The sequence below is a fragment of the Somniosus microcephalus genome, chromosome 29 (assembly GCF_052327205.1).
Source record: "Somniosus microcephalus isolate GS21.2 chromosome 29, FLI_Smic_1.0, whole genome shotgun sequence".
In the NCBI taxonomy this organism is placed as follows: Eukaryota; Metazoa; Chordata; class Chondrichthyes; order Squaliformes; family Somniosidae; genus Somniosus; species Somniosus microcephalus.
Window position 1 is genome coordinate 38,190,680 of NC_141015.1, and position 125,368 is coordinate 38,316,047.

The following is a 125,368-nucleotide window of genomic DNA, read 5'->3' on the forward strand; positions in this document are numbered from 1 at the left end:
ACCGCAATTTATTTCTGAGAGTAGAGACAATTCCTATTCATGGAGCAGCCAGTTTTCTATAAAACCTCCGCCCAGTATCAAGAGTATTCAAGCTGATGTGCCTTATTTTTCCCCAAATAAGGAAATTCCCAGCATACTGTTGAACTAGTTTGGATCTTTTTCTTCAGTTGGAGCACTTCGAGAGATTCAAGCGTAGCAGCCAGAGGGAGACGTATCCCGAGAGTGTAATCAGAGCTGAAAAAGCAACACGGATCACCCGACTCTCAATACAAAATCTGTGCGGGCAAATCTCCCCTTAATTTTTTCATCTTTCTTTCTCTTCCCAGGCCGAAAGTTATACTGTACACCGTTATTTTTGGAATACCTGAAGCTCTGTTACATTGGAATGTGCAGGACCAGAAAACAGGATCCAACCAGTCCCCAAGTCCAAAAAGACCTGGTACCTCTCAATTGCTTTCCCCCCCCCCCCCCCCGCAAGGACTCCCTCTTGAACTTGTTGACACGTTCCACCCCCATCGTCCCCCGGGACAATCTGCTCCAAACGGTCACCAACCTCTGAAGTAGTTACAGTAAACTCTTCTTTAAACGGCACTTTATCATCCGGAATACTTCAATAACCAGCAAAATAGATATATCTCAATACAAAACAACACCTCAATAACCGGTAATCTTGCCAATTCTACCATACATTTAACGGAACATTCTGTAGGTGAGTACCCAATTATACAGTACATTTCTTGATTTTTAAATTTTTATTTGTGTTAAAAATTGCCGTGGTAGGTCTACCTCTCTGTTATCCAGAATTTTTCATCAACTGGCACCATCCTGGTCCCATGGGTGCCGGATAAGAAAGAGTTTACTGTACATTGGTAGAACTGGCAGATTCATCGCTCTTCTGACCTCTTTGCCTCCTGGGTACAGAGTTTGTGGTTATGCTAAGCTGTTTTGGGTTTACTTCATCTCTGTAACTTCTTCCCCTACAACCCTCCGAGAGCTCTACGCTCCTCCAATTCCGGCTTCTTGTGCATCCCCCATTTCTTTTGCTCCACCATTGGTGGCCGTGCCTTAAGCTGCCTGGGCCCTAAGCTCTAGAATTACCTCCCTAGCCTCTCTTGGCTCACTCCTCCTCCAAGTTGCTCCTTAAAACCTACTTCTTCGACCAAGCTATTGGCCATCTGTCCCAATATCTCCTTACGTGGTTCGGTATCAAATTTTGTTCGATAACGCTCTAGTGAAGCGCCTTGGGATGTTTTACTATGTTAAAGGCACTATATAAATGCAAGTTGTTGTTGTACCCCTTAAATTCTTGAAAACGTCAAAAAGGTCTCCCCTGTGGCTTCTGTTCTCCAGTGTAAACATTCCTGGCTTCTTTAGTCTCTTGGAGCTCAGGTGCCTGATCCCCAGTAACCAGCTTAGTTACCCCTCCTCTGTACTCTCTCCAAAGAGACATTATCTCCAGTGCGGTTCACGGTAATCCACGTGGGACCAGCTCACCAGTGCTCCCTGGGACTTTAATGTCTTTGGCAACAAATCCCACATCATGTTGCATCATATCCCACTTAGCCCAACCTTTAAATGAACTAGTCTCTCAGAAAAAATGAACAGCCAATATCTACCGGCCTTCCGAAGGGTTAAGACACTGGCTTTGTACTCCAAACAAATAAAAACATGCCAATGCTTCCAGAATGTTCGAATAGGAATGATGTTATTATGGCACAAAGCACCAAATCCTGAGATTTAATTTGATTCTCAATCTGGCAGCCTTCCTCTTGTTGTATATTCTTGGCAGTTGCATTAGAGAGTGATGCCAGACTTAATCAGAACTGTGACAACTCATCAATAACCAAACTAGAACAGGCAAGATCAATGCCATTTTATACACGAATCAGGAATGTACCAATTAAAAAAAAACTACAAAATTTTCAGTTTCTTCAGAGTAAAATGCTGGAAGGAACATCTCAGGACTGATGTCAACCACAAAAAGGACCAGTGCAGCGAGTACCCAAACATTTAGAATCCATAAAGATAAGACGTTAATCTGAGGCCCCGTCTGCCCTCTCAGGTGCTCGTAAAAGATCCCGCAGCCACTATTTCGAAGAAGAGCAGGGGAGTGCCCCCCGGTGTCCTGGCCAATACTTAGCCCTCAACCAACGTCACTAAAAAAAGATTATCTGATCATTTCCACATTGCTGTTTGTGGGAGCTTGCTGTGCGCAGATTGGCTGCTGCGTTTCCTACATTACAACAGTGACTACACTTCAAAAAAAGTACTTCATTGGCTGTAAAGCGCTTTGGGACGTCCTGAGGTCATGAAAGCCTTTCTTTATATGGTGTGAAGTTACACTATAATTTTGTCAGATGACACTTGCAGGAGGCTGCTACAACAACAACTTGCAATTATATAGCGCCTTTAACATAGTAAAATGTTCCAAGGTGTTTCACTGGGTCGTAATCAAATAATATTTAACACCGAGCCACATAAGGAGACATTAGGACAAGTGACCAAAAGCTTGGGTCAAAGAGGTCGGTTTTAGGTACATCTTAAAAAGAGGAGGGGGATGTGGAGAGGCGGAGAGATTTAGGGAGGGAATTCCAGAGCTTAGGGCCCAGGCAGCTGAAGGAACTGCCACCAATGGTAGAGCGATGAAAATTGGAGATGCAGAAGAGACCAAAATTGGAGGAAAGCAGAGCTCTCGGAGGGTTGCGAGGCTGGAGGAGATTACAGAGATAGGGAGGTGGCGAGTCCATGGAAGGATTTGAAAACAAGGATGAGAAATTTTAAATCAAGGCGTTGCTGGACCGGGTGCCAATGTAGATCAGTGTTGACATATCTTCTTCTTAGGCAGTCCCTCGGAATTGAGGATGACTTGCTTCCACATTATAAATGAGCTCGCAGTTGGCTGATTAATCCGATGCGGGACCTACAGTCTCTGTCACAGGTGGGGCAGACGGTGGTTGAAGAGGCGGGTGGGTGGGGTGCTTGGGTTGACGTGCACTCCTTGCGCTTGGCTTCCGCTTGCTCCCGGCGAAGAGACTCGACGTGTTCGGCGCCTTCCCGGATGCTTCTCTTCCACTTTGTGCGGTCTTGGGCCAGGGATTCCCAGGTGTCGGTGGGGATGTTGCACTTTTTCAAGGAGGCTTTGAGGGTGTCCTTGAAGCGTTTTCTCTGCCCACCTGGGGCTCTCTTGCCGTGCCGGAGCTCCGAGTAGAGCGCTTGTTTTGGGAGTCTCGTATCGGGCATGCGGACAATGTGACCTGTCCATCGGAGCTGATCGAGCGTGGTCAAAGCTTCGATGCTGGGGATGTTGGCCTGAGCAAGAACACCGACGTTGGTGCGCCTATCCTGCCAATGGATTTGCAGGATCTTGCGGAGGCAGCGTTGGTGGTACCTCTCCAGTGCTTTGAGGTGCCTGCTGTACATGGTCCATGTCTCTGGGGCATACAGCAGGGCAGGTATCACTGCTGCCCTGTAGACCATGAGCTTAGTGCCAGGTTTGAGGTCCTGGTCTTCAAACACTCTCTTCCTCAGGCGACCGAAGGCTGTACTGGCACACTGAAGGCGATGTTGGACTTCATCGTCGACGTCTGCCCTTGTTGACAGTAGGCTCCAGAGGTAAGGCAAGTGGTCCACGTTGTCCAAGGCCTTGTCGTGGATTTTGATAATCGGGGGGGCAGCACTGTGTGGCGGGGCAGGTTGGTAGAGGACCTTTGTCTTACGGATGTTTAGTGTAAGGCCCATGCTCTCGTATGCTTCGGTGAAGGTGTTTACGATGGTTTGGAGTTTGTTGACATATGGGATTGTCACTACAGCGGAGCATGCATTAGCACCACACCGTCTATGGCACCACCCCGTCTATGGGATAGAGGAGGGTCTCAGGTTTGAATTATTGCTCGAGAAGTCCAATCAAACCTTCGTGAGCTTGTAACCATGTTCCAAATTGGCCCACTCAAGTTATTTGGAGGTGGGAGTCAGAATCTATAGGTGGCATAGCTAGAAACGGACTCTGGACTGCCTAGCACGGGAAAAATCTCCAACACCCTAACTCTCATCACATCCTCCAGCTGTATTTTAAATGGCAGAACACCTCGGTGTCAGACTGAACGGAGGCGCCATCACAAACAACCTCATGTCAAGTCCAAAACCCACCAAAACTGGCATCACTGTGCAGGTCAGGAGTTCTCGTTTAAAGCAGGCTCCAGCATGGAGCAACTGCACGGCCAACGGCAACTCAAGAAGGTTGCTGCCCTCGCTTCTCTTTCTCCCCCCCACCCCCACCATCTGTGATGTGACTATTACCTCAAACAGAAAAAATTGCACCACCACCAGTGTTCAAAGACTGAAGACTGCACAGCTTGAAATCCAACGCTTGACATATTCAGGCCCAATCACCACTCTGAGTCAATGTGTTGCAGCAACGGACCAGTTGACTCCCACAGCAAGTGCTGACAAGTAGAATATTGGCAAGGAGCCCGCCCATTTCAGCTCAGTTTTATGAATTGCTAATCATGGCACGTGTTGAACATAGAAACACAAGAACATAAGAAATAGGAGCAAGAGTCGGCCATACGGCCCCTCGAGCCTGCTCCGCCATTCAATAAGGTCATGGCTGATCTTCGACCTCAACTCCACTTTCCTGCCCGATCTCCATATCCCTCGATTCACCAAGAGTCCAAATAAATCTCAGCCTTGAATATACTCAACGACACAGCATCCACAGCCCTCTGAGGTATAGAATTCCAAAGATTCACAACCTGCTCAGTGAAGAAATTTCTCATCTCAGTCCTAAATGACCAACCCCTTATCCTAAGACTATGCCCCCTAGTTCTAGACTCTCCAGCCAGGGGAAACAAGCTCTCAGCATCGACCCTGTCAATCCCCCTCAGAATCTTATGTGCTTCAACGAGATCACCTCTCATTCTTCTAAACTCCAGAGAATATAGGCCCAATCTACTCAATCTCTCCTCATAGGACAACCCTCTCATCCCAGGGATCAATCTAGGGAACCTTTGTTGCACCGCCTCCAAGGCATGAATGTCCTTTCCAGGAAACTAAAACGGCGCACAGTACTCCAGTTGTGGTCTCACCAAGCCCTGTACAATTGTCATAAAACTTCCTTACTCTTGTACTCCTGTGTTGGGGAAACACTGTGTGTATGTAGATAAACCTGTATAATCCCCTTTTAACTGCTGTATTCCCCTCCCCCCCGCAAGACAGTTGCAAGCTGAGAGGAATAAGGCACGTTCAGACTTGCCTGCTGCTGAGAGAAGGAAAACCAATCAGGTTCCAGCAGGTGACCAATCCGTGAGTCATCACAGGTTCGCGGGCTTCACAAATTCAGTACTGTATTGTGAGAGTTGGAGTAAAGACCTATTTCTTGTAGCTCGCTGTGTTGCCTATTTCTTTACGCGGGAGACCGTAGTCCCCCACACTCCAACCCCCCAGGTGGTGGCTCTCCTCCACACTGCCCCCAGGGCTTCGACATCACCACCTTCAAGAAAAACACACTGCTCTTGGAACATGTGCGTTACCTGGGGTCAAAGCTCGGTGACCTAATCACATTCCACCGCCTCATTTCATGGCCATCGGTGGGAGGACGCTCACACACACACACAAACAACCCCATGACAGACCGGTTGACAGCGGCATCTTTGTCCCCACCTCCTAGAAGATGCACTCGGTGGGTTATTGACCAAGGCGACAGCAAAGACTACAAAAGATTCTTTGCTCCCGTGTATAATTGTCAACAGAGTCCAACACAGCATCACCATGCAGTGAACAAATTGGCCACGTTGTCAGAATCACAGCACAGAAAGAGGCCCTTCGGCCCCTCGTGTCCGCGCCGGCCATCAAGCCCTGTCTATTCTAATCCCATTTTCCAGCACTTGGTCCGTAGCCCTGTGTGCTATGGCATTTCAAGTGCTCATCTAAATGCTTCTTGAATGTTGTGAGGGTTCCTGCCTCTACCACCCTTTCAGGCAGTGAGTTCCAGATTCCAACCACCCTCTGGGTGAAAAGGTTTTTCCTCAAATCCCCTCTAAACCTCCTGCCCCTTACCTTGAAACTATGCCCCCTGGTTATTGATCCCTCGACTAAGGGGAAAAGTTCCTTTCTATCTACCCTTTCTATGCCCCTCAATCAAGTCCCCCCTCAGCCTTCTCTGCTCTAAGGGAAGCAACCCCAGCCTGTCCAGTCTCTCTTCATAGCTGAAGCGCTCCAGCCCAGGTAACATCCTGGTGAATCTCCTCTGCCCCCTCTCCAATGCAATCACATCCCTCCTATAGTGTGGCGACCAGAACTGCACACAGTATTCCAGCTGTGGCCTAACTAGCGTTTTGTACAGCTCCATCATAACCTCCCTGCTCTTATATTCTATGCCTCGGCTAATGAAGGCAAGTATCCCATCTGCCTTTTTAACCACCTTATCTACCTGTCCTGCTGCCTTCAGGGATCTATGTACATGCACACCAAAGTCCCTCTGATCCTCTGTCCTTCCTAGGGTCCTACCATTCATTGTGTATTCCCTTGCCTTGTTAGTCCTCCCAAAATACATCACCTCACACTTTTCAGGGTTAAATTCCATTTGCCACAGTTCTGCCCATCTAACTCTGTCTGCCGACATAACAGGGAGGACAATGTAGAACTAAGTTGATACACAGAAGCTTCAATTTTCCTTTATTATGGAGCAGATTAAGAGTTATTAATTGACTGTGAAGCACTTTGAGACATCCCAAGGCTGTGAAAGGCGCCATATAAATGCTAGCCGTTTCTTCCTGCCATCTTAGAAATTGGGCCGTTCATCACCTGCGTTTTCAGCCTTTGTTCCTTCCACAGCCAAACCGGTCTCATTTGAGCTTGCTTCAATAATTTCTCCCAGCTCATGCGGTGAATTAATCAAGGGCCGATAGTAAACACAATTGGAAAGCTCCTCCCCCCCAGTCATCCGTCATAAGAGCAGAGGAGCACAAAGCATTGCAAAGAGACAAGACCATTCAGCCCAGCAAGTCTGTTCCTGCACGGATCACGTACACGCACTCTTATTATGAGACTCTACCCAACTTCACTACAAAGTTTCTAGAGTCTCTCTCTCTCTCAAACAGAGCTCCAGAACATCCAACTAATCTAAATTTAGTGGGAAATAAAAAATAAAATGGTCTTACTTTCTTCATATACTGGGGGGGGGAGGGGTGGCACAGAATCCCATGTCTCCTACATTACAACAGTGACTACACTTCAGAAGTACTTCATTGGCTGTGAAGCGATTTGGGACGTCCTGAGGTTGTGAAGGGCGCTGTATAAAAGTACAAGTCTTCCTTCCTTTCCCTTTCAAGTTTAGTTCAACTCACTGTATCCAAGACCAGTGGACCTTTGGTCTCTCATGGAAAATGAACAGAACTGCGAAATGGGACAACGCAAGGCATCGGTAAAAGCCCAAAGATCGCCCGAAATAAAAATGGCATTTGATTCAATTGCCATAAGCTGGTGGCCCGGAGCCGAGATTAGTTTCAATCGCCTAGATGGGTCAGAGAAGAATTTCCTAGATTCCCCCACCCCCATTCAAATTGGCCGGGGTTTTGAATCTGGTTTTTCCACCTCTCCCAGGTGATCACCTGGTTTTGGGTGGGGTGGGGTGTCTATATTGTGATACACAAGGTATCGCAATCATGTGGGACAGGCTGGATGGACCGGAGGGTCTTTATCTGTCTATCATCGTTCCTATGTTTGTATCAGTGAACAACTGCCCCTTTTGTATATTCTCGGCAAAGTCACTGGTCTGCTATTTTCATGGGAAAATGGACCCAACGGCAGAATGTAATCGCCACAACAGTAAAAGGGGTCGGCCATTTAGGACCGAGATGAGGAGAAATTTCTTCACTCAGAGGGCAGCGAATCTTTGGAATTCTCTGTCCCCGAGGGCTGTGGAGGCTCAGTCATTGGGTACATTCAAGACAGAGATCAATAGATTTTTGAATATTAGGGGAATCAAGGGATGTGAGGGTAGTTCAAGAAAGTGGAGATGAAGTAGAAGATCAGCCATGATCTCATTGAATGGTGGAGCAGGCTCGAGGGGCCGAATGGCCGACTCCTGCTCCTATTTCTTATGTTCTTGAAAATCCCAAAGTAATAAAAATCTCAAGTAATAATCTATGTTTTTATGTAAAAATCTCAAGTAATAAAAAACCACAATGTGCCTTGCTCAAACACCATAAACCATCGACTTGAATTACAACCCTGATTTAAAACACATGAGGGAGATAGCAACGGGGTACATCGGTGAAAGTCGGCAGATTGGGACAAGGTTCCCATTCAGCTCCAACAACGTACACATGCCTTAAGACCAAAGTGCAAAACTCTAGTATGTTGCTAGGATACGCCAGTCAAATATAGTCACTGTTATGCGTGTAAAGGTTAATTGCCACCAGGGAACCCCTATGAGTCATCGCAGAAAAATTATCCGATTGAGAAGGAAGCATTCTCCAGAGTGTTGCTAGCAGAGCTCAGTGGAAAAGTCCCATCATTAGCAAACCCTCTGGAAATTAAACCGCTAAGGAATTATACAGAAAAATGCTTTTAAAAAAAAAAAACTCTTTGCTGCAAATGGTTCTGTTTCGACAGTATACGCTGATGGTACTTCCATCAAATGCAGCACTCCCCTCAACATACATTCCGTCAGACACTAAACTCCCCGACACACAACTTGCATTTATTTCGCGCCTTTAACGTAGGAAAACGTCCCGCGGCAGCTCACAGGAGCGTAATCAAACAACAATCGAGTCCGAACCAGAAGAAGGATCTATTGGGGGGGGGGGGGGGGCGGGGTGAATAAAAACTTGGTCAAAGAGGTAGGTTATAAGGAACGACTTAAAGGAGGAGGTGAGAGAGAAGAGGCGGAGGAGTTTAGGGCGAGAATTCCAGAGCTTAGGGCCGACCTGACTGAAGGCACGGCCGCCAATGGTGGGGCAAAGGAAATCAGGGGGTGCACAAAAGGCCAGAATTGGAGGAGCGCAGAGATCTCGGAGGGTTGTGGGGCTGGAGGTGGCGACAGAGACAGGGAGGGGTGAGGATATGGAGGGATTTGAACACTTGGATCAATTAATTATTATATTTATTTTATTATTTTTTTTAAAAAGGCATTGGTGGACTGGGAGCCAATGTAGGTCAGTGAGCAGAGGCATCGAGTCAGGTGCCACACTCCCCGACATGCATTGCGTAATGTGCCGCACTGCCCAACACACATTCCCGGAGACGTTCCCTCTCTAGGGTAAGCTTGACCCCACTGTGCAATGGCAAAACTGATTGTAACTGCAGTGCGTGTGTGAATGGGACCCGTGCCTCCACACCTAAATTTACAGGAACTGAAGATCAGCAAGGTGGCAGACTCGAGACACCTCTCCATTTCTGCGCACTTTGCAATCCCAGAGACAACAGTTATGGCAGGTTGCACATCATACTTGCTCTCGAGTCAGTACAAAGAAGGTTCACTCGGTTAATCCCGGGGATGAGGGGATGGACATATGAGGAGAGGTTGAGTAGATTGGGACTCTACTCACTGGAGTTCAGAAGAATGAGAGGCGATCTTATTGAAACATATAAGATTGTGAAGGGGTTGGATCGGGTGGATGCGGGGAGGATGTTCCCGATGATGGGTGAAACTAGAACTAGGGGGCATAGTCTTAGAATAAGGGGCTGCTCTTTCAAAACTGAGATGAGGAGGAACTACTTCACTCAGAGGGTGGTAGGTCCATGGAATATGCTGCCCCAAAAAGCTGTAGAAGCTACATCATTACATAAATTTAAAACAGAAATAGACAGTTTCCCAGAAGTAAAGGGAATTAAGCGTTACGGGGAGCGGGCAGGAATTTGGACGAGTCTAGGTTCGGATCAGACATGGCCCTGTGGGTAGCGGAGCGGGCCCAGGGGCTGTGTAGCCTGACCCTGCTCCTATTTTGTGTGTCTAATTCTGTTAGATTCAGGAGATGGTTCTGTGATAGTGGATTGGCGGTTAGGATCAGATCAGCCATGATCTTATTGAATGGCGGAGCAGGCTCGAGGGGTTGATTGGCCTACTCCTGCTCCTATTTCTTATGTTCTTATGTTCTTATACAGGGGAAGAGGAGGGACATTATCCATTTTGCTCAACAAGGGCCTTGTGCAGATACCCCCCATTACAGGATGTACAGGGGCCCTATGTCAACAGTCCCCCACTACAGGCGATACAGCGCATGTCTCCATTATAAGAGAAGTGTACTGAAGCTCCAGTAACAGGCTCCAATTACAAAATCCAATGCTGAAAAGCCCAGTAACTTTAGAAGTCCTGCACAGCTGCTATTGTCTGGACAGTACAGCAGTTATATGATCTTCTCTTCAGTTAACAATAAGCTGCAGCGAACGAACTGCTAGCCTCTTGGCAGGATGTCTTCAAATAAACATATGAGCAGGTGAATCATGGCACAATAACTTCTGCCTGTTGTGCTCCGGTGAAAGGGAATCCTCTCAGTGCATTGCTGGATCCAATTTCTTTTGAATGTTTGTAAGCCAATCTCGACTCATTATCCACGGTTTTCAGTTGTAAGAGGTACAGGCAATGTACTTTCCATCTCCAACTTTGTTTCAAACTGCCAGTGGACCAAAGAACACGAATGGAAAATTCAACACAACGCTTGCTACTGAAAGTGTCCAACTTTGCATGCACTCAAAGTCCAATTTCTTCAATTCCAGAGGTTCTTGATGTTTTAATATGAGGAGTCAGCAGTCCCAGTCTTAACACTCTGCCTTACACTTCTGTCTTTCAGATTAAGGCCCTTCCTCACTTGATGAAAAATCAGTAATTCAAGTACATCACCCTACCAATTGAACTCAGAGTCATATGACAGTTACGCTGGAAACCCTCAGCAGGGTTCGGGCAGCCTCTGTGGAGAGGGGACAATCGGGATAACGTTTCAGGTCAATGATCTTTCGTCTAACACCGCCACTTGTGGGCGAGACCAGAACTGGGAGCCATCAATATAAGATAGTCACCAATAAATCCAATAGGGAATTCAGGAGAAACTTCTTTACCCAGAGAGTGGTGAGAATGTGGGACTTATTGCCACATGGTGTGGTTGAGGTGACTAGTATAGATGCATTCAAGGGGAAGCTGGATAAGCGCATGAGGGAGATATAAATAGAAGGATATGCTAATGGGGTGAGATGAAGAGGGGTGGGTGGAGGCTCGTGTGGAGCATAAACACCAACATGGACCAGTTGGGCCGAATGGCCTGTTTCTGTGCTGCAAATACTTTGCTGAGCTGAAACATTAACCCTACTTTCCTCTCTCCACAGAGACTGTCTGACCCGCTGAGGGTCTCCAGCACTTTCAGCTTTTATGCCTGATTTCCAGCAGCTGCAGTATGTTTGACTGATTGAGGTGCAGCATTACCATCCATTCTACGTACATCAAACGTTACTTGCCAATTCCCCTGCCCCTCTGCGTTAATGTTACACACCGGAGAAACGGCTTTTTTTTTCCCCCCCAAATGGACAATACGTGGATTAAAGTATCAGCTTACAGGCCAAGAGCTGACTTTACTTTCCAGCCAATGCATGGTGTTTCTTTATGTGACCACCAGCTTGGCTCAGTAGGTAGAGTTTCTCCATTGGGTCTGGAGGTTGCGGGTTCGAGCTCCATTCCAGGACTTGAAGCACATCATTTAGGCTGGCACTCTAGTGCAGTACTGAGGGAGATATTTACAGTCAGCTTCACACACAGCGCTCCAGTGAAGTTAATCGAACAAGACTCGCACCACATATTCCTTGGAAGCATGACATAGCTCAACCAAGTAGAACGTTTAACAGCAACTTCTATTGGAAGGCGAGCTAGGACCCTGCAGTGCGTCCTGGGTGTTCCACCTTCAGGTACAAGATGGGCTATTTTTGCACTAAAATTAATTTTATGAATCCAGACAATTATCACAAAAATCCAAATGCAAGTGCAGAAATAAAGCTGCAACACAGAGCTGGTGCAACAGACTGTCTTGTAGTATTCTGCAGACAGTAATTAAGCTTTTCTGTACTGCATTGCAGATCTAAGAGCACAAGTGATGAGCACAGGACACGTCCCACAAAGCACGCAGGACAGAAGGTGGGTAACCACCTGCCCCCAACATCGAGCAGCTCGACTGCTCATGCTCACGACACAGGAATTCCAACATCAGTCAATATTGGAGAGAAGCTCCAAATTCCCACCAAACAGTCGACTTAACGGCTTCATCGCTGGGCTGCTCCCTTGTCGAGACTCAAGAAAACTTAATCTCACACTCTGCTCCCTCCCACACCGTTCCTACATTACAACAGTGACTGCACTTCAAAAAAAGTACTTGATTGGCTGTAAAACGTTTTGAGGTGTCCGGTGGTCGTGAAAGGCGCTCTAGAAATGCCAGTCATTCTTTCTCTCTCCTCCTCCTGCATTGGACGCTTGCCAAGATTCAGCACACAATGCTGGTCCAAGCCAGATGTGCAACTCCTAGGTTGATTCATGATCCCTGGACTAGTTTTTTTTTTTTTTTTTGGGCTGCTTCTCTCCTACAGAAAACCTGGCCACAGCTGGTTCTGTCTTCCTCTCCCTCCCAGAGTAATGCAACATTTGAGATTTGTCTTGCTAGGGAGTCAGAATAATGACACACACACACACCTTTGTCCTCAATTTCACTGATTTGTCTCTCACATTCTACCCCATGAACATACTACCTAGTGATCTTGTCAATGATATTTTAAGGGACTACAGGGTTGGGGGAAGGAGAGGAGGATGCGAGGGACCTGCACGGCACAGAACTCATTGTCCTCCCCAACAGCGATTCAATGAAAAACCGCAGCAATTATCTTTTGAAATCCTGAGTTCACCATTTCCAGTTCTCAGTAGGCTGCCTCAGCCCAAACTGGAAATTCTTGATCATATTTTGAGGTAGCCTCCATATGAGAAGATTGCAGGCCAGTCACCATCTGGGCAGAATGAGTCCCTTCACCCGTCCCATACCTTTGGCCACAGAAATTAGATTGTTCCTATTTAGATGTCGTGCCAGTTTGGCTCAGTTAGTAGCACTCTTTCCTGCCTCCGAGTGAAGTGGCTGTGGGCTGAAGTCGCTCTCAAGGCCTTCCACTCACTATCTAAGCTGACCCTTTCAATGCAGTGCTGCGGTCTTTTGTCTGAGGTATTAAATCAAGGTCCCCTGCTACCTGTTCAGGTAAATGATTTCCTGAGCCTATTGGAAGAGGTGCAGGGAGTTCTCCCAGTGTCCTGGCCACCACTCCTCCCTCAAGCAACACCACCAAATTACACTAACCTGACACACTCTACGATTTGCTGTTTAGTGGAATCTTGCTGTGCGTAAATTGGCTGCCGTGTTCACCTACAGACTATGCTGCTAGAGCGCCTCATAGAAGCAGATTGGGAGATCCCGAGGATGTGAAAAATGCTGGTTAAATATAAATTACTTTTTCTTCAAATTAAACTTTATTGCAACTACACTGATAATACAATATTAATTATAATCCAGCGCTACGACACAATACTGTGGTGCGTTCAGGGGACATTGTTAATATTTAATTACATTTTTATAGGCAACGATTTGCTCTTAAAATAGCAAGACCGCCATCGAAGCCCGGATTTAAACTCGCAGCTGTGGGAGGATTATTACTATTTAATACTCGCATCCAATTCAAATCCCGTAGGAGGTGTGAAAGAGAAGACCGAGTAGGCAAAGAAGCTTTTCAGACTGGAAGTCACAAGATGGCAAGTTATGTTTGGACGAAGATCCTATAGCCCCACTTGAACAGCAGCCCAACTATCTCCTTCTGTTCCTTCAATGGATCCAGTGTCCTCAACTTAGTGCAACTTCAGACTGGTGCGAGACAGCCTCCTGGGCTGAGGGTCAGACGCCACAGAAGTTTAACATGCCTGGTCGTCTCTCGAGCTGTAATCGTGTCACTTTTATTTTGATATGCAACCAAAACCATTTGACACCAAAGCAAAATTACAGCCTTACTCAGCCAGAGAGCATTAGAGGAAACGATATATTCTTCTTGACAATTTTTTCTGCACCTTTCCCAGCCCAGATCCATTCCTGCTCTCTCTCACCAAAAGACAGTCAATAACCTTTATTCGCTTTTCCACCAGCTGAATATGGAATTAGCTTTGGGACCTCCACCTCCACAGTCGAACAACTCTCTTAATGTGGCTCATCAGCTCCTCACCAGCACCTGGTCGGTCTCTTAAGCAGCTATAATTTCATGCTTCACCGCGCAATGGAGAACTACTCAAGTCAACTGACATTAGACCTCAACGCAATTCATACTTGACACTGCCGCTATTTTCAAGATATCTAGATTAGTCCCACTCCAGGGACTTAAGCACAAAGCTTGGCTGACGCTCCCAGTGCAGTGCTGAGGGAGTGCTGCATTGTCGGAGGTGCCGTCTTTCGGATGAGATGTTAGAGCAGAGGGGGCCTCTGCTCTGTCAGGTGGATGTAAAAGATCCCATGGCACTATTTCGAAGAGGAGCAGGGGGAGGTGGGGGTTATCCCTGGTATCCTGACCAATATTTATCCCTCAACCAACATTTAAAAAAATTATCTGGTCATCATCACATTGGTGTTTGTGGGAGTTGCTGTCCGCAAATTGGCTGCCATGTTTCCCACATTACAACAGTGACTCCACTTCAAAAAGTACTTCATTGACTGTAAAACGCTTTGGGACGTCCTGAGATCGTGAAAGGTGCTATATGAATGCAAGTCTTTCTTTCAATCAGTATTTTCATGCATTCCCACTTGGAACTGCCTCTTTGAATACCACATAAAGAACTCAAGAAGTCATCACCCTGCTAGCTGTAAAATCACTCTTTCCCCCCCACCCCCCTTATCTCTAACCAACAACTGGTTGAATACATTGGGCAGGATTTTCACTGAGGAGTCGGGTTGGAGGCGGGTCTACAACTTTCGGGGTTGTAGTCCCGCCTCCATCGAGGTGCGGCCAATCTATGCGTTTTTAACTTGATTGACCTTGTTGAGCCCGCCCAGCGGGCTCAGCAGGCCAATTAAGGGCCACCCGGCAACAGGTGATGTCACAGACTGAAATTTCATCTGTCAAGATCACAGCATCTGTGTTCACTATGGAGAAAGACGATGCAGACATAGAAATCGGGCAAGGGGACTGTGACATACTTGAACATACTAGCATCGAGAGGGAGGAGGTGCTAGCGGTTTTAGCGGGCCAAAAAGTGGATAAATCCCCAGGCCCGGACGAGATGTATCCCAGGCTGCTGTGGGAGGCAAGGGAGGAGATTGCAGGGGCTCTGACACTAATTTTCAGAACCTCTCTGGCCACAGGGGATGTACCAGAGGACTGGAGAACAGCTAACGTAGTACCATTATTCAAGAAGGGTAGCAGGGATAAACCAGGGAATTACAGGCCAGTGAGTCTAACATCTGTGGTGGGGAAATTATTGGAAAAAATTCTGAGGGACAAAATTAATCTCCACTTGGAGAGGCAAGGATTAATCGGGGATAGTCAGCATGGCTTTGTCAAGGGTAAATCATGTCTAACAAATCTGATCGAATTTTTCGAGGGGGTGACTAGTGGGGTGGATGAGGGAAATGCTGTGGATGTGGTTCACATGGACTTCAGTAAAGCTTTTGACAAAGTCCCGCATAGGAGACTGGTCAAGAAGGTAAGAGCCCATGGGATCCAGGGTGCCTTGGCGCGTTGGATCCTAAACTGGCTGAGTGGCAGGAGGCAGAGGGTGATGGTCGAAGGTTGCTTTTGTGACTGGAAGCCTGTGTCCAGTGGGGTGCCTCAGGGATCGGTGCTGGGTCCCTTATTGTTTGTGATCTACATAAATGATTTGGATGAGAATGTAAAAGGTATGATCAGTAAGTTCGCAGATGACACGAAAATTGGTGGGGTGGTAAATTGCGAGGAGGAAAGCCTCCGGCTACAGGACGATATAAACGGGTTGGTCAGATGGGCGGAAAAGTGGCAAATGGAATTTAACCCTGAAAAGTGCGAGGTGATGCATTTTGGACGGACAAATAAGGCAAGGGAATACACAATGAGTGGTAGGACCCTAGGAAGTACAGAGGGTCAGAGGGACCTTGGTGTACATGTACATAGATCCCTGAAGGCAGCAGAGCAGGTAGATAAGGTGGTTAAAAAGGCATATGGGATACTTGCCTTCATTAGCCGAGGCATAGAATATAAGAGCAGGGAGGTTATGATGGAGCTGTACAAAACGCTGGTGAGGCCACAGCTGGAGTACTGTGTGCAGTTCTGGTCGCCTCACTATAGGAAGGATGTGATTGCTTTGGAGAGGGTGCAGAGAAGATTCACCAGGATGTTACCTGGGATGGAGCGCCTCAGCTATGAAGAGAGGCTGGACAGGCTGGAGTTGTTTTCCTTGGAGCAGAGAAGGCTGAGGGGGGACCTGATTGAGGTGTACAAAATAATGAGGGGCATAGATAGGGTAGATAAAGAGGAACTTTTCCCCTTAGTGGGGGGGTCAATAACAAGGGGGCATAGATTCAGGGTAAGGGGCAGGAGATTTAGAGGGGATTTGAGGAGGAACTTTTTCACCCAGAGGGTGGTTGGAATGTGGAACTCAATGCCTGAAAGGGTGGTGGAGGCAGGAACCCTCACAACATTCAAGAAGCATTTGGATGAGCACTTGAAATGCCATTGCATACAAGGCTATGGACCAAATGCTGGAAAATGGGATTAGACTGGACAGGGATGGATGGGCGGCGCAGACACGATGGGCCGAAGGGCCTCTTTCTGTGCTGTAAAACTCCATGTCTGTGTGGAGTTTGCACATTCTCCCCGTGTTTGCGTGGGTTTACTCCGGGTGCTCCGGTTTCCTCCCACAGTCCAAAGATGTGCAGGTTAGGTTGATTGGCTATGATAAATTGACCCTTAGTGTTAGGGGGATTAAATACGTGGGGTTACGGGGATAGGGTGGGATATGTGTTGGTGTAGGGGTTACGGGGATCGGGTGGGATATGTGTCGGTGCAGGCTCGATGGGCCGAAATGGCCTCTATCTGCACTGTGGGGTTTTCTGTGATTTTCTGTGACTCTATGATCACAGAAACCCCACAGTGCAGAGAGAGGCCATTTCGGCCCATCGAGCCTGCACCGACACATATCCCACCCAATCCCCGTAACCCCTACACCAACACATATCCCACCCTATCCCCGTAACCCCACATATTTAATCTCCCTAACACTAAGGGTCAATTTATCATAGCCAATCAACCTAACCCACACATCTTTGGACAGTGGGAGGAAACTGGAGCACCCGGAGAAAACCCACGCAAACACGGGGAGAATGTGCAAACTCCACACAGACAGTCGCCCGAGGCCGGATTCGAACCCGGGTTTCTGGTGCTGTGAGGCAACAGTGCTAATCACTATGCCACCGTGCTGCCATGTGTTTTGACAGATGAAATATCAGTGTTTCACAGCTGTTTGAAGCTGCCAAACACTGACAGTCTTACTTCTAACCTGAGTCCTTCTCCACAGACTCCATTAGAAATCTCTCCTGCACAGAAAGCTGCAGGCTGTCACTTTTGACAGATCGCAGCCATTCTGCTTTCTGTGCCGGTGAGATGAGGGACTCCCGGGACCTAAAGGAAGGAAGGCTGAAAAGGTAAGAAAATGTAAAACTTATTTACACACTTTAGACACATCAAACACACTCACCTTTGCACTCAAGCATACATCACTCACCTGAACACCGACATCTCGACCCCTCCAACCCGATGGCCCAACTCCTCCAATTTGGCGTGGTTTGGAGCCATCGGGAATCCCACAATTCAAGCTCAAAAAATAGGGATTAGGCAGTTAATTGGCACTAATCGCTTGCCGCCTCGGGGAGGCGGGTCCCAGTGCGGGGTGCCTCCTTTGAAGCCAGCATGGAGGCGGGTCGGGACCCCCCCGATTTCGGGAATTTATCCCCCCGCACGCCTCCAAACCCGACTCCACAGCCCACTGAAAATCGAGCCCATTAAGTGTAATGCAGGATTGCTGAGGCTGAAACTCAGCATCCCAGTGAAATACATCAATCACTCTGCTCCACTCTTAATGCCTTTTATAACAACCTTCAAAAATAAAAAATGACTTTGCCACTAATGATCCATTGCCGTTTGATCTTAATCACTCGGTTTGAGGGCAAGCACGCCGGTATATTAACACCAGGTGCTGGCTAGAAGCATTCACTTCTCACGTACTTATTAAAGATCTGCACAAAAGCATTTTGTTGTTGCACAGGCAGCGGTCAAACATCATCATGTATGTGCTCTGAATTTTCACAACTGTCATCCATCAGTAACAACTTGTACATGCACAGCGCTTTCAAAATAGCACAGCATCTCAACACAAAGAAAATACTGCAGATGCTGGAAATCTGAAATAAATACAGAAAATGCTGGAGATACTCAGCAAGTCAGGCAGTATCTGTGAAGAGAGAAACAGAGTTAACGTTTCAGGTCGATGACCTTTCGTCGGAACTGGAAAAAAAAGCAGGAAGTGGAACAAGGTAAAAGAGACAAACGGAAATCCCGTCAGAGAGACGAGCAGAACTTCATCATCATCATCGGGGGGGGAGGGGGGGGGGCGGGGAGGGGGAAACAGACAACAACTTACCTTCGACGTAGTAAAACGTTCCAAGGCGCTTCCCAGGAGCGATTATCAAACAAAAACACCACACCGAGCCGCATAAGGAGAAATTAGGGCTGATGACCAAAAGCTGGGTCAGAGGTGTAGACCGAGTGCAAGTTAGGTGAGCTAAGCTTTTGAAGGGGAGGACAAAAGGTTGGGGGAGGGTGCGTACGGAGAGAATTCCAAACTGTGGGGGCATGATGGCTGACAGGACACCGAGCTGTGCCATTGGGAGAGAATGTGCAATCGACTTTAAATAGATTTCAGTGCAGGCATGCCATCATAGGCCTTAATTGGGTTAAGTTCAATGTAGCGGGAGGAAGAGAGATGGAGAAAGAACAGCTCATTACCTAATAGTCTACAAAGGATCGCAGACTAAATTGAACATTCAGAGCAGTGCAATCAATACAACAGCTGCTTTGACTGCAGCCAAGGTTAGGCAGGTAGCCTTGACAAGAACATTGCCATAGTTACGTGGCTGATAAGTGAATGCCCGCAAGATGCTAGTTATTCCTTTTACAGTATAAGCTGTCGCTGGAACTGGTGCTGAATACCAAGTAGGGGGAAAAGCACCAGCACGGAATCCCGGCTCCCTGGAGGGGAGGGATCCACATGCACACAACGCATCGGACTCCGACACAGCTCTCGCTCCACGCGGTCTTGCTGAGTACAGCACTTTGTCCGGGGTACGTGCGGCGGATTGGCAGCAGCCACCAGAGGCAGGAAGCAAAAGCGAGCTAACCCTTCGAGTACTGGAAGGGGAGATTCACGGCACAAAGTCCAGAGAGATTCTCCTGCAATGCACTAGTCAGAGGCAGACAATGCTGGAAGCAAACCAGCAGCTGTCGAGGGCAAGAGAGAGGGGTGAACGTCTTTGGGTGTGCCCCCCCACCCCTTTGTCAGAACTGGAAACAATTTGGGTACAATTTTAACCTAACTCGCCAGGCAGGAGTCCCACGGGATTGGATGGGACGCCGGTTTTACACCCCGCCCAATATTACTCCCCACTGACTTCAATGGAGGGTAAAATCGGGCAGGGTGTAAAATTAGCGTTCACCCCATCCCGTCATTTTCTCGACATGGGGCTTAGCTTAAAATTGCCCCCGCAGGGTCTAACCTTCCAATCATCACCTCTGCAGAGTCTGGCAGAGCTATTGTGTATTTCTGGAATTTTCTATTTCTTCCCACATATCCAGCATTTGCCAGTTTTTCTTCGTACTATATTTCTAATAAGCTTCAAGAGCATCCTTCACATAAGAACAGGAGGAGGCCATTCTATTTTTGGTAATGTCGCTGGAGGGAAGAATATTGGCAAAGACATCGGGAAAACTGCCTAGTCTTCTTTCCATTGAATCTTTAACATTCCATCTAAACCATTAGAATATGCAGTCAGGGGGAACATTTTGACACCCAGGATAATAAATTGTGAATAGCTTCTACCCCGTCACACCCCAGGGGTCACACTTTGAATAAAGCACCACAAATCACAAGTCAACCATCTTTTTTTTTTAAACAGTCATTCCACCTTTGAGCTAACCCGGAGTTGAGAACACAAGGGGCTGATCAGCTACCAATCAAGACAGAGTTCCCACAATAAATATGGGAACGGTACCATAGTGGTTATGTTACTAGAGCAGTAATCCAGGAAGCCTGGACCTGGAGACGCGAGTTCAAATCCCACCACAGCAGCTGGGGAATTTAAATTCAGTTAATTAAATATATCTGGAATAAAAAGCTAGTGTCAGTAATGGTGACCGTGAAACTCGGCTTATCGTAAAAGGCTCATCACCACCTTCGAGGGCAACTAGGGATGGGCAATAAATGCTGGCCTTGCCAACAACACCCACACATCCCATGAATGAATTTTAAAAAAACTGGATTTTTGATTAGTTCATAAAAAATGAGTAACAGCACTGGGCGTGATCTCAATTCTCGTATTTGCATGGCGTATCCATGCGAGCTCTAAACTTATTGTACGTTTGTTGGTAAAACGGTCAGACAAAAAGCACAGCGTGAGAGTATAATTTGATTGTGGCGGGTGTTTTACTTCCTTAATTACTGAATGGCGGTAGATGTTTGTTAAGTAAATATACACACGTGAAGTACATTTACTTGCATTGTGTGCATGACGTTTTCTACTAAAAATGCATGTGCCAACAACGGCGTCTCCGTAGTAACACCGGTCACTTACTCAGCGAGTGCTATTCGACAACACCGACCAGGAATTCAGACTCGCCATGAGCAACGCCACGGGAGATCAGCCAACACAGATTCTTGAATTCGATAATCTAGGCCAAGCAGAATCGTTTTACCTCCGGCAAATAAATTTAAAAGGGTAGAACGCCCACTTCTCACCCCCAGGCTACGAAGCAACTAAGGCTCAAGTCAGGAGTGTGATGGAATACTCTCCACTTGCAACACTCAAGAAGCTCGACACTATCCAGGACAAAGCAGCCCGTTTGATTGGCACCCCATCCACCACCTTCAACATTCACTCCCTCCACCACCGGCGCACCGTGGCTGCAGTGTGCACCATCTACAAGATGCACTGCAGCAACTCGCCAAGGCTTCTTCAGCAGCACCTCCCAAACCCGCGACCTCTTCCACCTAGAAGGACAAGGGCAGCAGGCGCTTGGGAACACCACCACCCCCAAGTCAGACATCATCCTGACTTGGAAATATATCGGCCGATCCTTCATCGTCGCTGGGTCAAAATCCTGGAACTCCCTCCCTAACAGCACTGTGGGAGCACCTTCACCACACGGACTGCAATAGTTCAAGAAAGTGGCTCACCACCACCTTCTCAAGGGCAACTAAGGATGGGCAATAAATGCTGGCCTTGCCAGCGACACCCAGATCCCATAAGCGAATTTAAAAAAAAACTAGCCACCAGTTAACATGCGGCTAGGCTTCTGCCAAATGTCCTCTGAGCCGACAGTGTCAGCACAGTCGATCCTTGGAGTGACAAAGATTGGAAACCCAATTTCAAGATAATGGGATTTTTGTTTTTTGAGCAAACTAATAGATCACAAAGTGAGTGCGTGCTCACCAAATATTTACCAGCGCTCCTCAGGAGTGTCAATCACAACAGCCAGGACGAGGGGGCAGGCAAGGTACAAACGGGCCGGAATGAATGCCTGGCCAGCGGGTACCAGCACTGCTAATCCATGCGACCAACCTTTCTGCTTTCAGAGGAAGTGCGCGGCATGCAAGCAAGGGGAAGCTAGGTGATCACACGAGGGAGAAAGGAATAGAAGGATAAGTTGATGGGGGTGAGATGAAGAAGGGTGGGAAGAGGCTGGTGTGGAGCAGAAACACCGGCACAGACCAGTTGGGCCGAATGGTCCGTTTCAGTGCTGCAAACTCTCGCTCTGTTGGCAGAAACACAACCGCGGTCAGGCACCGAGTGGGGTGGGATGTCGCGAGCACAGGCCCAAGGTCCACCACTCCCTGGTGCTTGCTGATCTTGCCACGCCAGCTCCGGTGCATGCTCATGATGGTTCGCACTCAAACCCTTTCATTACTCCTTTGATCAAGTACTGGGCGCCATCAGAAAAAAAAAAACGGTGGCAAACAAAAGCATCGCCTTCACCTCAACCAGCTTCAACTGAAAGACTTATAATTGGGCGCGTAGAAGTAAATTGGATTTTTTCACCCTTTGATTCTGTAACTGGAGTCAAGTTACCCACATTATATGGGACGGATTTTGTGATCAGTCCTGCGAATGCTCAACACTCTTTTCTCTAATTTTTTTTTTTAAAGCAAGGGCATTAACCGAGTTTTTTTTTAAAGCATAAAAGGAGAATTTAGTAAAAGTGCGTTAAGTGTTTGCGCGGGAACTGTGCCAACTGGAATGCCAGCCACGATATTCAACTCTTCTAAATAACTGGTAATAGGAGCTCACTGCATGCAGCCACGTAAGTGCAGAGGAAAAACTTGGGATTTATTTAGCACAGTACCAGGTCTCAGGCTATTCCACATTAAATTAATTAGCTTGATGCGCAGTGGCTGTTGTGCAGCTGAAGCGAGCATGTTTTCGAAGGAGATGGTCACATCATTAATATGGCAGTAAATGATAAATACAAAAAACCCTCCCAGCAGAATAGCTTTTAATGTAACTGGAAAGAGGCAACAGGGCTGGATTATGGAAATTCCAACAAGATTTTGTCGGACACTGGAATTAGCCGGGATAAACACAGAATTCCCAAGGATCTCGGATCAGGGAAGAATGAAGGTTAAGAGGCACCATTTCCTTCTGTCTGCTGCATTGCACATTCCACCTGCAGCTGTTTGACCATTCATCACCCCACGATTCTGTAACTGCAGCTGTGCTGTCGCTATTTCTAGAGGTCATTCTCTGCAGACAGATGTTAAGGAAGATGTCCGTCAACTGCAATGATGGGCAGCCTGCTCTCTGCAGAGAATTGTGTGGTGCACAACTAGTCTGGGCACACACCATCGACTGGGATCTCACCTCCACGCCGGATCCAACTCCATCACAGTCACAGGAGTTTCCCCAAGGTGCATTGCTCAGATTATGGTTTACCCATTTGAAAAAAAAGACTTGCATCGATATAGCACCTTTCACAACCTCGGGACGTCCCAAAGTGCTTTTCAGCCAATTTGGGCACAGCAAGGTCCCACAAACAGCAGTGATAATGGCCAGATAATCTATTTTTAGGCATTGGTTGAGGGATAAATATTGGCCAGGACTCCGGGGAAAACTCCCCAGCTCTACTTTGAAACAGTGTGATGGGATCTGTTACGTCCACCTGAAAGGTTTAACGACTCATTCGAAAGACCTCCGACAGTGCGGCACTCCCTCAGCACTGCACCGGAGTGTCTAGATTCACGCAGTACTTGGGGAGTACGGCATTGTTGGGAGGTGCCATCCTGCGAATGACACATTAAACTGAGGCCCTATCTGCCTGTTCTAGTGGCTCAGGCGGATGATCATAATGCTTTCCAAAGAGGAGCAGAGCTTTCTCCTGGTGTCCGAGCCAACATTCCTGCCTCAACCATCAACAAAAAAAAACAGATCAATCTCACTGCTTGCTCTGTTCTCCTACAAAGTAACTTACTGCATGCGAAGCACTTCGAGAGGAGATGAAGCCCTTACAAATAAGGCTGCTTTTTTAATCATCTTCCAAACGTATTTCATGGACAATCTGGCCTGAAGCCAAGTGCTCGATGCTAGGGGATACTGCACATCAACATTGGACCTTGTTTCCACTGATGACGCTATGCCAGAAATGGCATAACACTACAGTCACATGATGCAGTCACAAGCCAAAACATAGGACAATGGAAGCTCTCTCAGCATGGCAACGGCAGAAAATTTAAACAATTACTGCAGCTCCCAAGGACATTCTGCTTCTCTGCGCCACTCTTTAAAAAAAACTTTTCACTCAATCTGTTGAGATTTTGCCATCATTTCTTCCCAGCCCAACATTGAGCTGTGGGTGCCGCCGGTTATTTTCCCCACTGGCCAAAACTGATGGGGACGTCCAACGTCGGTGCTCGAGCTCTTGGCTGTCAGCAGTCATGCCATCACTCCACCCTGTTGCACGGGGTACATGTTTCACAGCGCAGATATCAGAGCAAAATGGGTGAGCGGACGGAGCAAGTGATCAACTGATCGGTGGAACGATTGCCCGGAAATAAACTTCAAGATTTCAGTTCATGAATGCATGGCAACCAAGCGGACTTAACCCTTCAGACACACAGCATTCGCAGGCACCTCGCACGTGGGCAGAGATCTCATTCTCCTGGCTAAACCAAGGCAAAAATCAACCAAGCGGAGCTGAAAGCAGCCCATAATACACACACATTCTTCCCTCTCAAATGCACTACTACTATCCCATCACTTCACCCGTACTCTTCCACACCTATTCTCCCGCCACCCTTAACTTTCTAACTAGGAAGATCAACACAGATCTTGCATTTATTTAACATTTGATTGCGGAAGGACCTGAAGATGAAGATGAGAGTTTTAAGTTTGAATACTAAGGGGGGAGTACTACAGTGCGACTTTTATAGAATGATACAGCACAGAAGGAGGCCATTCGGCCCATCGCGCCAGTATTAGAGCCAACCCGGGACTGGGTAAACGACGGACCTGGATGGGAGGGGGTTCAAGCAGGGCGTTGCGGGAGAGGTGGGGATGAAGCTGGGCAGTGATGACACGTTCAAGGTTGGAGATGGGACAGTAGTTGACAATGACAGAAGGGTCTGCAATCTGTGTCACTCAAGGGTGGCGGGGTTTTTTCTTTGTTTTTTTGAAGATGGGGTGAAGGTGGCAGATTTGAAGGGGAATAAGGGCTGATGCCCGAGCAGTGGGAATCATTGATAATGTTGGCTAACGTGAGCACCAAGAATTGAGGGGGAAGAGGATTGAGGGAACAGGACTCCAGTTATTTCAATAGCCGCATACAGTCCAGAATTCAGCGAAAGGTGGCTGGGGGAAGAGAGACTAACTGGACTGCTCTTCGACAGAGCCAGCACAGGCTCGATGGACCGAATGGTCGCTTTCTGTGCTGTACTTTTCTGTGATTCTGTTAAATACAATGGCCCGGATTTTGTGGTCAATGATGATCGAATGGTGTTGGTCGTTCATTACACTTACAGCTGCCCAGACGTCCCGCGGGCTTTTAATAACATAAGAAATAGGAGCAGGAGGAAGTCATTTGGCCCTTCAAGCCTGCTACGCCATTCAATAAGATCATGGCTGATCTTCTACCTCAACTCCACATTCCTGCACGATCCCCATATCCCTCAATATTCAAAAATCTATCAATCTCTGACTTGAATATACTCAGCGACTGAGCCTCCACAGCCCTCTGGGGTAGAGAATTCCAAAGATTCACCACCCTCCAAGTGAAGAAATTTCTCCTCATCTCAGTCCGAAATGGCTGACCCCTTATTCGGAGACTGTGACCCCTGGTCCTAGACTTCCCCAGCCAGGGGAAACATCCTCCCTGCATCTACCCTGTCAAGCCCTGTAAGAATTGTGTATGTTTCAATGAGATCACCTCTCATTCTTCTAAACTTTTGATCGGCAACTTACGATCATGGGGAGACTGAAACAGCGTGGTGCCCTCTACAGGGGACCTGGGACCTGCGAGAGCAGGACAAGCAACGGTGTGTCTCCTCAACCAGATTAGAGAATCCTTACTGAGGCACACAGTGTTTGAACCAGGAAATGTAAGTTTGAATATTTAATTCAACATAAAATCATGTACAGAAAGTGAAATAGAGGTAAAGAAAGATCGGATTGAGGAGAGAGAGAGAGAAAGACAAAGAAAAAGTTAAAAAAAATTTTAGTTAATATTTTTAAAATTTGAACAATTAAAGTCTGAAGAAAGGCGATCCCACACTTTTAAAAGTAAATTTTCAGTGCCAAAGAGGTTGTTTGGTAGTAATTAAGACTTATCACACCGTAAAAAAATCACTTACACTTGAATGGACAAGCCCCAAATTTTTCTGCATTTTAAGTGGGTATCTAGAGGATAAGTAGCACAATTCATGCCCTCCGTGTGTTTTAATGCTGAATTTCTCGACGAGGTAGCGGTTCAGCGAAGCTTGTGGAGGATCAGGGCAGATCAGACAGCAACTCCCGAATTTCTGCGTTTAACTGCACGTGCAGACACCAGAAGTTGCTGTCCGATTTACTCTTTAATAACTGAGCGCTGATCGCCTGACTGACTGTTATTCCTATCGCAAAATCGGTGTCAATAACTTTAGACATACTATTTGTGCCACTTGATATCCTAAACTGTACCCATGGCTGAGATAACAGCTCCCAGGTACAATCACTTGCTCTGGTGCAGTTGATGAACTGCTGGTATGTTGGGGACAGTGTTTCAATAAACATTATTCCTGAGTAAAGTACAATGGATTTAAAAATAAACCTCCAGTAATTTCTCTTGCTTTCCCCTTGAGGCCCCGTCTGCTCTCTCAGGCGGACATAAAAGATCCCACGGCACTATTTCAAAAAAGTGCAGGGGAGTTCTCCCCGGTGTCCTGGGGCCAATATTTATCCCTCAACCAACATAACAAAAACAGATTATCTAGTCATTATCACATTGCTGTTTGTGGGAGCATGCTGTGCGCAAATTGGTTGTCGCGCTTCCCACATTACAACAGTGACTACACTTCAGAAAGTACTTCATTGGCTGTAAAGCGCTTTGAGACGTCCGGTGGTTGTGAAAGGTGCTATATAAATGCAAGACTTTCTTTCTTCCTCTCCCCCCCAACCCGTGCAGCAAAATTACACAAGTTTTATTTGGGGCAATGCAGAGCGAGAGACAAGACCAGGTCACAGATGTGTGGGAAAGAAACAATCTTGACATCAATGACTCGTTTAACTATGTTTATGTTTCTACAGTGGTGAACCTGTGGAATAACCTTGAGTATTGTGTGCAGTTTTGGTCGCCTTATCTGAGGGAGGATGTTCTTGCCATGGAGGGAGTGCAGCGAAGATTCACCAGACTGATACCTGGGATGGCAGGAATGACGTATGAGGAGAGATTGGGTCGATTGGGCTTGTACTCACTGGAGTTTAGAAGAATGAGAGGGGATCTCATTGAAACTTATAAAATTCTAACAGGACTAGACAGGCTAGATGCAGGAAGGATGTTCCCGATGGCGGGGGAGTCCAGAACCAGGGGTCACAGTCTAAGGATAAGGGGTAAGCCATTTAGGACAGAGATGAGGAGGAATTTCTTCACCCAGAGAGTGGTGAACCTGTGGAATTCTCTACCACAGAAGGCAGTTGAGGCCAATTCATTCAATATATTCAAGAAGGAGTTAGATATATTTCTTAAGGCTGAAGGGATCAAGGGATATGGGGAGAAAGCACGGACAGGGTACTGAGTTTGGATGATCAGCCATGATCTCATTAAATGGCGGAACAGGCTCGAGGGGCCGAATGGCCTACTCCTGCTCCTGTCTGCTATGTCGATGTAAACAAGCAGTCCGTTCGGCAATAAAGATGCTGCATCATAAGCACAAAATGATTACGGCCCATGATCCTCGGTCACTTTGTCTCAAGTGTTCTATGCACCAATTCCCAAAAGGCTTTCCAAATTGGTCAAGTGAGAGATTGTCTGCAGCCAGCCCATAACCATGAGCAATTAGCACCTCTACATTAATCGAGTCACAACCCGCCCAATAATTCAGAAACGAACTCCACTGCACTTCAGTATAGAGGGGCGCTCTCCGAGACAGAAGGTTGCGGGTTAAAATCCCACTACAATGGGCATTGGCATAGGCTTTTGGAACGTGGCAGGCTCCACAATAAGTGGCTATTGAGGCAGGGGAACCATAGCATAATTTCAAAAGGAAATTAGATAAGCCTTTGAAAAAAGGAAGAATATTAAAAGATCCAGGGCAAGAATAGGGGAGTGGGGTTACAGTTGAAGAGCTAGCACTGGCACAGGCCTGAGGGGCAGAATGGCCTCCTCCAATGTATTCAATGGCCCAGAAATTCGGGTCTCCACGGGTGGGTACGCGCTGGGTACTCACCCGTAGGCCAAATGGAAGTGCCGGTTTTCTGCATGCACTGCGCATGCGCGGGAAACCAGCACTTCCGATCCCCTGAACGAAGGGGTTCAGGGTCGAACGCTGCGCACGCGCTTTGAACTTAGGTTTTTTTTTTGCAGGTTTTCCCGGGATCGTAAGCCTGCAGTATTTAGAAATGTAAAATGCAGGCATAAGGCCTTTTTACAAGGTAAGTGGTCAATTAATTAAAATTAAAACATTTTTTCCACAGGTTTATTATTTTTAAATACTTTAAAGCAAGGTAAGTTTATTTTTAGCCCCATTAGAATATAAAATTATTATTTTTTTAAATTTAAATTATTGTTTAAAATAGTTATTTAATGAAATTTATAGTTTATTTAAAAAGTGTGATTTAAAAAAAAAATTATTTGAAGGTTTACTGCTATTTTGGGGCCGTAGTATTCATAAGTTTTGACAGGTCTTCCTGTCAATCTTATGAATGGGCTTTTCCCTCCTCCGATTGGCTGCCCATGGCTCACGTGATCCCAGGGGACGCATCGCACTAACTACGCCCCTGGGACACGCAAGCACAGCGTGCCGGCAGCTGGGCCAGGCCCCTGAACGGAATTCCACGGGGCCCTACAGCTCAACGGCCGGCGCGCAAGGTAAGTGCAGGTCGGGGGCTTGCACCCGCGGGAAGCCCCCAACCCGAATTTCTGGGCCTATATGTTTAGAGTAATATCGCAGCAGATTATGATGCCGAGTAACTGATTAATTGGAATCCAATTGGAGTGGGAGAAATGGGAGAGATGCACCGTTTGAACGAGGCGTTAAAACCAAGGCCCCGTCTTCTCTCTCGGGTGGATGTAAACCATCCCCTGGTACTATTTGATAAGGAGCAGGGGAGTTCTCCCGGTATCCTGGTCCACAGGTTGACTGGCCACTCATTTGTCGTTTGTGGGAGCTTGCTGTGCACAGATTGGCCGCTGCGTTTGCCGACCTAATGACCGTGACTGCACTGTAAAATAATTTGCTAATGGCTAAATGCTTTGGGGGCATCCCAAGGATGGGATAAGGCTGTGTACAAATGCAAGTTCTTTCTTCAACATTATCAAAGGTTGGAGTAAAACAAGCCAATTAACTTGGACAACGAGCAGAGAAGTGAAGAGCACAAGTGAAGAAAGAACTTGCATTTCTATAGCGCCTTTCACAACCTCAGGATGTCCCAAAGCGCTTTAACAGCCAATGAAGCACATCTGAAGTGTAGTCACTGTTGTAATTGTGGTAAACCACTGTTTGTATTCCTGTTTGTATTCCACTGTGTACATGCCTGGACATGCCTCGGCTGACTCCTCCCACAGGTCCTAGTATAAAGGTGACTGCTCCCCAGCCCTTGTATCCTGGACCGGTCGACCACTCGAGGCAGACCTCCATTCTGTTGTTAATAAAAGCCTTTGGTTACTCTTCTAACTCTCAGTCTTTTATGAGTAATTAATAGCGCATCAGTAATGTAGGAAACAACAAGTACAGAATACACATGCCTCGAGTAAGGTTAGAGATTCAAAGAAGAAAATAATTCCCCCTCGGGATAGTGGAACAGACTCCCAAAGAAGGGTGTTCAGTTGGGGTCAAGTAGCTCCTTTAAAAAGGGAGCTGGATGGATATCTGTTGCGAAGGGAGACTGAGCGTAAGGAGACATTACCAGCATTGCTTGACCATGATGTTGCAGGTAGAGGAATTTATTTAGTGTTTCTTAATACAGAATCCACATGCGGTGGTGTTTTGAGGGGGCCGGGAGATGGGTAGAAGCACAAAGTGTCCATGAAATAATTATCATACATGGATTTCAGACGGAGCAGGCTTGATGCGCCAAATGGCCTTTTCTTGCTTTGGATTTTAGCATCAGGAACCATTTTTAAGAATGCATCTCTTTCTCCCATTTCTCCCACTCCAATTGGATTCCAACTAATCAGTTACTCGGCATCATAATCTGCTGCGATATTACTCTGAACATATAGAATACATCGGAGGAGGCCATTCTGCCCCTCAGGCCTGTGCCGGTGCTAGCTCTTCAACTGTAACCCCACTTCCCCATCCTTGCCCATGGATCTTTTAATATTCTTCCTTTTTTCAAAGGCTTATCTAATTTCCTTTTGAAATGATGCTATGGTCCCCTGCCTCAATAGCCACTTATTGTGGAGCCTGCCACGTTCCAAAAGCCTATGCCAATGCCCATTGTAGTCAGCTCATGGAACAGCGCAGTCTTTCATCAGAAAAGGAGTGCCTTTTGCTGCCAATGATGGACTGGGTTCCCAGCTGGATCATTACCCCGCTAGATCATTACCCCGAGTACAGCGTTGTCAAATGCTGCTCCAGGCCATTGGGTTTCAGTGCAGTCACCAGGAGCGCGCACTTCAAAGTATTATTTATTCCCATCAGTGCGCAGAGCAGGGAGGAGCAGAGATAACTGCCCCATCAATAACCAATTGCAGATGGTCCATGAAAGGTTTGCAAATTAAAAAGTGACAACAGCTCGTGAAATAAACAAAAAACAAGAGTCAACAAAATAGAATGTACATGAGATTAAAATCACAAGTTTACTTATTAAAAACTGCTAGAGCATGGCAGACCTGCAATACCAGTCCCAAAACAGATATTAGCACAGCAGTCTGGACTCTATATATCGCCAGCCAGCACCACAAGGCGCTGCACAGGAGTATTATAAAGACAAAAAAATTGTCACCGGGCCACATAAGGAGAAATTAGGGCAGGTGACCAAAAGCTTGGTCAAAGAGGTAGGTTTTAAGGAGCGTCTTAAAGGGGGAGAGAGAGGTAGCGAGGCGGAGAGGTTTAGGCAGGGAATTCCAGAACTTAGGGCCCAGGCAGCTGAAGGACGGCCACCAATGGTGGAGCGATTATAATCAGGGATGCTCAAGAGGGCAGAATTAGAGGAGCGCAGATATCCTGGGGGGGGGGGGGGGGGGGGGGGGGGCGCGGTTTGAGGGGTTGTTGGGCTGATGGAGATTACAGAGATAGGAAGGGGCGAAGCCATGGAGCGATTTGAAAACAAGGATGAGACTTTTGAAATCGAGGCATTGCTTAACCGGGAGCCAATGTAGGTCAGCGAGCACAGGGGGTGATGGGCGAAAGGGAAAGAATGTAAGCCTAAAATGGGGACTGAATGACATCTGTGCATCGTGGTCCAGTTAGCTCCTGGTCTCTTGACCCTGCTTCATCCACTTGATCTCAACTCCCCGTGTGCAACAACACAAGAGATCGATGAGTAATGTATTAAAAATGTAATAATTGAACTCCATTTGCTGATATTTCATATTCACAAAAGACAAACTAATTACAGGTTGAGAGCTCTGCAACTTACCCATCGAAATCGGTGCGAAAATAACCAATTAGCAACTAAGCATTTTAGACGGAAACAAAATCAATAGTTACCAGTCTGTAACATCCACCATTAAGAGATTAGGAGCCTAAGTCAGCGCTAATTTCTAAGCACAGGCAATTTTCAAATTTTCCCCGCCAACAGTAATTAAAGTTTAATTGGCCTCAAGAATCATGCGTAATTACAGGAATTAGATTTTGTGCACTAAAGACACACACGCACCCCCCAAGCTTAAGTACAGCTCTGCCTTCGGGTAGAGAAATAGATTGTGCAACATGGAAATCATCCCATCCTGAAAGACTGCGATTTACTGGGAGCAACATCAGGAGATGGTTCACTAGTGATGTAATAAACAATTCAGAGATGCACTCATCACAAATACAGAGTTTTCAGTACATAAAATCTTAGCCAATCACAATACACTACCACACTATTCATTTATTTCACACTCTTCGCAAACTGCTACCGCATCCTCTAACCCACAATGAGCAATGCCACGGAGTCAAGCAGAGTGTGTTTTTTGACTACGTTGAGGACTAGATGACAAGTTTTTGGTCAAGAATGGTGTGCACGCTCACGCACAAACAGAAACTGTGCTGCACACACGGAGCAAACCATTATCCAATCTAAGTATCAACTCAACATTGAATCTTCATTACAATCCTGACTCAGATGGTATAGCGTTTGCGTTTTATTCACTCCCCTTACATACCTCTATCTATGTTAGCCGTGACTCAGTGGGTAGCACTCTCTCCTCCGAGTCACAAGGTTGCGCTCCAAAGACTTGAGCGCATAATCCAGGCTGACACTTCTGTGTAGCACTGAGGAAGTGCTGCACTGTTGGAGGTGCTGTTTTTCCAAATGAGATGTTAAACTGAGGCCCGAGACCTTGGGCAGCACGGTGGCATAGTGGTTAGCACTGTTGCCTCACAGCGCCAGGGACCCGGGTTCAAATCCGGCCTCGGGTGACTGTCTGTGTGGAGTTTGCACATTCTCCCCGTGTTTGCGTGGGTTTCCTCCGGGTGCTCCGGTTTCCTCCCACAGTCCAAAGATGTGTGGGTTAGGTTGATTGGCCATGATAAAAATTGGCCCTTAGTGTTAGGGGGGATTAAATATGTGGGGTTACGGGGATAGGGCTTGGGTGGGATGGCTGTCAGTGTAGGGACTGGGTGCTAGGGTTTGGATGATCAGCCATGACCTCGTTGAATGGCGGAGCAGGCTCGAAGGGCCGAATGGCCTACTCCTGCTCCTAGTTTCTATGACCATGTCTGCCCTGATGTAAAAGATCCCATTGCACTGTTTGAAGAGGAGCAGGGGAGTCCTTCCCGGTGTCCTGGCCAATATTTATCCCTCAACCAAATGATCTGGATCATCATCACATTGTTGTTTGTGGGAGCTTGCTGTGCGCACATTGGCTATCGCATTTCCTGCATTACAGTGATTACGCTTCAAAGGGTACTTAATTGGTTGGGAAGCACTTTGCAACATCCCACGGTCGTGAAAGGTGCTACAGGAAACTCGATTTACCAGCACCTAAATGTCCGGAAATCTCGGTTAACCGGCAAAATTCAGGAGTAGGTTCAGGTAAATTTTACTTCATATTAGTGGCAGTTCCTGGATCTGTGGCTGTGTAACTGGGGCTCCTACACTTGTTGCTAAGCAACAGGGACGCTTGGTCTGTGGCTGGAGTTCCTGCACATGTGGCTAAGCAACAGGGAAGCCTGGATTTGTTGCTGTGTACGGAGCTCTCGTACCTTTTACTATACCTCTCTGTAATCCGGACTTTTTGATAAACCGGCACCACGCCGGTCCCAGATAAAAAAAGAGTTTCCTGTATATAAATGCACGTTTGTTCTTTCTTTCTAGAAGGTCACCTCATTCAGGGCTGCATATGAATGGCTGATTAAAAAGCAATTGATTGTAACCAGTGAACACATCATTAGGACCTTCTTCCAAAGTGCAAGACCTCCTACTGCAGGAGATTCTCCAAACCTTGCATGCAACGAGTATAAATTAGTCTGCGTCTTTGATCCAGGAGTTTGTACGCAAGGGCGGAGAACATAATACTCTGCTTGGATGTTAATGTGAACCACTTAACTGAATGGAATGGAAATGTTGAGAACTGGACAAAGAAATCCATTATAATTGAAAAAGGGATTAAAAAAAAACCTTTGAAGAAAGATTCAAATCAAATCAAAAGGTACAGTCTCTATCATTTAAAAATTGAAAAGTGAAGGCAGCGATACACCCCAATTAAAAAAAACAATTCTTGAAACCACAATCTAGCCCGTATACTTTAATTTACAAGGGCTAAAACTGACAAATTTTATACCTGAGACAATAAAAAAAAATGCAGTAAACATTCTAAAGCTACACGTAATGTTGTTAGAGGCATAAAAATTCAGTACACTAGATGTGTTATATCTGCACAGGCTCTATATTGAAGCTCTCAGTTCTAATGCCATTTCCATGGTCTTTCTCTGCACCCTCTCTTATTTTTCCTCTTCAAATGTTTACCTAATCCCTTCATATAATGTCGTGACCAACTTGGCTTCAATTGCCCCTTGCGCATTCAAAATCCTAAAAAACTTAGAAGAATTTTCTTTCAACATCCCCTGTTCCTTCCAATATGAAGGTCAAGTTTATGCCCCTTATGCTTCTGTGTTTAACCTCTCAAATGCTTTCATAATTTTGAACACTTCTCTCAGATTCCCCTTAACCTTCTCTGCTCGAGTGAATGCAGCCCGAAGCTTTCAAGTCTTCATTATAGCAACATGTTCTCATCCCCGGCAACACCCCAGTGAGTCTATACGTCGCACTGTGGCTCCAATGTCCTCTCTCACAATGGGTGTGAAAAAAATCATACCAAGCACTCCAACTGTGGCCCAACAATATATATTTGCTATAAATATTTTAGAAAGTCACGTGTTCCAGTTGTATAAAAGGTCACATTATTTTTGTGAGGCGTTTTATTACCTTTCCTCTGAGCTTCCCACAAGGGAAGACTCTGCTGGAGCTGCTTCACTGTTAAGGAGTGCCATACAAGAAGTTCCAGGGATAAACCAGTTCCTATTTTTCTTCCTCACAGTCTTCCACCTACTGCCTCATCATAGCCAATTTCACGAACTCAGGATTCACGAACTCAGGAGAATTGGGAGTCCCACCACTCTCAACCCAATAAAAGACTTGCATTTTAACAACCTCAGGACTTCCCAAAATGCTTTACAGCCAATGAAGTACATTTGAAGGAGTGCAGTCAGTGTTGCAATGTAGGAAACGCAGCAGCCAATTTGCACACAGCAAGCTCCCACAAACAGCAATGTGATAATGACCAGATAATCTGTTTTTAGTGATGTTAATTGAGGGATAAATATTGGCCCCAGGACACCAGGGAGACCTCCCCTGCTCTTCTTTGAAATTTTGAAATTGGATCTTTTACATCCACCCGAGAGGGCAGACGGGGCCTGGGCTCAACGTCTCACCCGAAAGACGGCACCTCAGACAGTGCAGCGCTCCCTCAGCAAGTCTCTGGAGCGGGACTTGAACCCACGACCTTCTGACTCAGTGGCGAAGGTGCTGCCCACTAAGCCATGGCTCAACAACATTCGATCGTTACCTTTTAAAACGTTATCTTGAGAATCTTGTAGAGGGAAAAAAAGCAACATTTCCAGAAGTTTTGTTGAATGAGTTTTGCTGAAACCAGACGTACGCACAGTGGGAATGTGCACTCCATTAATACTGCAATCTGGTAGAATCGATATTCTACTAATCCCTTTTTGAACGTCTCAGTTGTGCAATTGACTTCAGATACACATTTTGCTAGTGTACCAATTCTAGATCAGTCTCGGGGCAAGCTGCATAGGGTGTTGCTGAACACTACAATGCTACTAACAAGGTAACATTCACGCCACACAAGTGCCAGGCAATGACCATCTCCAACAAGCGAGAGTCTAACCACCGCCCCTTGACACTCAAATGGCATTACCATCGCCAAATCCCCCACTACCAGTATCTTGGGGGTCACCATTGACCAGAAACTTAACTGGACCAGTCACATAAATACTGTGGCAACAAGAGCAGGTCAGAGGCTAGGTATTCTGCACCGAATGACTCACCTCCCGACTCCCCAAAGCCTTTTCACCATCTACAAGGCATAAGTAAGGAGTGTGATGGAATATTCTCCACTTGCCTGGATGAGTGCAGCTCCAACAACACTCAAGAAGCTCGACCCCATCCAGGGCTTAGTGTGGAACCTGATAGTGTGTGGTTGGGTACGCCTCACCTTGTGGCAATGTTGATCACGCACGCAAACTCACACTCAATGATGCCGCGTTAATACTTCAGTGTCTTCACCAGAACGTCACCTCGAGTTTCACGCTGTGTCGAAGCGCAACTAGCACTTGCATTTATATAGTGCCTTTGACTTAGTAAAATGCCCCCCTCCCCCACCCCACCCCACAAGTCGCTTCACAGGAGCGGTTATTAAGCAAAATTTCGCACTGAGCCACACAAGGTGATATTAGGACAGGTGAAGAGGTACATTTTAAAGAGCATCTTAAAAAAAGAGCTGGAAAGGTGGAGAGCTTTAGGGAGGGAATTCCAGAGTTTAGGACAGCCACCAATGGCGGAGCGATTAAAAATCAGGGGGATGCACAAGAGCCCAGAATTGAAGGAGTGCAGATATCTCAGAGGGTACTAGGGCTGGCGGAGGTTACAGGGATATAGGAAGGTTGTGAGGCCATGGAGGGATTTTAAAACAAGGATGAGAATTTTTTTATTTTATTTTATTTATTTTTTTAATTTTTATTTATTTATTTATTTATTTATTTATTTTTAAATCGAGGCACAATTTCACCCACGCGTATTTTTTAAATTTTTTTTGAAAGCTGCGTTTTTGATCGAACCCTCTTGTAGCTTTTGCTCAAGTCTCGCCGTACATAAGAATAAATTACATTTGCCACTGCAGCCCCTGAACATTTCCCCTTCCCTGCGTCCAATCAATTGCTTCTGCACATTTAAACTTGACTGTTTGTGCGCTAGATCATGCTGAACCACGGTCGCTCTACACGAAGAAGCTGGCTGCCCAGATAAGACTTCAATCAACACTGCAATCAAGCACTGCGTGACACCGCTTCAATCAATAGGCCCCTGCAGTGACAATGCAGTATTGGTTAACATCTCAACCCTCGACTATCCGTAACAAAAACTACACAGTCAAAGGGAGTGCATAAATATTTGAAAGAAACATTTACAGGAAACTCTCGTTTAAACGGCACCTAAATATCCAGAATTCTTTAATAACCGGCAAAATTCATACTCCGAAAACAACACCTCAATAACCGGAAATGTTGCCGAGTCTGAGTCTCCCGCGGTGGCCGAATTAGTCAGTGGGGGTAGTTCTCCAAACTGCCACTACTCGGCTTCTTGGCGCTGTCGGAAGTCCGAACACCTCAACAACAGGAGTCTGACTCTCCCGCGCTGCCGGGAGTCTCTTCCAATCTGCCAATTTTCTGTGTGTCTCTCCATCTTTATCGTGAATTATCTCCCCTGTCTTGCATTATGGAATTCCCAAAAGTTGGTCCAAGCAAAAGGACTTGGAATAAGTGTACAGTCAACTACTGTATTGTATAGTCGTTTACTGTATAAGTTTTGTTTTACTGTTAAGTAATTAAAGAGTTATGGATTACCCTCAACTGGCAGTACTGTACTTAATCGAGCATCTGCCACCATCCATTTAACACAACATTCTATAGGTGAGTACCCAGTTACTGTATATTGCGCATTTCTTGATTTTTTTATTTTTGTTTGTTAAATATAGCCTCGGTAGATAACCCTCTTTGTCATCCGGACTTTTTAATCAACCGGCACCATCCCGGTCCCATCGGTGCCGGATACCAAAGAGTTTCCTGTAAAAGGGTATGGGTAAACGACAGGGTTATGGGACTAAGTGGATCAGCTCTTGCAGACACGCCAGCACAGGCATGATGGGCCAAATGGCCATCCTCCAGCGCTATTAAATTCTACTAGTCTAAAATCTTCCCGTTCAGATCTGTCCTGTGTGGATTCGGTTAACTGCGCTGTTGGATCACAATGATTTTATGCAAGATTTGAAAAGGAGCAACTCTGGTGCAAAAATGTTTCTGCCCACAATTTTTTCAGCGCATCAACCACTTTCCCCCCCCCTTTTTATATTTGTGATACTTTTCGCTGCATGTTCCATGGTCGTTTGGTTAATGGGTAACGAGCAATTCCGTCCGAGTCAGAAGGTTGTGGGCTCAAGTCCCACTCCAGAGACTTGAGCACAAAAACCTAGACGGACACCCCTGGGAGTGCTGCACTGTCGCAGGTGCCGTGTTTCGGATGAGACGTTAAACCGAGGCCCCGTCTGGTCTCTCAGGTGGACGTAAAAGATCCCATGGCACTATTTCGAAGAGCAGGGGAGTTGGCTCCGGTGTCCTGGCCAATATTTATCACTCAACCAACATCACTAAAACAGATTATCTGGTCATTATCTCATTGCTGTTTGTGGGAGCTTGCTGTGTGTAAATTGGCTGCCACATTTCCTGTAGTAGTGACTACACTTCGAAAGTACTTCACTGGCTTTGGGATGTCTGGTGGTTGTGGAAGGCGCTGTAGAAATGCCAGTCTCTCTTTCTTCAGGATGGATTTATTAGTTTATTACTAACACTCCCCACCACCAATCCTCCCTTGAAATTTTTAATGATAGCAAAGTGTCAAATATTGACCAAGGAACATCCATCACGAACACAGTGCCCTCCCAGCACACAAGCTGCCCATTACTAAGAAGCATCTGAGGCAGGACGTGAGCTCATAATCTAGGCTGACATGCCAATGCAGCACTGGCAGGTGCCATCCTTCAGATGAAGCATTCAGCTTAAGTCCTGCCCCAACTCTTTAATGTTTACCCTGAAGATGCCATGGCACTCTTCGAAGAGCAGGGCGCCCAGCAAAATGGATGAATCTTGCGTTGTTCCACAGCGAATGTGTTTCAGATTAAGTCGGTCATTGGCGGCCAGGAATATGTCCAACCTCAAAGCTGTTGCTTTAGAATATTTCTGGGTGCAAAAATGGCTGCCACATTTGCCGAACTGAACAGTCACTGCGTTGCAAGGTAATTTTATCTGAATGCTTTTAGACGCGGCCAAGAGACGTGACTCGCTTTGAAATAAATGCAAGTCTTAGTTTCTACCAGATCACGATTCACAACACGTAGACAAAATTGCTGTGCCAGAACGCATTCACATTGGATGCAGTGGATAACCCAAATTCGATTGCTGCTGAAACTGCCTATATATAATATATATATATATATATATATATATATATATCTCTCTCAACTTGGCATATTCATTTCAATAAATCACAACAGTGCGAGCTCCTGGCAGACTCAGCAGATCTATTCCGTCATCTCATTTCACGACAAAAAAAACCCCTTCTAATCCCATTTGCCTGCTTTATCCGATGAAGAGTATAATGCAGCAATAATCTTGCCTTCTGTTTCCCCAACTACTATCAGCAATTGTCCCACATCCATAGAAAATGCAAAGTCTCATTACGCGTCGTAATCCATCAATCGTTGTTGCCTATACAGCACAGCCTGGCCCACTGAAGGGAATAAGGTGGCTCCATGGTCATTGTTTGTAGGATCTTGCTCGGTGCCAATCAGCTGCCACATTTGCCTTTATAGCTGTGCTTCAAGTATCGCCCCGACAACCCAGATGTGGTGCCCCAGCCCCTGAATGGGCCTTGATCTATAGCCTTCTGACTCCGAGGAGACTGTGCTACCAACTGAGCCAAGCTGACACTTGGCAATCCTGCCACAGTGCGGGGCACGACCACAGCAATGCAGCCAAAAATCAGCAGCTTGGCAGTGTGCGCAGGAACGCAGTCACGTTGCCTTGTTTCACTGCTGCACAGAACTAATGGTCCAATGCACTGCAAGGCGCTTAACAAATGCAAGCTCGTCCCTTCATTGGCTCGTGCCATGTGGATTTAAGAGGCACACAAAACACTCCACCGCTGTTCAGTGAAAGTAAATAGTCTGCAATTTTCGTTAAAAAAAATGGACCGCGGAGCTCGCATGGTGTTGCTCGCTGTAAAGTGGACGACACGCTGATTCACTGGCCTGGGATCTAGTGGTGTCCAACTGGCATTTGCCTACATCACACTCTCTGCACTTCAAAAGAAACTCACTGAAGTTCTTTGGGATGTTGGAGAGATGTGATAGGGTGCTGTTGTAAATGAAGGCCTTTCTTCCTTTTCAGCTATACTAGGATAAATGCTTTTCAATTGGCCGTTCCAGGATTTTGACCCAGCGACGATGAAGGAACTCCCTCCCTAACAGCACGGTGGGAGTACCTTCACCACACGGACTGCAGTGGTTCAAGAAGGCGGCTCACCACCACCTTCTCAGGGGCAACTAGGGATGGGCAATAAATGCTGGCCTTGCCAGCGACGCCCACATCCCAGGAACTAATAAAAAAAATCCCAATGGACCGTGTTCAAAGGCGAGGCATAGTGCATTGAATAAACCCCGTAGCCGAACAGCAACAAAGGGAACTACCCGAGCCCATCAGTCCGAAATTCTCTTGCCTGAAAAGCTTTATGCTTTACAACAATTGGTTTCAGGCAGTCAAGGTTCTCTTAGCCACCCCATGACATCATTAAGACAGCACTCACTGGTGACCTTTTGACAGGTGAGGCAAATACTATTCTTGCTTACCCAAGGCAGCTTGTTACCATGGTAAAGGGACCCATTGCCAAGGCGTTTTATTTTCTTGTTGATAGCGATTTCATTACCAGAAGGAGGCGTGGTCAAAGAGTAAGAGTGGTGCCAATAAACAACTTGCATTTATATAGCACCTTTAACACAGTCAATTGTCCCAAGGCGCTTCACAGGAGCGTTATCAAACAAAATATGGCACAGAGACACATAAGCAGATATTAGGACAGGTTGGTCACAGAGGTAAGTTTTAAGAAACGACTTAAAAAAGGAGAGAGGTAGAGAAGTGGAGAGGTTTAGGGAGGAAGTTCTCGAACTTAGGGCCTAGGCAGCTGAAGGCACGGCCACCAATAGTGGAGCGATTAAAATGGAGAATGCACAGGATGCCAGATGGGAGAAGAGGACGACAATATTTACTTTGGCAAAGCCAACTCCTTTTCTTACAGGAACAGGAGGAGACCATTCAGCCCCTCGAGCCTGTTCTGCCATTCAATAGATCATGGCTGATCTGTATCTTAACTCCATCTACCCGCCTTGGTTCCATAACCCTCAATACCCTCGCCTAACAAAAATCCATCAATCTCAGTTTTGACATTTTCAATTGACACCCCCAGCCTCAACAGCTTTTAGGGGGGGAGAGTTCCAGATTTTCACTGCCCTGTGTGTGAAGAGGCGCTTGCTGACATCACCCCTGAACGGCCAAGCTCTAATTTTAATGTTACGCCCCCTTGTTCTGGACTCCGTGCACCCTCCCCCCTCACCACACCACACCGGAGTTCATAGCTTTCTCTCTCTACCCCATCAAATCCTTTAATCATCTTTAACACCTCAATTAGACCACCCTTTAATCTTCTATACTCAAGGGCATAGTTGCAGCATTTTCTGCCAGTTAGGTTGAGCGCCATTCACCAAGACTCTCTGCCTGAAATCCAATCTCCACAGTTCCAGTAAACAGAAACATAGAAGATAGGAGCAGGAGTAGGCCATTCGGCCCCTCGAGCCTGCTCCGCCATTTAATGAGATCATGGCTGATCATCCAAACTCAGTACCCTGTCTTTGCTTTCTCCCCCTATCCCTTTAGCCTTATGAATGGCATAAAAAGAATGGCTGCCCAACAACTACTTCACCCAGTGCGGTACATTCATTGTAGGGGTTGGGGAGGGTGAAGACGCCAATCATCGTGATACTTCCGAGAGCTGACAAAGCCAATGAGTACAGTCCTTCTGTCAATCACTAACCAACCTGTCGTTAACAAGACAAGGTGACAGGGCGATAGCTGGGTCTGTACCGAAATCTGAAAGCTGGTTGATTGCTTCCGACAGTTATCTGGGTCTGGTTCCCAAATTCTTCAGAAAGGGTCAAAGTAGCCAAAAATTTGCAGCCACGACCGGTTAAGACTCAGCATTTTTTTCTTCTGGAATAAATCTGGGCAGCAAGCCCAAGAGACAAGGCTCCAGAGTTTGGCTCTGTGATTCGGGAACATGGATTCCTGAAGGATGACTGCAGGTCAGCCATTCGCCCCCCCCCCCCCCCGTTAAACTGACTTCATCTCAGCTCCTGTAAAGCACCGGTATCAAACATAACAAATGCCGGGCTGTACCATCGATTTAGCCTTTCCAAAACTGTACAAAAAGGACAGCCCGACTCGAGATTTAACACTGGATTACTGAAACAAACCACGGGGATTGAAAGCCTGAAAGGGGTGGCTTCTTTGTCTTTCGCTCCTTAATCGCCTGTTTTATTAAAAAGGATTAGAGCAATTGAGAGCCCTGATCCTGCACAGTAGTCCATGGACAGCAGGTGTTGTTGGAACCACACGGACAGGACCGTTCTCAAAATGCAGGCACTGTGAGCAAGCTTCCCGTTCCGGGTTTGCACTGGCCGCGGATACGAGGCGTCAACTACGAAACAGTACAATCCAAGCTCCTCCTCTTCAGGCAGTCCCTCGGAACCGAGGATGACTTGCTTGCACACTAAAAATGAGTTCTCGGGTGACGGATGAGTCCAATGCGGAACCTACAGTCTCTGTCACTGGTGGGGCAGATGGTGGTTGAAGGGGCAGAGCAGTACGGCGTTCCGGTCTGTCACTGTTGGGGTTGTCCATGAGGGTCCTGACGTTCGAGGTCCCGAATTTCATTTTAAAGTGCGGAAGATGCCTGTGCGTGAATTCTTTTAACATGGGGTGGCCGTTGCACACCAGCTACCACACGGGCTTGACAGAGCAAGGTCTTGGTCCAATGGCAAGGGGATCCAAGACGATTGGAGACCAGGCTCTGCTACATCGGCCTAGCACACACACACACGCAAACACAGACATACTCCTACTGTCCTCCTCCCCCCTTCCCGCAGGTCCTCTCTGCCTGGGTTTATTTGACGGAGCAGTTGTGGGACAGTTGTGCGCCTGCTTCTAATCCAAATATTCAGAAGTTTGGACTGTTCCAGCATTCAAACAGGAGTACCTTTGAATCACGGGAGCCTCTGGGCTCACACCTGTAACCCCCCCACCCCGACACACACACACCATGTTTAACCATCCTAGGTAGATCAAGGAGGGGGAAAAGAGTAGAGGTGGAGCGGTTTAGTGAGGGAATTCCAGAACTTCGGGTCTAGGCAGCTGAAGCACGGCCGCCAATGGTGGAGCGAAGGAAATCGGGGATGCACAAGAGGACAGAATTGGAGGAACACAGAGTTCTCGGAGGATTGTAGTGCTGGAGGAGCTTAGAGGTAGGGCGGGGGTGAGGCCACAGAGGGATTTGAACACAGAGGTGAGAATTTTAAATTTGAGACGTTGTTGGATTGGGAGCCAATGTAGGCCAGCGAGTACTGGAGTGATGGGTGAACGGGACTTGGCACGAGTCAGACTATGAGAAGGTGTCTTAACCAACATCGCCCCTCAAAATAAAAATTCTACCAAAAGTTAAATCATCAGTTCATCTATTACTGTTACAGAATGGCAGCCATGTTTTGCCTACATATAATGAGTCACGGCACTCCAAAAATAACTCAGTGTGTGATGCATATTGATGTGATATATTTATAAAAGTGACTGATCACATGCAGGATGACTGCTATGCTCAGACTGCAACTGTAGGAGTTGAACATAGCAACTCATCAACTCACAGGCAGCCACCTGCAGAGAGAGACTCCAGAAATACATAGAACAAACTGCACAACTCATGGGCTCATGGCCATCCATATACTGGGTACTGGCAGGTTTCTGAAGTGCGGTTTGACAAAATACTTCTTTGAAGATTGAAAAACATCAAGATAATCCATCGATCCACGAAACCTTGAGCAGCCCGGAGAGGACAGAATTCTGGACTCATGGACTGTGGGCTGCTTCAGACTGGGGGGGGAAGACAGCAGTGAAAGAGAATTTCATTCGGAAATAACTGCCACTTATCCACTACCTGCAGGGTAGCAAGGATCCCAAGATATTGTCGAAGAGGTTGGAGGACACTGAGCAGGAAGAGTGGTTGGTGAGAAAAACAGAAGGTTCTGGAGGAGGGTGACGAAGTACAAAGGTTGAGGGAAAAGTTTTGCAAGGTGCAGGGATGTGAAGATGGTCATTGCAAGGACGGCAGGGTAGGGGTTGAGGGGGAAAAGGTAGACCAGAAAAAAAGAATGCACGTTGGACACTGAAGCTAATTTCAGTGAACATATGGGATAGTCAACAAACACACCAACTCTGGCAGCTGTTTTGTGGGACATATCAGGATTGTGTTGAGTGTCAGCAGTACATAGAGAACAGGAGTAGGCCATTTAGGCCCTCGAGCCTGTTCTGCCACTCCATGAGATCATGGCTGACCTGTGACCTAACTCTAAACACCTGCCTTTGCCCCATATCCTTTAATACCTTTGGTGAACAAAAATCTGTCAATCTCAGATTTAAAATTAATTGACTTAGCACCAACTGCAGAAGCGAGTTGTGGTACATCTCTGTCCTCAGAGCCAGAAGGTTTTTGGTTCCAGCCCCACTCTCGCACTTGAGCTAACGATCTAAGTTGGCAATTCAGTGCAGCACTGAGGGAGCGCTCCACTATCAATGATACCTAAACATAGAAGATAGGAGCAGGAGTAGGCCATTCGGCCCCTCGAGCCTGCTCCGCCATTCAATGCGATCATGGCTGATCATCCAAATTCAGTACCCTGTCCCTGCTTTCTCCCCATAGCCTTAAGAAATATATCTAACTCCTTCTTGAACATGCTGGAGATTGGGTATGCGCCGATAATTGGCCACTGCACTGCCATAAGGCGGCATGGAGCAATGGCCAGGAGGATCTGGAATAGAAATAGAGGGGGGGGGATGAGGGGGAAATCAGAGAGCAAGAAGGAACCGAGTTACTGGCTTATCAATTGGATTCAGAGACACACACTGGTGGGCAGGGAGTCACTTTAGCACATGCCCTTGGACAGCCCCACTCGAGACTTGAGCACAAAATCTAGGCTGACGCTCCAGTGCAGTCCTGGGGGAGTGCTGCATTGTCGGAGGTGCCGTCTTTCGGATGAGACGTTAAACCGAGGCCCCGTCTGCCCTCTCAGGTGGACGTAAAAGATCCAACGGCACTGTTCGAAGAAGAACAGGGGAGTAATCCCCGGTGTCCCAGCCAATATTTATCCCTCAATCAACATCTCAAAAAAAATTATCTGGTCATTATCACATTGCTGTTTGTGGGAGCTTGCTGTGTGCAAATTGGCTGCCGTGTTTCCTACATTACAACAGTGACTACACTTCAAAAAGTACTTCATTTGCTGTTAAAGCGCTTTGGGAAGTCCTGAGGTCGTGAAAAGCGCTACAGAAATTCAAGTCTTTCATTCTATCTTTACTCTGCGCAGAAATGGATAAATACTTCGAGTGGGACAACACTGGTTATTTTCCCCAGACAAAAAGAGACAGGCATCATCGATAACTTGGAGCAACTGGGAACAAATGAGAATTGGAATTCCAAGCAAATAATAAAGTAACTATCAGCAGTGTTTCATGGACAAGTTTCTTCCGCAAGTCCCCATCGAGAAACACTGAAGATTAGATCTCTTAATGGTGTTCCACACAATAGGGATTCTCTTACTCAAAGATTGGGATCGATTGGAGCCTTGGCTCTAAAATAAGGAGGCGTCAGCACAACTGCAGGCTGCAGTGAATGATTTGATTTGCAGTCACTTTTCCCATCACGGTAATAGCTTCGGCTGAATTCTCAGCAGCAATGGGCAATCCCCGCCTCCCTTGAAAAATCACTTCACAGCCTAATTGATTGTAATGCGTAAAACCCGAGAGAGGAAACCCCTTATTCAGCACAAGGGAGTCGTTTTTTTTCCAGCCAGCCTGCTTTTCACTGAAACGTGATTATGAAGAGGATTCTAAAAGCTGACGCCATTTCTTTCTACAGGAAATGATCTTGATGCAGTCTCAGCAATGACTGTTCCTTTGTTCTTGGGGAAACCCTGTGTATAATCCTCATCTCCCTTTCGCTTTGTGTGCGCCCTCCACGAATATGGGTGAATTTAACACGGGTGTTATGTAACCATGTTTTGGAGGAGGGTGGGAGTAGCCCACACAAGAAAAAAAGTTAAATGTTTGGCAAATTGTCTTTCTCCACGTAGAAGGAGGAAAGGAAAATGTGTTATATTTATTACTTGCAGGGGAGCCTGGCATTGCCAGGGCAATTTTGGGCCACGCGGTCTCCATGCCCCTGTCTGTTGCCCCCCTCTGTCCCTCTCCTCGTCTCCCTGTGCTGTCCTCTCCCTCCCACCCCTCCCTCCCCTCTCCCTGCCTAGCGCCTGAGGCCCGGTGCCATTGTGATAGCGGCCGTGCGGGGCCTAGCGGTTGAGGCGCGGCCGGGCCGAGATGGACCCGAGCTGCGCTCCCCCGCGGCTGACGGCCGGCCGCTGCCCTGACCGCTGTGTGTCGGGCCGAGCGGTTGCGAGGCACGGCCCGAGTGAGCCCAACTTACCTGCCGCTCCGGCGGGGCGGGAGCCGGAATGTGGGGGGTTTGTTTTGGTGCTGCTGTCCCTGTGGGGATGGAAAAAATGGCAGCGAAGTTCAGGGAGACTGGAGGATTAGGACCCGCCCGTGACGCACTGATTGGTCAACCATCAGGTGAGTGAACTGTAGGATTGGTCAAGCAGCACGTCAGTCAACGCTAATGACAGGTAGGATTTTTGAACCTTTTTTGTATATTGTCCTAACAATTTTTGTGTGACGATAAAGTAAATACGCCTACGAGAGTCCCCTAATGATAAGCTTTCTTCCGATATAACATATGTGTAGGTACACTCTATAACTTTTGATTGTATAGACAGACATTTATACATATATATATATGCTAAGTTCAAGTCATGCCAAGCTTTTGTTGCGATGCCACCATGCTTGGGAGCAAGCAAAAAAAATCTCAAACATCATTTGATAACTGATGTCTATTTAAAAGCACACACACAAAATAAGAGTGCTGCTTCTAAAAATGAATGATTTATAACCAGGGTTTTAGTGTCAGCCGTGGCAATCTCGCCTCTGAGTCAAAAGGTTGTGGGTTCAAGTCCCACTCCAGAGACATGAGCACAAAAATCTAGGCAGACACTCCAGCGTGATACTGAGGGAGCGCTGCACTGTCGGAGGTGCCGTCTTTCAGACGAGACATTAAACCGAAACCCCGTCTGCGTAAAAGATGGACGAAAAAGGTCCCATGGCCAATATTTATCCCTCAATCAACATCACCAAAACATATGATCTGGTCATTATCACATTGCTATTTGTGGGAGCTTGCTGTGCGCAAATTAGCTGCTGTGTTTCTTACATTACAACACTTCAAAAAGTACTTCATTGGCTGTAAAGCGCTTTGAGCTGTCTTGAGGTCGTGAAAGGTGCTGCAGAAATGCAAGTCTTTCTTTCTTTCATGTCACTATTCCGGAGCTCAAATAATTCCAGCCTTGATTTGCAACAGCACGAATCCAAGATTGCAGATATACTGCCAGTTCTGCATTGATGCAAAATCATTTTGGGAGCGCACATTACACACCCACAAACCTATATACCATGGTGACACAATTCTACAAACATACACGCCACCTCAACTGAGAAAACCTGACCTCTTGACCCACAGCCATGCATCGTTTAGGGGCACTTACAACTTTCCCAAAAGGAGATCCCAAAATAACTGCGAGCTTTCAAAATATCCCCATGTGTCACGGGCAACTGAATATAAATCCGGTGATGGATTTCTGGAACGGCGTTAGTGACACTGTAGATTCAGCTCTGTGCTGCACAAGGTATTCCGATAATGCGAGGTTGGAGGAGGGGGCAAGTGACGGCCGAAAGGAAAGTCAATGAATTCTCTCCCACCAAATGGAGAACTTTCGTTGACTGTCAAAACAGAATATTCTAAACACCAACTTGCTAACCAGAGGTCATGAATTTAAAATAATTGGCAAAAGAGCCAGGGGGGAAATGAGGAGAAATTTCTTCACACACAGATGGTTGTTAAGATCTGGAACGCACTACCTGAAAGAGTGGTGGTATCAGATTCTATAGGAAACTTCAAAGGGCAATTGGACATGTACTTGAAGAGGACTAATTTGCCGGGTTATGGGAAAGACGCTGGTGAGAAGAACTGATTGGATAGCTCTTGCAAAGAGCCAGCACATGTACGACGGACCGAATGGCCTCGTTCTGCACGGTAGGATTCTATGATTCTGACGTGCAAGCATTTCAGTTTGTAGCGAGACAATTGTTTTAGTGGCACCTGCCTTGTAAAAGGGGGCGACGTAAGAAAGCTACTAGGCACTTGGTCTAAGCGTTAAACAAAGCTTTAATCAACTGTTTTACAACATGGAGGTCTAGTTGTGTCCTTCACTAGTTCCTGTTAAGAATGTCCTGCGCAAGCTGGGCCCGTGCCCGAGTATTTATACTCTCCCTGGACAGCGCCACCCGCAGGCCGCTCAGTATTATTTCATAAGTCTTTCTTTCATGAATGACTGATTCATGTCAGGGGGCACTTGTTGGAAATTGATTATTTTTTTTGTGGTAAATGGCACTTCCTGGTTCAAAGAAAATAGAACAAAGGCCAGATCGAGAAGCAGCTCTTCAATCCATCGAGCTCTCTCCATCCGGTGTCCAGGTATATCTTCTGTCCGGGACTTCCTATTGATACTAAGCACCAACTTCCTTCTCCTACATCACCCAGGGAGGAAAGAAAATCAAATATCTCGCTAACCCTCTTTCAGCAACAACAACTTGCATTTATATAGCGCCTTTTAGCGTAGCAAAAGATTCCAAGGCGCTTCGCAGGAACGTCATCAAGCAAAATTGGACACCGAGCCACGTAACAGACAACGCTCCAGCTTCAATTAAACAGGTCTCAACCTATCCTCACAACAACCACCTTCTCACAACTGCCCGCATCTGCGTCAGGAGTGCAGGGCCCAACACCTAGAGCACTGTGCTTGGGAAAACTTTCAGCAAACGGAACCTGGACCGCCGCCGCCCCAGGTGTTTTTCCATCTCCTCGATGATCAAGGATTTATTTATCATCCTTGATCTCAATTCGTGGAATGGCCAGTGTCAAACCTACTGATGAGGGCCGGTGTTGAGAAGGGTCAACAATGCATTAAAAGATTGAGGGGGGGAAAAAAAAAAAGAGAACATAAACATAGAAGATAGAAACATAGAAGCAGGAGTAGACTATTCGGCCCTTCGAGCCTGCTCCGCCATTCAATATGATCATGGCTGATCCTCTATCTCAAAACCATATTCCCGCTCTCTCCCCATACCCCTTGATGCCTTTTGTGTCTAGAAAGAGACAGGCATTTATACAGCATCTCATCGCATCTCAGGAACGTACCAAAGCAAGTCACGCACCATGAATTACTTTGCTGTAGCCACTGCTGTTGTTTAAGTGAAGGTAACAGCTATTTTGTGCACAAGATCCCCGAAATAGCAACGTATACAAATCTGATCATCGCTGGTGAAAATGGGAGTTGGTTATTTATGAGGGATAAATAAATCATTAGTCCTGGACAGATTAGAGAAAATTGAAAACACTCTCAGCTACTAATCGTTACCAAAAGTAGCTTCAGGTCAGGTTAATGTAATTAACAGAGAAAATGTCAAACAATTGCATTTGGAAAAACTCCAGGCTGGGGACTGTGATCTCTTCGAACACATTTTCCCACATTCAGTCCTAACCCCATGCTGTGTCTATGCTCAGAGAGACTAATCTTAATCCCCCTCCAACGCCCACCATACTGAGACAACCCAGTGTTCAGAATAATAGAAGCGATCTCCACTGGAGTGTGGAGCGAGTGCCACATGGTCAGCGACGAGATGCTAAACCAATGCCCTCTCCCCGCCTGTTTTGGCAGTCCAGGTGAATATTAAAGATCCTCTGGCACTGTTAGAGGAGGGGAGAGTTCTCCTGATGTCCGAAGCCAACATTCCTCCCTCAACCAATGTCACCAAACACATATCAACTGGTCTTTTATCTCAAATGCTTTTTGTGGGGAATTGTAAGAAAAATTGTTGCCGTCTTCACTTAAATAATAGGAACACAGGAACAGAACCAGAAAGGGTGGTAGAGGCAGGAACCCTCAACATTCAAGAAGCATTTAGATGAGCACTTGACATGCCATAGCATACAAGGCTGCGGACCAAGTGCTGGAAAATGGGATTAGAATAGACAGGGCTTGATGGCCGGCGCAGACACGATGGGCCGAAGGGCCTCTTTCTATGCTGCATAACTCTGACTCTAGGAGGCGGCCATTGAGCCCCTCGAGCCTGTTCCGCCATTCAATGAGATCATGGCTGATCTGCGACCTAACTCCATATAGTCTCTGCACTTCCAAAGCAACTCATTACACTTAGACCTATGATGAAGCGCAATTTTAAATCCAAGTGTTCCTTTATTTAATTACTTAAGCCAGCATTGAAGTCCATTTACACGGAGAGTGTCTAAAATCTTGTGCGCGGCGTAACCGCTCGGTCTGCCCATTGAGGTCAGCAGGAGGCCCAGTTGATTTTCTTGGTCAGGCCTCATTTACGTCGAGTTGGCAAGGTGCCAGTACTAAGCACCCTCCTTGTCGGCAGCATGTCAATTGGGAGGGCAGGAAATCCAACGGGCCAGTCGACCTTAATGGGCCTGCAGCAGCACCTGAAAGGGGAAGGGTGGGAACATCAGGAACGAACCATGCCAACAGTTTTAAGCAGCAGGAATATGTATATCGCCCTGACAGCAGCAAGGAGATGAATAGATTGGAAGCCTTTAACGGCTCACAACAGTTAAGCAACTATAGACCTGCTTCCAGCTTTGTCTGACTGCAGCCAAACACGCTTATAAATAAAAGACTTGCATTTATATAGCGCCTTTCATGACCTCCGGACGTCCCAAAGCACTTTACAGCCAATGAAGCACTTTGAGTGTAGTTACTGTTGTAATGCAAGAAACGCGACAGCCAATTTGCACACAGCAAGCTCCCACAAACATCAATGTGATAATGACCAGATAATCTGTTTCAGTGATGTTGGTTGAGGGATAAATATTGGCCAGGACACCGGGGAGAACTCCCCTGCTCCTCTTCGAAATAGTGGCCATGGGGTCTTTTACCTCCACCAGAGAGCGCAGACGGGGCCTCGGTTTAACGTCTCATCTGAAAGACGGCACCTCCAACAGTGCAACACTCCCTCAGCACTGCACTGGAGTGTCAGCCTGGATTTTGTACTCAAATTGGCTGCTGCGTTTCCCATATTACAACAGTGACTACACTTCAAAAAAGTACTTCATTGACTGTAAAGCGCTTTGGGACGGCCGGCGGTCGTGAAAGGCGCTACATAAATGCAAGCCTTCTACTACTTCTTCGTGGCGCTGTTCAAAGATGAGACGGTTCTCTGTGTCCTGGCAACATTACTCCCTCAAACAAAAGCAGGTTATTGCTGTTCATTGACTTGAAACCTGTTTGCGGGATCTTGCTGCGCGTGAAATGGCTGCCATTTTTGCCTGTATAAAAAAGTCAGGGTACTTCAAAGTAATTCACTGCATGTTGAGCACTTTGAGATGTGATGAGGCTCTATATAGTTGCAAGGTTTTTTTAAAAAAAAAGTGGTGGTGTGCGTTAGCGCTGGGAGGCCGACTGGTATGATCAAAGGCGACCAAACAATCTCCAAACTCATCATTAACGGCTTCAGCAAGCTGTGACCTTGAAACAGTTAGCATTTCAAAATGAATTTCAGTTGCATGTTACAGCAAAGAGAGAGACAAAAACAGGAATATCTGAATTGCAACCAGGAATTCCTGTCTTCGCCCACTTCCCCTCGGTATTGCGAAGTGACAATGTCCTGGATGGAACCAAGCCATGAAGTGGAAAGCATGGGGGTTAATTGGCAAGAGATTAAAAAGGGGTTTTCAAAGACTGGTCCCACATTAAAAAAAAGTCGTTGCTGCTGATAGTTTAACAAAATAAAAGTGTTTCGAGTTGCCAACAAAGCAGCTCAGTATCAAACTGTCTGAGATTTCTGTGAATGTCTTAATTACTTAAGTTCAAGCCAAGGGGCTCCATGGCGAGTGGAGGTACTGTTTTGAACACACCGCTACAATGATTCATCTAACCTTCTGCACCATGCCGTGTGATTTCATCAAAGCCAGACACCTGCTTTATGAAGTTTTTAAATAATTAATTGTCAAGCGGGACTCGTGCATCTCGAGGAACGGACTTAACATCGCCATCGCCAGCAAGGACAGTTCGGGTTTGAACTCAACGGGGTCAGAAAGGTTCCAGGAGCTGCGGTTGAAGGCAAATACCTTTGTGCACAGGGTCAAACTCAATACATCTCTGCACGCAGAGAGTGTTGCCAGCATCCCTGGACTAAAACTGGCCCAAAGTCCATTGATTTTCTGCCCCAGCGCACACAGCACATGGGGACGTGTTGGGTTGTGTAAGTGCTGGGAGGCTTGCTGCTAATACAAGGTCATCAAGTTTAAGAGTGTAATTTTTAATGCAGAATGAAATATGATTGAAACCAGAATGCGAGGTTTAAGAACACATGAATATTCAGTTTCCATCCACTCTTCACTGAACCATGAATGTACTTTTTCTCCATCCTTCTTGTTTTAGATTTAAATGGTGTTAAAAAAAATAATGCATTTTAAAGCCAAAATTGTGACTGACATGTGTTTGCTGCATTAATGGTTCTGGACCACAAAACAAATGCATTTGATGCGAGTCAGGCTGTTGCTGGAAGCCACGATTCTCTCAGTTGCCCGAGATTTGGGGAGCCGAGATAGGAAGAGGAGGCGCCCAAAAACTCAGCCTGGTGGTGGTAGTCTAGCAATATCTGGGTCTGGGAATATCTGACCTCACTGGCAATTTGAAATCGTCTGTGGCAAGAGGGATGGTAAAAGAAGCAAGATAAGACGGCCGAGATGCATATTTGTACATCCACCGTCAAATGCGGCATCCCAGTCCAATGCTCCCTGGCAGTTGCGCTTCGATCCGCGCAGCCGGTTTCTTTTTAATGCGCGGTCCCTTTAAATTTCTGTGCGTGCGCGGCATTTAATGAAAGACTTGCATTTCTATAGCGCCTTTCACGACCAGCGGACTTCCCAAAGCGTTTCACAGCCAATGAAGTACTTTTTGAAAGGGAGTCACCATCGTCATGTGGGAATGTAAAAGCCGGTGAGCGGCCCGCGTAGGACCTTGCACGTGACTGCATGCAGCTTAACGGGAACGTTGTTCCCGTCCCTCTCCCATTCCAAAGTCACAGCCAGATCTTGCTGGGCACAATATGGCTGCTTTGTTTGCCTACATAAGGGTCACAACATTTCAGACGGATTGATTGTACGTGAACTACATAGAATTTACAGCATAGAAACGGGCCATTCAGCCCAACTGGTCCGTGCCGGTGTTTATGCTCCACACCAGCCTCCTCCCACCCCTCTTCAGCTCACCCTATGAGCATATCCTTCTAGAAACATAGAAGATAGGAGCAGGAGTAGGCCATTCAGCCCCTCGAGCCTGCTCCGCCATTCAATGAGATCATGGCTGATCATCCAAATTCAGTACCCTGTCCCTGCTTTCTCCCCATATCCCTTGATCCCTTTAGCCTTAAGAAATATATCTAACTCATTGAATATATTTAATGAATTGGCCTCCACTGCCTTCTGTGGTATTCCTTTCTCCCTCGTGTGTTTATCTAGCTTCCCTTTACATGCTTCAAAGACACTGAAATGTTTGAGGGGCGAGAGAGTGCTATATAAATACAACATTGTGGCAGAGCCACCAGGGGACTCTGATCTAATGTACATAATTATCTTTAGCAAATTATTAGCTACAGAATGAATCTGTATCTTTGTTCATATTATTGCATGTACATAGCGCGGTCCCTTTAAGAATGAGACCAAACGCGATGACGTCATCACGTTGATCACGTGATCCTCCAGCGGCGGGAAAACGTGATGACGTCAGGCTGGGGGGCCGCCCTAGCCAGTCCTCGCGGAGCCAGCAAAGAGTACAGACCTGTAATTTAGTTCTCCTGTGTTTTTGTGTTAAACTCTGTTGAATAGTATTAAACATAGTTTGTTTGATAGACTGACTCGACCTCAGTCCTTTAGTTAGGAATCTAGCCATTCCTACAACATCTTCCTTAGCTGGGGAGCAAATTTCACTAATGCGGTAAGAGAAGGACATGTGCGCCAAAACTTATACAGGCGTTTTTAACACTTTATTTGTGCTACATCAGGTAAAAAGGAAGAATTGAAAATTATCTTATCAAAAAAAGATATAAAGGGATTATGTTTACTGAAGTTGCTGTGCCATTCAGACACTCCGGGGGTGGGTGAGGGGTGGGGACACTGTGAATGGACAGAGACTTGGGAGCAACATCTGAAATACAAGGCCCCTCAGAGCTGGGCAGCCAATCAACTTTCCTGCTAAGTGGTCTGGAGGACCCACGCAGGCCGCTCACCGGCTTTTAAATGGATGAAACTGCGCATTTGCAAAAATTTGAATGCGCCGTATAGTCATTTAAAGGGACTGCGCACGAAAAAAAAAAATTAGAAGCAACATTGCAGCCAATATCATTGAACAGTCTCCCTTTAAAAAAAACTACATAATACTGTATCTTACAAAACGAATTCGCCAACATGCTTGACCCGCTTAAGGTGGCACAGAGACGGCAACCCGACGGGAAATTGTTATACTAGCTGTTTGGAATAATCAAACCTTGGCTTAGCACCACAGAGAGTCAGGTAGGGTAACTGCAGGATGCAGTGTGCAGACACGCCGGACAGAATAATAACTGCATGCAAACTACATGACCTTTGTCAATGTGACTACAGCTTCGACACAACACAGGGGACAAGATCAGAGTATGTCGTGGCATTGTACCAGCCTTTGGAGCAGGCAGAGAGTGGCAACGGTTGATAATGTCCGCCACTTCTCAACACTATGCAAACTGGAGAGGACACTTCAGCCACTTAGACCCCATCAGGAGTGGGCAACAGTGGAAAAGTTTACCCCATCAGGAGTGGGCAACAGTGGAAAAGTTTACCCCATCAGGAGTGGGCAACAGTGGAAAAGTTTACAAAGGACAATTCCAAGCAGTTTGGATTAGCCAACTGCCACTGATATTCTCTCCTCAGCCCAGTTTTAGTCACTTTCTTTTCCTCACATCATAAGACTACTCGCCAGTTCCCAAGTGTGCAGATGGGTACATAGGAACAAGAGGAGGCCATTGAGCCCCTTCTGCCATTCAATGAGATCATGGCTGATCTGTGACCTAACTCCATATACCCGCCTTTGCCCCATATCCCTTAATACCTTTGGTAAACAGAAATCTATCAATCTCCGATTTAAAATTAGCAATTGATCTAGCATCAATTGGCGTTTGCGGAAGAGAGTTCCAAACTTCTACTTCCCTTTGTGTGTAGAAGTGTTTCCCAATTTCACTCCTGAAAGGTCTGGCTCTAATTTTTAGACTCTGCCCCCTAGTCCTAGAATCCCCAACCAGCGGAAATAGTTTCTCTCTATCTACCCTATCTGTTCCCCTTAATATCTTGAAAACTTTGATCAGGTCACTCCTTAATCTTTTAAATTCTAGGGAATACAACCCCAATTTGTGTAACCTCTCCTCGTAATTTAACCCTTGGAGTCCGGGTATCATTCTGGTAAACCTACGCTGCACTCCCTCCAAGGCCAATATATCCTTCCTAAGGTGTGGTGCCCAGAACTGCTCACAGTGCTCCAGGTGTTGTCTAACCAGGGCTTTGTATAGCTGCAGCAGAACTTCTACCCCCTTGTACTCTCGTCCTCTCGATATAAAGGCCAGCATTCCATGAGCCTTTTTGATTATTTTCTGTACCTGTCCGTGACATTTTAATGATCTAGGTCCCTTCCTAAGACTCTGCCCACTACACCACTTGAGCCAGTCAGCTAGAAGCTGGCCGCGAGTAGCCATGGGTTGACACACTCCCAATTTGCCTCTCCGAGTGGGGCTTGAACCTTCAGACTCGGAGGTGAGAGTGCAGCATGACTGGGTGGGTCATCATGCCCTTCTCCCCACCCCCCCCTCTCTCAAGTTCTTTTAATCTTTTGTCACGCACTTTTCCTTGGAGAGAGTCAGGACAGTACAAGCACAGAGATTCTGCAATCAGCTGTTCAAATGTATTACTGATATCTAGGCAACAGGAGGGGATACAAAGCACAGACACATGTTGGCTGCCTTTGATCCCACACGTATGCAGCTTGAGCCAAAGTCCATGTCAGCAGAACCAAACCTGCATTACTGGAACAACAGAAAATGCTGGAAAAACTCAGCAGGCCAGGCAACATCCTTGGAGAGAGAAACAGAGTCAACGTTTCAGGTCGAAACCCTTCGTCAGGACTGAGAGAAAACACAGGAAATGAAACAGATTAAAAGGCCAGTTTGGGGGCCGGGAAATGGGGATGAGAGAACAAGAGAGAAGTGAAGAGACATTAAGAGGTATTCAAAACCAGACGAGATGGTGATAGGACTAGTGGAGACAAAAGACGGCTCTAGATTAGGTGTGAAATGCGCTGGCAGAATGGGAGACAGCTGCCATGTGGGAGAGAGAAAAAGGGGGAAGGGCACAAAACAAAGGCGTGGATAAAAAAATATAAAAATGTAATAGGGGCCGAGGTTATGATCTGAAACTGTTGAACTCGATATCGAGTCCGGAAGGCTGTAAAGTGCCTAATCGGAAGATGAGGTGCTGTTCCTCGAGCTTACGCTGGGTTTCAGTGGAACAATGAAAGAGCCCGAGGACAGTGAGGTCTGAGTGGGAATGGGGCGGTGAATTAAAATGACAGGCGACCGGAAGCTCGGGGTCACCCTTACGGACTGAACGGAGGTGTTGCGCAAAGCAGTTACTAATCACAGCTCCTACATGTCAACCACGGTTAGAACATAAGAAATAGGAGCAGGAGTAGGCCAATCGGCCCCTCGAGCCTGCTCCGCCATTCAATAAGATCATGGCTGCTCTGATCCTAACCGCCAATCTACTATCACAGAACCATCTCCTGAACCTAACAGAATTAGACACACGAAATAGGAGCAGAATCAGGCTACACGGCCCCTGGGCTCGCTCCGCTACCCACAGGGCCATGACCGATCTGAACCTAGACTCATGTCCAAATTCCTGCTCGCTCCCCGTAACCCTTAATTCCCTTTACTTCTAGGAAACTGTCTATTTCATGAGTACTCTGAATCCAAACGGGCAGGTTTCAGCATGCTGTCCTGGTGATGCTTTAGTGAGATCCATTTGCAAGTACATTTTTTAACCTATCTGCAGTTTTTTTTTTAATTTTTTATATAAAACATGCGTTCATATAACCCAGGTCACATCTCCAATGTGTCGATGCACTCTGCATACCACGAATTACATGTTAGTGCAGTGACTGTTAATGCAGTCAAAATACAGCAACTGTTTGCATGCAGCAAGATCCCACAAACAACGGGCAGAGATGAATCACCAGTTCATCTGGTTTTTTTTTTGGTGGCATTATTTGAGAGGAGAATATTGGCCAGGACACCGAGAGAACTCCCCACTCTTCTGGGAATCCATGCGATTTTTAATGTCAACTCGAGCTGACAGATGGGGCTCCCCCGAGCTCAATGCGTCATCCAAAAAGGTACTGCCCTGAAGTGTCAGCCTAGATTACGTGCTCGAGCCCTGGAATGGGCGTTGAAGCTACAAGCCTCCTGAACGAACAAGCAAGCGGACGGATGGACGGCCAACTGAAACTCGGAAGCTGACAGTTTCGGAAAAGGAAAATCAAACCAGCAGGAAGAGCAGATGGAGAGCAGGGCCGAGGCTCCTGGGAAGAGGACACAATGGGCATAACAAGGGCAGCTCAGCAATCCGGGAAGGAAATAAAAGGATTTAAATCGCGTACACCATCAGGCTGTACAGGCAAACTTCCAAAACTCGAGCTCAAGACAGCACAAAGCACTTTACAGTCAATGAAGTACTTTTTGAAGCATAGTCACTGTTGTAATGTAGGAAACCGCAGCAAACAGCATGCGCACAGCACGATTCGAGAAACTGCAACTTGATAACAACCAGATCATTTAAAAAAAAAATTTTTTTTTTTTTTTTTTTTTTTAAACGTGATGTTAGTTGAGTGATAAGTATTAACCCAGACACCAGGGAGAACGCCCCTGCTCTGCTTCGAAATAGTGCCATGGGATCTTTTACGTCTACCCGAGAGGGCAGGTGGGGGTTTCAGTTTAACGTCTCATCCGAAAGACAGCACCTCCGACAGTGCGGCACTCCCTCAGTACTGGCACTGGGAGCGTCAGCCTAGATTGTTGTGCTCAAGCCTCTGGAGTGGGACTTGAACCCACAACCATCCAAGTCAAGAGGCGGCGATGCGACCAGCCCATCGCAGTCTTTGTGAACCTTGGCTGTTGCAACACAGGAGGATTCCGCAAGAGTTGTGAGTGAGACACAGACACTTCTCTGGATCAGTAGCTTTAAAAGGAAGCCACGTTGTTTATCTTCTTGACCCAAGACACTCTTATTTTTAAGCTGGTTTTAATACAGATTGAACTGCAATGCTCAACACAAACACTTCCACCACTCAAGTTCCTGATCTTTGTGGCCATGATGTGGAGATGCCGGTGTTGGACTGGGGTGGACAAATGTGAGAAGTCACACAACACCAGGTTATAGTCCAACAGCTTTATTTGAAATCACAAGCTTTCGGAGCGCTGCTCCTTTGTCAGGTGAAGTGAAGAGATGCATATAGGCACAGCATATATAGTCAGAGAACACTGCCAGATGATTACAGGTAATCTTTCTAACTGCTCTTTATCACACCTCGGCAGAGAGACAATCACAGCAATCAAAGGTGTGAATGGTGACTTCTCACACTGATCTTTGTGGTGCTGTTATGGGGAACAGCCGAGGTTGGGTTGATGCTGCAGGGAATGGAAACGTAAAGGGGGGGTGGGGGGGGGGGGAGGGGGGGTGGAAATCACTTGGCCGTCACTAAAAGAAGCTTGAGGAGCAGACCCAGACACACACACACTTGCTTCTGGGGTTGCCAACTCTCCAGGACTGGCCAGGAGTCGCCAGGAATTAACAATTAAGCTCCAGGACACTGCTGCGAGCAAGCAGAGAGAAAACTCGCAGGATGAAAAGGCGGTTTGACCGACAGTCAAGATCAGCCAATCGGGCAATTAAGAGCCGGTTTGCTTTCCAATTGGCCGTGAAAAGGCAGTGTGTCGCGTGGTTGGACGCGCCGGGCGACCAATGGCGGGCGTGTGGGGCGGGGTGGTTGGAGGCAGGAGGTCACGTGACAAGGCGTCCAGGAATAAGTCCAACCAGAGTTGGCAACCTTACTTGGTTCCCCCATTGCACCTTGGAAGCCTCAGCCTACCAGTGTAGAGATAGGAGTGTTACCAACTGAGCCAAGCTGACACCGAGGCTGACCATTTTTAAAAAAGCAAATAACTCAGGATATAAGGGGTCAGCCAATTGGGACTGAGATGAGGAGGAATTTCTTCACTCAGAGGGTTGTGAATCTTAGAATTCTCTGCCTCAAAGGGCTGTGGGTGCTCAGTCGTTGAATATATTCAAAACTGAGATCGATAGATTTTTGGACACTAAGGGAATCAAGGGATATGGGGATCAGGCGGGAAAGTGGAGTTGAAGTCGAAGATCAGCCATGATCTTATTGAATGGCGGAGCAGGCTCGAGGGGCCGTATAGCCTACTCCTAAAGAAAGACTTGCATTTATATAGCGCTTTTCAAGACCACTGGATGTCCCAAAGCGCTTTACAACCTACTTTTTGAAGTGTAGTCACTGTTGTAATGCAGGAAATGCAGCATCCAATTTGCGCACAGCAAGCTCCCACAAACAGCAATGTGATAATGACCGGATAATCTGGTTTCGTGACTAAATATTGGCCAGGACACCAGGGAGAACTCCCTTGCTCTTGTTCAAAATAGTGCCATGGAATCTTTTACGTCCACCTGAGAGCGCAGACGGGGCCTCGGTTTAACGTCTCACCCGAAAGACGGCACCCTCCGACAGTGCAGCACTGGAGTGTCAGCCTAGATTTTTGTGCTCCAGTCTCTGGAGCGGAACGTGAACCCACAACCTACTGGCTCGGAGGAGAGGGTGCTGCCCACTGAGCCGTGGCCACTCCTGCTCCGATTTCTCATCAGCAGGAAACACATGGCACGGTGTGGGGGGAAAAGGATGCAGCGACTGAAACCCGAGCAGCTCAGCAAAAGGAAACAGACTGAGGGTTTCATCTCAAGTTCACCACTTGGCATGATGCCAACTTATCGCGGATATCATTTACACGGGCAGAGATTTAGAATTCATAGGTCAACAAGAATGGTCACCATGTGACGGCCCAAAGAAAATCATCACATGGTGCCAACACCGTGGTTCCATTTCTCATGTATATTGTGCAGCTGGTACGCTAAATAGAGAGGAGTCTGAGGGAGGGGGAGGGGGTTCTCTGCAGTTCCTGCAATAGATATTACTGAAAGTTATAGTTGGCTTTGTCTGTGCAGCTCTTAGAGATGAGAAAACAGCTTCACGAGTTCAACTAATTTCTGAGGGACATGAGCAATGGAGAATGCCTGGTCCAGTTTCCCCCCCACCCCAGTTGCAAACTGTATAATAAAGGCAGAGTGGGGCCCACAGAGGTGGAATTGTACCAGCCTTAGTCACCGGGCTGTCGCCCCTCCACCCACCCCCGTCCTAGTGGCCACATGGCAGAAATAGAACTCAACATCTAGCAGAGCTGATGCACGAAAAAACCCACAGCTGAACATGTGTCAGCAGGCAATTTGTCACAGCCACATTGAGAGTTGCCCGCCAACAGAGCAGTCGGTCCCTGTTACACTCTGAACCAACAATAACCTGCCTTTAACGTAGTAAAACGTCCAAAGGCGCTTCACAGGAACGTTATCAAACAAAATTCGACACTCAGCCACTTAAGGAGATATTAGGACGGGTGACCAAAAGCTTGATGAAAAAGATATCTTTTAAGACACTCCTTAGGGAGAGCGCGGGGGGGGGCAGAGAGCGAGGGGGGGGGGGGGTTGGGAGAGGTAGAAAGGCAGAGAACAATCACTAAATATGTGCAGAGCAAGGCGTGCTGGAGGCTCAATCACAGGTCAGCGATACAGTAGGTCCCTGTGCTGATAGAACAAGCAGCAAAACACTGCGGATGCTGGAAATCTGAAACAACAGAAGAGGCTGGAAAAACCCAGCAGAGCAGGCAGCATCTGTGAAGAGAACAGACAAGTTATCCTTTCAGTCAACATCAAACGTTAACTTCCTCTGTTGTCTCCACAGATGCTGGCCTGCGGTTTCCAGCATTCTCGGTTTGGTTCCGTGTTCTTTTTACCTTTTTTTTGTTTTGTTGTTTTGCCTCTCTTTCACTTTACTCCCTCTAATTCTGTTACCTGACAGTTCAGGCAGAAAATGATACAGAACCCCACACCCCCAACAATCTGCCGATGGTCAAACGTGAGGACGTGGCGGTGGTGGGTGGTGGGGGGGGGGGGGGGGGGGGGGTGGCGGAAGGAGGAGGAGTGTGCCACAGAAGGCGGTCAGGCTACATTATATTATCTCTCAGCTCTTTAAGACGCTTTTTTAAAAATATATTCGTCTGTCCCATTTGGCGTCAGTTATGTCAGAGTCACTTCTCACCCATTAGTCCAGAAGATAAGTGGACAAGCAGCCTCTTTTAAATCCAATGAGGAGCTCCCCTTAATTGAAAGTCTTGCATTTATACAGCACCTTTCACGACCTCAGGACGTCCTAAACTGCTTTGCAGCCAACAAAGTACTATTGAAGCACTGTTGTAATGTAGGAAGCGCGGCAGCCAATTTGCACACAGCAAGCTCCCACATACAGCAATGTGATAATGACCAGATAATTCAGGTTTTTTTTAATTTTTTTTTTTAAAAAGCGATGTTGGTTGAGGGATAAATATTGGCCCAGGACACCGGGGAGAACTCCCCTGCTTTCCTTTGAAATATAGTGGCATGGGATCCAGCCGAGGGGGCAGATGGAGTCTTGGTTGAACGTCTCATCCGAAAGACAGCCCCTCCGACAGTGCAGCGCTCCTTCAGGTTGGTCAGTGGCTGAATGACTGCGTGGTGTGGTTCTGGGCGGTACAGTCCAGGGGAGTCCCCGGGTCAATTCCCAGTCTCTGCTGAGTTGATAACAGCTGGAGGTGCGCGAGAGGCTGCAATTGGGACTGAGATGAGGAGGAATTTCTTCACCCAGAGAGTGGTGAACCTGTGGAATTCTCTGCCAAAGAAAGCAGTAGAGGCCAATTCATTAAATATATTCAAGAAGGAGTTGGATATATTTCTTAAGGCTAAAGGGATATGGGGAGAAGGCAGGGACAGGGTACTGAATTTGGATGATCAGCCATGATCTCATTGAATGGTGGAGCAGGCTCGAGGGGCTGAATGGCCGACTCCTGCTCCTATCTTGTGTGTTTCTATATGCAATATCCTTGGGGGGGGGGGGGGGGGGGGGGGGGGGGGGGGGGAGAAACGAGACACAAGCTAGCCAGTGACCCTTGCTAGCGAACATGGCCAGGGCGTGCTGCCTCAATTGGATTTGGGCGTGTTTCATTCCCACCCTCTCCCTCCCTCCCATGGTTGAAAAGCCTGCTGAAATTCAGCATCTGAGCCCAGAGATGATGAATGACATGCAGGGCACAGTGTTGGACAGCGCTGTACCTGGGGCCCATCGAAGGGCAAGCAAATACAAGGTGCTGCCAGCTTTGAGGGAGGGGCGGGGAAGGTCAACAATTGGATGAGCTAATCACACAGATCTATTCTTGGTGATCCTGCTGCCCCCACAGGGCCCAAGTTGCCTTGGTATCCGCCAACAGATCTGTAATGCAAATAAAAACACACCCACACACTGGAACAACCGAGAGAGAGAGAGTTTGTCTCATGCGCTATCTTATCGGAGTGTAACACCACAGGAATTTAATAAAATCCATGTTCCATTATTAATTCAAGACCAATTTATAGCAGAAAATGTATCCAGATGAGTATCTTGGGATCAATTTGGGAACAGAAGTAAATTCATAAGGAGCAGCTGTACTGGGCCAAGGCGCGTGAATAAATTCAGTTCTGTTTTTATGAAAAGTAATTGTTTCGGGGAATACAATCCACAATTCCGTCTATTTATCCTTGAAAATGGAAAATTGGTGGGGGCTTCTCTAACATCCTATCCCCTGTAATCAGGCCCACTGGTTTATGACGACTGGAGAGGTCATATTGCATTTTTTATTCCGTGGGACTTCACCTGGAGTCGCAATCCACAATTCCAGTTCTCCTTGGTTACGTTAACAGCCGGTCGCACAATCCTGGACATTTCACTCATAGCAGGCTCCCCTGGAAAACACTGGAGATCATTTTGTTCTTGCACATTGTAAGTAACAGTTTTAATGTTCTGAAGCGCAGTTAAGAGGAATAAAGAGAAAATGATTCCAAGTGGGCAAAGAGAAAAATGATTACAACTTTTCCGCCCCCACTATAATTAAAGTGAGTTAACGCTAACACGTTCCAACTCCCTTAGTTACTGTAGAAAAGCTTCCGGACAACAGCCTGCATTCCATCAATCTGCCCACCAATCAGATGAGCCACAGACTTGCTACAGTTCAAATGGGTTATACGTGGAAAAAAATGCAAATAAAAATCCAATGCCTTAGGGATTGTGTAAAACCAAGTCCATATTTGGGAAAAGCTTCACCATTACACATTTCCAGACAGATTGGGGGTCAGCTTAAGTTCCAGTTCTTTGAACTGAATGTTTGATCACGTAAGCCAATGTTTCCGGATCTAGAGTAGAAACAGGAAAATCTCTTCTTCAGCCACACTCGCTGTTTTCACTCACTGAACAAGTTCAATTAGTTTCACTTCTCTGAAGTGAACTTATTTTCCCCCCTCAGATTACAATTTTTTTTAAAACCACAAATAGCGGAGAGTTCATTTTATCTGCAGGAATAGAGTCATAGAGTCATAACGGCACAGAAGGAGGCCATTCGGCCCATCGAGTCTGTGCCGGCTCCATGCAGAGCAATCCAGTCAGTCCCATTCCCCCGCTCCATCCCCATAGCCCTACAAGTCCACCTCCTTCAAGTGCCCATCCAGTCTCCCCTTGAAAACATTGAGTGTCTCCGCTTCCACCACTTCCGTCAGCAGCAAATTCCAGGTCATCACCACTCGCTGCATAAAAATGATTTTCCTCACATCCTCCCGTATCTCTTGCCCAAAACCTTAAATCTGTGTCCCCTCGTCCTTGTACCATCAACTAGTGGGAACAGCCTGTCCCCATCTAGCCTATCACTACCCGTCAAAATCTTGTACACCTCTACCAAACCACCCCTCAACCTCCTTTGCTCTAATGAAAACAAATCCAACTTCTCCAACCTGCCCTTGTAGCTAAGATCCCCCATCCCCGAACCATTCTGGTAAATCTCCTCTGCACCCTCTCAAGGGCCTTCACATTCTTCCTAAAGTGTGGTGACCAGAACTGGACACAATACTCCAGTTGTGGCCGAACCAGCGCTTTATAATAAAAATCTACCAAATGATATCAAGCAGCAGCATGAAAACCAATCATATCATCCTGTCCATCCATCATGGTGGATGTTAAAATCCCATCGTAAGGGACAAGAAGGTTTACCAATGTTTGGCCAATATTCCTTCTTTAACCAACATCACTGAAGACCACCAACTGGACTTCCATCCTTTCGGATGAGACGTTAAACCGATGCCCCGTCTGCTCGCTCAGGTGGACGTAAAAGACCCCACGGCACTATTTCGACAAAGAGCAGGGGAGTTCTCCCCGGTGTCCTGGCCAATATCTATCCCTCAAGCAACATCACTAATTTAGATTATCTGGTCATTATCACATTGCTGCTCGTGAAACTTTGCTGTTCTTAAATTGGCTGCCGCGTTGCCTACACTTCAAAAAGTACTTCATTGGCTGTAAAGCGCTTTAGGACAGCCGGAGGTCACGAAAGGCAGGAGACAAATGAGAGTTCTTTCTCCCTTGTATTGTTGTTGATGGAACTGTCATGTTCATCTGCAGAACAGTCACTGCTCGCCAAAAGCAATTCACTGTGTGAAGACCTCTTGAGATATTTCAATGGGAAAACTCGACACGAATGCAAGGGTCTCTTAACTTCAGAAAGATTAAGCAGTTCTCAAAGCTTGTGAGAAGACAGGAACAGCAGAAGGGTAATTATAAGAATTGATCCATGAATATGGCAGAGGCTATACTGAAGGGCAAATTTCACTCAAGTGTTCAGAATTTTTTATTTAAAATTGTCTCATGCCAAAGTGACAGCTGCATCTAGTGACACCAGTATTCCCAGCCAAAATGGAAATGATTGGAAAATGTCCCCGTTAATCATGCCTGGAGACTGCACTGCTGTAAGTGACTGGGAGTGATTTTACGCATCAGTTCCCTTTGCTGCAGTTGGTAGAGAAGACACTCCTAAAAGGAAAAAAAAAGGGAGTTGTGATCCAATAGCTTGCTTATGCGGAGATCCAGCACCGTGATCTGGACCAGCAGTCAGGTGCACTGCTGCCAGTTTCAGCATCGATGATCGGTTTACACTGCAAATGCCAGTCAGGATAATTGGAGTGTCGATGTGCCGCCAAATCCCACCTTTGTCGCCATCGCACCTGCTGCTTTCCTCACTCCATGCTGCTTTGTTTTAATGTATCAGTACAGGAATCCCGCCCCATACGCAGATTTTACGTATACGCAGTTTCCACTCTGCGACAATTTTTGTCGGCCGTGAAATTCGCGTATCCGCGGTTTTAAATTTAAGAATAAGGTTAAAAAAAACACATGATTTTTTGCTATTTATAATGCTTTTTATATTATTTTTTATTGTGTTTATACTGAATTTGCCAACCGCGGTTTTACTAACCAGGGGTTTTCAGGGACGTATTCCCCGCGGTTGGGGAGGGATCCCTGTATAGTCAGGCTGAGTGTGTTGTGGCTGCAGACTTGAGCAGTTCAGGAGAGGAGAGAGTCGCAAGGGCTGACTGTGAGCCTAGCTATGGAGAAAGAAAAAAGACTTGCATTTCTATAGCGCCTTTCACCACCTCAGGACGTCCTAAAGTGCTTCACAGCCAATGAAGTACATTTTGAAGTGTAGTCACTGTCTTAATGAAGGAAACGCGGCAGCCACTTGGCACACAGCAAGCTCCCACAAATGGCAACGAGATAATAATCAGATATTCTGTTTTTCAGTGATGTTGATTGAGGGATAAATATTGGCCAGGACACCGGTGATAACTCCCCAGCTCCTCTTCGAAATAGTGCCGTGGGATCTTTTACATCCACTTGAGCGCGCAGACGGGGCCTCGGTTTAACGTCTCATCTGAAAGACGGCACCTCTGACAGTGCAACGCTCCCTCAGTACTGCACTGGAGTGTCGGCCTAGATTTTTGTGCTCAAGTCTCTGGAGTGGGACTTGAACCCACAACCTTCTGACTCAGTGGCGAGAGAGTGCTACCCACTGAGCCGCAGCGGACACAAAGATGCAGTAGCAGTCACCATTGGTCCCTGAAGTGGCACGGGAAGGGAGAGCAGCAGCAGCTCCCGAGCAGGATCCCACACACGTCGCTGTCGATCACTGCTCAACAGTCAGGTTCATTTATACAGACAGAAATTGGATTTCAGGAAGAATGAATGACACACATCCTGAACCATCTCCTGCCCCTGCTGTGTGAATACAAGGTTATATTGGGACTGCTCCATTCAACCTGGCTGAGCTGCCCGCTGTGGCGATGTAACTGAAAGTATCACAAGGACCATGTTTTTGTGCCTTTGATAGACAAGTTGAAAAAAAAATTCCAAAACTTCAAAGTGCAAATCAACATATCCATCTTGCAATTCACTAATTAGATTAACAGTCTGAAGTGACGCTCACAATCTCTGCTGTGGTCACTCCATGTCGTTGCTAGTTCTTTACCAAAGGCAAGGATTTTTTGGACAACATTTCTGAACAAAATAGCTTTTATAAAATAGTGCTGCCCAAGTAACACACAGGCCTTGTCCCCAAGCCTCAGGCATTGAGCGCACAACAGGTCCAAGGATGGGAATCCCACTGGTTTTCCCTCCTCTTCATCTCTGCTCAGCAGCGTGACAAACTATTCCTTAAAGCCTCAGACCACCGCTTCATCATTTTACACTAAATGACAAGAATGAAACAACCCTGCAATCAGGAACATTGGGTATCACAAACCACAAAAACTGAAACTCAAGAGGGTTGAGAGACATCTGAACAGCGATGATGAATTACACGCTCAAATTCACTTTAAATGTAAAATATGTACGGATGTGACAAAGCACAAGAGCGCTCAGAGACTGGTCTGTGCCCACGATATCCTTCCATGCTGGGACTGCCTGCTGGCAGATGACTTGGCTCCCACTGGGAATAAGTGGCAAAATGAGGGCTGATTAAAGCAGAAGGAATAGATTTGTTTATTCCTCGTCCTCTCGCTTATGTTTCAAGGTACAATGCTCAGATTCTCTTGCCGATTACTGTGAGTTTGATGGTATGACATTAAAAGGAGGGGGGACATACCCCCCACATCACAGCGGGTAAACAGCAGTTACAAAGAGTCAACAATGGGAATACGGTGAGATTCAGCCATTGGCTGCCACTCTGGCTGGGAGGTGCCAGTTAGCGGACTGGATACCAATGTCACGTCACCGTTTCAAGGTTGGGACGAAACGAGCCAGGACCAAATCCATTTGTAGCTTCAATGAGCTTAAAGCATACAAAGTAACTCGATAGCTTGTGGGCACCACTGTGTGTCTCGGTATTTCAGAGTTGGGGAGTCCTGCATACAATAATGCCTTATTTCCAAGAACTTTGAATATAAAATCAATTAGTTGACAATACAAGGCTCAACAAATGCCTCATCGCTTCACTCCCTTCTGTCGAAAGCGTTCTATTGGCCGTGTTGTTTCTTGCCATCTTATTACTCCGTTCTTCAATATACACATGAATCATCAGCAGCCCACTAGCCAGGTTTCTCGTCAAGATGTTAACAAAGGCTCAGGGACAAGACCACCTGCCACAAAACTCACCACGAGATCCTTCTTATCTTACCCCACATCACAGTTTCCCCCAGACAACAGGGTCCGCTCATCACACGCAGCTTTCTGCATCGTGCAACTGACCGTACAGGGCGACTTTTCAAAAGGAATCAAAGAGGATCACGTGTCAAAAAGACACTTTAAAAGGTTCCTCCAATAACAACTTGTATTTATATAGCGTCTTTAACGCAGTAAAGATGTCCCAAGGCGCTCCACGGGAGCGTTATCAAACAAAATTTGACACCGAGCCACATAAAAGGAGATATTAGGGCAGGTGACCAAAAGCTTGGTCAGAGAGGTAGGTTTTAAGGAGCGTTGTAAAGGAGGAGAGAGAGGTGGAGAGATTTAGGGAGGGAATTCCAGAGCTCAGGGCCTCGGCAGCTGAAGGCCCGGCCGCCAATGGTGGAGCGATTAAAATCAGGGTTGTGCAAGAGGCCAGAATTAGAGCAGCGCAGAGATCTATCTTAAGAGGGTTGTGGGGTGGAGGAGATGACAGAGATAGGGAGGAGCGAGGCCAAGATAGAAGCAACAAAAAAATTAACTGTTGGAAACTCGATAAAAGCAGAAGGATAATGTGGGATATACATAGCAAGAGTGTCAGTATCTGGACCAAGTAAAAAAGGTCAATGCGTTGGGTAGAGATTCTTCCTCACAAACAGCATCCTACCTATCCAGGTGCTCACAAATCTGCTGTGTCTTTGCAGCATTTTCTCTCTTCAATCTCACCTCGGGCAAAGCAAGTCACCAAGAACCTCTTTGGTCCTTTCAGCATCTTTTTTTAATGCGCTTACGGGATCTGGGCATTGCCGACAAGGCCAGCATTTATTGCCCATCCCTAGTTGCCCTCGAGAAGGTGCTGGTGAGCCACCTTCTTGAACCGCTGCAGTCCGTGTCGTAATTATGTTTCGTAGCGGCTAGTTTACAACTGAGTGTCTTGCTAGGCCATTTCAGAGGGCAGTTAAGAGTCAACCACATTGCTGTGGGTCTGGAGTCACATATAGGCCAGACCGGGTAAGGACGGCAGATTTCCTTCCCTAACAGGACATTAGTGAACCAGATAGGTTTTTACGACAATCCAGTAGTTTCAAGGTTACCATTACTGATACTAGCTTTTTATTCCAGATTTATTTAATTAACTGAATGTCGAATGAAATAATTAATCTTAAATGCACCAGTCAATTTGGATAGCAGCCAAGTATCAAGTGTATTTCTGGTGGAGAGGAGAAACATAGAAAACTAGGAGCAGGAGTTGGCCCTTCGAGCCTGCTCCGCCATTCAATATAATGGTTGATCCTCTATCTCAATATACCATATTCCTGCTCTCTCCCCATACTACTTGATGCCCCGTGTGTCTAGAAATCTATCTATCTCCTTCTTAAATATATTCATGACTTGGCCTCCACAGCCTGGTCTGTGGTAGAGAATTCCACAGGTTCACCACCCTCCGAGTGGGGTGGGGGGGGGGGGTAAAGGGGTGGTGAAGGAAAGGGGAAAGAGACACGACACCGAGACGTAGCTTCAAATGGTGGAAGGGAAGACGTCATCAAGACTTTTACTGATGGCCGTACAGTGCTACCAAGATATCCAGACACCCATTGAAACAAGGACGGGCAAGATGTCTACATCATTCCCAACAGAACCAAAATCCAAGTTACAGTACTAGTGTCGCACGTTATCAGTCAATTTTGAATCTTCAAATTCTCCCATTAAATGATGAGTGATACAATAGCCCGTAAAGTACTTTGTGATAATTGTATCCGTGTTGTTGGCAACAATGATGTTTCACTTCAAAACCCCAGTGTTGCTCTTCAGAGTAATGCGAAAACCGGAGACTCTTCGCTTCTCCACCCACTCAAGTTATGGCAGTGGGCACTGCATGGAACACCATGTTCTCAGAACGTACACAAATGAGGAAGACCATTCGGCTCTTCTCAATTGGGCCACTGAGAAAGACTTGAGAGCACCCTGATCACAACATCCATCGATTCCAGCACTTGCCCTCTCCGCCCCACCGGGAAGCCATTGTCACATGCAAAGAAACAATGTACCATAGCAACACAGGCGGTGAGCTTCCAAGGCTAAAACAAACATTTCTGCTTTGGCAACCCGTTTTTAGCTCATTACTGGATCTCCACTCCATTGTTCTTTTGAACTGCAGTTTAACAGATTTAGATGAAAAGGGATGGGAGGAGGCTCGTGCGGCGCATAAACACCAGTATGGACGAGTTGGGCTGAATGGCCTGTATATTATTCTATGTAACAGGCCTTGTCTGTTGCTCATCACGAAAAAATAAGCATCTTTGTAGAGCAGGAACTCCACTTGTTCCAGTGCCTTTATTGAGCTTGCGATCTGGGGCAGTCATTGGAAACAGTCGTAGTTAATAATAATTGTAAATTACCCTATTAAAGTTGCTAATGGGCACGGTGAAGGAAAAAAAGTGAAATGCTGGCAAAAATAAAAAGACACGAATCCAGCCGAGTGGTTGTGAAGATATTTTAGTGCAGCTACTTCTTTCTTGCAGCTTTTTTGGGATCAAACTGCTGGGGGTGGGGGGGGGGGTGCAGGAGGTATGTTGACAGAACCAATGCAGAGCCATAGAATTGTGGCATGAGGGCATAGGTTCAAGGCTCTCTGTGCACTGTAGGTTTGCAAATCTCCAGGGACCCTCTATCCTAACTTCCAAAAACACCACCAAAGGCTAGATAGCCGAATGCAAACTGCAGGTTTTTCTTTTTTACAAAATTGATATACAGCAACACAAATAACTCAACTTGTAGATTCCCGATTCCCATCGTGCGCCTCAGTGCCAGCCGTGGCTCAGTGGGCAGCACCCTTGCCTCTCAGTCAGAAGGTTGCGGGTTCAAGTCCCACTCCGGAGACTTGAGGACAAAAATCTAGGCCGACACTTCAGTGCAGTGCTGAGGGAGTGCGGCACTGTCGGAGGTGCCATCTTTTTTAAAATCTGCCCTCTCAGGTGGATGCAAAAGATGCCATGGCACTATTTCAAAGAGGAGCAGGTAAGTTATCCCTGATGTCCTGGCCAATATTTGTCCCTTAATCAACATCACAAACAGATTATCTGGTCGTTGTCACATTGCTGTTTCTGGGATAGCAAAATACTGCAGATGCTGGAAATCCGAAATAACAGAAAATGCTGGAAAAACTCAGCAGGCCAGGCAACATCTGTGGAGAGAAATTAAGAGTCGACGTTTCGGGTGAACCTTTTTGCCGTGCGCAAATTGGCTGCCGCGTTTCCTACATTACAACAGCGACTACACTTCAAAAAGTACTTCATTGGCTGTAAAGCGCTTTGGGACGTCCGGAGGTCGGGAAAGGCGCTATAGCAATGCAAGTCTTTCTATTTTCAGTATCAAACCCATCTTTTACACATCAGATTCCCAACTTAAGGTGGCATGACTGATGGAAATTGAGCAGCAAAAGGAAGGTGCTTGGCTAAAAAAGGGTGGAAAAAGAGGGTAAGAAACTGGATTTCAAGTCAGCCCACTTGCTCATCTCCCAGCAGCTTTATAGAAAACAGCGTTGCAGATTCCTGGGAATACTTCCCGTGCCAAGCCCCTTGAATCAGAGGACGCAGTGCAGCAGGGCTGCTCCTTTATCACAGCTCAATCTGCCGTATGTCCGACAGCTCTTTGCTGCACCATGGCTGGAGAGAAGAAAAAAAAAATCCAGTAATCCACTGCACCAAACAGACAGCAAGTGCCCTTCGGGTCGAGGGGTGTTGCAATAGGTTGGTTACCCGTCATCTTATTCCTGTAGTCAACCTTCACTAAACGATTAGAGACAGCTCAAAGCATCAAGGTTAGAACCAGAGAGGAAAAATGTCAATTGCATAGAAACACTGGGGTACAGTAAATGCAATACAAAAACACCAGCCTTAAATTAGACTGGGAGTGGAACCATTCTACTGTGATTGCATAGTAACCAAAAGAATGCATCAACTGCCACGAGGTAATTCTCTTAGCAATTCAAGAAGGATTCAGAGTAACAATGAGTTAAATATTATACCTTAGAATGATATATAACCCCATTAAGGCTCGTTAACTTAGAAATCTAAATAAGGTTTACAGCATTTGAAACTTCAGATATTTCCTAAGTAGGTGGATATTATACACCCTTCCAAAAAATGGAACCCATTTATATCAAACTTCCACAACTCAGTTCAAATAAGTTTGGCTTCAACAAGGGGGAGGGACGAGAGAAAGAAAAAAAGAGAACATTTCTAAAGCGCCTTTCACGACCTCGGGACGTCCCAAAGCATTTTACAGCCAATAAAGTAGTTCTGAAGTGTAGTCACTGTTGTAATGTAGGAAACACAGCAGCCAGTTTGCGCACAGCAAGCTCCCACAAACAGCAATGTGATAATGACCAGATAATCTGTATGTGATCAAGGTTAGAAGCCAGGGAGGAAAAATGTCAAATGCATACAAACACCAGCCTTAATTAGACTGTATTTGGAATAAAAACAGAAAACACTGGAGAAACTCAGCAGGTCAGGCTGACCTGCTGAGTATCTCCAGCATTTTCTGTTTTTATTTCAGATTTCCAGCATCTGCAGTATTTGCTTTTTGTGTAGACTGTATGCGGTGTTGGTTGAGGGATAAATATAAATATTGGCCAGGACACCGGGGAGAACGCCCCTGCACTACTTTGAATAGCGCCATGGGATCTTTTATGCCCACCCAAGAGGGCAGACGGGGCCTCGGTTTTAACGTCTCACCCAAAAGAAGCCACCTCAGACAGTGCAGCACTCCCTCAGCGCTGCATTGGAGGATCAGCTAAGAGTTTGTACTCAAGTCTCTGGAGTGGGACTTGGATCCATGACCATCCGACTCTGTGGCAAGTGTGATACCCACTGAGCCACTGCTGATAATATTGTTATTCCATATTACAATGGCAGATTGGAGCAAGAAACCCAATCATAGAGTAGTACAGCACAGGAGGCGGCCATTCGGCCCATCCAGTCTGCGCCAGCTCTTTCGAAGAGCAATCCAGTTAGTCCCACTCCCCCGCTCTTTCCCCAAATCCCAGCAATTTTTTCTACTTAAAGTATTTATCCAATTCCCTTTTGAAGGCTACAACTGAATCTGCCTCCACCGCCCTATCAGGCAGCGCATTCCAAATCCTAACCACTCGTTGCACAAAAACATTTTTCCTCCTGTCGCCTCTGGTTCTTTTTGCCAATCATCTTAAATCTGTGCCCTCTGGTTATCGACCCTTCAGCCACTGGAAACAGTTTCTCTTTATTTACTCAGTCTAAACCCTTCATGATTTTAAATAGCTCTATCAAAACTCCTATTAGCCTTCTCTGCTCCAAGGAAAACAACCCCAGCTTCTCCAGTCTATCCACGTAACTGTAATCCCTCATCCCTGGAACCACTCTCGTAAATCTCTTCTGTAACCTCTCCAACGCCTTCACGTCCTTCCGAAAAAGTGTGGTGCCCAGAATTGGGCACGCTAAGTGATTTGGGAGTGCTCGATACAAACACCGACTGCTCAAAGTAGAAATAAAATGTTCAATTTGCCAGCCTCAACATTCCTCAGGCTGTCGAGGGCCTTGGGCTCAGCCGCACTCTCCGACAGGCCCACACCTCATGATCTGGAGAACCCACGGTGGAATGTGTAGCTCTGTTTAGCAGGTTACAACACGTAGCAGCAAAACAGTTTGCACAAAGGACTTTGACCAATTCACGTCAAGTATCAAAAGACGCCCCGTTGAATCGCTACAACAAACCAAACAATTGTCACACACGAAACTAGTTGCTGGGTCACTTGTAAAAGCACACAACTGAGAGAACGCACCCACTTCCTGAATTTACCATTCTGGGTAAAAAGGGAGAGTTGGATTCCAACTCCAGCCCTGAATGGCAGCAGTACTGCACCACAGGCCACCAGCGACCATTGAGCTGGTGGTACAACCCAGTTTTAGCCACCTGACCGGCATTTAAAAAAAAAAATTTGTTTGTGATGTGGGCGTCTCTGTCAAGACCAACATTTATTGCCCATCCCTAATTGCCCTTGCGAAGGTGGTGGTGAGCCGCCTTCTTCAACTGGTGTGAAGGTGCTCCCACAGTGCTGTTAGGGAGGGAGTTCCAGGAATTTGACCCAGCGACGCTGAAGGATCAGCAATATACTTCCAAGTCAGGATGGTGTGCAACTTGGGGGGGGAAACTTGGAGGTGGTGGTGTTCCCATGTGCCTGCTGCCCTTGTCCTTCTCGGTGGAAGAGGTCTCGGGTTTGGGAGGTGCTGCCAAAGAAGCCTTGGTGAGTTGCTGCAGTGCATCTTGTAGACGGTACACACTGTCATGAATCTTATCATGACTCATGAAGTAACACTGGGCGGCCAGCTGGTGGCGCCATCCAAGGAGTATAAATACTCGGGCGTGGGCCCAGCTTGCTCAGGATGTTTCTGTAACCAGGAACTAGTGATGTAACTAGAATCTCATGGTTGTGAAACAGTTGATTAAAGCCTTGTTTTATACTCAAACCAAGCACTTAGTAGTCTTTTTACATCAATCACTTTAACCAGCAGCATGTTTTTTTTTTAATATATAAAGTGGACATTTTCTGCCTCAGTCAGCCTGCCAACACTCAAACAGTTCCAGCCGGTTACTTTAGCAACTGGTAAAATGGGCACGCGTCAGTGGCACAAGTAGTTGTTCAGTAGAATGCCGGCATTTCAGAATAGGTGGGTTAAAATTAAGTGGGGTAAGTGACTGGGAAAGATACGCTTCAGGGATCTGTGGCGGGATATTGTGCCACAGTAAAACCATTGCCTTAACTAGAACACAGGCTACCTTTCATGGTATAAAATTCCCATCACAAAACGGTGCATCACAAGCAGTGCCACAGACCAGAGTATTTTTATCGAAATGCTTTGAGGCATATCCAAAGTTGCGTGTTACTTAGAAACCCAGTCATTTCTGCCTCGTTTCTTCTGACCGTGTGGAGAAGCCTAGGATTTACAAGCAGCTGCCAGGCTACAGAATTACAATCTAACTGACCTCAGGATGTGCCCATATACAATACTTGGGTCTTATTGCCTTTCAAGGGCCAGGCCAGGCCAGACACAGGCTCCAGCTTAGTAGCAGAATAATGCACTGTGCTGTGAGTGTGTGCTGCAACTTACCAGCAACATGATGGGAGATGGGCTGAGACTTCAGTGCAAGTGTTGCACGCTGAACTTACTATACCACACAATGCTTCAGGGAGATACCACCAGCACTGCCTCCACAAGATCCTGCAAATCCAGTGGCAGGATAGGCACAACAATGTCAGTGTTCTCGCTCAGGCCAACATCCCCAGCATCGAAGCTTTGACCACGCTCGATCAGCTCCGATGGACGGGTCACATCGTCCGCATGCCCGATACGAGACTCTCAAAACAAGCGCTCTACTTGGAGCTCCGGCACGGCAAGAGCCCCCCAGGTGAGCAGAGTAAACATTTCAAGGACAGCCTCAAAGCCTCCTTGAAAAAGTGCAACATCCCCACCGACACCTGGGAATCCCTGGCCCAAGATCGCTCAAAGTGGAGGAGAAGCATCCGGGAAGGCGCCGAACACCTCGAGTCTCTTCGCCGGGAGCAAGCGGAAGCCAAGCGCAAACAGCGGAAGGAGCGCACGTCAACCCAAGCACTCCACCCACCCACCCGCCCCTTCAACCACCGTCTGCCCCACCTGTGACAGAGACTGTAGGCCCCACATTGGACTAATCAGTCACCTGCGAACTCATTTTTAGTGTGGAAGCAAGTCAGCCTCGGTTCCCAGGGACTGCCTGAGAGAGACAGTGCTAAATTAACTTCCCACCCTAAGCAAATATGACAGACAACTCTGTTATAACATTCACATAAAAGACCAAGAAACTGCAAAGGAACAGGACTTTGCAAGTCACAGAAACATACAACAGAACAGGCAACCTGCCAAGAATCAGATGGAAAAGCAGCCTTGTGTTACTGCAGATATCCCTTAAGATCACACTGTTTTGGGGGGGGGGGGGGGGGGGGGGGGGGGGGGGGGGAGGGTCATCAGACAGACCCCAGCTTCCAACAGGGAAATGGTGAATGAATTACAAAAACACTTGCATTTACATAGCACCTTATGGGGGGTCTCTCAAAGTGCTTCATATGCAATGAATTGCTTTGAAACGTAGTCACACTCAATTTCGGCAAACACAGTTGACTATTTTGCACATACCAAGATCCACAATGAGTTAATTTGCTTTGGGCTGTGTTGGTTTAGGGACGAATATTGGCCGCATATAGTTACACCACAAATCCCAGCCAGAATGGAGATGATTGGTTAATTTCCCTGGTTGAGACAGTGGTGTCAATCGACACTCTGTAGACATGATGGCCACGACACTCAGAGAATTCCCTGCTCTTCCTGAAATAACAAATAGGATCTTGAACGCTCACCTGAAGATTGAGTAGAATGGGCCTATATTCTCCGGAGTTTAGAAGAATGAAGGGTGATCTCATTGGAACGTATAAAATTCTTAAGAGGGCTTGACAGGGTAGAGGCCGAGGTGCTGTTTCTTCTGGCTGGAGAGTCTAGAACTAGGGGCCAAGACCGCACAAAGTGGAGAAGAAGCATCCGGGAAGGCGCCAAACACCTCGAGTCTCTTCGCCGGGAGCAAGCGGAAGCCAAGCGCAGGCAGCGCAAGGAGCGCACATCAACCCAAGCACCCCACCTACCCGCCCCTTCAACCACCGTCTGCCCCACCTGTGACAGACTGTCGGTCCCGCATTGGACTCATCAGTCACCCGAGAACTCATTTTTAATGTGCAAGCAAGTCATCCTCGGTTCCGAGGGACTGCCTAAGAAGAAGAGGGGTCAAAGTCTCAGAATAAGGGGTCGGCCATTTAGGACCGAGATGAGCAGAAATTTCTTCACTCAGAGGGTGGTGAATCTTTGGAATTCTCTACCCCAGAGGGCTGTGGATGTTCGGTTGATGAGTATATTCAAGACCGAGAACAATAGATTTTTGGGCACTAAGGGAATCGAGAGATATGGGGATCGGGCGGAAAAGTGGAGTTGAGGTCAAAGTTCAGCCATGATCTTATTGAATGGTGGAGCACGCTCGAGGGGCCGAATGGCCAACTCCTATTTCTTGCATTCTTATGAATAAGCAGAATAGTCAAACATTGCCTCGGCTTAATACAGAGTAATTGCAACATGGGACCGGACTTCCTGGCCCAACCTGTCCATGTTGGCATTTACTCATCACTTGAGAAAATAGATCCAAAGACTTTTAGAACTTCTTATCCCGGGGTGTCACCACTTCCTCACTCGTGCATCAGCCAGGTGGTCAACTCCTGGAATGGGGCTTGAACTCACCACCTCCTGACCCAAGCCACACTACAGCTCAATGCCAAGGCTAAAGCAAACCAAGGTTTTAAAAAATAAAATCTAATTATTAACATTTTAAAAATTATTTTTCGGACGAATAAAAATCAAACTGTAGTAGTGACAGGTCGAGTAAAAGCACAGGGTTGGCAGTGGAGTGACGGGGAAGTGCGCCTTCAGTCTATCTAAAATGGGAGTTAGGCTTCAGGCTCCATGACAACTGCAATCACAGCTCACGCGGCTGTGGAGTCGATTCATTAATTCCATCACATGCACAGCCCTCACTCGTCACCACGAGATGCTTAGAAGGGCTTATCAAGTCGAGCTATGAAGTAATTGATGCAGATCAGTTTTGACACGAGTACAGTGCCTATCTCACCGGTACCTTCAGTAATTTGCACACACTTCACTTCAGATAGCAGTGTCTGTGCCAAGGTGCAAGGGATCTTGGTTTTTATTCTGTTGAAGCACGGAGTTAAATTAGCTGACTTTATTAAATAACCTATGAATATTGGTAGCCCTGTGATCCATTATAAGATAACAATTCAAAATTCTTTAGAACAAATCTGTTAAAATGTCTTTAGAATGATCTGGAGGGAAGCATTGGCAATGCCAAGCACTGAGCAAATCACTGCCTTCCCCTCCACCCTGGAACGTACCGACTCCTTGCTGGGTTTGGTTCTGTGGGAACCCGAGCACTTTGTGATCTGGCCTGACGGCTGTTCTGGCACGTGCAAGACTCGACAGCAAGTGCGGGCCAGCTGTTCCATCACGGACGGTTGGTGGGTGAGATAACAAAATGGGTGGAAAAAAAATCAAAGTCAACGTCCATCATGCCCTTGCTCAACATCCGACACACCATGTTTTGACAGCAGGGATAGCTGGAAAAGTAATCAGGAGTGGGAGTCCTAACCCGGGGGCACAGAGTACCCCAACATGGCCCCAGCTAAGATCAACTAACTCAGTACAGACCAGGGATTGAAGCCAAAATCTTCCTGGTCTATTCCAGATATAAAACTCACCAGACTATCGGGAGGAGTTGGTCAAATGGAAGGGGGGGTGGGGGTGTTAGAACAGTTTGAAAAAGGTAAATGTTGGATCCGTGGTTCAGAGGATATGCTGTTATTAAATAATCACACGGGTGCTGTACATTAACAATAAACAGGTCTTTACTGGAGGAGGGTAGTCTCAAGACTGGGGGTACAGAGGCATGCACAAAGCTTATATACAGGTGTGGTCACTGCCAGTACTACAGTATACAGGAGCTGTAAAAGTAGTTCGGACTGTGGTAAACCACTGTTAGTTATTCACTGTTGTTGTTGTTGCTGCACACTGTTGTACCTATGCATGCCTCAACATGTCTCGGCTGGCTCCACCCACAGGCCCAGGTATAAAGGTGATTGACCTGCAGCCCCCTGCCTTCTTGGAACCCAGTCAACCACGAGAGGCATGCTCTGTTCTTTGCTAATAAAAGCCTTTAGTTACTCTCATAACTCTCCGTCTTTTATGAGTAATTGATTGTTCTTTGCTAATAAAATTGATGCACTATCAATTACTCATAAAAGACGGAGAGTTAGGAGAGTAACTAAAGGCTTTTATTAGCAAAGAACAGAGCATGCCTCTCGTGGTTGACTGGGTTCCAAGAAGCGGGTTCGGCTACCAAACCAGGCGGGGAGACCCGTGGCCTTTTTCTCAAGGACCCTCCAGGGCCCCGAGATTCGACACTCCTCTGTCGAAAAGGAGGCCCAGGCCATTGTGGAAGCTGTGCGACATTGGAGGCATTACCTGGCCGGAAAACGATTTACCCTGCTCACTGACCAGCGTTCAGTAGCTTTTATGTTTAATAATAAGCAGAGGGGCAAAATCAAGAACGACAAGATCTTGAGGTGGAGAATCGAACTCTCCACCTACAATTACGATATCTTGTACCGGCCCGGGAAACTCAATGAGCCCCCAGATGCCCTATCACGTGGTACATGCGCCAACGCGGTCGATAGACTGAAGACCCTCCACAATGACCTCTGCCACCCGGGGGTCACCAGGTTTTTTCACTTCATCAAATCCCGTAACCTGCCTGACTTCATCGAGGAGGTCAGGACCATGACCAGGAACTGCCAAATCTGTGCCGAGTGCAAACCGCATTTTTATAGGCCAGACAGAGCAAGCCTGATCAAAGCCACGCGCCCCTTTGAACGGCTGAGCGTCGATTTTAAAGGGCCCCTCCCCTCCTCCGACCGCAATGTGTATTTCCTCAACATAATTGATGAGTACTCCCGTTTCCCGTTTGCCATCCCTTGCTCAGACATGACCAGTACCACGGTCATTAAATGTCTGAATGACCTCTTCGCCTTGTTCGGTTTCCCTAGCTATATTCATAGCGACAGGGGCTCATCCTTTATGAGCGACGAACTCCGGCAGTACCTGCTCTCGAGAGGTATCGCGACAAGCAGGACCACCAGCTACAACCCCCGGGGGAATGGCCAGGTGGAAAGGGAGAATGCGACGGTCTGGAAGGCAGTCCTTTTAAACTTGAAATCTAAGGGCCTTCCGACCTCTCGCTGGCAGGAAGTCCTCCCTGCGGCGCTCCATTCCATTCGGTCACTGCTCTGTACAGCCACCAATGCTACCCCTCACGAGAGAATGTTCTCCTTCCCCAGGAAGTCCACATCGGGGATCTCGTTACCGACATGGCTGACTTCTCCGGGGCCCGTCCTACTGCGGAAGCACGTGAGGTCCCATAAGACGGACCCCCTGGTCGAGAGGGTGAGCCTCCTCCACACCAACCCTCAGTATGCTTACGTGGTGTACCCGGGCGGGCGGGAGGACACAGTCTCCATACGAGACCTCGCACCTTCGGGTGCTCCCGAAACACCTCCCTCGCCACCCACCACTACCCACGCCTACCCCCAGTACGCTTACGTAGCTTACCCGGACGGGCGGGAGAACACAGCCCCCACACGAGATCTCGCACCTTTGGGTGCCCCTGAAACACTACCATTGCCATCCACCACTACCCACAACCCAACCCCGCTAGACGGCATGCCGCAGCCCCAGGACCCGTCATTGACCACCCAACCACTCAATGAGACGCCAGATTCAACATTGGATGCTGCACCATCACCGCCACCACCACGACGATCAGGACGGCATACAAGGCCACCTGATAGACTTACTTACACGAACCTTTAGTACACTTCACCCCGCCGGACTCAATTTTAAACAAGGGGTGAATGTGGTAAACCACTGTTATTGTTATTCACTGTTGTTGTTGTTGCTGCACACTGTTGTACCTATGCATGCCTCAACATGTCTCGGCTGGCTCCACCCACAGGCCCAGGTATAAAGGTGATTGACCTGCAGCCCCCTGCCTTCTTGGAACCCAGTCAACCACGAGAGGCATGCTCTGTTCTTTGCTAATAAAAGCCTTTAGTTACTCTCCTAACTCTCCGTCTTTTATGAGTAATTGATTGTGCCTTTAAGTCCGTGATGCACTTAGACTACAGTAAAGTTTTCCATAATTAATTGGATATGGTAGCCTCATGGTTATGATGCTGGGCAAGCAATCCACAGGTCGCAAGTTCAAATCTCATCAGGGCAATTTTTGAAATTGAATTCAATAACTGATGATTTATGGGCTGGCATCAGAAGAGTCACCTTGAAATCTGCTGGATTGTCGTAAAAACCCAACTGGTTCACTGATGTTCTTCAGGGAAGGGAACTCCAGGACCACATGAAATGATTAACTCTTAACGGGCCTCAGGAAAAGCAGGGCTGGGCAATAAATATTGCCTTGCCAGTGTCCCCCACATGCCAAGAACAATTTAAAAAATCTTAAGAGGAAGTTTATGATTCCAACATTTCACCTGAAGTCTCTCTGTGAACCAAACACACATTTAGATGGACTCAAGGCAAGATCCGAACTGCACACCACTTTCTGGCTATAGAGATAGTGGATGCATTGGTTGTCATTTTTTGAAATTCCATAGATTCTCGAACGGTTCCCGCAGATTGGAAGGTAGCAAATGTAACCCCACTATTTATGAAAAGGATGGAGAGAGAAAACAGGGAACTACAGACCAGTTAGTCTCACATCAGTAGTAGGGAAAATGCTAGAATCTATTATTAAGGATGTGGTAACAGGGCACTTAGAAAATATAGGATTGGGCAGAGTCAACGCGGATTTATGAAAGGGAAATCGTGTTTGACGAATCTGTTGGAGTTTTTGAGGTTGTAACTAGCAGAATAGATAAGGGGGAACCAATGGATGTGGGGTATTTGGATTTTCAGAAGGCATTCGATAAGGTGCCACACAAGAGGTTATTAAACAAAATTAGGGCTCATGGGATTGGGGGTAATGTACTAGCATGGATTGAGGATTGGTTAACGGACAGAAAACAGTGAGTAGGAATAAACGAGTCATTTTCAGGTTGGCAGGTTGTAACTAGTGGGCTACCGCAAGGATCAGTGCTTGGGCCTCAGCTATTCACAATCTACATGCAGGTACAGCAAGCAATTAGGAAAGCAAATGGTATGTTGGCCTTTATTACAAGAGGATTTGAGTATAAGAGTAAAGATGTCTTACTGCAATTATTTTGGGGCCTGGTGAGACCACACCTGGAGTATTGTGTACAGTTTTGGTCTCCTTACCTAAGGAAGGATATACTTGCCATAGAGGGAGTGCAACGAAGGTTCGCCAGACTTTTTTTGGGGGGGGGGGGGTTGATTTGTCCTATGAGGAGAGATTGAGTAGACTAGGCCAATATGCTCTAGAGTTTAGAAGAATGAGGCGATCTCATTGAAACATACAACATTCTTACAGGGCTCAACAGGGTAGATGCAAGGAGGATGTTTCCCCTGGCTGGGGAGTCTAGAACCAGGGGTCACAGTCTCAGAATAAGGGGTCGGCCATTTAGGACAGAGATGAGGAGAAATTTCTAGAATTCTCTACCCCAGAGGGCTGTGGAGGCTCAGTCGTTGGGTATATTCAAGACAGAGAGCGATAGTTATTTGAATATTAAGGGAACCAAGGGATAGTGCAGGAAAGCGGAGATGAGGTAGAAGATCAGCCATGATCTTACTAAAATAACAACAGAAAATGCTGGAAAAACTCAGCAGGCCAGGCAACATCCGTGGAGAGAAAATAGAGTCAACGTTTTGGGTCAAACCCTTTGTCGAGACTGAAAAAGCACAGGAAATGAAACAGATTAAAAGGCCAGTTTGGGAGAGAACAAAAGAGAAGTGAAGAGACATTAAGAGGTATTCAAAATGAGACCAGATGGTGATAGGACTAGTGGAGACAAAAGACAGCTCTAGATTAGGTGTGAAATGCGCTGACAGAATGGGAGACAGCTGCCATGTGGGAGAGAGAAAAAAAAGGGGGAAGGGCACAAAACAAAGATGTGGATAAAAAATATATTAAAATGTAATAGGGGCCGAGGTTATGATCTGAAATTGTTGAACTCGATATTGCGTCCGGAAGGCTGTAAAGTGCCTAATCGGAAGATGAGGTGCTGTTCCTCGAGCTTACGTTGAGCTTCATTGGAACAATGCAAGAGGCCGAGGACGGTGAGGTCTGAGTGGGAGTGGAGCGGAGAATTAAAGTGACAGGCGACCGGAAGCTCGGGGTCCCCCTTACAGACTGAACGGAGGTGTTCCGCAAAGCGGTCACCCAATCTGCGTTTGGTCTCCCCAATGTAGAGGAGACCACATCGTGAGCAGCGAATTAGTATACAGGTAGACTACCCTTTATCCGAACTTCCGAAAACCGAAACCCTCTAAAAACCGAAGGTTTTTTCGTTCAGCGTAAGTCGTGCGCGCGACTTACGCTTCGGTTTTGAGAGGGTTCCGGTTTCGGAAGTTCGGATAAAGGGTAAGTCGTGCGCACGACCCCCCGCGGACCCCCGCCAGCCCCGACCCCGACCGACTTACGCTGAGCGTCAGCCTAAGTCATGCGCACGACCCCCCGCGGACCCCCCTTCCGAAATTCTCCGAAAACCGAAACACGGCTGGTCCCGAGGTTTTCGGATAAAGGATAGTCTACCTGTACTAGATTGCAAGAAGTACAAGTAAATTGCTGTAAATCGTTATTTCGGATTTCCAGCATCTGCAGTATTTTGCTATGACCTTACTGAATGGCAGAGCAGGCTCGAGGGGCCGAATGGCCGACTCCTGCTCCTATTTCTTATGTTCCCTTTGAAGATCCGTATCACATACGGTGACTTCTACCTGCAGGCACTCCTGTTTACTGTAATTTCTAATTTTGCTCAGTTGCAGAAGATTACAGCTGGAGTTTACATTTCTGGAAAAATACAAGACAGCATCATCTAAATGTGGAGGCGTCAATTATTTAAAAAAAGGCTCAATTATGTGCCAAATTAGGCTATCGCCAGAAGAGGTCTGAATTACAGATTAACAAGGCAATAGTTGAATTATTAATTCCATTTCTCCCACATCCTGCTGCCCAGGAAAGGGGGAAAAAGAGTGGGAGAGCAATAGTGGTAGGGGATTCTATAGTAAGGGGAACAGATAGGCGTTTCTGTGGCCGTAGACGTGAATCCAGGATGGTTTGTTGCCTCCCTGGTGCCAGGGTCAAGGATGTCACTGAGCGGCTGCAGGGCATTCTGGAGGGGGAGGGAGAACAGCCAGTGGTCGTGGTCCACATTGGTACCAACGACATAGGTAAAAAGAGGGATGAGGTCCTGCAGCAAGAATTTAGGGAGCTAGGTGAAGGATTAAGGAGCAGGACCTCAAAGGTTGTAATCTCTGGATTACTCCCGGTGCCACGTGCTAGTAAGTATAGGAATAGGAAGATAGAACAGATGAATGCGTGGCTAAAGGGATGGTGCAAGGGGGAGGGCTTTAGTTTCCTGGATCACTGGGTCTGCTTCTGGGAAAGGTGGGACTTGTACAAGTCGGACGGTTTACACCTGAACCAGGGGGGAACCAATATCCTTGCGGGGAGGTTTGCTAGCACTGCTGGGGAGGGTTTAAACTAACTTGGCAGGGGGTTGGGGTACAGAGTGGAGCTATAGTAGGGGGTGATTTACGGCCAAATACAGAGGGAAAAACAAGTCAGCTGGGAAGGCAGAGCAAATATGTGAAGGCAAAAGAGAATATGGCAGGGCTGGAAGGCATTTATTTTAATGCAAGGAGTCTTGCAAATAAGGTGGATGAACTGAAGTTGTTGTTGAACACATGGGAGTACGATATTGTTGCTATCACGGAGACATGGTTGAGGGAGGGTCAGGACTGGCAGCTCAATATTCCGGGGTATAGAATCTTCAGGCGAGACAGAGGGGGGTGTAAAAGGGGAGGGGGTGTTGCAATATTAATTAAGGAGTCAATTACTGCTGTAAGGAGGGATGATATATTAGCGGGTTCCTCTAATGAGGCCATATGGGTAGAACTTAAAAACAAAAAGGGGGCAAGCACTTTGCTGGGAGTGTACTATAGGCCCCCAAACAGTCAGGGGGAGATAGAGGAACAGATATGTAGGCAAATCTCCGAGAAGTGCGAAAATAATAGGGTAATAATAGTGGGGGATTTCAACTTCCCCAATATAAATTGGGACAGTCAGAGTGTGAAAGGCTTAGAGGGTGCAGAATTCTTAAAGTGCATCCAGGAGAGCTTTTTGAGCCAACATGTAGAAAGTCCTACAAGAGAGGGGGCGGTACTGGACCTAATTCTGGGGAATGTAGCCGGGCAAGTGGTGGAAGTGTCAGTAGGAGAGCATTTTGGCGACAGTGACCATAATTCGGTGAGATTTAAGGTGGTCATGGAAAAAGACAAAGACGGCCCGGAAATAAGGGTTCTAAATTGGGGGAAGGCCGATTTTAATATGATAAGGCAGGATCTGGCCAAAGTGGACTGGGAGCAGCTGCTTATAGGAAAATCCACATCAAAACAGTGGGAGACTTTCAGAAGGGAAATAGAGAGAGTACAACGCCAACATGTTCCTGTAAAGGTCAAGGGTGGGACCAACAAGCAAAGGGAACCTTGGATGACAAGGGATATACAAAAATGCATTAGAAATAAGAGGGGGGCTTTTGGCAGTTACAAAAGACTAAAGACAGAAGAAGCCCTAGAGGAGTATAAAAAGTGCAGGGGCATACTTAAAAAAGAAATTAGGAGGGCGAGGAGGGGCCATGAAATAACACTGGTGAGCAAAATAAAGGAAAATCCTAAGATATTTTATAAGCATATTAAGGGCAAGAGGATAACCAGGGAAAGGGTAGGGCCCAAAGTGGCAATCTGTGTGTAGAGCCAGAGGATGTAGGCGGGGTTTTAAATGAATTTTTTGCATCTGTGTTCACCATGGAGAAAGACGATGCAGACATAGAAATCGGGCAAGGGGACTGTGACATACTTGAACATATTAGCATCGAGAGGGAGGAGGTGCTAGCGGTTTTAGCGGGCCAAAAAGTGGATAAATCCCCAGGCCCGGACGAGATGTATCCCAGGCTGCTGTGGGAGGCAAGGGAGGAGATTGCAGGGGCTCTGACACTAATTTTCAGAACCTCTCTGGCCACAGGGGATGTACCAGAGGACTGGAGAACAGCTAACGTAGTACCATTATTCAAGAAGGGTAGCAGGGATAAACCAGGGAATTACAGGCCAGTGAGTCTAACATCTGTGGTGGGGAAATTATTGGAAAAAATTCTGAGGGACAAAATTAATCTCCACTTGGAGAGGCAAGGATTAATCGGGGATAGTCAGCATGGCTTTGTCAAGGGTAAATCATGTCTAACAAATCTGATCGAATTTTTCGAGGGGGTGACTAGTGGGGTGGATGAGGGAAATGCTGTGGATGTGGTGTACATGGACTTCAGTAAAGCTTTTGACAAAGTCCCGCATAGGAGACTGGTCAAGAAGGTAAGAGCCCATGGGATCCAGGGTGCCTTGGCGCGTTGGATCCTAAACTGGCTGAGTGGCAGGAGGCAGAGGGTGATGGTCGAAGGTTGCTTTTGTGACTGGAAGCCTGTGTCCAGTGGGGTACCTCAGGGATCGGTGCTGGGTCCCTTATTGTTTGTGATCTACATAAATGATTTGGATGAAAATGTAAAAGGTATGATCAGTAAGTTCGCAGATGACACAAAAATTGGTGGGGTGGTAAATTGCGAGGAGGAAAGCCTCCGGCTACAGGACGATATAAACGGGTTGGTCAGATGGGCGGAAAAGTGGCAAATGGAATTTAACCCTGAAAAGTGCGAGGTGATGCATTTTGGACGGACAAATAAGGCAAGGGAATACACAATGAGTGGTAGGACCCTAGGAAGTACAGAGGGTCAGAGGGACCTTGGTGTACATGTACATAGATCCCTGAAGGCAGCGGAGCAGGTAGATAAGGTGGTTAAAAAGGCATATGGGATACTTGCCTTCATTAGCCGAGGCATAGAATATAAGAGCAGGGAGGTTATGATGGAGCTGTACAAAACGCTGGTGAGGCCACAGCTGGAGTACTGTGTGCAGTTCTGGTCGCCTCACTATAGGAAGGATGTGATTGCTTTGGAGAGGGTGCAGAGAAGATTCACCAGGATGTTACCTGGGATGGAGCGCCTCAGCTATGAAGAGAGGCTGGACAGGCTGGGGTTGTTTTCCTTGGAGCAGAGAAGGCTGAGGGGGGACCTGATTGAGGTGTACAAAATAATGAGGGGCATAGATAGGGTAGATAAAGAGGAACTTTTCCCCTTAGTGGGGGGGTCAATAACAAGGGGGCATAGATTCAGGGTAAGGGGCAGGAGATTTAGAGGGGATTTGAGGAGGAACTTTTTCACCCAGAGGGTGGTTGGAATGTGGAACTCAATGCCTGAAAGGGTGGTGGAGGCAGGAACCCTCACAACATTCAAGAAGCATTTGGATGAGCACTTGAAATGCCATTGCATACAAGGCTATGGACCAAATGCTGGAAAATGGGATTAGACTGGACAGGGATGGATGGGCGGCGCAGACACGATGGGCCGAAGGGCCTCTTTCTGTGCTGTAAAACTCTATGACTCTATGATCCTCCCCATCAATGACAGACATGCACTAACTGATATATGCCAGCTCTAAAACCAATGATTTAAACCAATGATTTTATGCGATTTGAGGCAAAGTACCTTTAGACTTATTTCATTAATAAACTAGAATGTAAACCTCACACATACAACTGATTTAGCAATTAACATATCCTTACCCTGGTTAGATCAATATCAATACAGCTAACTTGTACAGTAACCTATTTAAATAATTCAATGATTCGTTCTCCTTTTATATATAAACAGGATTGGTTTATTACACCAATATCTCACTCGTCCTAACTCAAACTGAATGCTTAGCATGCAACAAAATAAAAGCAGATTGGGGAACATTCCTCAGATCAGGAATCCATTCGAAATCTTGATGCAGATCAAGATAATTCAAGCACCATGACAACAAGACCAGGCACACTCACTCAGCCTAAAATGTATATAAAAAAAAATACAAAACAAAAACAGACAGAAATAGTTGGGACAAAAACAGCACAAGACACTGCAGCCAGACTCCAAAATATCACAACAGGAACTGAACTCTGCTGGCTTCAGCCATCACCTCGGAGTGGAGAGGTCCCCAGATCTCTGCCCGTTGGGAACTGCCCATATCCCATGCCAAGAGAACAGTGCACCCCGAATTCTGTACTTTGCGTTTTTTCCCCAATCTCTCATGGCGTTGCACACGGGGAATCAACACCAGGTGTCGTCTTCAGGTCAAAGGTCAAAAGGGAATTGAACCAGCTCGCTCAGTTGTAATTCAGTCCTCACTTTAAAGTCATATTCTGTTCCTATTTCTATATATTCCCATTATAAATTCCTATATCCACATTTATCAAGGAAACTGCCCATGGAAACTGGCTACAGTGTAAAAGCAATCACCCACCAGTGGTGGTGCTGCAGTGCCTCCACTGGTGGGAGGGTGTAATTACAGCGTGACACGTTTACATGGGCAGTTTCCATTGTGAATGTCAACAGCCAGTTAGAATTGACAAAAGTTGACACAAACATATCGTGTCTCTAAAGCAGCTTATGTGTTGCTGATTTGTTGACTTTCTTACTTCTATTGCTGCATACCAATAAAAATTAAAATTTCTGCATTGACAACACTGTCCTTCGGAAGTTTGAAAATCACTACTGTAAACCTTACATGACAGAGCATTAAGCAGCACCAGACTGCAACACAATTTAAGAACAAAAGGCACTGAATATTATAGTATTTACGGCACAGAAACAGGCCATTCGGCCCAACAGGTCCATGCCAATGTTTATGCTCCACACAAGCCTCCTCCCACCCTTTTTCATCTCCTCATATCAACATAACCTAATTCCTTTCTCCCGCATGCTTTTATCTAGCTTCCCCTAAAATGCATCTATGCTCTTCGCCTCTACCACTGCCTGTGGTCTCAAGTTCCACATTCTAACCACTCTCTGGGTGAAGAAGTTTCCCCTGAATTCCCTATTGGATTTATTAGTGACTGTCTTATATTGATGGGTGGATAAGAAATAAGATAAGAAATAGGAGCAGGAGTAGGCCAATCGGCCCCTCGAGCCTGCTCCGCCATTCAATAAGATCATGGCTGATCTGATCCTAACTGCCAATCCACTATCACAGAACCATCTCCTGCATCTAACAGAATTAGACACACGAAATAGGAGCAGGATCAGGCTACACGACCCCTGGGCCCACTCCGCTACCCACAGGGCCATGACCGATTCGAACCTAGACTCATGTCCAAATTCCTGCCCGCTCCCTGTAACCCTTAATTCCCTTTACTTCTAGGAAACTGTCTATTTCTGTTTTAAATTTATGTAATGATGTAGCTTCTACAGTTTTTTGGGGCAGCATGTTCCATGGACCTACCACCCTGAGTGAAGTAGTTCTTCCTCATCTCAGTTTTGAAAGAGCAGCCCCTTATTCTAAGACTATGCCCCCTAGTTCTAGTTTCACCCATCATCGGGAACATCCTCCCCGCATCCACCCGATCCAACCCCTTCACAATCTTATATGTTTCAATAAGATCGCCTCTCATTCTTCTGAACTCCAATGAGTAGAGTCCCAATCTACTCAACCTCTCCTCATATGTCCATCCCCTCATCCCCGGGATTAACCGAGTGAACCTTCTTTGTACTGACTCGAGAGCAAGTATGTCCTTTCTTAAGTATGGACACCAAAACTGTACGCAGTATTCCAGGTGCGGTCTCACCAATACCTTGTACAACTGAAGCAATACCTCCCTATTTTTATATTCTATCCCCCTAGCAATGAAAGCCAACATTCCATTGGCCTTCTTAATCACTTGTTGCACCTGTATACTAACCTTTTGAGTTTCGTGCACCAGGACCCCCAGATCCCTTTGTACTTCAGTACTTTCAGTTTCTTGCCATTAAGATAATAACTTGCTCTACGATTTTTCCTGCCAAAGTGCATAACCTCACACTTTCCAGTATTGTATTCCATCTGCCAAATCTCTGCCCACTTACTTAGCCTGTCTATGTCCCCTTGAAGGTTTTTTATGTCCTCCTCACTCACTACTTTCCCCCCCATCTTAGTATCATCTGCAAACTTTGATATGTTACACTCGGTCCCCTCCTCCAAATCGTTAATATAGATTGTAAAGAGTTGGGGACCCAGCACTGACCCCTGCGGAACACCACTAGTTACTGATTGCCAGTCTGAGAATGAACCATTTATCCCAACTCTCTGCCTTCTGTTAGATAGCCAATCCTCTATCCATGCCAGAATATTACCCCCAATCCCGTGATTTTTTATCTTAAGCAATAATCTTGTGTGGCACCTTGTCAAATGCCTTTTGGAAGTCTAAATACACTACGTCCACTGGTTCCCCTTTATCCACCCTATATGTTACTTCCTCAAAGAACTCCAGCAAATTTGTCAAACATGACTTCCCCTTCATAAAACCATGCTGACTTTGTCCTATTAAATTATGATTATCCAAATGTCCTGTTACTGTCTCCTTAATAATGGACTCCAAAATTTTACGTACCACAGATGTTAGGCTAACCGGTCTATAGTTACCAGCCTTCTGTCTACTGCCCTTTTTAAATAAGGGTGTTACATTAGCAGTTTTCCAGTCTGCCGGGACCATTGCCGAGTCCAGGAAGTTTTGGAAAATTACCAATGCATCCACAATCCCTACCGCCACTTCCCTCAAGACCCTAGGATGTCAGCCATCAGGTCCAGGTGATTTATCCGCCTTGAGTCCCATTATTTTACAGAGTACCACTTCCTTAGTGATTTTGATCGTGTTTAGCTCCTCCCCCCCCTTTAGCCCAGTGTTGGGATATTCTTAGTGTCTTCTACTGTAAAGACTGATGTAAAATATTCATTCAGTGTTTTTGCCATCTCCATATTTCCCACCATTAATTTCCCGGTCTCATCCTCTAAGGGACCAACATTTACTTTAGCCACCCTTTTTCTTTTTATATAACTATAAAAATTCTTACTATCTGTTTTTATATTTTTTGCTAATTTACTTTCATAATCTATCTTCCCTTTCTTAATCAATCTTTTTGTTATTTTTTGCTGTCTTTTAAAGTTTTCCCAATCCTCTATCCTCCCACTAGATTTGGCTACTTTATATGCCCTTGTTTTTAGTCGAATACTATCCTTAATTTCTTTACTTAGCCACGGATGGCTGTCTTTTCTTTTACACCCTTTTCTTCTCAGTGGAATATATATTTTTTGGAAGTTGTAAAATAACTCCTTAAATGTACACCACTGATCATGTATCGTCTTACCCTTTAATCGATTTTCCCAATCCACAGCAATGCACAGAGAGTCTCGCGACTGCCCAACTGTACTCGTGGGCCATCTATGTAATTTCTGGTATTTACTCAGACAGTAGAGATTAAATAATATGCTGCAGAGTATGCTCCTGTTACAAAATATAATTTACCGCTTCAGCTCAAATCACAACACCTGACCACGGGAGTTGCCGTCTGCCACGACACTCACTATTGACAGAGACCCACTTGGAAACTGCCCAAAACCGAACCAAGCCTCGACTCCACAAATTTAATCTGCGGACAATGTGAAGTGCAACATAAACCAGGGTGTGTTTCAATGGGTACAGCGTGTTGCAGAACAGAGAGGAGGGGCAATAAAAATGCCAGCGACTGGCAACATTCTCTCAAGCTCCAGACAGGCAAAAACAAAACAAAAAAAAGTAACAAACACTGAAGGGAGAAGTGGAAAACTGATCATTTGGTGGAAGTTGCTTCCCGTCATTGTTTTCGTGCATCGTCGCAGTGGAATACATCCCCCACTGATGTTTTAGTGCACAATGGATTAACATTTAAAGCACAAAAACAATTCACTTACACACGCCAGCCGAAGGCCGCTGCAGTCATCAACTGCACAAGGTCAGCAAAAACCTGCAGTCATTAAATCCTAATAGTTCATCCTTTCTGTAGATGTCAGGTTGCGCCAGTGGGATAGCACTTCTGCGGCCCAGTCAGAAGTTTCAAGCACCACTTCAGGACCCCAGAGCATAAAGTGAGGTCGACGCTCGGGATCAGTGCGGAGGGTGCGGCTGTATTGTTGGAAATGCCGTCCTTCAAATAAGATGTTAAACCAAGGCCCCGGCTCCCTGCTCAGATCTTGTATTTGAAGAAAAGCAGCGAGTAATCCCGGTGTGCTGATCAACATTTCCCCCCAACCCCCACACCGCAAACATAGAAACATAGAAGATAGGAGCAGGAGTAGGCCATTCGGCCCTTCGAGCCTGCTCCGCCATTCAATGAGATCGTGGCTGATCATCCAAACTCTAGCACCAGGTCCCTACACCGACAGCCATCCCACCCAAACCCTACCCCCGTTACCCCACGTATTTAATCCCCCCTAACACTAAGGGTCAATTTTTTTTTTTATCATGGCCAATCAACCTAACCCGCACATCTTTGGACTGTGGGAGGAAACCGGAGCACCCGGAGGAAACCCACGCAAACACGGGGAGAATGTGCAAACTCCACACAGACAGTCACCCGAGGCCGGATTTGAACCCGGGTCCCTGGCGCTGTGAGGCAACAGTGCTAACCACTATGCCACCGTGCTGCCACTACCAAAACAAAGGTAACTGGTCTTGCAATCATTTGTGGGATCTTGCTGTGCATAATGTTGGCTGCCATATTTGCGTACATTACAGTGACTGCACTTCAACAGCAAACCACTGATTGTGAAGTGCTTTGGGATATCCGGAGGGTAGGATAAGGCTCGGTGTGAATCAAAGGTCTTTCTCTTACGTGTGGGTATCACAAGGTAAATTTGGAAGGCAGCGAGTGGCCTTTGGCCCATTCGATCGCTTTCTTCCAGATCACCAAACCCCACAGTCTTCCCATCAAAGCTGTCCCTTAAATGAGTCCAGTGTCTCAGCCTCTATCACCATTCACAGTCAAGAATTCCAGCTGTTCTACATGCTCTGCGCAAAGAAATACCTCCTATCTGGTGAGAATGTGGAACTCGCTACCCCGTGGAGTGGCTGAGGCGAATAGCATCGATGCATTTAACGGGAAGCTGGATAAACACATGAGGGAGAAAGGAGTAGAAGGATATGCTGATGGGGTTAGATGGAGAGCGGTGGAAGGAGGCTTGTGTGGAGCACAAAGACTTGAAAAAGAAAGACTTGCATTTATATAGCGCCTTTCACGACCACCAGACTTCTCAAAGCGCTTTACAGTCAATGAAGTACTTTTGAAGTGGAGTCACTGTCACAATGTGGGACATGGACCTGTTGGGCTGAATGGCCTGTTTCTGTGTTGTAAATATTATGATATACTAGATATTTTCTGCCCTAAACTTGCCCTTCATAACCCTGAACCTGTTTCACCTCATCTGCCGTGGTTACTGCACGTACCGCTCCAGATTTATTTTCTCTGTCCAATTAAATCTCAATGGAGCTCTAAGGTTCTCTGACGCTCATTTTCAAGACTGAAGATAAAAGTACTGTTAATTACTTGCTGAACTATTGTCCGACGCCCACTGTTGTACCTTGAATTGCTCCTTATCCCTTCCCTGTGACTAATATAGGAGGCATCAATCAAGTCTTGCACTTCAGCAATGTAGGAGATTAAGGACGGCCAAGATCACAGTAACTGGTTTCGCAAGATCAGCAGTCACTGCATTCCTGCACTGGGAGAGACTTTCCTTTACCTCAACTGACAATGACCTGATTTTTTTTATTCGTTCACGGGATGTGGGCATCGCTGGCGAGGCCAGCATTTATTGCCCATCCCTAATTGCCCTCGAGAAGGTGATGGTGGGCCGCCTTATTGAACCGCTGCAGCCCGTGTGGTGAAGGGGCTCCCACAGTGCTGGTAGGGAGAGAGTTCCAGGATTTTGACCCAGCGACGATGAAGGAACGGTGATATGCTTCCAAGTCAGGATGGCGTGTGACTTGGAGGGGAACTTGGAGGGGGTGGTGTTCCCAGGCGCCTGCTGCCCTTGTCCTTCTAAGTGGTAGAGATCACGGGTTTGGGAGGTGCTGCCGAAGAAGCCTTGGCGAGTTGCTGCAGTGACTCTTGTAGATGGTACACACTGCAGCCACGGTGCGCCGGTGGTGGAGGGAGGGAGTGATTACTTATCAGAGCCTTTGGCACTGTGGATTCAGGTGGGTTTCATTCATCATCCTGTTTACATTAAGAGCACAGCTCGAATAGGGAGGAGGGCACTTAATCCAACCCCTTCGAGCACCTGTGCCATGCTGCCAAATTTACTGCAACAGGTTTCCTCAACATTGTCTTACGAACACTGATCTTTTGCCACCTATACACATCTCACGACAACACCAGCAGCACAGACGGTGACCAATGTTCCCTTTGTTCTGCGCGGCCCGTTTCTTATACTGCGCGGTCCCTTGAAATTTCCGCGTCCGTTCGGTACTTACAACGTAAAAGCCAGTGAGCAGCCTGGAGGGGACCTTTCCCATTACCACGCGGCAGCTTAGAGGGAACAACGATGGTGACCCAAGTAAATTGGTACAATGGTACTGCGATCCTGAACCTAGATGAATTGCAACATCAGCTTTCTTTTGTACAGTGCCCGGAATGTGGCAAAACATCCCAAGGTGCGCCACAACGGTGTTAGCAGACAAAATCTGGCACCGGGCCACGTAAGGAGGCATCAGGACAGGTGACCCGAAGCTCGGTCAGAGAGGTAGGTTTTACATAGAATGGCGGAGCAGGCTCGAGGGGCCGAATGGCCTACTCCTGCTCCTACCTTCTATGTTTCTCTAAAAGATAGGAGCAGGAGTAGGCCATTCGGCCCCTCGAGCCTGTTCTGCCATTTAATGAGATCATGGCTAATCATCCAAATTCAGTACCTTGTCCCTGCTTTCTCCCCATATCCCTTTAGCCTTAAAGAAATATATCTAACTCCTTCTTGAATATATTTAATAAGTTGGAATCAACTGCCTTCTGTGGTAGAGAATTCCACAGGTTCACCACTCTCTGGGTGAAGAAATTCCTCCTCATCTCTGTCCTAAATGGCTTACCCCTTATCCTTAGACTGTGACCCCTGGTTCTGGACTCCCCCGCCATCGTGAACATCCTTCCTGCATCTAGTCTGTCTAGTCCTGTTAGAATTTTATAAGTTTTAAGGAGCGGCTTAAATGGGGGAAGAGAGGCAGAAAGATTTAGCGAGGGGGATTCCAGGGCCGAGACAACTGAAGGCACTACAGCCAATGGTGGAGCGATGAAAATTGGGGATGTGCAAGAGGTCAGAATTGGAGGGGCGCAGAGATCTCGGAGGGTTGTAGGGCTGGAGGAGGTTAGAGAGATGGGGAAGGGAAAGGCCACGGAGGCATTAGAAAACAAGGACGCAAATTGTAAAATCGAGGTAATATATTGCAGCAATACAGGCATCAATGTGGTTAAAGGCCTCAGTGAGGCAATACTATTTGATATTACCAACAGGATCACAGGGGTTCACGCTGGATGCGTCAATCTTCAGGATTGATATCTGAAGTTCCTCCCCATACAAAGAGTGACCAATACATAGAATTGATTTCTGGGTAGGGTAGTGGAGGGAACCTCCCAGAAACAGTTGTGAAACAACTGGCTACTACAACTGTAGAGTATTGCCCAATGAATGATGTAAAATAGGCCAACTGACCGTCCTCACCACAATTTGTGTACATCTTCGGACTTATCCTCTGCAGGGTTAACAGCACGTACAGCTGCTCCATTACCTTGCAAGAGTCATTAACCTTCAGTTCAATAAATCGATTTTCCCCTCACCCAATACACAGTATCCTATATAGCTCTCAGCCGCTTGATCATACCCAGATATTTGACTATCACTTGGAATCCAGGCAATACAAACACTCATTGTTACTGTAACCTTTAATAAGGCACACACTGACGTCCAACACCGCCTTCATTGTGCCAGTGCAGCCTTCGGTCGCCTGAGGAAGAGAGTGTTTGAAGACCAGGACCTCAAACCCAGCACTAAGCTCATGGTCTACAGAGCAGCAGTGATACCCACCCTGCTGTATGCCTCAGAGACATGGACCATGTACAGCAGGCACCTCAAAGCACTGGAGGTACCACCAACGCTGCCTCCGCAAGATCCTGCAAATCCATTGGCAGGATAGGTGCACCGTCAGTGTTTTCGCTCAGGCCAACATCCCCAGCATTGAAGCTTTGACCACGCTCGATCAGCTCCTATGGACGGGCCACATTGTCCGCATGCCCGATACGAGACTCCCAAAACAAGCGCTCTACTCGGAGCTCCGGCACGGCAAGAGAGCCCCAGGTGGGCAGAGGAAACGCTTCAAGGACACCCTCAAAGCCTCCTTGAAAAAGTGTAACATCCCCACCGACACCTGGGAATCCCTGGCCCAAGACCGCACAAAGTGGAGGAGAAGCATCCGGGAAGGCGCCGAACACCGAGTCTCTTCGCCGGGAGCAAGCGGAAGCCAAGCGCAAACAGCGGAAGGAGCGCACGTCAACCCAAGCACCCCACCCACCCGCCCCTTCAACCACCGTCTGCCCCACCTGTGACAGAGACTGTAGGTCCCGCATTGGACTCATCAGTCACCTGAGAACTCATTTTTAATGTGGAAGCAAGTCATCCTCAGTTCCGAGGGACTGCCCAAGAAGAGAAGAACCTTTAATAAGCCCCTCTGGTGTAAAATGCATATCTGTTACTGTAAACAGAGAATATTTTAATTCAGAATAGCAAATACAACTCACAATATATGTAACATGGAATGAACTTGACTATTCTGGGCCTTGCTGGAGGTATGCAAACATCCAAACCCAAAAATTTGAGGTATGGGGTTTAAAGAAAGACTTGTATTTATATAGCTCCTTTCATGACCTCAGGACATCCCAAAGTGCTTTACAACCAATGAAGTACTTTTGAAGTGTGGTCACTGTTGTAATGTAGGAAATGCGGCTACAAATTTGCAGACAGCAACGTCCCACAAATAGCAATGAGATAATGACCAGATAATGTTGTTTTTTTTTTTTATAAAGTGATGTTGGTTGAGGAATAAATATTCACCCAAGACCCCAGGGAGAACTCCCCTGTTCTTCTTCGAAATAGTGGGATCTTTTACGTCCACCAGGGAGAGCAGACGGGGCCTCGGTTTAACGTCTCATCTGAAAGACAGCACCTCCGACAGTGCAGCACTCCACTGGAGTGTCTGCCTAGATTATGTGCTGAAGTCTCTGGACAGAAGGAGGCAAGAAGATGCCCAAGGAGAAGATGAAAGAACAAAAAAAAATGCAACAACTTATTTTTTCTAAAGTGCTCCTCACAGAGTGAGCTCAGTGCAAGAGAAAAGTGGACACCAAGCAGGAGGGGAAACAAAAAAAGAGGGGACAAACAGAAGACAGGGAGTGCAGAAGTCAGACAGCAGGGTTTCGAGGAAGCTTTCGGAATCAGGGAGGGATGCAGAAAGACAAGGGGATGGAGAGGATGGGGGCGGGGGGGGGGGGGGGGTTGTAAGAACAGTCGCCAATGGCGGAGGGGAGAATGCGGACCAAACGTGTGCGATGTACAGTTGGAGGTGACACAATAAGTTGAAGCCACGGCAACACTTGGACACGCGAGGGGCGTGTATCGATCAGTTGAGAAGCGCTTCGAATTTGGCAAGGAGTGATCGGAGTCTAGGGAATTTACAGGAGGCGGAAAGAAACAAAACTGGAAAGCAAGTCGATTACACATGGACCTTGGCCAGCCAACTCTCTGGAGCAGTAGCCAGATCTACCCAATAAATCCCAGCCTGCAGTCTCACACCCGTGAGCTGTTGCATTTTTTGTTCCATCATCTCCTTTGACATCTCCCTGCTTCCTTCCGTCCCCAAACCTCAAATGGGTTTGGGTTTGAGCGTGAGCAGATCTGCAGCAAGAGCCCACGCTGCATATACCGTGACTTGTATTTAACATAAGAAGTAGGAGCAGGAGTAGGCCATACGGCCCCTCGGGCCTGCTCCGCCATTCAATAGGATCATGGCTGATCCGAATCTAGACTCACGTCCACTTCCCTGCCCGCTCCCCGTAACCCCTAATTCCCTTATCTGCTAGGAAACTGTCTATCTCCGTTTTAAATTTATTTAATGTCGCAGCTTCCACAGCTCTCTGAGGTAGCAAATTCCATAGATTTACTACCCTCTGAGTGAAGAAGTTTCTCCTCATCTCAGTTTTGAAAGGGCAGCCCCTTATTCTAAGATTATGCCCCCTAGTTCTCGTCTCACCCATCAGTGGAAACATCCTCCCCGCATCCACCCGATCAAGCCCCCTCACAATCTTATATGTTTTGATAAGACCGCCTCTCATTCTTCTGAACTCCAATGAGTAGAGGCCCAACCTACTCAACCTTTCCTCATAAGTTAACCCCCTCATCTCCGGAATCAACCGAGTGAACCTTCTCTGAACTGCCTCGAGAGCAAGTATATCTTTTCTTAAATATGGAAACCAAAACTGTACGCAGTATTCCAGGTGTGGCCTCACCAGTACTTTGAGCGTGAGCAGATCTGCAGCAAGATCCCACGCTGCATATACCGTGACTTGTAGTTGCGATTCTGGTTTCTAATACTCTTGGCGGACAGCAGGAGATGTGCATTATACACAAGACATGCCAATTCAAAGTGATACTAACTGCTAATGTTTCTCTCACCAATAGTCCATGCGAGGGCAATACAGTCAAATACTAGATTTTAGGCCCGCACTTGTACAGACACTTGAGAAGAGAGCGCCAGACACTAATACCTGCTTCAGTCTACCTCAAGATTTAATGCAGTTGTTGTGTTTGTTAATTTTTTTTAAATCTGTTTCAAGTCACCGCTACATTAGATTCTATGCCAAACATATTTTTTTTTTTTTTTTTTTAAAAAGGGATGTCATTCTGTTGTTACTAATTTAGTGGGAAACATGTCCAGCCGATGAGCAGATTACTCAATAGAATTTTAATTAAGACACTCACTCGGATTGCAACAAAATCTAGTTACGATCCTTGAACCCACCCAAGCCCAAATGTTGATCCGAATCGAATGTTAGAAAGCCTGATCCTCCACAATCTCCTGGATCAGGTCTGTGGATTCCGCCATGATGTTGTTAGTTCCATTACTTAGTACAGAAGACAACAAGGAGATTTGAGAGAGGTGTTTGAAATCATGAATGGTTTTGATAGAGTAAATAAGGAGAAACTGTTTCAAGTGGCCGAAGGGTCGGTAACCAGAGGACAGAATTTGCAATTGGCAAAAGAACCAGGGGTGATGTGAGAAATTTTTTTTTTTTTTTTTTTTTTTTTATAAACGCAGTGAGTTATGATGATCTGGAATGCACCGCCTGAAAGGGTGGTGGAAGCAGATTGAATAGTAACATTTAAAAGAGAATTGGATAAATATTTGAAGGGAAAAAAATTACAGGGCTATGGGGAAAGAGCGGGGGAGTGGGACTAATTGGAGAGCTCTCCCAAAGAGCCGGCACAGGCACGGCAGGCTGAATGGCCTCCTGCTGTGCTGTATCATTCTATGATTCCAACTTCAGCAGTCCTGTGGGGGAAATAATTCTCAGACAAAGGAACACAATACTGGGGGCAATAATCAAATACATGGGATTTTACAGTAATTAACTCTTTCTTAAAATGTTACTGTAAATTAGTTTAGTGAGGAAGTACTATACCCATCAGCTGCAGTTAGCCAACCAAACACAGGATCTACAAATGAAAAAAAGCAGAGATGTTTATAAGGTGGTTTCCAATGATATTCAGAGGGGAAGTGGCTTTAATTCAGTTCCCTTTTGGCAATAGAGCAGATCTCACCATGAACTGCAAAAAGTTAGACATTTTCATGAACTCTCACTTTCAAAACTCCTTAGAACTTACATTTCGATAGCACTCCTCAGAAGGGCACCTCAACAGTATTTACAGACTGGAGTAGAAAATGGACGTTGAAGGGGGAGGGAAAGAATTAGGATTGGGTTTTTAGGAAGTTCATTCAAGCAGGGGAGGTAGGTTGCAACGTGGAGGGATTTGGGGGAAGCAGTTCTGAAATAGCAGCCACTGTTGGCCGAGTGAAGGGAAACAGATAAACCAAGAAGTGCGGCTTGGGGAGATCGTTGAGCTAGGGTGGAGTGAGGCAACAGGGAAATTTAAAAATCAACACTGAACACCTCAAAGTCACTTCTCTGGGGCATGTAGGACATGGGGAGATGGGGAGATTGTGTGTAGAGGACATGGGCTGCCCCGTTCTGAACAGGGTGTAATTTGTGGAGAGTGGAGGCAGGGAAACGACATGTGGATTTAGGATTTAAAGGCGATAGAAGGGAGAGAGGAGAGGAGAGGTCGGGATGGAAGCAATGTTAGAGGTGGAAGAAAGTAGTCTTGAAGAAGGGATTTGAAAAAGGAGATTGAGAGAGGGAGGAAGTTTAGTTCACACAACAGGTCTGGGTTCTGGACTTGACCAGGGAACAACATTTCAGATCATCCATCTTAACGTTGGACAGGCAGTTGAAGAGTATAGGAAGAGTCCTGGGATTGAGCGAGGGAACAACAAGGTCCAACTAGCTGTCGAACGTGTGGTTTACCAAAAGAAACATTTTTCTATAAAAGTGTCCGAAATATCTCAATAAAAGAATCATTTTGAGATAGCAAGCAGCTAAATATCAGCCGGAGAACTAAAGGCGGCCCACGAGCAGAAACAGCCCACTCGAATCCTCGGGCCTACTCCTGCTCCTATTTCTTATGCTCTTTAGTCATTATTCTGGAATGAGTTAGTGACGTTTCTGCAGCGCACTGTGGGCAGTTCAAATATACAACCAGCTAAACTCACTGCCACTGCACGGTAATAGCTCAGCGTTGCTGCACTCTCACAATCAGCAGTAAGGTGTGAAGACACAATGTACTCAACAGATCTGCACACAGCATTAATCATGCAGCCCCATTGATAGCCCGGAACGGAGGTGGAAGTTTAGAAGGCAATCACACTCCACTCCTCTCACTGCTCAGTGAGTTCATCCAAGTAAGAGACACACAAACTCCCAGGTTTGAGTACTTGGTCTCTGCTCAATCAGCTGGTCTTAAGAGACACACACAGATCCTTTGTCACAGTTCTGCAGTGAGTAATCGTGGTTAATTTAAAATCATCCAGCACATCAACCAATTCAGGGCCTAACTCGCGCTATATTTACACTAAGCAGCTTAAGCTTTGATGTGGCATGAACCTACTTTGTACTGGCACTGCAGCAGCAGCAATGTAAATACAGACCAGATCTACTCTAATTGTTTTATTTTTATGAAAACACTGAACACAATTTCCTGAATTAAGAATTGAAGAAACAGAATGGCTGAGCCCTGGAGTGCGAGGACTTGGGTTTGTTCCTAATACTCCCACAAACAGGAGATCCGAGAGGGAGGATCCAGCTGAAGACAAGACACTGGTGCTGTCAGGCCAACTGACACATGAAGCTTAATCCAGGTGAATGCACACACTAATGTAATATTCCACTGCTCCCCTATTCCCGAACTAACTGTCGGCCAGCAGTGGAAACTCCGGCTAGCCCGCCACACACACACACACACCTAGAAAAGGCTACACTGTCATTGAACGCCGACAAGTTAAAGCTGTTCAAGTGGACAACAGAAAAACCACCAGACCATCTAAAGACCATTCATCCTTCTCCATCTCCTCTGCTGCCTTGCAACTGTGCTGTGCGTTTTTCCTTAATTAAAAAACAAGCAAGCCAGCTGCGCAGGAGGTCCAGAGCGCTGCACAGCTTAATGGGACATTGGTTGTATGCATCCGTCATTAGGCTTTTGAATGTTTCGCTCAAACCGACAGTCATAGGAATTGCTGTACGAAGACGGACCAAGGTCCATCAAGTGGGCATTCTACCATCCCGGTAGTGGCATGATACAATGATAGTGGAGTTGCTGACTGATCACAGACATCAATCTCGATCAGAGTCTACAACAGACCCAGACATGAGGCAAGGAAAACCCCCCCCAGTGTGTGGAGAGCTTTGGGAACCACAGGTCCAAAGTTACCTATTCCTCCCGAGCACGCGACACTACTACGATATGGCAGGTCTCAAATTACTGTAACAAAATGTTATACAGCCCTCTGGACTCAACATAGAGTTCAACAATTTCAGATCATAACCTCGGCCCCTAATATTTATTTTCTCTTTCTTTTTTTTAATCCACACTTTCGTCTGGGCTTTTTTCTTCCCTCCCACGTGGCAGCTGTCCTTCATTCTGCCAGCACCATTCACGCTTCATCTAGAGCCATCCTTGAATATCTCTCAAGGTCTCTTAATCTCTCCCGCTTTCTCTCCTATCTCTGACCTTCCCTTTTGTTCTTTCAGTCCCTCCCCCTTTTCCCAGCCCCCCACTTACTTTAAAATCTATCCCTCTACCTGCTTTCCCCCCCCCACCCCCCCCAGTTCTGACGAAGGGTCGTCGACCTGAAACGTTAACTCTGTTTCTCTCTCCACGGATGCTGCCTGGCCTGCTGAGTTTTTCCAGCGTTTTCTGTTATAACCCAAAATGTTACTTTCTGAAAGAAAGCTACCCAATTTGCCCTTGCATTCATTAATACTAACTGCTTGTACCGACCGTCTCCCTGGGTAGCCTGTCGCATAGATTGACCACTCGCTCACTGAAATAATGTTTCTGCAGATTAGTTGTGAATTTACCCCCCCCCCCCCCCCGCCTCCACGTCAAGCGCAGGCTCCGTCCTCTGGTTCCAATTACAGACACAATTACCTTGCAAATTCACAAACTAAAAGCAGCTCCCCTTAGTTGAAAATTCTCTTTGGCATACACGAGTTGGAAGATATAATCTGAAACAATCAGCCCTCAGTAGGATCGGGGAAACTCAATATCCTTCGTCTTTTGGATTACTCGGAGAGGAATATTAGCAAAAGGTAATCAGCACAAACGGGAAGGAACAGAAGCAGCAATGACTGCAGGTGCAAATCGACTAAAGGGGTACTTCAGTGTTAATGATATTTCTGCCTATATCGCTTGGAAGGATTTTTTATAAAAACCTTCAGGTGTTTCATCTCATTGCAAGTTCCAAAAGTCAAAGATGTTGCCATATCAGCATGCAAACAGAGCAGCATCGCCGAGTTGCTACCAGAGTCACTGCACTATTCTATTATAGAAATTCCTTCCATATGCCTGTCAAAATAGTCACAAATCTCATTTCTATTTTAAATATATCCCCGTGTGTTACACTATGGAAAATTGACCAAATGCTTCGATAAGAAAGGAGGAAAACAAGCTGCAACCGGAGGCTCAAAATTCAATTCAATTCAATTTTATTTGTCATATATGCAGCAAACGATAGTACTTCACAATGAAATGTTGATTTTTACGAGTCCTCCCAACATTGGAATAAATATGGCATAACAATGATAAAAATACAAATAGAAATACAGTAATAATAAATAAAATAGTAATAAATAATAATAAATTATTCATTCATGAGTCTTGTGGCCTGGGGGTAGAAGCTGTTTCAAAACCTGCTGGTACGAGACCGTATGCTTCGATATCTCTTACTGGACGGGAGCAGGGCGAAGAGGTTGTGGGTGGGGTGGCTCGCGTCTTTGATGATTCTCAGGGCCTTCCCCCGGCACCTCTCAGGGTGGATATCCTGCACAGCAGGTAGTTTAATCCCTATAGTATGTTGTGCAGCTTTCACCACCATCTGTAGAGCCTTGCGGTCTGTGGCGGTGCAGTTGCCATACCAGGTAGTGATGCAGCCGGACAGGATACTCTCGATGGTGCACCAGTAGAAGTTAGTGAGAATCTGGGGGGCCATTCCAAATTTCTTCAGTCTCCTGAGGAAGAACAGGCGTTGGCATGCCTTCTTGGTTACGACGTCGATGTGATTGGACCATGTTAAATCTGCATGAGGTTGGGCAGATCGGGGAGTGGAGTGTGTTGGTCCCAGGCTCCCAGATTTGAATGGGGGAGACTAGTTTGGGCGAGGTGGGGGTGAAGGTGGAAGACTGATCAAGGGGTTCAGATAGTGAGGAGCAGGCAACGCGAATGGTGGGACACAGGCCATGGATTAAAAATGGCAGACAGAGCCAACAGGACGAGCCGTGAAGATCAAATCACATGATTCTCCCCAACTCCAATAAGAGGCAAGTATATGATAGCAAAATACTGCGGATGCTGGAAATCCGTGGAAACAGAGTCAACATTTCGGGTCGAAGTTCTGTAGAAGGGTTTCGACCCGAAACGTTGACTGTTTTTCTCTACACGGATGTTGCCTGGCCTGCTGAGTTTTTCCAGAGGCAAATATATGTTGCACAGTAGTGGCACTGCACCACCTGGCTGGGAGGTCTAAATAAGCAGTACTGCAGCATCATTGAAATGAAATAGGGGAAAACCATATCATGGCAGCCAGGAGGTATTGCACAAACTAATTATTGCTTGATAAGGTGTGCACATGTGCAAGACTTCTAATATATTGGAGAGAGACTGCACAGGCAAAGACCCACTCCAGTTGTAGGAGTCAAGTGATCTGCTTAGAGTGGTCAATAACGCTGAGCCCCAGGGGTTGAAAGGGTGAAAACCAAAAAAAAACAGCTACAAAGGAACTTGATATTATCATGGTAACGGTTTGTGCGACAGCTGTCATTTCCAGGCTAGGAATTTTCTTTGTTGTACAACAGTAATAATTGGATATGTTGGGAAAGCCCTAATGATAATGGACAGTGCCAATGACAGAGTGTACTTCTGATACATGAGATTAAGCCTAACTGTCCTACAATCACTGTCCTTTTCTCATCACTCGGGCTTGTTTTGACTTTTTAAAATAGGCTCAACTTTGATTTCTCCATTCCACTGTATTAATTAAAGACTAAGTACTAGATATGCAGAGTGTTGCAACCAGCCCTATAAAAGGTTTACAACTGTCAAGGTTGAACACACAATTGAACAGCATCCAGCTCACCTCTCACATGGCGCCTACAGGATATCTGTGAGGGTCAGAGGAAGCTAACAGCTCAGGCACGGGCAGAGGAGTGCTTTATGCAGACTCAGTAACTCGACTGGATCACTCCCCTTATAACACACGCATAGGTTGTGTCCTCTGCATATTCGAAAGCTGCCGCGCTCTGCTACGTGACAGAACTGCCTTCAACGCGGTGTCAAAACAAACAACTTTCACAGAAGAACAAACTCAGGCAGCACTCCCAAACGATTTCACACACAATGAATTAATTTTAAGTGCAGGGAAGTTTGATGCACAGTCAAACGTGGCAGCCATCTTGCACACAGCAACGAGATGAATGAACAACACATCTATTTTTGGGTGGTACTGGTGGAGAGGGCAATGTCGGCCAGGGCACCGGGAGAACTTCCAATAGTGGCAGGGGATAGTTTCCGCCCAGCCGAACGGGCGATAGATTTAACGTCTCACCTGAAGGGCGGGACCTTCAGCACCGACCACTGCACTGGCTCATCATGTCTCCATTATCTGCCAAGAGTCATGGGGCAGGGTTTGAACCCAGAACCTGCAGCCCCGGAGGGAGAGTGGTGCCAAATTGGATGGAATCAAGACACAGAAACAATATTGTTCGACTGACAAACTGAAGACTGCGAGAAGCTATTTCAAGAAAATTTCAAGCCATGATTGACATGAAGAAGAATTATACTGGAATTTGCAATGCAGGAATGGAATGGAATTGAGAGTCTGGTATGCATTTGTAATCTTGTTAGTAAACACTTGGAGGTCACATTTGCCTCGGAAGATGTAGCAGACAATTGAATGCTCCACCTTGAATTTAAAGATAATTGTTAATCATGAAAATTTCATTATTTGAATATTCCTCCCAATGCGTGGGATTGAGGATAACTATGTCCCCTGTGCAGTCTTGTGAAACACTTACGCCTAGCTGATCAATCAATTATTGTAACCGTAGTAACAAACCATTTGAGTTGGATATTTAAAACATGAATTTCCTTTGAACACTTCTCAACTCATGAAGATATCAAGTCACCCTGAAAGTGTGTGTAATTTAAAACTCCAGTGTTGCAATCCTTTACGTTAGAATCTGGTCAAGCCTGCACTGCTGTAATCAAATTCTCTGGTCTGCCCTGGGGGTACCTCAGTCACTGCCCTAACTCACCGGCCGGATGTCAACAAGGACCGGCCCTCAAAACCCACAACTTGGTGCTTTGCCAGGTTAAAAGCAAGTCGCCAGCGCAGTAAGAGAGGCTGGCAGATAGCTGGAGGGCAAAGGGTTTAACAAATAAAAAAGACTTGCATTTTTTAGCGCCTTTCACGGCCACTGGATGTCTCAAAGCGCTTTACAGTCAATGAAGTACTTTGTGAAGTGGAGTCGCTGTTGTAATGTGGGTAACGCGGCAGCCAAATTGCGCACAGCAAGGTCCCACAAACAGCAATGTGATAATGACCGGATAATCTGTTTTTGTTCTGTTGGTTGAGGGATAAATATTGGCCAGGACACCGGGGAGAACTCCCCTACTCTTCTTCGAAAGTGGCCATGGGATTTTTTACGTCCACCTGAGAGAGCAGATGCATCCCTGATTATAATCGTTCAACCATTGGCAGCCGTGCCTTCAGCTGCCTGGGCCCTAAGCTCTGGAATTCCCTCCCTAAACCTCACCACTTCTCTTTCCTCCTGTAAGACACTCCTTAAAACCTACCTCTGACCACCTGTCCTAATATCTCCTTATATGGCTCGGCGTCAAATTGTGCTTTATATTGCTGTGAAGTGCCTTGGGACATTTTACTGCATTAAAGGCGCGACATAAACACAAGTTGTTGTTGATCATAGTCCTGGTCTCTTTAGTTCTCGTTACATCTATAATAGAAGCAGAAGTGTAAGCGTGCAGGAACTAGAGATGGCCAACAGTGCCAGGAACTCTACCCCTCCAACACCTCCCGAAAAGTGCTCAACCCACAAGTCACTAAAATACCCTGTTCAGTCGCTAGTGTGTGGAAGGCTCAATTCTCAGCTGTTGTAAAATATTTATTACTTTACGTATTTAGGCAACGTGGTTGTACTGTTTACGCACCTGTAATTAAAACAACACTGCAAGCAGCAAACTGAATTGGATATCAAAGCATGAATGAAACTCTGTTTTAAAATTGGAATCTCCTTTATTTGAGCACATTGCCTAGTCAATTAGTGGCTGAAGATGTTCTCTGTTCTCCACCCCATTGTTAACAGAGCAGTAACTAGTTAATAGTATTACATGAGCTAGACTTCACTAAACTTCACCTCGGCAATCTTAACCACTCACCTCAGTGTGCAACCAAGGTGGAAAAACATCAAAACCCATTTGGATAAACACTCGAGCGAGACAGGAGAAAAGGGAAGGTGCAAGAAATCACTGAGATTTACTGAACACATCAGCAAGGAGGGATGGGTTTGAGCAGTGCAAACGGCATCAGAGATAACAGAGAACCTGAACTGTTGACAATGAGTGTCTGAACCCTGCATCGAGATTACAATAACTGATGGATGGAAGTGGTGCAGGGAGAAGGACTGGAAGGAGCTTCACCCTGAACAGCTCGTGCGCCACATCAGGACTGGTTCTGATCAGCTTTTAGCGGGCTCTGGGAGTTGGCCATCAGTCCTCATCAACCACAAATGTGTAGGGCCTGGACAAAACAGGACTGGGGAGGAAAAAAAGTGAATTAAATCCCCTCTCTCCCCATTACCTCCTCTACAACATTCAATTCTCAAGTAAGAGGGCAAGCAGATGAACTTTTAACGCCATAATGTGCCACGAGAGCATGTACAAGAGCCACAAGCCAACTTCATCTCCCTAGTCTCTTCTGGGGAAACCTGGTCTCCATACAATGCACTGAATTGAAATTCCTCATTCTTTACAAGTCTGTTTACAGCAACGTCCTACCCAATATCTGTGGCCTCAGGCTCCAGCATATGCAATTCAGTTTTCCGACTCCGGGCTTTTGTGCGCTTCTCTCCCCACCTATACTCCACCACCAGTGACAGCCTTCAGCCATCTTGGCTCTGACCCCTTCGCACTAAAGCACTCTGCCTTTTATTCAGCCTGAAAACGTTTTTGTAAGTCTCACCCTTTGACTCCTAACTCTCATCCTCCTCGCTGCCGTTTCCTCTCTGTGAAGTGCCTTTGGATGTTTGCATGTCACGCGAGTGCAACTGTGCTGATGGCCCGGAAGTAGCAATCATGAATGGAATGTTGGGAACGTGGGGGGAACCATGGATGCAAAGTCAGGTCTTGCTAACTAGATGGCATGGCTGCATCACTGGACTGAAATTGTTCTTCATTTTAGGTATGAAGGAATTTGAAGTACAAAAGTTGTCTGAAGTAAGATATTAAAAATTGCATCATCTGGTTGGTTACGATGTTTCTTCCCAGTTGTACTATGCATCAATTTTCACTGCTGACATCAAACAACAAGCCCCAATTGACAAACTGGCACTGCAAATCCTAAGAGAGGGATTTCTCATTGGAAAAAACATGTCAACAGTCAGTCAATCCTCCCACTGCAACAGTGACGACACTTCAAAAGTACTCGGCTGTCAAGTGCTTTGGGACGTCTCGAGGGTGTGAAAGGTGCTTCACAGCCGTGGCTCACTGGGCAGCACCCTTGCTTCCGAGTCAGATGGTTGTGGGTTCAGGTCCCACTCCAGAGACTTGAGCACAAAAATCTAGGCCGACACTCCTAGTGCGGTACGGAGGGAGGTGCTGCCTTTCAGATGAGACGTTAAACCGAGGTCCCGCCTGCCCCCTCAGGTGGACGCAAAAGATCCAATGGCACTATTTCAAAGAAGAGCGGGGGAGTTCTCCCCGGTGTCCTGGTCAATATTTATCCCTCAATCAGCATCACGAAAACAAATGATCTGGTCATTATCACATTGCTGTTTGAGAGAGCTTGCAGTGCACAAATTGGCTGCCGCATTTCCTACATTGTAACAGTGTCTACACTTCAAAACGTCATTCATTGGCTGTAAAGCGCTTTGGGATGTCCAGTAGTCGTAAAAGGCTCTATATAAATGTAAGTCTTTCTTTTACTGCTACTTCTTTCAACCAATAGCTCATTAAAACTTACAACTCATTTTTGAAATTATCCTTTGTTTTTCTTTCCAATCGTCTCAAAACTGTTTAACATTGAAAACTGAACAAGTCTCAAATACCAATCCTTTCACCATACCCCAACACCAGCATCGCGGAATCCACCAATTCCAGCCCCATTACGGCACCAAGTCACTCTCACTGTATTTAAGGTGAATGCTGCTGATCCCTTTCCCCGACTCCAATGTGAATGGAGCTGTGGTCTGATCGCTCTGTGGCCCAATCAGCGGAGGTCCCGACAGACATGATCAACTCCTTTTCCTGGGATGAAGAGAGGGGCTTACCTGGGACGTTTTAGGTCATGGGACCAGTCTTATGCACAAAATATCAAGACCATCACTATTTGATCTCAAAAGTAAAATATAAGCTCGCTAAAGATGAATGGCGTTCAGAATTTGCTGTCTACTGCAGATCATTGCCCCAAACATGGAACGTTGGGTGTTAAGGCTGCTGTTTTACTACAGTTTGACCTCAATATCTGTAGTGTGTGAAGCAGGCCTGAGTTATACTGTCAGGGCACTTCTGTTTCTATGAATACACTTGATTATACGGTTTCACGCATTATGTACATTACCAGGTTCCCCTCCCCACAGTTCAGAAACCAACATGGTGCGTCTCTGCAAAACTACAATTGGGTGATAAAAAAAATGCATCTCCCTCTCAGAAAAAGCAATCTTGCAGTCACCTCCCTCTATTTGCCGAGTAGTACTTCTAAATCAGACTGCAACCTCCCTGCCACGTGCAGTACTGTTCCCCTTTAAGAAGCCCATGTTAAAATGTCAGGGCTGCCAAATAACTTCATTATTTCCCTCTTTAAAAAAAGTTATAAATTTAATCTTCAAAGTTCAAATAGGGCCCTTCAGAAATGTACGCACAACCATTTATCATAATGCGCAATTGTTTGACTTGTAACATTTGGGGAAAACGTTAAAGACCAAAGATCAGCCAAGCAGTGCGTGGCTATATTATGATGGATGTGAAGTTAGGATCCATTACCCTGAGGTTTTATTGTCTATTACTCATGTCTGCAACTTTCTCCACCTGGTACTGTATCTTTCCCAATAGAAGACCAAAGGAACGGTTAAAATGTAATTTAATCTTCAGAGTCCCTCAACTTACTGTTTCAACTTGGGCTGCAGCTTATGAAAAACAAACTGCCACAGTCAAACTACCACATTTGATGTTTGTAAAAATATATTCCGCTCGCATTTAAAGACAATCTCAATTTCAGAGGGAGGAGATAATTGATTTGCAAGACTCATTGGCCCAGAAATTCGGGTCGGGGGCTTCCCGCGGGTGTAAGCCCCCGTCCTGCACTTACCTTGCGCGCCGGCCGTTGAGCTCTGGGCTCCCGTGGAATTCCGCTCCGGGGCCTGGCCCAGCTGCCGGCGCGCTGTGCTTGCGTATCCCAGGGGCGTAGTTAGTGCGATGCGTCCCCTGGGATCACGTGAGCCATGGGCAGCCAATCGGAGGAGGGAAAAGCCCATTCATAAGATTGACAGGAAGACCAGTCAAGACTTATAAATACTACGGGCCCCAAAATAGCAGTAAACCTTCAAATAAATTTTTTAAAATATCACACTTTTTAAATAAACTATAAATTACATTAAATAACTTCTAAACAATAATTTAAATTTTTGAAAAAAATAATTTTATATTCTAACGGGGCTAAAAATAAACTTACCTTGCTTTAAAGTATTTAAAAATAATAAAACTGTGGAAAAAATGTTTTAATTTTAATTAATTGACCACTTACCTTGTAAAAAGCAGACCTTACGCCTGCTTTTTACATTTCTAAATACTGCAGGCTTACGATCCCAGGAAAACCTGCAAAAAAATCCTAAGTTCAAAGCGCGCGCGCAGCCTCTCCTGCGCGCGCGTTCGAAATCTGAACCCCTTCGTTCAGAGGATCGGAAGTGCCGGTTTCCCGCGCATGCGCAGTGCATGCAGGAAACCAGCACTTCCATCGGGCCCACGGGTGAGTACCCCGTGCGTACTCACCCGTGGAGGCCCGAATTTCTGGGCCAATATTGTCTACAGACACACTGATTCTCGAACGTTCTTCACATCCAGAAGCTTTTGCAGCTTTCTGATAGGTAGCGTTTTTAAAATTAGGATATATTTTTAAGAAGGATACGCCGATAGGTTTAGATGAAGTAAGGTGGGAGGGGGCTCGTGTGGAGCATAAACACCAGCATAGACCTTGAAAAAGTGTAACATCCCCACCGACACCTGGGAATCCCTGGCCCAAGACCATACAAAGTGGAGGAGAAGCATCCGGGAAGGCACCGAACACATCGAGTCTCTTTGCCGGGAGCAAGCGGAAGCCAAGCGCAGGCAGCGCAAGGAGCGCACGTCAACCCAAGCACCCCACCCACCCGCCCCCTTCAACTACCGGCTGCCCCACCTGTGACAGAGACTGTAGGTCCCGCATTGGACTCAGTCACCTGCGAACTCATTTTTAATGTAGAAGCAAGTCATCCTCGGTTCCGAGGGACTGCCTAAGAGAAGAAAAACCAAATGGACCGAATGGCCTGTTTCGGTATTGTAAACTCTTAATTAATTATAGAGTCATAGAGTTATACAGCACAGAAAGAGGCCCTTCGGCCCATTGCGTCCACGCCGGCCATCAAGCCTGTCTATTCTAATTCCATTTTCCAGCACTTGGCCCGTAGCCTTGTATGCTATGGAGTTTCAAGTGCTCATCTAAATGCTTCTTGAATGTTGAGGGTTCCTGCCTCTGCCACCCTTTCAGGCAGTGAGTTCCAGATTCCAACCACCCTCTGGGTGAAAAAGTTTTCCCTCAAATCCCCTCTAAATCTCTTGCCCCTTACCTTGAAACTATGCCCCCTGGTTATTGACCCTTCTACTAAGGGGAAATGTTCCTTTCCATCTACCCTATCTATGCCCCTCATAATTTTGTACACCTCAATCAGGTCCCCCCTCAGCTTACTCTGCTCCATGGAAAACAATCCCAGCCTGTCCAGTCTCTCTTCATAGCTGAAATGCTCCAGCCCAGGTAACATCCTGGTGAATCTCCTCTGCCCCCTCTCCAATGCAATCACATCCTTCCTACTGTGGCGACCAGAACTGCACACAGTATTCCAGCTGTGGCCTAACTTGCGCTTTGTACAGCTCCATCATAACCTCCCTGCTCTTGTATTCTATGCCTCGGCTAATGAAGGCAAGTATCCCATATGCCTTCTTAACCACCTTGTCTACCTGTCCTGCTGCCTTCAGGGATCTATGTACATGTATACCAAGGTCCTGCTGATCCTCTGTCCTTCCTAGGGTCCTACCATTCATTGTGTATTCCCTTGCCTTGTTAGTCCTCCCAAAATGCATCACCTCACACCTTTCAGGGTTAAATTCCATTTGCCACTGTTCTGTCCATCTAACCAACCCATCTACATCATCCTGTAGCCTGAGGCTTCCCTTGCTATTTACCACTCCACCAATTTTCGTGTCATCTGCGAACTTACTGATCATACCTTCTACATTCATATCTAAGTCATTAATGTACACTACAAACAGGAAGGGACCCAGCACCGATCCCTGCGGTACCCAACTGGACACAGGTTTCCAGTTTCCAGTCACAAAAACAACCTTCTACCATCACCCGCTGCCTCCTGCCACTAAGCCAATTTTGGATCCAATGTGTCAAATTGCCCTGGATCCCATGGGCTCTTACCTTCTTGACCAGTCTCCCATGCAGGATTTTGTCAAAAGCCTTACTGAAGTCCATGTAGACTACATCAACTGCACTACCCTCATCCACACACCTAGTCACCCCCTTGAAAAATTCAATCAAATTGGTTAGACATGATCTCCCCCTGACAAAGCTATGCTGACTATCCTTGATTAATTCTGTCCTTCAGAATTTTTTCCAATAATTTCCCTACCACTGATGTCAGGCTCACTGGCCTGTAATTCCCTGGTTTATCCCCACTACCCTTCTTGAACAATGGTACTACGTTAGCGGTTCTCCAGTCCTCTGGCACCTCCCCTGTGGCCAGAGAGGTTCTGAAAATTTGTGTCAGAGCCCCTGCAATCTCCTCCCTTGCCTCACACAGCAGCCTGGGATACATCCAGTTCGGGCCTGGGGATTTATCCACTTTTAAGCCCACTAAAACCGCTAGTACCTCTTCCCTCTCAATACTAATTTGTTCAAGTATATCACAATCCCCCTGCCTGATTTCTATGCCTACATCGTCCTTCTCCATAGTGAACACAGATGCAAAATATTCATTTAAAACCTCACCTGCATCTTCTGGCTCCACACAGATTGCCACTTTGGTCCCTAATGGGCCCAAGTCTTTCCCTGGTTATCCTCATGCCCTTAATATACTTATAAAACACCATGAGATTTTCCTTTATTTTGCCCGCCAGTGTTTTTTCATGCCCCCTCTTCGCTCTCCTAATTTCTTTAAGTACCCCCCTGCACGTTCTATACTCCTCTAGGGCTTCCACTGTTTTTAGTCCTTTGTATCTGCCAAAAGCCTCCCTTTTTTTCCCTCATCCATTCTTGTATATCCCTTGACATCCAGGGTTCCCTGGACTTGTTGGTCCCACCCTTGACCTTTACGGGAACATGTTGGCGCTGTACTCACTATTTCCTTTCTGAATGACTCCCACTGCTCTGTGGATTTTCTTACAAGTAGCTGATCCCAGTCCACATTGGCCAGATCCTGCCTTATCATATTAAAATTGGCCTTCTCCCAATTTAGAACCTTTATCTCCGGTCCATCTTGGTCCTTTTCCATGACTACCTTGAATCTCACCGAATTATGGTCACCGTCACCAAAATGCTCTCCTACTGACACTTCTACCACTTGCCCAGCTACATTCCCTAGAATTAGGTCCAGTACTGCCCCCTCTCTTGTAGGACTTTCTACATGCTGGCTCAAAAAGCTCTCCTGGATGCACTTTAAGAATTCCGCACCCTCTAAGCCTTTCACATTCTGACTATCCCAGTTAAAATTGGGGAAGTTGAAATCCCCTACTATTATTACCACACTTCTGAGATTTGCCTACATATCTGTTCCTCTATCTCCCCCTGACTGTTTGGGGGCCTATAGTACACTCCCAGCAAAGTGCTTGCCCCCTTTTTGTTTTTAAGTTCTACCCATATGGCCTCATTAGAGGAACCTGCTAAGATATCATCCCTCCTTACAGCAGTAATTGACTCCTTGATTAATATTGCGACACCCCCTCCTCTTTTACAGCCCCCTCTGTCTCGCCTGAAAATTCTATACCCCGGAATACAGAGCTGCCGGTCCTGCCCCTCCCTCAACCATGTCTCTGTGATAGCAACAATATCATACTCCCATGTGTTCATCAACACCTTCAATTCATCTGCCTTACTCGCAAGACTCCTTGCATTAAAATAAATGCCATCCAGCCTTGCCATACTCCCTTGTGCCGTTACATATTTGCTCTGCCTTCTAGACCGACTTGTTTTTTCCTCTATAGCCGTGCAATTATAATGTTACCGTCATCTTCCAGACAATATTTCATTTTTAAAATCTGTTCCACATTAACCATTTGATACTTCCATCGCTCAATGTCAGCAGTGCGACATTAATATAAAGCCAGGGACTCTCCCTCTGTTCTCACCTCAAAGAACTCCTGGCAACTGCATGGTGCTCATTTCTGTTTCTTGAAGAGCCCGTTGGATATTTAAAAATCTAATGGGAAGTCTCCACCATTAAGTCGTTGCCAACGGTAATGAGATGTACAACCAGTTAGACTGGTTTTGTGGTGGTTGAAGAAACAGTGTTGGGCAGGACACCAAGAAAACACTCTGCTCTTCATGAAGTGAGATCTTTCATTCCCGTTCATACAGGCAGGCGAGGCCACTCACCGAAAGGACAGCACCCGCCACAATGCCAGCAATGGGCGGTCACCGATACAACGGGCCAAACGACTTCCTCCTGGGCTGTAAACTTCACTGGGGCTCTGCAGCACTCAGTACTGCACTGGAGCGTCAGCTCAACGCCTGGAGTTGGGCGTAAAAATGCACCCTTCTGACTCAGAAGCGAGTGCGCTACCAACTGAGCCAAGCCGACACTCTTACAGGTGACTTGTCTTCAGGATCCTGAACAATACTGCAACACCAGTCTCACACAGCTCTTGTACAAACACCAATCCTCACTTAAGTCTGGAAGCACTGGTGACAGCAACTAAATCACCCTGATTGGAAACAACTACAACGAAAATGTCAGCGCAAAGGTTCTTGCCAACAAACGCAATCAGGACCTGCAATGGTTTTCATTGCCCACTCACCATTTAACATACCTCTCTAAAGTAAAGCCAATGGTTGTCAAAGCGCGTGTGCCAGATCCTAGCGGGATCTGCAGGAGCATCAATGTATCTGTATTTTTTAAGTGACATAGTTACATCATATTACATGGTATTTACTGCACAGAAACAGGCCACTCAGCCGAACAGGTCTATGCTGGTGTTTCTGCTCCACACGAGCCTCCTCCCACCCCTCTTCATCTCACCCCATCAATATATCCTTCTATTCCTTTCTCCCTCATGTGTTTATCTAGCTTCCCCTTAAATGCTATGCACTGCACACAGCACGCCTTGTGGTAGCGAGTTCCACATTCTAACCTCTCTGGATGAAGAAGTTTCTCCTGAATTCCCTATTGGATTTATTAGTGACCATCTTATATTCATGGCTCCTAGTTCTGGTCTTGCCCACACTGTCTCTATGTCTAACCTATCAAACGCTTTCATAATCTTAGACCTGTGTCTCAGTCTTCTGTTTTCTAGAGAAAAAGAGAGTCCCAGCCTGTTCAAGGTATAACCTCTCAGTTCTGGCATCATTTAAGTAAACCTTTTCTGCATCTTCTCCAGTGCCTCTATATCCTTCAGCAACAGAAGTAAAAGTATCTTCTTTAATGAAAGGACTGTTTTCCTCTGGGCAGTTTTGCCAAGGGGTGGGGAGGGTTCTGCCCGGAAGTTGTGAATACCTACAGGGCACTCGTCACACACAGGAGTTTGAAAACCAGTAATGTACACTGCAATGCTTGGAGCTGCAGACTCCGTTGGAGGTGTGTGGCTCTGATCCACACCAACAGGTACGCGGGACCTCATTTAACATCTCACCTTAGCCGACAGCACCTGCCACAAGGCCGGCAAAGAGCCAGCCCACGACTCTGTCAGACGTGCTCTTCAATCCTCCTATTCCTAATGGAAGTCGTTCACCTCCACGCTGCAATTTCTTTACACTTCACCGCGTGCCGATTATACGGTCACATTGTAATGAAGTCAGAAAACAGACAGCATTACAGAACCTTCTTTAAAAACGCTGTATGCCGGGCAACGTTCCCGTTAAGCTGCGTGGCCGCACAGCGGTCTGGAAGTCCCCCGCAGAACTCAGCGGCTTTTTAAAATGAAAAAACCGTGCACGCACAGAAATTTGAATCGGCCGCGCAGCCGCTTAAAGGGGTCGTGCACCCCAAAAAAGGGAACATTGATGCTGGGATACAAAATATGAGTGGATCTAGCAGGTTTATCACTCACCCCCCACCCCCAAAAAAAAGCTTGATTGAAAGTTGTGTTAACTGTGCAGTGTCAGGCAAGACACCTTGCAATCCTCAACATCATCTTTTATGGTACAGGAGTACATAAATGCATCATTGCATAGATGTTCATTAAAAAAAAATAAAGCAACATGATATTAAACTGCAAGCAAACATTTTCAGAACACAATGCAAAATTGTGGGTATCACAAGACAGACTTTACCAAGAACTTAGCATCAGCAGAAAATACTTTAACTGAAGCCAGCTAACATCAAAGGAGGATAGCACCCTCTCATTTCAATACATTCACCATTATTCCCTTACAATAGGAATAAAGTTACATGGTGTGGGTGGGCAATCGTGGATGGTGAACACACCCAATTGCCTAGCAGAGGTTAGGTATCCTGACAGCCCAACAATGCATTAATGGCCCCAGAGGTAAATGAACCATTACAGAGCAGGAAAGAGAGGACCTTTTACTTGAACAACAGCATCCATTGGAGCCAGTCATCGAGTTCAAGCGGTCTGGGTGTCTGGACAACAACAGCCTCACGTGACACCTTGTAGGAAGAGATGCTCCTTCACTGTACGAAGCACACTGCCTCAATCAACCTCCAGTCCACTATAGGTGACATCCAAATGGGTCTCATGGCGGCACTGTGGGTCACAATGGACCACACTGGTCTATGCAGTTTAGTAGAACTCAGTGTTGCATTCCCCCAGTAGCAGAAGAACATTCACTTGTTTTGGATCATTTGCGGTATACAGTATATTCAAATCTCTAAAGTATCTTGAACAACTGCTCACTCTGTCCTCTCTCAGGACATACCCATATAAATATTTTAAAGCATATCACTACCAGTGTCTGCAATGCTGCCTCATGGTAGTTTGTCTGACTTACACATTCATTTTACAATCCTTTATTAATATTTAAGTGAATGTGCATTAGTTGAAGCTGTTAGTATCTTATTTTCCCCTACATCAATAGCTTGAAAGATACCCTGCAGCAAGGTAATCAGAAGACAGCAACACGCCCAAAAAGTGTTCTGTGAAAACCCCAGGGTGATGACTGCATCGTCTCTTTCACTCCCGCTCAGAATGAACACAAATCACGGTAATTGCAGATTTGGAAAATTAATAAATGCAAAGTGAACAATTGTATTGCATTGCCAAACTTCTAGGAACAATCCATATGTCTCAAATCCTTTGGTGAGGGAATGTTTGCATTGTTTCTATCTGTAACGAAATCATAAACCCACAGAGGACATGTTCATGATTTCGCTACAAAATAGGGACCAGCAAAAATTGCCCTCCATCCCACCATGTGCTGGCTCATAAAATGCTGTAAAAAAAGTGGCAGAAGATACCTACCAATTGTCAAGTTCTGTAGGGATGCGATTTCCATGCATTAGAAATAAACATACTGGGATGGTGTTTACCAAATCTCTGTCGATGAGGTAATAGGAAAGATTCTTTCTTGGAGATATCACATTGGGGAACTGTGGGTGCAACGATATGAACCAGTCGGATCCCAATCAACATCTAAAATGCATTCTAGATCTAACTTACTTCAATGTGACATGAACAGATGCAGGTCTAACAACAATGGCAACGCAGCACTAACTAGAACTCATTCACAACTCTGCTCAGGAATCCTCGGGTTGGATATAAAATATGTCCACCTGCTACTCAGAAGAAATCCACTCCCAACTTTATGGTTACAGTATCGACATCCAACATTCTGATACTAACTACAGGAGAGGGAAAAAAAAAACCAAATTCCAATGTCCTCCCCTCCCCACGGCGTTGACTTGGTGCTGGGTGACACTTCCGATACCTGGGCCATTCTGATAACGCGTTATCAGCAGGAGGTTATTCAAATGCAGGTATTTCCCATCGCACCATACACATGTACTTCCAGCGGGGGTGACGAGGAGCAGGAACCCTCGACTTATTCCACCCCACCTCCCCCGAGACCAAGGGTCAAATCTGAACTTGCGATTCACTGGATAAACTCGCTAAGCAATCGGGCCAACTATTTCCAAGAAAGTTCGGCGAGGTTCCCCACCCAGGCCTCCGGGTCCCCCCGTCAGCATCCTCAAACCAAGACTGAAGGCAGATAGGCTGCTCCCCCTTTCTACTGATATACTGGCCGAGGGGGAGGGGGGGCGGGGGAAGGGCTGACTGCCGCCCTGCTGAAACTGGTGGACATGAACTCATCCCATTCTAAACTGGCCTGACAGAACCAGGCTCATCATGTGGTTTAATAGGGGGAAATCCACGCTCACACTCTGCACCATTGGTTCACGAAACACCAGCATTTTATTACTGAAGGCTGAACTACTGCAGTCTACAAAGTCCTGTGCATGGCTGAAGGTTGCACACAGAGACACACACTGCCGATTCAGAACATCCCCTACATTGCAGCCACTTCAGAAATGGGCTGCGCACGAGTTTCGGGTTTTACTTGGCAACCAGCGTGGAGGGGGGCCAGACTGGCTTTTATGTCGAATTCCTGCTTGCAAACTATGCTGCCAAGCAATTTCAACGCCATTTCCCCGGAACACAGCAGCCGCTGGTATTTCTAGTCACTTGTTACGCGGCCCTGCGCTAGTTTCTCTGTCCTCTTTCTGTTTATTGCATGCTCCTCTCTCTCTCTCTCTCAGGAGCTCCCAGCCCAAGGAAGGTGCAAAGTCACTCCCCCTTTGCTCAGCGTTCCCTATGGCTCTCCTCCTCCTTAAAAAAGCCGTAGCAACTTTTAATCCCGCAGCCAGATGGGCGATGTCCTGGGCATGTTGGCAGAGTCTTTGCTCCATCCAGGTGCTCCCGGGAGCCTGAGATACCTTGCAGGGGACAAGCCCTGGGAGGAGGACTCTCCCTTCACCTCCCGCACGGTCATTCACCTTCTCCCCGTGTCCCACAAGACTTCCACCGGCTCTTTGTGTGCCTGTTGCCCGAAAAGCAGAGGCCCTACAGCCGCTCCTGGGACTGGCTGAATGCTTCTCCTTCCCTGTCCGGCACCAGCCCAGGGCGGAGGAGGGTGTACCCAAAGTCTGCCTCCCCCTCTCACTCACCGTTCTCTGCCTGCAGATACTGTAACCGCCCGTAGCCGCTGTCCTGCTATTGCAGAGGGCGGCAGAGAGCAGCGCCCTTGCCGCAGTCGCCATCGCTCCGAGTACAAGCCGCTTCTTGCCCCCAGTCTTCAGGCAGGCGCTCCGCAGCGGCGATGGGGGCCACGGCAGGGCGGGGCCAGGGCGAGGAACCCCTAGCACTTGTGTCAATTACACAGCCTCTGACCAATCACACCCACATCCCACAGCCAGAGGCGGGCGCTCAGCTCCACCAATCACACCCACATCCCACAGCCAGAGGCGGGCGCTCAGCTCCACCAATCACAAGCTCCACTTTGGAGAACAAGGCGGGGCTTGAACTCGCAGCTAAGGGGCGTGACCTCGACCTACCAATCTCGAGAAAGGCAGCATTGATTGGCTTGCTGCAGCCAATGGGGGCGTAACCTACGGTGCACTCACCAATCACGTCCATTCATTTCTCAAAAAGCGGATCACGTCCATTCATTAAAAAAGTAGCTCCAAAATGTAACTGAGTTTTTCCAGCGTTTTCTGTTGTTATTTCGGATTTCCAGCATCCGCAGTATTTTGCTATCGTAACTGCTGAAGGTTGATTCAGTTTTTCCCTCTTTATTAAAGGATTTGTTCATTTTGAAAAACCAGAGGCAAATGCACACGATAGAGATGCCAGTTAATATTGATAATCTACATCCTAGGGTACTTAAGGAAGTAGCCCTAGAGATAGTAGATGCATTGCTGATCATCTTCCAACATTTGATGGAATCTGGAACAGTACCCATGGATTGGAGGGTAGCTAATGTTACCCCACTATTCAAAAAAGGTGGTAGAGAGAAAACGGGGAATTACAGACCGGTAAGCCTGACATCGGTAGTGGGGAAAATGCTAGATGAGCAACCTGGCCACAGCACCGTGGTACAGGGGGTCATTCAAGTGGAGGGAGTAAAACGAAATGTTGTAGGGGATAGTATCATTAGGGGGATAGATAGGGTTCTCTGCAGTCAAGAGCGGGAGTCCCGAAGGCTGTGTTGCCTGCCTGGTGCCAGGGTTAAGGACATCTCTTCTGGGCTGGAAAGAAACTTGGAGTGGGAGTGGGAGGGGGAGGATCCAGTTGTCGTGGTCCATGTTGGTACAAACGACGTAGATAGGACAAGGAAGACGGTTCTGTTAAAGGAGTATGAGCAGCTAGGGGTCAAATTAAAAAACAGAACCTCAAGGGTAATAATCTCTGGGTTATTACCTGAGCCACGAGCGAATTTGGCTAGGATAAATAAAATTAAAGAGTTAAATGCGTGGCTCAAAGACTGGTGTGGGAGAAATGGGTTTTGCTTCTTGGGACACTGGCACCAGTACTGGGACAGGAGGGAGCTGTTCTGTTGGGACGGACTCCACTTGGCCAGTGCTGGGACTAGAGTCCTGGCGAATCATATAACTAGGGCTGTAGAGAGGGCTTTAAACTAATTATTGGGGGGTAGGTTTCTAGAGAGCAAATAATAGAAATGACAACAGAGAAGGTCATAGACTTAGGTAGCAGTGGGGGAATTAAAAAACAGAATGTGTCAGGAAGGGACAGAAGGTATGGAGTAAAAAGTAAAGTACTAAAAAGGGAAAAAACAGGAACTAAGTGTGACGAAACATATTTGAAAGATCTTTATCTGAATGCACGTAGCATTCGTAACAAAATGAATGAGTTAACGGCACAAATAATGACATATGGGTATGATCTTGTGGCCATTACAGAAACATGGCGGCAGGGTGACCATGACTGGGAATTAAACATACCAGGTTATTTAACAATCAGGAAGGACAGGCAGGAAGGGAGAGGAGGTGGGGTGGCTATGTTAATAAAGGAAGGAATCACTATAATACAGAGAAATGATATTGGGTCAAAGGAGCAGGATAGTGAAACAGTTTGGGTGGAGATAAGGATTAATAAGGGGAAAAAAACACTAGTGGGTGTAGTCTATAGGCCTCCGAACAGTTGCAACTCTGTTGGACGGAGTATTAATCAGGAAATAGTTGAGGCTTGTAATAAGGGAACAGCTATAATTATGGGGGATTTTAATTATCATATTAACTGGACAAATCAAATTGGGCAGAGCAGCCTTGAGGAAGAGTTCATTGAGTGTATTAGGGATGGGTTTCTTGAGCAGTATGTAACTGAACCGACCAGGGGGCAAGCAACCTTAGATTTGGTCCTGTGTAATGAGACAGGATTAATTAAAAATGTCCTAGTAAAGGATCCCCTTGGAATGAGTGACCATAACATGGTTGAGTTCCATATTCAATTAGAGGGTGAGAAGGTTGGATCTCAAACAAGCGTGCTGAGCTTGAATAAAGGAGACTATGAAGGTATGAGAGCGGAATTAATTAGAGTGGACTGGGAAAATAGATTAAAGGGTAAGACGGTACATGACCAGTGGTGTACATTTAAGGAGTTATTTTACAACTTCCAAAAAATATATATTCCACTGAGGAAAAAAGGGTGTAAAAGAAAAGATAGCCATCCGTGGCTAAGTAAAGTAATTAAGGATAGTATCCGACTAAAAACAAGGGCATATAAGGTAGCCAAATCTAGTGGGAGGATGGAAGATTGGGAAGTCTTTAAAAGACAGCAAAAAATAACAAAAAGATTGATTAAGAAAGGGAAGATAGATTATGAAAGTAAATTAGCAAAAAATATAAAAACAGACAGTAAAAGTTTCTATAGTTATATAAAAAGAAAAAGGGTGGCTAAAGTAAATGTTGGTCCCTTAGAGGATGAGACCGGGAAATTAATGGTGGGAAACATGGAGATGGCAAAAACACTGAACAATTATTTTGTATCAGTCTTTACAGTAGAGGACACTAAGAATATCCCAACACTGGACAAACAGGGGGCTCTAGGGGGGGGAGGAACTAAATACGATTAAAATCACGAAGGAAGTGGTACTTGGTAAAATAATGGGACTCAAGGCGGGTAAATCCCCTGGACCTGATGGCTTGCATCCTAGGGTCTTGAGGGAAGTAGCGGTAGGGATTGTGGATGCATTGGTAATAATTTTCCAAAACTCACTGGACTCAGCAAAGGTCCCGGCAGATTGGAAAACTGCTAATGTAACACCCTTATTTAAAAAGGGTAGTAGGCAGAAGGCTGGAAACTATAGACCTGTTAGCCTAACATCTGTGGTTGGTAAAATGTTAGAGTCCATTATTAAGGAGACAGTAACGGGACATTTGGATAAACATAATTTAATAGGACAAACTCAGCATGGTTTCATGAAGGGGAAGTCATGTTTAACAAATTTGCTTGAGTTTTTTGAGGAAGTAACATACAGGGTGGATAAAGGGGAACCAGTGGACGTAGTGCATTTAGACTTCCAAAAGGCATTTGACAAGGTGCCACACAAAAGATTATTGCTCAAGATAAAAAATCACGGGATTGGGGGTAATATTCTGGCGTGGGTGGAGGATTGGCTCTCTAACAGAAAGCAGAGAGTTGGGATAAATGGTTCGTTCTCAGATTGGCAACCAGTAACTAGTGGTGTTCCGCAGGGGTCAGTGCTGGGTCCCCAACTCTTTACAATCTATATTAACGATTTGGAGGAGGGGACCGAGTGTAACATATCAAAGTTTGCAGATGATACAAAGATGGGACGGAAAGTAGTGAGTGAGGAGGACATAAAAAACCTGCAAAGGGACATAGACAGGCTAAGTAAGTGGGCAGAGATTTGGCAGATGGAATACAATACTGGAAAGTGTGAGGTTATGCACTTTGGCAGGAAAAATCATAGAGCAAGTTATTATCTTAATGGCAAGAAACTGGAAAGTACTGTAGTACAAAGGGATCTGGGGGTCCTGGTGCACGAAACTCAAAAAGTTAGTATGCAGGTGCAGCAAGTGATTAAGAAGGCCAATGGAATGTTGGCTTTTATTGCTAGGGGGTTGGAATATAAAAACAGGGAGGTATTGCTGCAGTTGTACAAGGTATTGGTGAGACCGCACCTGGAATACTGCATACAGTTTTGGTGTCCATACTTAAGAAAAGACATACTTGCTCTCGCGTCAGTACAAAGAAGGTTCACTCGGTTAATCCCGGGGATGAGGGGGTGGTCATATGAGGAGAGGTTGAGTAGATTGGGACTCTACTCATTGGAGTTCAGAAGAATGAGAGGCGATCTTATTGAAACATATAAGATTGTGAAGGGGCTTGATCGGGTGGATGCGGGGAGGATGTTCCCAATGATGGGTGAAACTAGAACTAGGGGGCATAATCTTAAAATAAGGGGCTGCTCATTCAAAACTGAGATGAGGAGAAACTTCTTCACTCAGAGGGTGGTAGGTTTGTGGAATTTGCTGCCCCAGAAAGCTGTGGAAGCTACATCATTAAATAAATTTAAAACAGAAATAGATAGTTTCCTAGAAGTAAAGGGAATTAAGGGTTACGGGGAGCGGGCAGGAAAGTGGACATGAGTCTAGGTTCAGAATGGTCATGGCCCTGTGGGTAGTGGAGTGGGCCCAGGGGCCGTGTAGCCTTGTTCTGCTCCTACTGTGTTCTAATTCTGTGTTAGATTTCAGGAGATGGTTTTATTCCTGTTCCTGGCTGGGGTGGAGATCGCCTTTACAGAAGGTAAGTACTGTAGAAAATATAGGGACAGAGTGATCTCCTGGAAGAATTTCGATCGCCTAGATGGGTCGGAGAGGAATTTCCCAGATTTTTTTCTCCCAAATTGCCCATTGGGTCTTTATCTGGTTTTTCGCCTCTCCCGGGAGATCACATGGGTTCGGGTGGATGCAGAGTGATGGAAGATTTGAGGTTAGGATCAGATCAGCCATGATCTTATTGAATGGTGGAGCAGGCTCGAGGGGCCGATTGGCCTACTCCTGCTCCTATTTCTTATGTTCTTATGTAGAGTCCATTATAAAAGATGTAATAGCAGAGCACTTGGAAAACAGTGACAGGATCGGACAAAGTCAACATGGATTTACAAAAGGTAAATCGTGCTTAACTAATCTACTGGAATTTTTTGAGGATGTAAAATAGATAAGGGAGAACCAGTGGATGTGGTGTATTTGGACTTTCAGAAGGCTTTCGATAAGGTCCCGCTTAAGAGATTAGCGTGTAAAGTTAAGGCACATGGGATTGGGGGCAAGGTATTGACTTGGATAGAGAACTGGTTGGCAGGCAGAAAGCAAAGAGTTGGAATAAATGGGTCTTTTTCCGAGTGGCAGGTAGTGACTAGTGGGGTACCACAGGGATCGGTCCTTGGACCCCAGCTATTCACAATATATATTAAATGATCTAGACAAGGGAACTAGATGTAATATCTCCAAATTTGCAGACGACACAAAGCTGGGTGGGCGTGTGTGTTGTGAGGAGGATGCCGAGAAACTCCAGGATGATTTGGACAGGTTGGGTGATTGGGCAGAAGCTGGGCAGAAGCATGGCAGATGCAATATAATGTGGATAAATGTGAGGTTAACCACTTTGGTGGCAAAAACAGGAAGGCAGATTATTATCTGAATGGCAATAGATTGGGAGAAGGGGAAGTGCAACGAGACCTAGTTGTCCTTGTGCACCAGTCGCTGAAGGTAAGCATGCAGGTGCAGCAGGCGGTTAAGAAGGCAAATGGTATGTTGGCCTTCGTAGCAAGAGGGTTTGAGTACAGGAACAAGGATGTCTTGCTGCAGTTGTACAGGGCCTTGGTGAGACCACATCTTGAGTATTGTGTGCAGTTTTGGTCGCCTTATCTGAGGAAGGATGTTCTTGCCATGGAAGGTGTGGTGTATGTAACCTGTTCCACCTTAAGAGAACTTAAGCCTGTTCCACCTTAAGAGATGTACTACTTTCTCTGGCTGCTGTATACGTAATACCGGTGG

At 46.5% G+C, this 125,368-nt stretch overlaps 1 protein-coding gene and 1 long non-coding RNA gene across 2 annotated transcripts in view; both read right to left on the minus strand.

Moving 5' to 3' along the window:
• Positions 1-40,340, minus strand: part of mcu (mitochondrial calcium uniporter) — an 88,259-nt gene extending 47,919 nt beyond the window's left edge. Inside the window, exons 1-2 of the mRNA XM_085969988.1 lie at positions 40,321-40,340; positions 38,504-38,756 (exon numbers count right to left, since the gene is read on the minus strand). Of these exons, the coding sequence (XP_085826114.1) occupies positions 38,504-38,756; positions 40,321-40,340 (273 nt within the window). The remainder of the gene's footprint in view (positions 1-38,503; positions 38,757-40,320) is intronic.
• Positions 40,341-50,191: 9,851 nt separating this feature from the next.
• LOC147098659 (uncharacterized) lies at positions 50,192-119,761 on the minus strand. Its single transcript, XR_015074211.1, has 2 exons — positions 119,498-119,761; positions 50,192-50,459 (listed from the first exon to the last, which is right to left on the minus strand). It is a non-coding gene; the product is annotated as an uncharacterized LOC147098659 (long non-coding RNA).
• Positions 119,762-125,368: the final 5,607 nt, after the last annotated feature.